At 41.0% G+C, this 134,553-nt stretch overlaps 2 protein-coding genes across 3 annotated transcripts; both read left to right on the top strand.

The window, feature by feature from the left end:
* Positions 1–960: 960 nt before the first annotated feature.
* SLBP (stem-loop histone mRNA binding protein) lies at positions 961–9,321 on the top strand. Its single transcript, XM_072862399.1, has 8 exons — positions 961–1,143; positions 1,752–1,883; positions 4,366–4,470; positions 5,011–5,070; positions 5,325–5,456; positions 6,078–6,227; positions 7,545–7,629; positions 8,366–9,321. Exons 1-8 carry the CDS (start codon positions 1,100–1,102, stop codon positions 8,480–8,482), a joined length of 825 nt encoding a protein of 274 aa, XP_072718500.1. The 5' UTR covers positions 961–1,099; the 3' UTR covers positions 8,483–9,321.
* A 40,673-nt stretch (positions 9,322–49,994) lies between these two features.
* On the top strand, positions 49,995–123,064 carry FAM53A (family with sequence similarity 53 member A). 2 transcript variants are annotated; one of them, XM_072862746.1, is made up of 5 exons: positions 49,995–50,035; positions 72,405–72,651; positions 79,719–79,773; positions 82,009–82,808; positions 121,899–123,064. In XM_072862746.1, exons 2-5 carry the CDS (start codon positions 72,574–72,576, stop codon positions 122,220–122,222), a joined length of 1,257 nt encoding a protein of 418 aa, XP_072718847.1. In that variant the 5' UTR covers positions 49,995–50,035; positions 72,405–72,573; the 3' UTR covers positions 122,223–123,064. The 2 variants fall into 2 exon arrangements, with proteins under 2 accessions (XP_072718847.1, XP_072718846.1); XM_072862745.1 differs by having other exon boundaries at positions 50,011–50,121.
* The last annotated feature ends 11,489 nt before the right edge of the window (positions 123,065–134,553 follow it).

The raw sequence follows: 134,553 nt of genomic DNA, 5'->3' as shown, positions 1-134,553 counted from the left end.
TTACTGTGATAGCTACATCCAGTGTCCAAGAAGAAGCACCGAGGCCAGGAGAAAATGCTGCCCAGTTTGCATGCAGCTCTCTGTGAAGCGTCCCACCAGCCTTCAGTCTGTGAGGGCTGCAAAGGTATTTGCATCTAAAGCTGCACTTGCGTTCTGCTGTAGGAGTTCTCCGCGTTGTTTCTAAATTACTGCTGTAAAATGTCAGTATATACCAGATCTCACAGAGGAAAAGGATCTCACCGTGTCTGTGGAAACACCATCCGTTCACAGTTAAAAACACCTGAAAACTCCACCTACTACAGCATAGCAACCTCACGGCATTACCCGACCTTATTCACTATCGATACGAAACGTTATTTAATGCCATGTCATTTCATAAAATACAAATTTATGTCATAAGGGTCTGCCATAGGGTTTGACCTAGCCCTTGAAATACCACGTGCCCGTCATGGATTAAAGAGCCGTGCCGATGACTGCAATCCTGCATCTTTAAACCGCGGGAATCTGCATTTTTCCTTTTGTTTTGGCGATTTTTTTGTTGTTTAACACGGGCAGCGCTTCGCTCCCGGGCCGCAGGTTGCGGTGCTGCGGGTCCCGCTGCTCGCCCCGGCCCCGCTCTGCAGCCAGCGCGCGCCAAAACTGCGCGCCGCCGCGCTCAAGTCTCCCGCCAACACGCCCCGGGGCGGCGCTGGGCGGGGCCGGCGGGAGCGGGCTAAACCATTACACGGGCCGGGGGGGGGGGAGGTAAGTGTCCTCGGGGCCGCGTGTGCCGGGGCGCCGCGGCGGGGAGCGTGTTTGCCTCGCGCCCATCAGCGGGCTCGGCTCAGCGGGGCGGGCGGGGAGAGGACGCGGGTTGGCGGCCGCGCTTTCCCCCTTCTCCCCCGCACCCCCCTCGCGTACCTGTCCCCATGGAGGGGCCGGCGCAGGCGCTCCGCGGGGAGGCGGGGCGGGCGGTGTCAGTCAGCGCCGGCGGGAGATGCGAAAGGGCTGAGCGGGAAGGAAGGCTGCTCTCCCTCACGGCCCGCCGCAACCTCGCAGTCCGCTCCGGTCCCCTCGCCGCCCGGCTCTTCCTCCAGCTCTCCCGAGGGTACCCCGCGCCATGTCCTTCCGCCAGAGGAGCCCGCACGGCGGCACGAAGAGCAGGTAGGGCTGCCGCGGGCTGAGGTGAGGGGCGGCGGTACCGGCGCTCCTCCCTCCCCTTCTTCCCTCCGGTCGCAGAGCGGCGGACAGCGGTAGAGGCCCTCGCTCCCGTCCCTCAGGCGGGCCGTGGGGTGGGGGAGGGAACCGCGGCCCGCGCGCACCTGCGCGTGGCCTCCCTGCCCCCAACGGCCCCCGCGCGCCGCCGCCCGGGGTCCGCCATGTTCGCCCGTGGGGCTGCTGCTCGCCCCTCGCTGAGGTGCGGGTCCCCAGCGAAAGCGAAGCTGGGCTGGGCTGGGCCGCCTGGAGGGAAGCGGGGCTGAAGCTCCCGCGGGGGGAAGGGGTGTAAATGCCCAGGTCTCCCGTTCCCCCATTGTCTGGCAGGGCGGGCGTGAGGGGCAGTTGTGGGGCCGTTAGTAGCGGAGTTTCCTTACGGGGGTGAGCCTCCCTCCGAGGGACTCTTAAGGCCCATATCTACTTGTGTCGCTAAGCTTGATTTGTTGAAGTAAAATTAATAAGTAAACTACGATGTCTGCATGGGATGGTGTTTCGAAGAGGTTAATAAAATAAAAGCACCTATCATGCTCACCTTGTCTTGGCTTGTCTGCTGCCAGCCCACAGCCTCCGCCTCGCTGGTCCCAAGGAAGGAAACGTGGCGCAGATGGGAAGCGGAGAAAGCAGAATGAATCCGATTCATCCATTTCTGATGAAAACAAGTACAGGCCTTCTGATAACAGGCTGGACAGGTAGGCAACGCTTGCAATAGAAACAACTCTCTGCTCTTTTGTTCACCAGGAGCTGTTGAATTGACTCTTGTACTCAGTTTTTCAAGACCTGCCTATTTATAAATCACTCATCGATCATAAATAGCTACTCTTAAAGGAGGGAAAAGAATCAAGTGCAGTGTTCTTATCTTGGAGTCACTTCTTAATAACAAACACTTTTCATTTTTATGGCCTGAATTACTTTCTTCATCATTTTCTTTCCTGTTTCATTCTTGCTTGCTGCCATTTATTGTGAAGCATAACTGCACGAGCCAGTTATGTTTGTTTGTGGATAAAGGCTGTACGTACTGTTGTGGTAAAATTAAAAGTCATCTGTCTTCATATTTCTGAAGGCAGAACAGACCATCTTGAAAAGTTGTGTTTGTCAGCACATGTGTGCTGGGGTCCACTTCTGAGGTCACTCGCTCTGTTCGTACTGCTGCTCGCTGCCTTCCTTACCATTTCCCAGCACAGGTAAACTTCAGTTTAGTGAAAGTATCTTACTTTATATCACTGTCTACATCTGAGCTATTCATGTCACGGTCCCTTTAGTCCCTTTTATCAGTGGATGGGAGTTGTGGCCTGCAGCCCAGTTGATTGAATCTAGATTTCTAATCTAGAATGAGATGGGTTGTGCCCTGTAACTACCCATTTTTCTTTGCAGATAATAAGCAGCGAAGACATTGGTCAGTGTCTCAAATTACAATATCCAGAGTAAATGAAATTAATTTTGGGAAGTATGTTTGAATAGGAGTACAAAGATGAAACTTTACAGATTGCTCCATCAGTTTCAACCTAAATAAGCAAAGCTTTTGTGTGTCTTCCAATACTGAATTGAACAGGTGTACTTTCTGGTTTAGCTTGGATTCAGCTCTAAAGTTGTTCTCTTCCTGCACTAAAATTACTTTTTTCAACCGTGTCAAAATAAAATTTTAAAATGGGAAGAGGATTGGGATGGAGGCTGGGTCATACAACAGATTCAGTCTGGGGCGGGGGCTACAGCCTTGTTTTTCTGCAGCTCTGGCAGAGTTTCAGCACCATTTGCAGGTCCTATCACAGCACCAGAGCTTCTCACCAAGTGTGAAATGGCATGTGGGGATGAGGGTCTGAAGAAAGAGAGCTAAGCTTATTATGGCTGGCACCAGTACTGTCATAGTGAAAATTAATTCAGAGAAAAAGCTGTAGACCCTCCCACGTTCTCCCTAATTCTCTGTATACACAGCACAGGTACAGAATCAAACAAGTATAAAAAGGTATGACACAGTGGTGAGGAAAAAGCTCAGATGGTGGGACTAACCAGGTGCTTCTGGGATTGTGCTGTTCTCTATCATGGGAGAGCAATAATTGAATGTGGCCTGCATTTTCTGCAGAGCTGGAAATCCATATAAGCAAATGCTAAAAATCCTTGGAGGTTGGACAGATATTTGCAGAGGGACCTGTACTGTTTGCTATGGCTTTTTAATTTTTCTGAGTTGGTAACTGGGTTTCATCTAAAAAGAACTTTTAGTTTGAATTTAACAAACTTCAAAGTAGTGCAAGCCTATTTCTGAGCTGGGAGCAGGAAGGGAGTTGGAACTGGTTTTAGCGCAGATGGATCTAATTCTCTGACTTCAAGGGACTTCTTTGCACGGAATCCTGGTATGTCTCCAGAGCGTTTGCAGATCTACTGAAAAAGCTCTGGTCTGTAGGATACGGTTTCGAGTTTGTACTTTAGTAAAATTAGTCATCAGGAGGACAGAAACTGGAAAACATATTCAATAATCTGAATGTAGACAACTGTTGTTGGCTGGGAAGGGATGTACGCTTATTCCCCTGCAACAGTCTGAATCTGCTTGTGATGGTAATGGACTACAATAAAGTTGTTAAATACCATTTTGCAAAGTCATAGCAAATCTCAGTTTACTAGCTAAAAATTGCCTGCTTTTTTTGTGCCTTTGCCTTCTCTACTAAGTATATTTTCACATGGAGAAACTCCTGGTGCTATCATATAATTTTAATTAGCTGTACAATTGAATTCTGTCTCTTATATAGCTAATGAGTCTGTAATCATGAAAGAATAAATATTTGTTAACTCATTTAGTGGAGTGAAAATAAGTGAGTAAATGAGTAAACTTGGTATTTCACATGCTGTCTTCTGAAGGACATCAGGTTAAAGTTATTGAAAGTGTAGGCTAGGTTACATGCTACAGTGGTATGCTTCTATAGATAGCTACATAAACTTTAAGGAAAAAAAAAAAAGCAAACCACCAAACCCAAACCACACAACCTCAAGGTGGCACTCTCAACTGATGCTTAATTTTACAATGATAACATTTTAATAGAACAATACAAGATTTTCACAGCCATTGTGAGTACTATAAATTAATATGTTAATTAGTTACCAAGCTGTGAAGGGGGGGGATGCTGGGGGTGGGATGGGAAATACAATAAAATAAAATGTAGAGGCTTTTTTTTTTCTTTCTAGTTTTACAACACCGGAAGGCCCTGGACCCCTTTCCCGCTGTTCAGATTGGGGAACTGCAGTGGAAGAAGATGAAATGAGGACTAGTGTTAACAAAGAAATTGCAAGGTACCCACGGGTGTTTAAGATGAAGTGGGGAAAGGAGGGGAAATGGTAGGTGTCTTGTAGAACTTGTATTGACTTTTATTTTTAACTTCACCCTTGCAGTAAAATCAGACCGAGCTTAGCTTCTTGTCTGCTGCTTTTAGGTCAGCTTTGGCTTAAGTCCTGCAGGAATGACATAGCATACTCTCTGGAGAGTTGATGTGTATCCCTAAATACCTCCCTTTTGGAAGAATCCTTTCCTAAATCTCTTAGATTGAATTACTTTGAATGTCCTTTCACTAATTACTGTTTTTGCATATCATTGCTATAAAAAGATTTTTAGGGAAAAGACTTAGGAAAAGAAAGTCGTCATAATTTTTTTAGGGGAAAACTGAAGCATCAGTTCCGTAGTGGAAAGGCATTTACAGTGTCTGGGTTGACTTCAAGACTGAGGAGACTTCTCAACTCCTTAGCTGAGAAGTAAAATCAACTTGTGAGCTGTGACAGTGGAGCCTTACATGTTCTCTTTGTGTATATTCTTAATATGGATTTGAACTCTTACAGATACAGAAGAAAACTCCTGATAAATGAATTTTCAAGAGAAAGGAAGTCCTCCTCTGGAAGGTAGGTTAAACTTCTAGCTCGGCTGAGGAAAATCCTGACAATAGGTCTGAATTTTCACATATACCATTGTTGCTTCTGAAAATGCTCAGTTTGAAATAGTTCATCTTAAGTCTGCTCTAACATCATAGTTCAGTAACATCCCAAGCGTTCATCTGAAAAATTTTAACATGTTTCTTTATAATCTTCTACATGTGGGTTGGTTTGAGTGTCGCTTGTTTTCCAGTAGTCGTAAATCTAAAATGTTTTTTACTTAGTTCTGATTCAAAGGAGTCCACTGTGACAGTAGAACTTGAGACAGATGAAGTGGTTTTGATGAGAAGACAAAAACAGATCAACTACGGAAAAAACACAATTGCATATGATAGATATATTAAAGAAGTTCCTAGGTAAGCTGCTCGAGTTTCTGGAAAACTAAATGTTCGATTGTAAGTCATACCTGTTCTTTATAAGCATATTAATGTACTAAACTTGGTATCTGGGACACATTCAAATAGAAGGCATCTACAAATTAAACTTTCTAAGACATTTTTTTAACTGATAAGTCACACTAACATTCAAAAGAGACATGGATTTTTATTTTTACTAGTTGGTATATGAGGAATATCCCTTCAAACATTCTCATGCTGCAGAAATGGAACTGAAAGCTCTTTACGTTGTGCTTGTCAGCTAGGAAGAAACGAAACTGCTTTTTGCAGTCTGTTTTCTCATTAGTAAAGTAAAAGACAAAATGGACTGTAGTTCCTCTTAAGTTTGGAATAAGGTTTTCAGACCTATGATTGATAATCCTTTTTTCATTTGACTAGACAGAAAAACTAAAGTTTATATGGAGCTGACAACTTTTCACTTGTGTGCTGGAATTGCACAGTATTCTCATAAATAATATAATAACTTAGAATTTGCTGTGTTGTAATGAGTCTCTGTAGCAGGCAATCAGTCTTAACATTTAAAACTACGTTATGTACGTGTGAAAAACACTAATGAATTTTTCATGTCTAATATCTGGATAGATGTCATCGTATACCAGGAGTTCATCCCAGAACTCCAAATAAATTTAAGAAGTACAGCCGTAGGTCATGGGACCAGCAAATTAAATTATGGAAAGTTGCACTGCATTCCTGGGATCCACCTACTGAAGAAGGATGTGATCTGCAAGAAATGTATGTATACAGTATTCAAGATACCTTTATAGAAATTAATATAAAAAACCTCATGTTAAAAAAGCATAGCTCTTTTTGAGACAAGTCAGTGATTGCTGAATGTTTTCCTTAGTTACTTATCCACACTTAGCGCTATTCGGTTCCTTCTCAGTCAAAATAGCTAACAGCTTTCTGGACCTAGTTGGTGGGACTAGACTTACCCAGTGTCCTTGCACGGGCATACATATATATCCCTCACTTCTTTAACGTATGTCTGCTGGGTGAAATCAGAGCTTATTCTGCAGTACTCTATAAAAGAAAATACCACACCATCGAGGCAAGCTGATTCTTTCAGAGCAGTCTGCAGATTAATCTGTGGTAGAAGCAGTGCTGGAGAGTTCTCACTAATTAACAGATCTCATGAATATTGAGCTTGGACCGATAAAATGTACGAGAACCTGCCTCATAGCCTTCTTACTTGCTAGTTCAAGAACAGTGGTATAAATTCTTATTTCTCAGCAGAGAGGAGGAAAGTACTTGTAAAATCATCTCAAGGTACCCTTAAATTAAAATCATGGCCACAAGCATTCAGTCCAAGCTACTATGGTATTCTGCTCTGGAAGATGTGGAATAATGCAACTAGTTATTTTCCTCTATAGAAAGCAATATAGCTGATGAGGGAACACCCAAAATAAAACTGTGGGACTACAGAATGAAGGGGACACAGATGTAACTAGTTCCTCAGGAATCAGTTTTGTGGTAATAAACTACTGTTTTTCCCTAACAGCGATGCTGATTTTAAAACCAATATGGAGCAATGGTATCTAAAAGCAAAGGCTTACTTTTAGCTTCCTTTTACTTGTAATCAATGTGAGGGGAGTTGGTTTGGTATTTCTGCTGGAAGCCTACTGTGTACATTGGTGTTGAAAACCTAGTCTATCTTCAGATGCTTGGGTCTAGTTCTGTGTATAGTGGATGTTAAATCTTATGTTGCAAAACAAATTGATGAAAACTTTGTCTGGAAAAAAAAATTCCTTGCTCTTCCATAATATTTGTCATCATTTGTATTGAGGCATTGTCTGAGTGTTGGGTGTTTGTCTTTGACAAGTCGCAGTATTCAGTCTCAAGACTTTAATTTAGTCCTTGTCCCTTTTGGCTGTATTGAGTTGACCTGCTGTCCCGTTTGGTCTCTGCAGTTTGCTACCACTGTCCTTATAATCTCTGTAGGTCTCTTTGCTCTTGTTTGGCCTTCATTTTCAGAACTGCACCTACAAAGTGCAACTTACTACTAAAGAACTGAATTTGTGTTAAGCTGTATGCTTTTTAATTATTTTACAGGAGTCCTGTTGACCTTGGTGAGATGGAGACAGAATCTGTTGGAAGCAATTCTACTGAATCTCAAACAAGCTGTCAAGATAATGATGTAAGCATATCTGTCACTTGCATAAATATTTGTTAACAATAGGTCCATTACTTGGAATTAGATCCAGAGTAGCCTGAATACATGAGGAATTCCATAATCTTCTGTGTTTAGGGACTGTTTATAAAGCTGAGCGATCTTAAATTCAGATTTTTTTCCCAGCTATAGCCAATGTCTGTGTGTAGTCTGAGTTCAGAGAGTTAGAACTTGAGTGACCATCTCAAATGACAGATATCTCACTTTTCATAGCCTGCGAAAGAAAATTTATCTTTTCAAAGCATGTCAGTTATGAACTGTGATGTACAGTGGAAATACTACTTTAGATTGCAATACGTAATGTTAAAATAAGATGTAATTTTCTTAGCACACTCAGACTTTTTGAAGTAGGCTCTTTTTTATCCAGAAAGCATTTAGTACAGCTGAGCAGTAACCTTCAGTAAAGATCTAGCAACATTTCTCTTGGTGGATTTCTTTCTCTGGTGAATATTGAATCTGTATAATGTATGCGTATATAGACCCTTAAAACGTTTGCAGGAAATCTTAGAACGCGGTTGAATGGGCAGAAACCTTCCTTTAAATCTCTTCAGTCTTAAGACTAGCCTTGGGTTTTTGTATGGCCTGTAAACTGTTTGTAAGCCTCTGTTGTAGGGTGGTCTAAACAGATTACAGGAGTGAAATGAATTATTGCATAACTAAACCTGTACTTAACTGCTAATTATTAACTGACTTTGTATTCCAGGATACCTGTTCTGGCACCCCCACCAAAGTTAGGCATGTTGACTGTCCAGCAGAGGGTGAATTTGACTTGGAAGTGTGTTTGAGTGAACCACTTAAAGATTTCGATACTGTGAGTTAAATAGTCTTGTGCAAACTGTTTTAGAGGAAGTTTCTTTTAAATTTGAGAGGTTAGCTTTATTCATAAACTGTTAATAGTAAGAAAGCTTAAGCAAAGTTGAAGACTGTTCTCTAAGTTGTGGTTGGTCTACATATTCTCTGGACCAAACTTATGTAAAAATACAGTTGTGTGACTTCTTTTTAACTTTTAATTTATGTATATCAGATTTTTTTATAAAACGTTTCAATAGAAAAAAAGGCCAAAGGCAATGCTATCCTCAAGTAATTATAAATAGTTCATCAAGATCTTACTGATTTTTTTTTTTCCTCATTGTGTCCATAATTTCAGTTGTCCACCTGCAGATCTAGAGCAAAGTAGGGAGATATTTTTGAGCATCTGTATGTTACCTTGCTTTTCCATCTGACTTAACTACAAGGATCTGACTTGAAGTAATGCAGGTGGTAGCTGAACCACACTGCTGATTAGTACTAGTAAACTCATCTACTGCAGTATTTACTGTAAGAATAAACTGCCTTACCTTTTTTTTTTTAAAAAGCAGATTCTTTTTTATTTGCAAAAATGTTTCTGATTGGAAATAAAATACTCTCAAAAAATTGGAGGTCAGTATGGTAAAGCCCAGGCAATAATGCTTTAAGAAGCAGTAGCCTGAATTTGAAATTTGTAAATAGTCATGAGTCATTTGTTAATACAGTCAAGAAAACAATGTGTAGGTTAAATGATTGTTTCTTTTTAATTTGCTGGTTTTAAATGTAAAACTGTTGTAAATGATAACACTGTACAGATTTTCTGCTGAAAGCAGTTAATGTTTCCATTACTTTTGTATGGGATGTTGCTGGAAAATAAATGGAATTGCATTTACTTATGACTCTTCAACTTCATTTCCTACTAGTGATGTTCTGTGGACAACAATGCAGGAAAATACTGAAAGCCATGTATTTGAGACTGATATTGATACTAGGCTAGGATATGTGTGTGTTAGCACCATCCTCTGACTTTGAGGGAGACCTTAAAAACTTTATTTGTGTGCAGGCCACTGGGGTGAACTTAAGGCTTAGTTATAATGGGTAAGCCTGTTTTTGATCTTTTGCAGACTCCTTAGAAAGCAGTTTAGTTCAGTAGGTGTCCATTAGCTCTGTTCTCTAGAAAAACTGCTAGAAGAGCTAGGTGGACACTTCAGTCTTGTTTACTATTGTAAACAAGACCTTTTTTTAAAGTCACCTCACCTGGTTTTATCTTTAAAATGGAATTTCTGTGTGTTGGTGTTAAAACACCATCTGGCTCAGTGCAGACACTTAAACCTTTCAACTCAAGTGAGTATCCTAGCTGTAAGCAATACGACTAACTATCTAATTTGTTGGGCACTCTTAAAATCTGGTAGTTCGATCTGATGGGGAACCTTCCAAGAGGAAGCAGTGGCATAGGGATAAGGATGGAGCTACACTCTGTGGTGTTAAGGAGACAGCCTTCCTAGCATGTATTTTTTCCAGAGAAGGCAGCAAAGTGATAGTTAGTCTTGCTTACTACTTGGAGTAAGCCCTCTCTGCCCTCCCCAGATGCTTTTCTCATGGCACATTTTCTGGTCACACTGTCCCTGGTTGTTCTTAAGTGTTTTTGTTGTGTAATACCTAATTTGTAGCTTGAGCCACGATTTGCTTTGGAACTTTTTTCCTATATCCCCTTCAATAAAAGTGGTCTTAAGGTCAGGCCAAACTCTTCCATGTTTAACTAGAATCATTTGATGTCTTTACTTAAGGCTTCTACATAATGGCTAAAAGGGGTTTAAACTAGACTTCCCAGGTAGCACGGTAACTGGTTTTTAACTTTGACAATAGGCCTGACAGACAATTTCATATGAAGCTACTTGGGAACACTATTTCAAGTCATGGCTGCTTACCACTAGTTTTTTTTAGTGGTAAATGCATCTAATTTGAGGCAGCAACTTAAAGCTTAATGCAGTTCTTTCACTGTGCTGCTTGACTCTTAGTAACTGACGGTACTAAGCTATTTTCATAAAAGTGTTTTTTTGAGAATGTGTTACTTCTGAATGTTTTCAAGGTTAGTAATGAGTAACATGAAGCCAAGAACAAAACCATCCTGTCTTAAGCTACAAATAGTTCACGCAGTTGAACATCAGTCTAGAATAAAGTATTAATGTTAAATGATGTGTTTCTACCCAGTGTGAAATGAGTAAGGCAAGATTTCTGTAGAAAACTACATATTGCATACCTGGAAACTAGTATTTTGTTTAAACTTGATTCTGTCATCTTAACCTTGAAGTGCAGGTTAGTAGTTGACACTTCGATGTGTGACAGTTTGTGTGTTATCAGGAGACACCAGGTACTTGGGCTGCTTACCCAGTTGCTGTAGCGAGTAGTAATACTTGGGCTGTCTAGTTTGGTGGTGTTATACTGGAACAACTATGCAGGGAATTAGGTGATCAGTGAATTGGCTTCTATTCATGCTATTCCTAACCTCAGGGTATATCTTAAGTTTTGCACAAGTAAAGTGGCAGAACTTTTCAAGAGTACACCCAGGCTGATGAGGCTATCTTAAATTAACTTAAGGCTTGAGGTACTAACAGATAGATGTAATCTGCTCTCCTGAGTAACACGAGTCATAAAATACCACCTTAAATAATCCTGGAGTGAATCAGTAACTTTAATCCTTTGTGTGGAGAATCAGAATGAGGCAGTATTGGAGTCCCTATGCTAGAAGAGAAACAATTAGATGAGATTTTTAAAGGAGGGCAGGGGGTGGTGGTGTGTTAATCTGTACCTGAGTATCAGAACAGCCAGTAGAATGTATTTTTTTTAAATAAGTTTTTCTATGCCACTAGCTAGCGAAACAGGTTGGATCAGTGGAATATTCAGAAGATTGTTTAGAGGCTTCTAAAGGGTAAGGTTACTTACACCTGGTTTCTTAATAAGAGTATTGACCCCAATAAATATCCACTGAGATAGCTAAAGGAGATGCATACATTTCAGAGCTTATTGTACAATACTTTGTTACACTACTAGTCTGAAAAATGTCCATGTTTCTGAAAATCGGTTTTTAAGTTTTTTTTTCCATAACTTCACAAAAAATATTCATTCCAGAAAGCACCTAGGTATGGTATCTGAGACTGTTAGTATGGTTCTTAGTGAGAAGATAATACATGAACAAATACTATTAAAAAAAAAAGGAAAAAAAACAAATAAACCCAGAACAAACAAATAAAAACAAAAACCCCCACACACACCCCCCATGATCTTTTTGAGTAATTTGGGTTCTCCATGACAGTCCTTATGATTTTGTGACTTGTGTTCTTTGGAATCTGTATTGGAGGAGGAAATGTAGGAGTCTGACTAAAAGATCCAGGTGTGGGGGAAATGTGAGGAAAACTTTGTGAATAACCATAATACCTGTGCCGCATAGAAAGATATTAGGCAAACAACTGAGACTAGTACTTTCCTGTTATAATGGAACATGCAACAAATACTTCTACTTTGGCAAATGTCTTGAGATGCTTTTAAATTTCTGCAGAGTAACTTCTCAGTGGTTTAGTCCATAAACTTACATATAATTTGAGACAAAGCCAACTGACCTGCTACTACTCTGCCAAGATTTTCAGCATAGGCCTTGGGGTATGATCATCTTGCTCTGTGTTGCGTGCAGCCTGCCCTCTGAGCTTATACAACTGTCTGCCCTGCTGAGATTAGTGTTGCTTTTCACTGTGCTGTGCTCAGTTCCATCTATGTTCCATCCTTTCACCTTTCAAAGCTGTTGTGTCACTTCTGCTTCAGAGTGTAAGGTCCTATGTTACTGTTCCTTTTTCTGTGCCAACTTATCCCTTGTTTTCTTTTCCTCTAATGTGCTTTGGCTAGCTTACAGATAACTTAATTCTGCTGGCTTTGTTAAAAGCAAACCTTAGGTGCTGTTCAGCATGCATGCTCACCCAGGAACTAGGTATATGTTGATAAAACATTTCAGCCTAGAAATGTAGCTGGTCCATGTTCAGTAGCTGTCTGTGAAACAGGCTCAGATTTTTGAATTTACCCTGAAATAGCTGGGCATCCATTGTAGCATCTTTAATTCTACAAATTATTCCCCTTTGCTTCAACTACTTAGAGAACTTAGTTTTTATGGATTGCATTTAAAGAGTCCGCATGTTGTCTGAGTTTGGATGTTTTTTCAAAGGTGCTGAACACTGACTTGGAAAACCACTTTTCTGCACTAGAATAAAGCCCTCTAGTGATTAAATGCGGGATAACCTAATCCATTTAGGTTAATGTCTGGTAATAGACTGAACTTATGGAAAAGTAACATCCATGTGTTCAGTTGTGCATAGTTGCATAGAGTGGGGTTTGCTTCAGATGGAGAATTGGCAAGTACCGCTGTCAAACTTTAGACTTATTAGGTTAAATTCCTTTAAAAATAAAACCAAACAGATTGTTACGTATGCAGCAGAACCTGTCAACCCTGCTTTTTATGGATTTGTGCCTTCTGTTTTACATTTCTCTTACTCCCTTTGCACCTACTCTTGTCCTCTTTCAGCATCATTCATGCCATGCCTGGCTAACTGACAGTAGTCTTAGCTATGGCTAATTTAAAGCTCCCTCTGGTTTGACTGGATAGTTGGTATACATGTGCTGATAGGATGGCAAGCAGAAGGTTTAAGAGCTAAGCTGTCCCACCTTTTCTGTCACTTGGGCATTACCTGGGTCTTCATTACTTAGCTATTGTCACATAAAGCTTAAAGGAACATATGTGCCCTTTTGTTAAATACCTGGAAAGCTAGTTCACAAATTAGAGGGGGCAGGACAAGTTTTTTGGAAAAAACTTGACAGTACAATGATTTAAGCCTCTTTAAGGAAGCCAAGCTAAAACCATCTTTGTTCCAGGGATTCATTTTTGTTCCAGCAATTCAGGAAGTCAAAAATACCATTCAAACAACGTTTTGTTCATTTGTGTATTTACTAAAGTTATTTTCAGGATTATCTGCTTTGTCATGTTGCTAATACAGATAAAACCCCTGGTACAGAGGCAAGGCATACATAGAGCAACTACGTATGCCTGAGTATGGATCTGTGTGGAGGGATCAAGCATTTCTTTATCAAAACTGGACTGGTAAAGAGCCCTTTGGAAAGTATTTTGAACTTGCTGGAAGTTCTTGCTCTTCTGTGTTTTCTTCTTCTATATGGTTTCTCAAAATGTGAGAAGATTGGTTAGTATCTGTTTAAGAATAACTTTTTGAGTGCTTCCTGACAAATAGGGATAATTTTGGCAAAATATTATATAAATAGTTTAGAGATGGAAGTTACTTTGGGAAGTGTCAAAAATCCATTTTCTTTACAAAGAAAACAATGTAGTTAGGATGTAGTGTATATGATAAATTGGTTAGGAGAGAAAGCAGTATTGTGGAGCAGAATTTATTCTATACATGTAGCATTTAATTTTGTGGCGTCTGGGTAGTACTTAAATACAAAACACGCAAGGAATCAAGATCTAGCATCTGTCACTTCTGGCCCCCGCTGTATTTTTGGATTAACAGTGCTATTCATTCTTCGAGCTTGCCACTTACCTCCCTTGGATTGCGTTTAAGCACAAGAGCAAACTGATTTATCCAAAAAGTGCTGATTCATGCACTTGAGAAATAACTTAAACTGGAAAGTTGGAACTTAACGTTGTGGGTTAAACTGGGATTCAGCTGTCTACGCTGGGAGCTTTCTATCTATTCAAGTTTCTATTGAGAAAGTTCCTGGGAGGTACTGGAATGGCTCTAATTATTAGCAAAAACAACGTTCCCTTTTGTGTTTCTTTAGAAAGGGGCTATTCCGTTTCTTCTGAAAAATGCTTTGTTTTCCAAAATATGAGTGCAATATAGAGATGAAGATTTGCGCCTGCTCTTTCAATCAGCTTTCATGTGCTAGAATCAAAGTCACTTTGCAGTACTGCAGAGGGCAGTAAAAGTGCATGTTTAATTACATGCACACAAAAGAGATCTCAGAGTTGCTTTACATTTGTTGTAAATGCCAGGAATCTAATTATACTTACTGATTCTGACCTTAGGAGCAACCCATAGTTCCAATAAAATCCCTTCAAGTCTGTCATCTTTCACTGTTCTTTCCATTTCCAGTTTCACTTGATCTTAAGCCCATTATTACAGGGAATGGCAGATAATAGTAACTTAACAGCAGACAGAGAAAAAAATGGACTTCAGGGGAGGAAAAAAGTCCTCCTGCCAGATAGTACTAGCCTGCTTGCATTTAAAATCCTTAGTGTGATACAGTGGAAGTATCTGAAAATGCTTATTTAAATTGCTTGATGAAGACACTTTTTTTTTTTCTTTTGCAAAGAACAAACTAATTTTTTTCCTGAGAGTTTGAGATTTCCCAGGGAAAATTAATTTCAGGATTGTATCCACAGTTAACTATTTTCAGAATATTCCTGAACATTGACTCCATATTCTTTGACATTTGTTAGAATGTGTTTCTCTCATACCTACTAAATCATCAGTGCTCCAAAAGCATTGCCGTATGAATTAAAATTATATATTGTAGTTGGATGTCAAATCAAAGCAGGGAATTAGCAGCAACCGAAAAGAATGTGTTGGTAAGATTATCACATATGGTGCACAGAGGAAAGAACGCTAAAAAAAAAAGTAATCGGAAGAGAGTCAGTCTGATCTAGAGACTGCTCATAGCCTGAGTAGCTGGACATTGTACGCAAGGATGTGGCAAAGCTAGAATTAATAGATGTACAAGGAATAAAATGACATTCTGGTTGTCCCCTGTACTTGAGCACTTATCTGGAATGAAAAAAAGAAATTTTAAGCCAGCCAGGCTTATCTGGAAGCAGACTCATGCCTCAACATGCTGCTACAATTTCTGGAACAACGTACTCCAAAGATGAGACTAGTAAGGAAATATGCAGTACTGACTAACAATGGTCAGAAGATGCTAAATGCATGTGATACTAAGTCTAGCAAACTGTCAATTTACTAAAATAATCAATTGCAATTTTCCTCTGACCCTTGGCCCTAAAACTTTCCCCACATTCTCACTGGAGAAACTTAAACTGGCAGGAACAATCTTTATGCTAGACCAAGTATGGTGTGAAGTGTAAAGCACAGAGGCGAGGCTTTACCTGGCTTTTAATCTATTTGTAATGGCATTCTGCCCATTCTTTAGAATATGTATAAAGAAGCATTCTGACTTGGTCAGTTTCTCCTCCCAATAGTAAATATAGATATATTATCAGGATGAAAATATTTTATATCTAATATGTAAAAAATCTACTGATACATTGACATAAATGCTTCCAGTATTAGTGGATGCCATTATTTCCCTGAATAATAATCACGCCATAGATTAAGCGAGACCTAATGCAGTTTTATTATTGGGAACGAAATAAAGGATGGCTGGATGGAATTACAGGTTTTGCAAATCATAATCTGGGCTGGTTGAAGTAGTGGTACTCAAGCAGGTGGCGAGCTCTTCAGAAGGTCTCTAGAACTGGGCAGGGACGGGCTTCTCACGATGTGAAAAATTTCTATATACCAAACTTGTTTTTAATGAAAAAAGTGAAGATGTCGCTCTGGGGAACTCGGATTCAGATCCTTGCTATGCCTGCCGTGGAGAAGGCAGTTAAACCAAGGACTCGCATCCCTGCAGGCTCTCAACTGTTCTTCGGTGAGGGACCAGGCAACCTTTGCGGTCAGAATATATTACCCAAGAACCTCCCTGTAAATGTGCCAGCGAAGTCAATGTTTTTATATCGTTAAATAAATTAATTTTGGATGGTGCTAAGGTGTTCCCTCCAAAAACTCCCAAACAAATCTAACATGAATTTTCAAGCTATAATTCTTAGAGGTGAAGTGGATTTGGGTAGCATGGAGTAAGATATACTTTGTTTTCCAGTACCAATCTGTTTCACTAGAACCACAAGTAAAATTTAGGCCCTTTGCTGGAATTCAGTGTCAAGATTTTTTATTTTTTTTTACATTAGTGCAGTATTTTGAAGGGTTATGAAAACTTAATGTATGTGTCTAAGAACACAGAGACCTGAAAATGTGACTTCTTTCATCGAAGAATGCAGTTTTTCTTGCTTTCATAGCCTCTCTTGGTTTGGTTTTGATGCATTCATAAAGAAAAACAAACGAACTTTGTAAAGCTGTGTTTTACAAATTAAAATGGGTATTGGTGGAGCAAAACCACATTCTTGCGGTCGAGTAAGTATGTCTGACTATTAACAACAAAGTAGACCCCCTGTGTGAACTTTGTTGTAAATCAACTAATAAGATATTAAAGCTGAGAACAGTATTTTGCTTTCAGAGTCTTCTTGCCGTGAGTTCTACTTTTCACAAGGATGCAGATGAAAAAGGGATGATCCCTTTAAGAGCTTGATAGGTTAAGTCAGGAAATTCATATCTCGCACACCAGGCAAAAATATGCTAGCAACTGCTGGGAAAATGACAACTGCAGTGTCTGATCGCTTGTCAAATCAATGAGGCTTTTCTCTCCTTTTGGTGAGAATTTATTTGCAGGGGTTGGTGAGCTGAGAAAATAAGATTCCTGACCTAATGGTCACCCCCATCGGTATCTCATTGTGGAAAATACTCTCTGCTGCAGTCCATTCAAGTGATTGGCAATGACAGCTTGGATGGATATTGTCAGTTGACAGGGCTTTGCACTCTTTCTGTTTTAAAAATGATGCGAAAGATCCCTTCCCCAGTGTGCAGTGCCACAAGTTGAGTTTATGAATGAATGGATGAATGCATGCTTCTCTCCTGTCATCTGCAACAAAAAATATTCCAATCCTATCCCTGAAATGATATGCTAAGTAAATTCACACACATGCATTTAACACTCAACGGTGCCTGAAGGCAAGCTGAGCAAGTCCTTCCAAACACCATGGCTGTATTTTTTTTGTAGTCATTAGGAATTTCATGGAAAATGTAAAACTGCCCATTTGATATGGAAAATCTCCATGAAAAATGTGAAATTCCAGTGTTTCCAGCAAGGTTTTGCTGACAGCTCATGCATGGAGAATAGCCTGAAAGACATGCATGCAATTAAGGGATCCATATAGCCGAGCTGGAGAGAACAACACAGGCAGTGGGGGATGTGGCCTTTGCTAGGGCCAGCTGGTGTCTGCTCCTGGACTCTCCGAGGGCACTAGACCATTGAGAGAAGTGGGGCGAAAGGGGAAAAAAAGAAAACACAGAAGCTTCAGAGAAAATGAACCAAGTCTATCGGAGAAAATCCTGAAGCTCCTAGGTAACACTTGCCCTCCCCATGCCTCCCCCTTTCTAGATGCTATTAGATGCAGTTCAGAGTGTGACAGAAGTTTCTTGTTTTCGCAGACCTGATAGGAATGATGCAAATATCAAGTGCGCAGAGGTAGCGGGGAGCTTAGCCAGGGAGCCAGGTGCTAGGCTATGAAGATGAGAATGAATGGTTTGGGAGGGAGGGCATTTGCATTTTGCTCTAATCACGTCAGGCGTGTCACACCACTGCTTGTTAGAGGCGCTAGCGGTTGAGGAGACGCTTTTGCGCTGTCTTGGCATTTCTTTGCTACATTTCAGAATGGTTTAGCCCTATCAGGAAAGGCTCAACTATTGTATTTATTCTAGAAGAGGGATTTCTGCATATGAACTTGAAAAAACTTCAGGTACGTTATTTCACGTGGAGGGTAAAACTGAAAAGAGGACTGCAAAACCTCCCCTGCCTCCCCCCTCCCCATTTCCATTGCAATAAAACAGCGTAATGCTGCAGGTAGCTAATGCCTTGCCTTGCCTGTGGTCTTTTATCTGAGAAACTGCAGTCCACGGACACCAGCCTGGCCCTGTAGACTCTTGTATTTATCTCCTTAGCTACTGATTTAACCAACGTTAGGGGGAAAGGGTTGAATAGTTTGTGCGCTAAGGGTTGCAGGTGTGCAGAAGTGGCCACTGAAGCAAAGAGGACTGCCTTGCAGTGTGTTTTGTTGTGAAAACACCCCCTGTAAAGCCACTTAGCACCATCGTTCCTATCTGACAGGGCAGGTATTTTATCCTGTTTGATAGAGCAGGTAGGGAGATACCTACTCCCTGCAAAAGCGTGGTGTAGACATGTTGAAGTTAGCAGTGACCTGCGCTCCTGGACGAGTCGTTCAGCATAGTGCCCTGCACGGAATCGCCTGGATCTGAAGCGGTACGGCTGCATTATCCGGCTATACAACCCCAATTCCTGATGCTGCTGGATCGCCCGTAGCTGGGGCGTCTCTGCTCTGTGCTCCTTGCACTGTGGAGGCCAGGATTAAGTGGTGCACCCGTCAGGCATGATGGAAAGGAGTGTACAGGCACGTCAAGGAATTAGGAATGAACCAGGAAGCAGGTTGCCCGATTCCCAGGCATAACGCCCTGACTTAATTTTTCTCATTTGGGGGCTATTGTGCCATTTTCTCACAAAGCAGATAGGGCTCATTCTTACTTTTCTGTTTGCATGGGTCAGGAAATACCTCTTGTATTCAATGTTTGGGAGAGAAGGTGGGAAACAGATGGGGTCACAAGAAAGGGGGAAAACGAAGCATCAGTTGGTGTTGTGTATGAATATAGAACAGAGGTCCGCTTTGCAGAGAGGAGAGGTGACTTGAGGAGGGGCTGGCCATGGAAACACGATTTCTATGCTGCTTCTGAAGCATATTTAATAAAGAACAGTAAAACCGTGCAGCCTCTGAAATATCATAGCAAAATAGTCTCAGATAGTTGCCCTCTCACAGCTGCACCATCAAAGGAATTACATTTAAATGTTTTGTTTGGACTCTTCCCCCTTCCCCCTCCCTTCCCAAATCCCTGAGCACTCACTCCCACGCACACGGAATATATAAACCATGCAGCAAGGGTATAAGGGTCCTGTCGCGTGAGCTTTCCAATTGCAAAGAAAGAAGGTAAGAAGCTTTCGCTGTACTCCCAGTCACTTTCGTTGCAATCTGTACAGAACTGTTTACTCATTGTCTTAACCAACTTTTTCCAGAAAAGCCTGGCCATCCTGTGAAGCAGCGGTGCTTTGTTTGTAGAGGGCTGTTTGCTTTACCAGGCTGCCTGCAGCACGGGGAAAATGGAAGCAAAGGGGACCCCTTGTTAGACCCCGTTGGCTAAGATTGCAGTCCAGCACATACCCTTGTTCTATTTCTTGTAGAGTCATTTACTTCCACCTCTTCTGGTTTTTAGCTCCGTTGCTGTTTGTGTTCTTTTAAAGAGGGTATCTTGCGTGGCCTGAGAATGACAATCGGTGATGTGAGAATGCGGAGTGCAGAAGGGGAGAACACTTTGCAACATTAGGACAGAGATTACAAGACCCACCAGGTACTTCTAGTAACAGAGAATTATGTGCAATACGTGACAACTATTTAAGGAGAAGATGCTGGTTGCTGGAGAGGTCCTTGGTGTAGAAAGTAAATCCAGACTTACAGCCCCTTCTCCTTTGCACAGCATTATCTCAGTTAACGTGCTCGCCCTGCGTTGCTGCTAGGTTGCAAGTGATATCATGTGGCACGTCTGCTAGGTTAGTATATTGCCTAGCAGGGTGTAGCGTGCCTTTATTAATGTCAAATTCCTCACATTTTGGAAGGTGATCACTTTTTTGATCACCATGGATATGTAGGACTGTGGTTAACTGTAGAATTGGCTCAAATTGTAGGTATTGTCAAGGATTCGAGTGCATTCACACATAAACCCCTTGGAGTAAGGTGGTGGCTTATGTATGAGTCAGCTGGGTCACTGATAATGGGTTTGGCTGCGGATTAGTGCATTTCATCAGCTGAGTGTTTTATATTGGTAAACAACTCGGAGCTATTTTGTATTTTTTCTCATTTTGCCTGCAGAAGACAAACCAGCTTCAAAAGGCAAAATTCACTGTGCCTAAAGAAAACAACAGCTCCATAGTTCTGTAATATTAATATTGCTTAAATACCTGATTTCTCCTCTTCTATGGGGGAAAGGCAGAACTGTACCAACCAGGGCCAAATAATGAGAACAGGCATGCTTCCCCTCATCATTTACACGTACATGGCTGGAACAGCTCCACACAAGAGTAGTCTGGAGTAAAGGTTCTTTCGCTCTGTAGACAAAAATAATTGTCCTCAGAATAAGTCACTTACTTACATTCTGGGACAGAGCCTAGATTCTTCTATAAAAAAGGCATTTTTGCTGTTGCTGCAATAGCAAAAGCCACAAATAGATCTATCCAGAACCAGTTGCACCAGCCAAGCCTTCTTCCCTTGATTAGTGGGCAGAATGTGGGTGAAATGATAAGGAGCACATGGCAAATTGAAAATAAAAATGATGCATTATTCTATAATTCAGAGGCTTCACTTTCTGCATATGTGCCCTTCGTGCTGTCATCTTTTCAGGGAAAAAACATTCTCATTCTCTTAAAATGCTGGTGGTCACTCAACCATGGTAAATGTACTTGAATCTTAAGATTTATGATCACAATCCTGTTATCTGCAGTGTCAGGATGATTATCCCAGCAGTCCTGCGGGATCAACCTAAAAATTGTTGGACAAGAAAATTATTTGTCAGGAATTACAGCAAGAAGATGATTTGTTCTGAATTTGAAACAGACATAGTTATTTGCAGCTGCTCTGGCTGTCCCCCCCCATCTTTCCCATGCTGTCCAAACAAGACGAGATACAGGTTCTTGTTTCTTCTGTCAGCATTTGTAGGCTGACTGGAAGAAACTGTTTATATTCTCACTTATTTTCTTTATTTTACAGCTGTGAGTATGCAGTTACTGCACCATATGTTAAAAACAATTGAAATATATTTCATCTTCTGTGTCCAAAGATTTAATCTCTTGTATTGGGGTGGGTATATTTAATGAAGCAGACATAAAATACCAAGAGGTCTCTTGTGTGTAGGAATCTGAAGAAAAGTGTCTCTTCACCATCAAAAGCTTACCACTGCCTGAGTTCTAATCTCTTTAACCAAACAAAAGACAAGCCCAGTGACAACTATGCTACCCGTTTCAGTATAATTTCTTAAAGCCTCTGTCAACTTTCTGCAACACTTCCCGAGCAAATAGAAACTGGCCTTCAGACCAATGGAGTATGAAAAATCATGACGTTTCCCTGGCAATAGGAGAATCCCTTTTATACTTTTTAAAATAATTTCATTAAGATTCCCTCTCTAAACACCCTCTCCCCTCAACTTTGCCGAGACCTCATACTAGAAAATAACTTCAGCACTTGTACAAATTTGACCAGGTAGTGAGTTCAATGGACTTCGGGGGCTGAAAGATACTCATATGTAAATGCTTTATAGATAACTTGTCTGATACAAGATCTGCTGCAGTAAATGGAAACCTCCCACTGACTTCACATGGCTCCCAGATTAGGTGTTTGGGAAGGCCACAAACACCACCTGTGATAAAGAAGTAATTCAAGTTGTATTATATCAGATTTTCTGCCTCCACCTGATTTCTTCTTCTAGGCTACAGCGGTGTGTTAATTGTGCTGGGCTTCTTTTCTTGTGGACTTGCTGAATATGGTTTCTGAACATAGGGCCTTCACCAGGCACCCAGCTGGCCCATCTGGGTGGCCAGATTTGAATTCTTGCATCTACAGTTGTAATTTGATTGTCTTTAGCATCTTCCATGAACAGCTAGGGGCAAGATTAGGGTGTCTGTGAGGCATCTCACAGCAATTATCAAGAGACTTTTGGAAAGCTCTGTGAGATCGCTGGGAACTTGCTCCTTCATCCTTTGCAGTTATAGTGTATTGTCAAAGAAATGCAGCAGAGCAGATTCATTTTCTGTTCATGTTTCACAGCCACTTAGGACCATGTTGTGCTGAAAGTCACAGCCACTTGAAAATTGTTCACATAAGTAACAACCCAGAGAGTTTAAAATCTGTTAGTTGCTCTTGCAGTCTTACACTCTTTACTCATCCTTCTAATCTGGCTATAATTTATAACCACATCTCTTTTGTGGAGTGGGGTAGAAGAGGCGAGTCAAATTCAACAGCTGAAACAAGGTCTAGGCCCAACATCATTTAAGACTGGAAGAGACCTCAAGACGATGCCCTTGCTCAAGGTAGGATCAGCTTCACCCATCACATTGCCAGACCTCTTCCTAAGCCGTTGCCAGACCTCTTCCTAACCCCAGATGCATCACTGAGGTTCTGAAACTTCTCCAGGGAATCATTTCCAGTGCTTCAGTATCTTTACTATTAAGAAAACTCTTCCTAAAGATGCTCTTCTTTCTTGTGGTCCTTTAAAGCAATTACTTCTCCTTCAATCCACCACGGGCATGGGACATTGGAAAACACTGTAAGCACCTTACTGGTGGGAGCTGTACTGAGACCACCAGTTCATCTAACAGATGCACCAAACAGATCACTTTGCACGTTAAGTCTGCAACCTATTTATTAATAACCTATTTCTGGTGCTTTGCCCCTTGGAATCTCTGTGCAGTAAATATTGTACAAGGAAATATTTTTCTTCTTTTCTTGCCAGAGCCATAGTTTAGGTTCTTGCAAGTGTAGCGGTTCAAAAGTATTAAGGCTGGCAATGCTGCTATGATTTAATGTCCATTTGTGATGCACCAGCCCCTCCCTGGTGCATCTCGTCTCTTTTGTGGGACAGCTTCCCCCATCCTGACCAAATGAGAAAGTGTTAAGTGGTACTCAAACCAGCCTTGTGCCTGGAGGAATTACATGTGGCCTCTCTTCTCCAGCTTGCGTGAGAAATTTTCAAGCCTGGAAGATCTGATGCAGTTTTGTGTGAAGGCTGGTGCTGCTTTGTTAATGGCAAGTGATTTGGGGGCTGTAGTGCTACGATCCTGGCCCTTGTAAAGGGGAAAATACTCAAAAGACGGATGGAGATGAAGCTATGTACGAGCAGTTTAACAATTCCCTGCTGCTGAAAGGGAGGACCTTGTTTTCTCCTACTCTTCCCCTTCTCCTTTTATCTCCAGCCAACCAGATGGTCCTGCTACTTATTTTGTACCATCTCTTGTAGTTGTCAGACCCCTTCGTAAGCCAAATAACTGGTAGGTCAGCCAGTTGATTTAGCTCAGTGAAGGTCACAAAAAGAGCCAGAGCCAGTGCAAAAATGGAGAAGGACCAGGAGGCTGAGAGAGTGTACTGGAGATGAACCAAAGATCTTCAGGTCGGGTGGAGCTGTGCCCGAAGGCAGAAGTTCTGTTATGGCAAAAGCAAATTTAACAGCTTGTCATGGTGAGGGAAAATCTTGCTCTTCTTCCTTCTGCTTCCAGCTGTGCTTTCCCTTCCTCTCCCTTGGGCCAGCCCTGGCACACGTTGAATCAACTCGTTAAGCAGGCAGAAAACCACATGGGGAGTAAAAAAAAAGTTTGCATCTCGAAGGGATCTGAATCAATGCAGCAAAGGGTCAATGCGAGGGAGGGGTGAGGAGAAAGGGGCAGGTTGTACCCTCAGTCTGTGCGAGTTGAAGGTGCTGCAGTATGGACAAACTGCAAGAGTCAATCCCTACGATGAATGGATGAGTGAAATTGAGGGAATATCCATCATCCCCTTCCTCTGACCAAAGAGGTAAGGAGCTGGTTAAGCACATGAAGATAACATGTACCCAGTATCCTGTCTCTGTTGGGTGCCAGAAAAGAAGGTAATGACAGAAATACATTCTGAGATTTCTCTGGTACGCTCTCCTAGCTTCCAGCTATCTGTGGCTTAAAGGCTTCCTGAGTTACAGATCATGCTTTTGTGTTTCATGGCCCTTGGCATGCCTTCCTCCTGCAAATTTATTTAATTGTGTCTTTGAATCCATGAAAACTTTGGCATAACAATTTGAGATCCTTGGATGAAAAGAACCATAGTAATATAAAATCAGATCTAGCAGAAAACACCAGGATTTCTCCAGTATGATGAAAATTTCATGTAAACAACAGTTTCAAAGGTTTTTCCTGGAATATATATATAAATCAAAACAAACCCAAAAATATTCAAATATTGGTAAAATCTGTATACCTTTTGCAAAACCATTCCTCCCTTTTTCTCTTCTTCTCCTTAAATAACGAGAACCTCGTTATATTTACACCACCCCTACCTACACGTGCTAAGGGGTTTTGCCCATATTAACAGTGACGCTGTTTCTCTTCCTGCCTTGAATACTTGCAACGATGGAAATTCAGGAGTCGTGGCTGCTGCCAGAGGTCTACGCATCGTGGTGTAGTGCCGCTCGGAGCGTGTCTCACTGACGTAGCTTTGAAGTGCCAGAACAACCCCGCAGCCACCTACACCCCGACTCCCAGTGCCTACCAGTGCGGGGGAAAGCCAACTGATATTATCAACATCAGCAAACATTTTAGCAACTTCCCTAGCCTAGATGGGGCCCCCAGAGCTGAGACATCTCAGCGTGGCCCGCTCAGCAGGGAGATGGCTGCTGAGGAGGCTTCCACTTTCCCACTTGCACCTTCCTGATGGAAAAATCTTCTGTGTTACTCTGTGGAACTGCACTGCAGTGATTGGCAGCATTTTGCAGACGCTTGCCTCTCTTAATTTTCTTTTTGCCTTCTCTCTTCAGGAAGAGTAGACACCTGGGTAATAGCCAGGTGAATTTACTAGCTGTGTGACAGCCCCAGTCATTGGAACACGGGGGGAAGCTGGCTTCAGATAAGCAATTTCTGCCTTATTTTCCTTGAATAAAACAAAATAATTTAGGTCAGCAGGGACTTAAGAAAACCATCAAGTCAAACCTCCTCCCCCCTCAAAAGATGGATAGCTTCAACATTAGATCAGATTGCTCAAGGCCTTGTCTGGTTTAGTTTTGAGTATCTCCACGGATGGAGATACCACCATCTCTCTGGCCTCGTGGTTAACCACTCTAATTGTGAACTGTTTTTTTCTTAATATCCATTGGTATTTCATTAATGCAGCTTGGATCTATTGCCTCTCATCCTCTCACTAGGCACCTGTGAAAGCAGTCTGGCTTCATGTCCTCTATAATCCTCATTAGATACTGACAACAGGTGATTTAGTCCTTTCCAACCTCTGAAAAGAGGGCAGAGCTGTATAGCAGAAATGCTCCAGTCCCATCCCTCCCCTCTTTCCTTTTTATCATAGAATCATAGAATGCTTTGGATTGGAAAGGACCTTTACAGGTCATCTTGTCCAACCCCTCTGCAAGAGCAGGGACATCTTCAACTAGATCAGGTTGCTCAGAGCCCCGTCCAACCTGACCTTGAATGTTTCCAGGGGTGGGGCATCTACCACCTCTCTGGGCAACCTGTGCCAGTGCCTCATCACCCTCATTGTAAAAAATTTCTTTCTTAAATCCAGTCTAAATCTGCCCTCCCTTAGTTTAAAACCATTGCTCCCTGTCCTGTCACAAAAGGCCTTGCTAAAAAGTTTGTCCCCATCTTTCCTATAGGCCCCCTTTAAGTACTGGAAGGCTGCTATAAGGTCTCCCCGCAGCCTTCTCTTCTCCAAGTTGAACAACCCCAGCTCTCTCAGCCTGTCCTCGTAGGAGAGGTGCTCCAGCCCTCTGATCATTTTTGTGGCCCTCCTCTGGACCCGCTCCAACAGCTCCATGTCCTTCTCGTGCTGAGGGCTCCAGAGCTGGATGCAGTACTCCAGGTGGGGTCTCACCAGAGCGGAGTAGAGGGGCAGAATCACCTCCCTCGACCTGCTGGCCATGCTTCTTTTGATGCAGCCCAGGATACGGTTGGCCTTCTGGCCTGCGAGCGCACATTGTCTGCTCATGTCCAGCTTTTCGTCCATCAGTACCCCCAAGTCCTTTTCCGCAGGGCTGCTCTGGATCACATCATCCCCCAGCCTGTATTGAAACTGAGGATTGCCCCAACCCTGGTGCAGGACCTGGCACTTGGCCTTGTTGAACCTCATGAGGTTCCACAGGCCCACTTCTCCAGCTTGTCCAGGTCCCTCTGGATGACATCCCGTCCTTCTGGTGTATCAACTGCACCACTCAGCTTGGTGTCATCTGCAAACTTGCTGAGGGTGCACTCGATCTCGCTGTCAGTGTCATTATGAAAACATTGAACAGCACTGGTCCCAGTACAGACCCCTGAGGGACACCACTTGTCACTGATCTCCATCTGGACGTTGAGCCATTGACCGCCACCCTCTGGATGTGACCATCCAACCAATTCCTTATCCACCGAACAGTCCACCCATCAAGTCCGTATCTCTCCAGTTTAGAGAGAAGGATGTTGTGGGGGACCATGTCAAAGGCTTTACAGAAGTCCAGATAGATGACATCCATTGCTTTTCCCTTGTCCACTGATGTGGTAACTCCCTCGTAGAAAGACACTAGGTTGGTCAGGCAGGACTTGCCCTGGTGAAGCCATGTTGGCTGTCTCGAATCACCTCCCTGTCCTCCATGTGCTCTAGCATAGCTTCTAGGAGGATCTGTTCCATGATCTTCCCAGGCACAGAGGTGAGGCTGACAGGTTGGTAGTTCCCAGGGTCATCCTTTCTACCCTTTTTAAAGACGGGCACAATGTTTCCCTTCTTCCAGTCACCAGGGACTTCACCTGACTGCCATGACTTTTCAAAGACCATGGAGAGTGGCTTGGCAGCTACATCAGCCAATGTTTTTGGGATTGTTTTCATTGAATAGTGACTTTGCTTGGGACTTTGGTGTGGTGTTCCTTGCACTTTTCCTTTTTTTTTGGCTCACACTGACATCACAGTTTTTTTAGATGACCTATACTCTACCTGGCTTCTTATTTAGCCCCCATTACTGTGGTACGGCAACGCTGTTATGACTTTATTAGCACCTGCAGGGACACTGGCCATGAAGTAAAGACCTGAAACAGAGCCCCTGGGTTGGGTAAGAGGTATGAGACCTCCACAACGCACTCCAGTGCAAGCAAGATGCTTACAGCAGCCAGGTGTATGTTGAAGGCCATTTTTTTCAGTGGTTCCAGATCTCCATTGAATGGCTGAGCTTGAGGGCGGGATCGAGGGCATGGGTAGATCAGCTCTGGTGAACGTTGCTGGGGTGGCACAAGAAGCTTCTGCTCCCCGCTTGTCTGCTTGCTGTATGGAAGGTGCCGGCACTTCCAGCAAAGTTTGTGTACCAACTTTCCAACCAACCTCCTCAAAACCTGCTGCCTCAGTTCCCACCTGTCCTTGGCAGTTTGTGTGAAGGCTCTGGGCTGTGACCAGAGCAGCCTGGGACCCGTTTCCCCCCCTGCCTGCTCTCCGGCAGCTGTGCTGCCGGCCAGGAGCAGCTGGAGCGGGCAGCGGGGAGTAGCAGCGCTTTTCAGATCGGCTGGAGCTTGTCTGCTGAAGCGGGTTTATCTGAATGCCTCAAAGAATCCTCTCTAAAGCATTAGGATGGAGACAGATTGCTTCTCTTCTGCAAGAAAGGAAAGCAAAGTCTTGCACCAGAGACAGCGCGTTGGAGTGGAAGGCTTTGGTTTCAAGTCATGGCTTGGTCCCTTCAGGCGAATGAGCAGCAGAGCTCTGCTGAGTGAGAACTCCCTGACGTGATTTGCATTGCTCTTTTCCATGTGTTCAGTAAAACCAGAGCAAACCTGTCCATGGGCGCTCCTTACTTTGGTTTAGTTTCTCACCAGATTAAAGCAAACCGATAGGAGTCTGGTTTTAATACGGTGCAGGAGCATCCATCCCTCTGCTTGCTCCAGGGTTTGTATTAGTTTAATGAATTGGTTTAAATTAACATCTAGTTGAATGGGTGCAACTCTTTCATGTAGATGAGGCCTGCAGCTACTAGATAAACAAGAGATGAGGTGAGAGGACCTTTAAATTCTTCACAGCCCAACAGAAACCTGTATGAATGAATTGAGATCTATTTTTGTCTTTATTCTCCTACCTTTTAAAAGAAACCATAAAATGGCTGGAACAACCCTTAGCAGAAAGACAGGGCCAGGGAGTGGGTGGAGAAGAACGCCAGGAGGTTACGGGCGCAACTTTTGGAGCTCATACCTGGGAGTGCCTCATCCCAAAGCCGGGGGAGCTGCCAGCAAGCTACACATGTGCAGCAGATGAATGGGTGAAAAGAGGAAATATAGGGGAAGGCTGCAGGGCTAAATCCCAATACCATTTAAAGTCCGTGGCAAAGCTCCACTGACTAAGGTTGGCCCTTGGCCCTGAATTCATTTGTTCCGGGGTTTGCTTGTGCAATTGTTAATCTGTGCTGATGAGCAATAATTGCTACAGGAAGGGAAAAGTGAAGAGGAGGCAGCGGCGGCAGCACAAGAGCCGTGGAATCTGTCCTGACCCTGCCTGGACTCGGCATTTCACTGCATGGTTTCATTCTGTGCATTGCTGGAGGGAAGCATCCTCCTTGTGCCAATGCCACATCAAAGTGCAGTCTGTGGTGCAAGATTTCAGCATCCCAGGGTAGCAGACAGTAACAGCCTGAGCTGCCTGTGAAATGAACTGGGATATGGGACTGCAGCTGGACAAAGGTTCACATTCCTTTTGAAGATGTTTGGGGAAACGTAAAATCTAACCAGTCATACAGAGTGATTCAGGAAACTCTGACTGGACAAAGAAAATGCACGTGACAGTCATACATGGCTTTTACATACCAGTGCTTCCCCAAGAAGGTGGTTAACATCAACCCCAGTTACAGATGGGGAATCTGAAGCATGGAAGAGAAACGACTTGCCCCATGTCACACAGGAGGTTAGAGGCATGGCAGGGACTGCTTCCCTCATTGCACTTCTGCCTTGTACTTTATCTACAAAACCAAAATGACCTTCTGCTTTAGGCAGTAAATATCTAACTAATACAGATGCTTCTTTTTAATACCACAATATAAATAAAAAAGAATTTTAACTTGCACCACAAACCAAGTGGTTTTTTTCTCTGCCAGGTGTAAACAACGTGGTTCTGGGGTGGCTGGAGTACCTGTTTTTTTCCCTTGCTGTTCAGGTTGCAATGGGGCATTTATAATGACTCTTCCTAATCTGTTTTCAGGAATCCAATAATCTGGGAAGCATTTCAGATAACATTTAAAGATAGTTGAAGAAACTGAAGATGAAGCATCAGTTGACCATAGCCCTGTTAAATAATATCAGGATATAGGGGGTTTTTTTTAGAGCTCTCTTGAGCTCTAGCCAGTACTACAATTGAAACTCTTCTTATAAAAGGAAATCAAGCAAGGCTGGTTATGAACACTCTGGGGAGGTTCATACTGTCTCATTTTGCTGCTCTCAGTGGCTCATATCCTTAATTTAAAGGAGATGTAAATCTCATGGTTGTAAATGAACAAACATCTCCTGTGGTCATGTTATGCTGATTCTCCTTGGCTTCTCCCCTGTTGTTCCGAAGCACCTAATGCTTGCAGCTATTAGGGGATGATCCATGAGACAAATTCAGCATGGGTCTTCAGTCTGCAAGCCAACACCCATGCCAAGGCACGGCGACGTCCGTGGCAACTGAACCAGCTATCTGGTGGGTCTGCAGACAGGAGATACTACCTCACACACTTGCCTTCTCCAGCCTTATGAGCTGCTCTCCTTTCAGGCAAGCCGTGTATTAATTATTCCTATCAACAAATAATGCATCATTCAGTATTAAGACAGGGCTTGAAAGACAGGTGTTTTGCTCATCAGTGAATATTTTCCCAATTTCATTGGCAAATGCCAGCATTTTTTTGTCAGCGGAGTCAAAATATTCAAAGCCTCTCAGTGTCTCCATTGTTTGACATCAGACTATCCTTCCTTTCCTGTTACGTCTCCTGAGCTCTCAGTCGTCCAAGAAAGTGTTGAATCCGTCAGTCTTCTGGCTGACCTATCCAAACTACAAACACTTTTTTTTTTTCTCAGTTTTCCCTCTGTCTTGTGTAATATGAATTATAACTCAAATAGGATACAACTAAAGCATTTGCAAAAATGAGACTGAAGACCAGTGGCTGCAGAAATGCCCTTCTCTCTGTTCAGTCCAGAGATCCTCATGACTTGACTTTACATTGCCTTTCTGCAGCACCTCCTTCCCATGATCCACAACGCCCTGTAAAGGTGTTTATTTTACAGCTTCCCCAATCATATATTGGTCCCTATAGCTGGGCAATATGAAGCCTGAATTAACTAATTAAAATTAAGGCACAGACTGGTGACAGTGGTAGCTACCTCTAACAGTAGCTTACCAAGATATGTGCTAAATCCCTTGGAGTCTCTAAGTGAAAATAGGGTGTCTTTCTCTTGGGCTTCTGTGAAAACAGCTACATGAAATCCTGTGTCCTGTGTTATTTAGGAGATGAAACTCAGTGATTTTGGTAGCCCCAGGTCTCTGAAAGGCAGTGGAAGTCTTGAATACAAGGTCCTCTTTCTCCCATCCTAGCATTTCATTCCCAGAGGTATAAATTATGCCACTAATTTCCACTCCACATTTCTTCCCTTTCCCATAGTAACATTTATATTACATAAATTGCAAATTATTACACAAATTAGCAGAAGCTTTGCACAAGGACTTGAAAATTTACTGTTAATGGTTATTTCTTTGGTTTGGGGCACTGAATTCAACAGTCCACTATGGAAGAAGTGTAAGTGAGCCTCCAAGCCAAGCAGTCCAGTTTCTCCTACAGAGAGAAGCCCTGCAAAGTTTCTCAGTACCTAGAATTTGCTTCTCAGCAGGCCTTGGGCATAGCACTGGGGCCTTGCCAACATTTGATGGGGAGCACAACCTCTCTGGCACGGGTTCTGTGCACTCCCCCCGTGTAAGTCACAGTGATGCCTCGTCCATCACTGCTGACTATGTTTTCAAGGCTGTTTCCCAAAGTTTCTAACTATATGACTTGCTCTTTGCCCCAGGTGAGGGATGTGGGTGTAATCGGAGTCCAGCTGTCATTATCACGGGTCAGCTGTAGCCTGGTAGTCACTGATGTTTCTCCTGGATGAGATGATGAGATTGTCCTATGTCACCTCTAACTCTACCAGTGAGCTGGGTCTCCCTGTTGAGGATCCTTCGCCATCTGTAGCTGTGGTGGGCCAGTGGCATAACCTCCATGGCCTGGGAGGTAGCACAGGACAATAGCAACTGTTTTCCACTTTCAAACCTCTGCCCCATATGTGGAAGAGCTGGCGAGCTCCCATCTTTTACGAATGCCTGAGACTGCATCACTTCTAATCTTTCTAATTTTGGATATCTGGTGCATTTTTCTCTGCATATCTTCCCTTCCTCCTTCCAGCCAGCCAGACTTAACATCTGGAGTTGGGTTGGGAAGATTACCAAAGTGCAAAGGCTTAAGATTGCTCTAAACCAGGCAAGTAAGAAGGCTGTCCCTTACTGGTGCTTCCCCTTTTGTCTGAAAAATATCCCATCTAGTGTTTGCTGCAAATAGTAGATAGTTACTTTTGGCCTTTAATGTGATTCCTTGTCCAGCCTTTATTTCCAAACTGGAATGAAAATATCAGCATTGCTTTAATTTTCACCAATAATCTTACAAAGCAGCAAAAAGACTGGGCAGAACTTCTGCAACTGTTTGTTCAAAGTGTGTTTTCAGACTTCTGGTTCTTCAGAGTAAACATCCAGAACAAGTTTTTCTCATGTTCTCTCTCCCTCTCATTTTAAGCACTGAAAACATAATTAATATATAACTAATAAAATAAAAAATAGAATTAAACACTAACTCATTATTAAACCTACAATCTTCTGGTTTGCTCAAGAGAGATCTGCCCAGTAAAGCAAATGTAGCTACATAGTATGTACTGCACAGATTGGCAATTATACACCATGCCGAAGTGTATGTGAGTTTAAAAACATAAGTTTTTGATGTAAGATTAATTACTTAAAATCTTCACTGTCTGTTCTTTCTTTTTTTGCTTCTTGCAGTGTTTATACACAGAATAAACATCTCCTAGATCAAGAGATTAGAGGAACATTGAATGAGGGTTCAATGCCTCACCTACGAGTCTTTAGGTTAAGTCCAGCCCAGGTGACTGAAGTCTTAATGGGCACTTTAAAATATCAAATAGGGATATCACGTGCAGCAGGGATCACACGTCACCTCACAGAGCTGGCACCTGTCATTTTTGCCTGCTTCCCATAAAGCTTAGTGATTTCTGTCTGGTTAGTGAGGAGGCAAAGTGCACCGCACAAAAAGCCCAGCTACTTAGTGCCAGTTCGACTCTTAGGGCTGGCTGCCTTGGGGAAGGGCATGAGAAGATGGAAATTGAGTTAGATTCCTAGTGCCATAATGTACAACCGCATCAAATATCTACCCTCTACCCTAATGTGGGGTAACTGTCCTATAACACTTCAGACTCCCAGGCTTGGTGTTTCATAGCTTCCATCAATGAGGATGCTGCAGTTGGTTTCTTTGGTTTCTTTGGTTTATTAAGGATATAGAGGAGTAGAGACAGGATCTGTTTATGATATTTCCTGGTAAAATGAAAGAGCAGGGCAGCAGGGATATTTGTGAGGGTAGAAAAATGAGACTGAATGGGCTTCCAACAGCCATGAAGAGCACGGCAAGGAGGAAGGTGACAGTCACTTGGAAAACTGCAGGCTGGAGAAACACCGGTGCTGGCTGCAGCTCCTGGGCATTCTTGCAGAGGCTGCCAGCCTTTTAAAAAATGGGAAAATCGTGGTGGTTCCCCTTTTACCAAACACTTCATCTTCTCAGGAAAAAGAATTATGATTTATAAATATCCAGGAAAAGACCAAGGAGCCCACCCTATCACTGCTGTCCAGCCTGGTGACTCCAGCAGAGGACAGCCATGCCATCACATCTCTGCAGCACACACTGCCTTCCAAATATCCCTTCCTCTGTCACTATCAGACCTGCTACAGCGAAACTGCTGCTCAACATCCTCACTGCTCCCCTCTCATCCTGGTTCCTGCAGGTCAGCTTCTGAGGGCAACATCTTTTTTTTTCCTGCACAAATCTAGCAATATTAAGCATGGAGCAAGAGGTGGCTGCAGAGAAATGCTAATCTAATGAACATTTCTGTGCAATACTGAAACACTCTTTCCTCATTGTTTGACTGCCTTTCACTCCCACCTCCTCCTGCTTTTGTACAGTAGGAACTGTTTTTCACTGGACACTGACAAAAAATAGGCACTTTTCTCAGATAGCTTGTTTTAAAAGTTGTTAACCCAACATGACTTGGGTTCTTCTTGCTCTTAGAGTATGTAACCTAGTAAGGTTAACCCACTCAGATATTGAGGTATTCCTTTTATTATATACAACAGAATAATCCTGCAGCAATTTCAACAATTCTGCAGCAATTTCAACAATTCCTAGCCATAAGCGAAAAAAGACAACCCTAGAGCTCAGGATGCCAAGGTGTGCTTAGCTTTCATTTGTTCTCCAAAGTGGTGTTTCCTTCCTTGTGCACCTCTTTCAAACCTTAGCTAATTCATGAAAGGGTCATCTGCCTCTCTGTGCAGTCAAGTATTTCAGTGGACAGCGTTGTCTTCAGTCACATGATCGTTCATTTTCAAGGTCCTCTGCAATAGTTGGAAAATGCAGGTCAAAATCTGAGGACCTATAGCTCCTATCGTATCTTGCTTTGCATTGAAGGTTGAGTGTTTTTGCAGCTTTTATTCCTTTGCACACTTCATCCTTCCTTACTTAATTACAGCTGAGGGGCAAAATCAATGCAGTGCCCAACTACATGCAAAGGAAGCTGGTGTGACTAGACACAGATAAAGGTTACGATCCATCTCTAGATGGATCCATCTCTGGGTGGATGAAGATCCTCCCTCACATAGTAAGTATGAGATGCATTAGTATACTAATGGCTCTCTGTCGTTTAGTAACACCATTATAAAATATTTTTTCTTTACTTTTCCATTAGTCCTAGACTATTTTTCTGGCATCAGTGGCATCATTTCCTGTGGTGTTCTAACCTCCCTGTTCTCACTGCCTAAACAAACAGAAGGGACCATGTCTTCCATGGTGTTTTTCAGTGTTTCAGAGTCAGGGTTAAACTCATAACAGAGTTTATAGTATCCAGGAGGTGGAAATATTTCTTTCCTTGGTGACATTTATGTTGGTAAATAAAATAGAAGCAGGTGTTGTTTTCTGGCCCAAAGAAAAGTGGCACAGCCTGGCTACATATAGTGTGTCTATGGTGCTGTGGTCTTCTCTGGGCCCATGTCGTGGCCTTGTAGGCCTAAGATATCATAGTTTGAGGGTCAAAGTATCCAAAGCAATGCAATGGCTGTGCTGTATCCCATCAAGATGGTGTTTTCATAATATGAAACTGAGGGTACGTGTTTGGTGAGCCCTGGCATGCAGCACGAGGAAGGGCCAGACATCCTTCAGGATGCAAAGCCTTGTTGAGATGATGCTGGAGGACCATGGAGGGAGCCAGAGCTGGCTCTGGATTGTCCATATTGCCTTTTACAAATGCCTGCTATGCCCCAAGCCATGCCAGGCATTCCCTGGGAAGGTACTTACGGGCACAGGCCACAGCTATACAATGAAAGGCGTTGCCAGTTTAGCAGGGTGCACAATTACTCGTCCAGAGCTTGAGTTTGATTCAGCTCTGAATTAAACAGACCCAATATTATCTTCAGTATATATATCTTTACATCAGTCAGGCAGACTTTGTGTCCCTCCACATGTTCGTATAGGCTGATGCACCAGTTATTTTCTGTGTTGTGGCTGTGGGTTGTTTTTATCACGTGATATTTTTGTTAGTGGCACAGAATGACCCAAGGACGTAGCGAAACTGCTTGTCTCAGGTATTATGACATTTCTGTGGTCAGCGTGTGTTGAAAGAGAGGTTTGATGGGGGGGGGGATTTTTTCAGGGTTGCTAAATATCTCCAGCTGCTCTAAAAATTGCTGGAGTTGTGGGGAACGGCAGTTCTGAGGATTGGGTCTGAAGAAATTATTGTTAAGCATTCTGCTGTGCAAGGGAAGAAAAAGGGAGGGGATGGGAAAAGTGAGATAAGGTTTGTCATTTAAACCTAAACACAGAATAGCCTCACCTTGTATCTCTAAATCTGCATCAATTATAATGCTTTGTTCACTTGCAAATTTCACTTTAAGATAAAGAATCATGCCCGGTTTGTTTGCCATTCCTACAGCCAAAGACAAGCTTCACTTACTCCCCTTTTATTTTCAATGACTAAGACTGAAAGAGCTAAATTACATTTCCTCCCCCCTATGGAAACCTGATGAACCAGTGTGAACCTGCACCTGAGAACCCCCGGGAACGCCAAGGATTTGGCCACACAGATCGGACAGTTGGATGCTTAATTGCATTCTGGGCACAAAGCCTGCTTGAATGTGCGTCTTTTATTAAGTGCGTGGGAGGCCAGCACAAAAATTAGACCCCATTAAGGTGCCAGAAGGAGGAGAGTGGTGCAAAGGCTTTGCAGTGCCTGTCTCCACTGCGCTGGAGAGCGTCAAGTTGCCCATGCCAGAAGTCCTCTGAAAAATGTACCCTGAGCGTCAGCCTGGAACTCATAAGCAAGATGCAAGGATTTGCTGGGGGTGCTGGTAGAGACCTGAATGAATAGTTACTTACGGACCTGACAAACAAGGTTGGTGCCAGGAGCAAAAGCAGAACCAGAGCTAAGGGAAAAGGAACATGAGAGGACGTGAGGGGAGCAGCAGAGCATGGGCAGAGCAGCAGAAATAGCTGAGGTGTGCTGGGAGCATGTATGCCCTGCAAGGGAGATATTCTTCCATAAAGGGTTCAGACAGAGATGGGGGTGAAAACAGGATTTTGGTCAAGACAGGGAAGTGGTGAAGAACAAGGAGCAACTGGTGTGATGGGATGAGTCCGGGAAGTGAGAATATTGTTAGATAAAAGGGTCATGATTTTAGATTTTTTAAAAGATTAAATTAGCGCTGTGGCATTCACTCCAGATCTGTGTTTGAACTTTCCCAGGCTTTGCAAAGTAGACGATTTGGAGCCTTTTTCTGGATGGGGGCCTCTTTACTATTCTATGCATCTTTGCATGAATTGCTATGGATGATGAAATCATCCTGGTAGAGGAAGTAAGATCTGGGCCTCCCTTGGAAGTAAAGTAGCCACTTAAGCTCTCCCCCCTCTTACCATCTTGGCCATTTAGTGAAGACGCATTGTAGTATTGGCACACAAACACTTGCAGCTTGCATCAGTCATGAAAAAGCATAGTGTGTTATAAACATGACATTTTAATATTTTGAGTATCAAGGCCTTTTCAGTCACCTCCTCATTATATTTTGTAGTTGCAACCCAACTGAAGCACAATAATCCAGTATAGTTAGTGTCCAATACATCTTACGGTGTTCACTTGGGATTTGTAACTCGGGTCTGTCCTTGGACTCTAAATCAGAACATGAGTGAAATGCATTGAATGATCCCATTAATATAAATAGCAGTAAAGTTAAAAGCAGGGCTCCGTGAAAGGACTTTTGATACACTGGCTACTGTCGCCCTCGAGTCAGCAGGTGGCATTATAGAACAATCAGAAATCACCAAACCTTCGCCGCTTCCCGCTCGCAGCCCCAGACCTGAGCCTACAAGGGAATGAGCATGAAACCCGCCTGTTCAAAACACATGAAAACGCACAATGAGCAGTTGCCAATTAGGGCCGGGGCTATTGTCTGCTAAAGGTCAAGTGTTGGCCTTGCTGAAATCTTTCAACACCAGCTCCAGCGAGATTGGAATTTAATATATTTTACACAGCTGAAAACTTGCTTGGCCCTACGCAGAGCAGAGCCAGCCTTTCCTCTCCCCTTCCCTCGTATTCCCCAGGCCGGCAATACGTGCTGGGAAACCTCGGGGAGGGAGGAACCTGGCTTTTTAATCTGCTACCACCTCCCTCCCTGTAGGTATTGTGGAAGAATTGAGTTGTTGGCAGGGCGGTAGAAAAGGAGGTGGTTTGGCAATGTGGGCAAGGGGAGGGTGTTTGGGACTGGGTTTGTTTTACCGTCTCCCAAGAGATTTTCTTTATAACTCTGGTGGTACATGTTTTTACAGCTTACTACTTTTAGTATCTGTCACTTGAAAAGAATAGATGGTCTAGATACAGGGGAAAAAAACATGTGCAAGCAGCAACACGTAACCAACAAAAAGAAAACTTTCCCATGAAATACCCTAGTGATACAGATGTTGCAGGGTGCTTAACAAATTGCAGGTTAGGGAAAGACTCAAGACCTTCTGGCTAGCTTCTGGATCCAGAGGCTGCAGATGAGAGCCTTCAAGCTTCCTCGGGTCTGATGCCAGACAATCCATCAGTCTAATGACCATGCCAAGACACTGTACCTTCCAGCAGCTGCAGCTGGCAAGGATCTCTTCCCAGACTCCGCACCAGAAATCAGAAGTCCATGTTTATCCACAGCCCCCGTGCTGTAATTGCTGCTGCACAGCAGAGTATTGCCTGGTGGGGCTCTCGGTGTGATGCAAGGGTTTTGACTTGCCCAAAGGCAGAGGTGAATCCCCTCGCTCAATTCCCAGCGTACAATGAGCTACTGATGTTGCTCCTTTTGCCCCTCCATTTGGGGCCAGCGTTTATTAAACTGGATGGTGACTTTGCTTCCCAGGCTACAGTGATTAGTGACTGCAGCATCCCTGAGGGCTCTGGGCTACAGTGTCCCCTTGGGGTGCAAGTTCAACTTTTAAACCCCTGCACAAGGGCTGACCTTTGTTTCCACCAGTGGCACAATTAGGATGAGCTCAGGGTGGCCCTGGAGAGGACCTCAACCTCCCTTTAATTGCTGGTGACAACAGCCACAGGCCGGCATTGGGCACTGCCCACACACTTGGGTAGTCACCAATGCGCTATGTGACTTTGTGAGGATGTTTTCCCATGGGCATTGGCATGGAGCCGGGCCACAGCCCAGTTACTGGTTAAACCCACGGTTTTAACGTGTTAATCCCCAAGTTTGAACTACCTGTACTCTGCGTGTGTGTGTGGTCTTGAAATCTTACCAGTCTACTTGCAAAAAAAAAAAAATTATTTATAATATTTGCCCATTTGTTGCCATGGTGATGAAGGAGTGTGGGACAAAAGAAAGATATTCTGGTTGCCCCGGGCCTGTGAACAAGCAGAATCGGAGAGAGTTGGTGAGAATGTGCTGTTGATTGTAACCAGAAACGCAGCAGTCAGCCACCATCACTGCAAAGTGTTCTTCAAACCTCTTTTCATGTCCTGCCATAGCAACATGGCATCCTCTAAAAGCTGGGTGACCAAAAACACTGAGAGCTGGACTTCCATTGTACCAGGCTAAACTTGGCCCATAAATTAAGCAAACTGAAAATCTAGCCTGGCTCCCTCAAGGTATTTGTTTTCCTAACTTTATCGATAACCTGGCATGAGCAGATCTTGAATGAAATGTTACCTTGGCACTGCCAGGACTTGCAGGGAAGCTGGAGGGGGAAGGCAGTGCTGCTGACTCCCAGAGATAACAGGTGGAATGCAACAGTCGCCGTTTTTGTCTGCCATAACTTCCAGTTAAAGCTCTCAAATGCTGCCGGACCCTTCGCCATCCCAGCCTGCAGACCTTGCTAGATAGAGCACTTCTTGCCAGCCTGGACAAATGCATGCAGAAGACATCTGAGGCATTTCACGACTTCCAGGTTCTGACAGCACTGAAAAAAAATGCATAAAAACCTTATAAACCTCCTTCCCCCATGCATTTGTGGTGATAAGGAGGCACATTGCTGCTTCCTGGGTACGGAATATGGGCTCAGAAATTAATTGTAATTGTTGGTTCTCATTCTGTACATGCACAACATTTGGCATGAAAAGCGTCTGCATCTTCTGTAAATCCCTCTTCAATTACGTGGAAGTGACGGGTTTAATTTAAACCATGGCTGCTCCTAGCTAGCTTAAAAATAAAATAACGTAAAAATAGAACCACCCAAATCAGTCATAGTATCTTGGCCCTGTTTATGTTACATACACATTTTAAAATTTGCTGCTATACAGATGGAAATCTGAAGCCCACTGTCAGCACTACCTAGTCTGTAAGGTTGCAAGAGCCTGTTGGATCCATGTGTACCTGGCTCTTCTTAAAAATTATTTTCCCTGTCTCAACCTATATTCTTCTATTTGCAAGAACCCAGAAGATGATGCAACCTTCAGATCAAGTCCATGATCATGAAAAAGCTAGTACGCTTGCTTCATGGCCATAAGGATGCCTAAGCACAGTATTTTTAGAGGCAGTATTATATAGCTCTTGCTAGGCAAAATGGATTTTTTAAGAAGTGAAAGGGCAGAGGGTTAAAAATGTGCCCAAATTAAATGCGGTCTTATTGACATAGTTTTAAATACAAAGCTGGTCAATATAAAGATCACAGGATCTGGCTTACAGTCGTCAGACATGGAAAAATATTTATCAGATAAAGCTCTGCAAGGGCAGAATATAGTGCCTTCTAACAGAGGACTGTCTCTCATCTTTCATTGTTCTTTCTTCCATTAACTTGATCTTTGATCTCAGTTCCTGTTAGAAATAACTGTAAACAGTGATGATGTTCTAGGCCATTAACCAGATGTACAACATAGCGAGATCCCTGCCACTAACAGACCATCTGAAAAAAAGACACATGCAAGAGTAATGCTTCAGAATAATAGTAGTATTTTTCAGGAAAGAAGACACAGCATTTTCATTTCCTGCAGGATCCGTCTGTCACGTCTGAAGCAAATCAGGCTGCTGGAAATGTGGTTCACAACAGCCCTTTCAGAATCATCAGGCCCAAGCATCCACAGCCAAGCGAACATTTTATTTCAGCAAGTGTTCAGCTCACCTATATTAATAATTTGGTACCCATTCCACCAGCAAGTTCTTGACAAAAAAGATTCCTGAATAAAAGATATTCCAGAAACGGACCTTATAACAGGGTGTCGTCATGATTTTAATTTAGCTTCGATCTATGCAGAGTTTGAACCCTTCAAGCTTCCAGCCCCATACAGGTGCTGTGCTGGGTAGCTCCCAGACCATGGCTAGTGCTGTGGAAAGACTGCATTCTTCCCAGAAAAGATCAGGCTGAGCCCAGGCTGATGGTGTTCAGATAAAATTGCACAGTGCATCTTTTAATTCATAAAGTCTTCCGCTGATCTGACTGATAAATAAACCCATACAGCTAGTATTCTTCACTGAGGAAGGAACATCAGAAAAAAGCCAACAGTTTTACTTTAAGCTTTTATAGTTTAGTAATTTTGTATAGCATGATAGGCAATATATAAAGGTAAGATGTGTGAAACTATCAGGTTAGAGACTTAAATTGCATGTATCATGTATCCATTATTTACAGGCTTTTGCTAAAGCATTATTTAGTCCCATTCACAATCCTGAGTATTTAGAAGTTGAATGCAAAGCCTATCACTGGAAAAATGATGCTGAGAAGGAGATCTGCTTCAAATGTACTCCTAAGTACTGCTAGAGAGCTTTTATGAATAACAGACCATAGCACTTCCTATTGTTTTATTTTTGTCCTGTTTTAAGTGTGATGTCATAACACGGGGAAACTTGTCATGGACACACATTAAAGCCTGAACACATGGAGAAGACCCTTGATAACACATTTGGATGCATAGATGGGTAATTCAATCAGGGGAGAAAATGCTGAATTAAAGACATTTTTAGTTACTCATATGCATGTCTCAGAAATTCTACCTCTGTTCAGAGAGGCACATGCTGAACTGCAATCAAATTACTATGTCCAGCTCTGCAATTTCAATCATTCATCCCATTTATAGGGGTCTTTTTGTCTTGAATTAGGCAAAATGTGAGCCCAACAGGAAATTAAGCAACCAAGCAAAATCAGGAAATTCACTCAAGTGGCTTAGCCAGTGGAATGCCACTGCTATCTTCAAACTGAAACTCCAAAGAGAAGAGGTTGAACTGCAGTCAGATTTATTTTCAAAGTGGCTAATGTGCTTTTAATTTGTACAAGGTTAGTAACCAGGAAAAAAACAGGCAGAGCCTTACATTGCTGTTGTGAAATTTGCTTTTAATTTTTTTCACATAAGGCCTTAGCATACAGACATACATATATATAATGACTTTAAAAATGCACCACTTGTAACAAAATTAGAACAGCTATCTTGATGACAAAGTTAGAGATGCTCGTTATAAATGAAGTACCCGCTGGCTTTAGAACATTAAAAATGAACTTAAACAGGAAATATACACTCAAAGATTGCACTTCTTCCTCAAAAAACATATTTGATGATAACTCTTGGGGCAGGGGGGATTAACTGTTTACAGCGGCCTCTGCATTTGGGATCTGCAGATCTGTATGCGGAATATTTTAACTGATTATTTGGGGGGCAAACTACAATTTTTGGCTCACAGAAAACACCCCCCCTCCCCCAAATCTCCAAAGCAATTTCTTGCTTGCAGATTACCATTATTACTTATCCACCCAAAGTACCTCGGAACTCTAGTGATGGTCCACGCCCTTGTTATGCTGGGCACTGCACCGACAAAGAGTAAGTATACAGTCCTTGCCTGAAGAATTGCCAAAGGAAGGATGAGGCAAGAGGAGAGAAGCAAGCAGCCACCAGAGTTAAGGGAAAAGAGTCTGTGTGTGGTGATCAGCCTGGTTAGCAGCATCTTCAGCACACCACCTGCAGGCTTTGTCAAGCTTCTGTAGATCTCAGAGCAAAGTCAAAGCTTGCGAGGGGATATGAGAAGAGATAACGACATAACCTTGCAGATACCTAGAGGAAGTTTCTCTGAAGCCTGAAGACTGGCACAGGAGAAAGCCAAGAGATGTCCATCGGTAGTTTAATAAGAAGACAGAGGTTCCACAGCTGATTGTTATTATGGATTCTGGTGCCCCTCATTGTGTTAGATAGACTGCAGTTTGAAATCACATACATTTTTTTAATTGTGATTGTAAATATGCATTGCTGCTTACTTAGCAATGCACTGCGGTTGCCATTGATTTAAACTAAACCATGAGATGCTTCATTAGCTTCAAGAAGAAACCATGGAGCCTCTGTGGGTGCTAAGTTTGGGGCTGGAGGGTCTCACTGGTTCTTCCTGAACCCAGTTCTTTCTGGGAGTAAGGCTTTGTGCACAGCCTTCAAAATACTTGTAACAATCCCAGTTCAGTATTAAAATAACAGCTATAATCAAATCTCCTGTCGTTAGCCAATAGTTTCAGAGATGAGGGAGAAATTATTGCTCCTCCACTTTCCTTTTCCCAACACATAGCCACCAGTGCATGTCATCTGTGCCTGTCCATGCATATCTGTATATGCTGTAATACATTTAAAACCTGTTGGGCAACTTCAGCTGAATTTGGTAAAGGTTTAGAGGCCTTTTGGAGGTTGCACACAATTTATGGAAGTAGCCAACTGAATAGAAGACACCCTACAAGTGTTCCCACCAAAGACAAAGTCACTTAATCAGCTCCTGCAGTCTTTGACAATAGAGAAGACAGGAAAAAAAACAAACTTGTGAGGCTTTCACCTACCCCAACTGCAGAAAAAGATTCAGTCAGGACTTGCATCTTAGTCAGCCTTGAAACACATCCAAAAGACACCAGGTTTCATTGAAACAGAGTTCTTAGATTTCTTAGCTCAAATATTATCTCCTCCCTTCTTCAGAGGCATCCTAGATGTCCTGTAGCTTGAAACACAGAGCAGCTTAAGTGAGTGCTTTGAAGTGATGAGGAACCCCCTCTTTCTACAGGACTGATGGATGTCTCTTGCTCCCTTGCACAGGGTTGATTGGGGGTCAGGAAGACACTTCCCTCCCAGTCAGGGAAGCAGGGACATGAAGGTTCATTTGTCTTTTTTTATCCCTTTCCTCTACAGCCAACAGCCTGGTTGACCTCCTGAATCATTTGGGCCATCGTAAAAGCCTCAGGCAACGGTGATCACTCTTGTTTTCTGCTTGTGAAACACAGGTTAGTCCCCTGAGAACTAAAATGCTTTAGTTTAATTGAAACCATTGGGTTTAATATATGAGTATCTTTGCTAAATGTAAAGGCCTGAGGTGAGTAGAGGTCACACTAGGTGATCTTATGGTGCAGTTCATAGTGTCTGGGGGGCTTGAGAGGCAGAAGCTGCCTTTGCTTTAATGAAAGGTACATAGAGGTGGAAGAGGCTATGAAGGACTTTGAATGGAGAGAGTGTGTTTGATAGAATAAAAATAAAGCCAGCGGAGAGTCAGAAGGAGAAGGCTAGTGTGGCTAAGGGACATGGCTAGACAACCATTGCAGCAGCAGTGTGAATGGGTATGAACGAGATAAGATTGTACTAGTCGAGGAGAAAAGTGAGAGAAAATTAAAAGTTCTATTTGAGTCACAATGGGCTCGATCTGTCAGTTACCTATCTGGGACGGGATTTCTGAGAGACAGGCTACAATTTCAGTTTGAGCAGAGGAGGCAGGTCTGGGACCATGAGTAGAAACATGGCATTTGAATTGCCTTCTGCAGGGGAAATTATCTAGAAATATAAGATGTAAAAGAAAACCTTTCAATAGATGAATATACCTGATGATTAGTATGCACAAATCTATGTGGAGAATTCATATTTAAAATCTTGGGTATATATCACCCTGCTCGGCTGAAACGCAAATGAAAATTCATCCTTAAACCCCTGTTTTGATTTGATGATTAAAATAGTTCCTTTTAGCCACAGTCAATTTAGGAATGAGACAAAGTGAAATACAGATATTACTGGTCTGCAACCACTTTGTTTTCCAGTCAAGTTTCGTGTTTGAAAGATCTTTGTTTCCCAGAAACTGGTAAAAGATATTAAGGCCTGACACAATGCCACTGCCCGCTGCACATCTTCCACCACTTCTCAGCAGATTTTGAGGTAGAATAAAAGAAAATAATACCTATGCAGGTATAAACAATTCTTACACTAAGAAAGTACTTATCCAGTGTGTTTTCACAGGAAAATTGTTTCTTGCTCCTTCAGATTTCTGCATAAGTAATAACAGAAAAGCACAGAACAGTGCTAACTACTATCTCCTTAAAACAAAAAAACAAAACGAAATAAAACCAACCAAGAACAAAATCAAACCCCCCCCCAACTCATAAAAATGAGAAGCAGATGAAACGGCTCATACAGAAATTCTGTATTAAGGATGGTGAAACATAACAAATGCGGTACATTGTGCAGAGTATGTTTTAAGTAACAGTGCTTACTATTCAAATTTATTTGTTAGTGATTTGTCTTCCCTATGCCATGCATTGGAAATCACTAGAGGAGTTTCCAAGAGTTCTATAAGCCCTGTCCTGGCAGAAAAAATGGGAACCTGAGAACTCCTGGCTGCACCAGGTTGCAGGTAACTGATGCACCTTCACTGTCCCTGGCTTTTTTCAAGGAGAGACAAGTTGGGGAAAAGTTCTGGGCTGAGAAAAGGCTCACTCAGGAGGTGAATAAGCCATTTGGTAAAGCAGGCGAGTGTAGGGAAGGCCTAGGAAGGAAGCGCTGTATACTGCAAAAAGAACAAGGCACTTAGAAAGGTAGGTAGGAAGGACTAGAAACTTGAGTAGGCAGAAGATGCTTTGGCTGAACTCTTAGCAATTTAGAGTTCTCATGAGTGGGACTGTTCCTAGGGGACTGCAGTGAAAAGCAGAACAATGCTGTATTGGCTCAGCACTTGGAGCTTGATTTGCCCTTTTTGAAATCCTGTGGCTAATTCATACCCTGAAAAAAGAAGTATATCCTGGCCAGATGGCTCAATTTAAGAAGAAGCAGGCAACTGTGTAGCTGGAATAGCAGGTAATGGAGGTGAAAGGCAGGGTGTAGGAAAAGTCAGCTGTGTACAGGGGGCACGGGATGGAGTCACCCTTCCATGAAATCCAATAAAACCCAATCTGGTCATGATTAACTCAACATTTTCAAAATCCTTTTAAGAGTTCACAAAGAACATAACATCTAGCCAACTTGTAGTGGTATACGAGAGACCCCTGACTCTAATATCCCAGGATGTCAGCCCTCTACTTGTTTCAGATTTTGATACTGAACACTGCTTTGCTTCTCAATTCCAGCTTACTTATTTAGCATTCTTATTGCTTTATCTCATTTATAACAAGCCCTTGAACATAAGTAAGGAAAAGTACATTATACAGAAAACTCATCTGTTTGAGCAGTCTGAGCAAGGTTTACATTAAAACCACCGATACATATAATTAGTGGCAGAACTTCCTCTTGCGCCCAGAACCTGTATGCTCAGCTGTGAAACTGCTAAACAGAGAGAATGGAGAAGTGTGAAAAGCATCTTTGATGAGGCTCAGCCATGCTCAAACATCCCCTCAAAACACGCAGGATACCACAGGACCCCTCAATACCTAAGCACTGTCTCCTGTACCTGCTCTATGTCAGACTCCAAAGTCAGTCCAGTTTCTTTCTTCACCCCTTTGTGTGGGGACTCCCTGGGCCGGGAGATGGAATCCACATTGCCCCCTTGCTCCTGAGGGTGACTGCGAAGTGACCCTGAGGGAAACAGGATCAGTGAAGGATTTTATTGGATCTGGAATCTTTCTGACAGGCCGTCATAAATTTGTCTTTTAAAACAGAGGCCCCTTTTCCATTATACGTATTTTATGGGGAAACAGATGAATTACTAACAATGATTGCTACAAGGAGAGAAATACCATTATTTGGGGTAAATTTACCTGAAACTTGGCTATCCCACCTGAGACTTGCTATCCCAACTCACTTGTCTTACTTCTATAACTCATTGTAAGAGGAACACTGTATGTAGTAAATACACTAACTTTTGGCTTAGTAATGCTGCGCTGAGTAAAAAGTGATCAGTGTACACAGCAAAATACCTTTCAACCAATTTGAAATACTGTTGGAAATGCTCATCTGAGCCTTATGAGCAGCTGTGCACATTACAGAACGTCTGCGCTATTTTTGCACTTCATTTCTTTAACTACGTCAAATAGCTGCTGTGCTCCTTATCTACAAACAGTATGAAAATAATAACAAAAAAAGAACTGAGTTGCATAGTCTCTTCTGTTTCCCTTCTTGATCTTAGGTAGTAATTTGCCTAAATTGGCAACAGCTTAGTAGGAACACACATGTAGCGTTAAGGTCTGTCTGTGCGAGAGGCAAAGCCAGCGTGTCACTCACACCTATCTACCATGTTCTAAGGAGGGGAAAACATTCCCTTCCTTGAATAACTGGATCTAGGAGCTAGGTGTTGAGACGGGATGTAAAAGGAACTGCTATTCCTTTATGGAAAATAGGTGTCAAGATTGACCAAACTGAACATATCTGTGTACATAGTGAAGACTTCTATATGCTCACTCCAGTAGTTTAGGTACATAAAATAATCCCCAGAAGGGTATCTTAGAGCAATCATGCCATGCATCGGTTCCCCTAGGTGAAAACTTTCTCCTGAGGTTCATTCTGATTGCACCTATTTCCGCCTGTGCTTTATTGTAAAGACAGCTTTGTGTCTCTCTTTAGTTTCTTTTTTTAATTTAGAAACCTGTCTACATTCATGTCTCGCTGTTTTGTTGGAAACAGATGGCCCTTCCTGGAGACACACAGTGGAGTGAACAGACACCGACCACTTTAACATGTGGTAGCATGTTGTAATTAGATATTTAAAGTGCTAGACAATTACTATCGAACCTTGTCATGAGGGAAATTTAGGTCTGTGTTTACCAAGATCTGAATTATAAACTGGATCCCTGCCAGAGCTTTACTCTTGGGTATAAAATAAAAGACGACTATGGTTGAATACTGAATGACATTGATTAAAGCTACCACCTGCCCTGTCTCGGATATGATCGCTCACTCCTATTTCCCACCCCGGTCCCTTAGTTTTAGTTGACCGCTGCATGTGATTTGCCCATGTGACAAATTTTGGGATGCAACCAGCTGATCACAGGAGGTACCACCTCTGTAACATTACTAGTCTAGGGCTCAGCTTCCCACCTGGTTTTGGACTACAGATGGCTGAAGGCAGCTCCACCCCAGTAGAAGAGAGGATCAGCCACTGTCGCAATGCAAAAAAAGCTGATAAAGCTGGAGAAAAGAATGGGCAGTGATAAAAGAAATGGGGCAAAATCACAGGGGAGCATTACAGAAGAAGAGAAAGAAGATTTAAGAGTTATCTAATCCATAAGATAATTTAATTACTGCTAAGTTTTTACCCTAGTTGGAAATATCCAGCCTGTGGAAGTTGAGAGCAGCAGCACTGACTGCTGGGGGAGCGCGGCTGTAGCTCCTTTCACATGCCTCCCCCACCCCTGCAGCCGTGGCGGGAAGTAAGCAGTTGCAATCCAGAGGCAGTTCAGTTTCAGAAACACAAAGTTCCTGCTGGTTTTACCTTACTTGCAGCAGAAACAGTGCAGGAGGCTGGAGGAAAGTATTGTGGCTGAGAGAAACATTAATGTTTCAAAACTATGAAAATGGTTGAACTTGTAGGCGAGGGAAAACCAGTTTTACATCAAAATCTCACGCCTGAGTTGCTAAACTCCAGTGGAATACTTATAATGGTTGTGAAAGATAAAATTATATTAGGACTTCATTATTTTTTTTAAAAAACTAAATTGTTAATTCTAAGTTTGGATAAGGATTTAGCAATGAAATGCTTCAGGGGTAACTTGTTTTCAATGGGGAATTCTGTGTATGAAACTGATTACGGATGGAGCCAAATCCCTGCCAAGGTTATGGGTAGGATCACGAAAGCAGATGAACTACAATTTCCCAGGCACTAGAATTCACAATAAGGCCAGGAGCAAAATGAGCACAACCAGAAAGTACTTCAAGAGCCAGGACTGAACTATGAGAGAAAGCGGTGTACTTTTCTCTGTGTACCTTTAATCACGGGCAAGATCTTTCTAAAGAGACGTAGGTGTTGATCTTACAGAGAGCTAGTACACTAATTTAAATATTCGTTTTATCATTTGGGAAAGGTATCTTGGAAAATTATTTGAAAAGATTTCAGCCTAAAGTTTATCAAAACAGAATAAACATGCAAAATTTTCAAGAAACTGAGTACTGTGGGGGTTATATAGGGTGTAAAAGGTGAGAGGGCAGTGATGAAGAACAAGCAGCAAAACCTGGTAATGCTGTTTGAAGTAAAACTGGTTTGAAGTTATTGGTCTCTCAAGGTTCAAATTTGAGTGCCTAGAAAATAAGCAAGCTGAAGTAAGGATGTCTCAGGAACACAGTTCTGGTTTTGAACTCTGCATTGCAACGTTAACTCAGGTATCTATTGCAACATTCTCTTGTAATTCAGCAAAATCTTACAGGATAGTAAGGTAAAGTCAGCTGAAAAACTTCTGGGTCAAAGGAAAGGTGAGGGAGTGAAATACAACTCCATGTGCAAACACTGAGGAACAGGTTGCAGAAGGCTGAAGTAACAGATGCTTGTTAAAGGGATGAGAAGAGCTTGCTAATAGTCACCGTTAATAAAAAATACCTGTACCTCAGTAATGTTAGGCCTGTAGGCAACAGTAAATCAGGGTTTGGTTTCTCATGATGTTAAGGATTATGCATCCACATAAAGCAGTCTCTGCCCTGACAAGCGTACAATGTAATTGTTGTCCAAACACATCCCACTTCCTCACTACGGTTGACTCATAACTGCTTTTGAAAAACTCCCATAGGAATATTTCTTGCAGAGTAAGAAGCAGATGTTGATTTTTTTTTTTCTGGCCTCCATTTTGAGACAAAGGAAGACGGCACCAGCTCGGGTCCATGCGGGACCTCTGTGGGAGATGAAGCTGAGCTATTTCCAGCAGATTGGTCTGGAGACTGCCAGCTGAGGGAAGCACGGAGCAGGCAAGCAGAGGGCAGTGTAACCACACCGTTGCACAGCGCAGAGCAGCACCTCTCCAAAGGGAGCTGGGAAGAACCAGCTGCGGGTAAGGTAACTTAAGCAGCAGGAGCTAGTTAGGGCAAGCCATGGCGATGGCTTCTGGGGGAAGCCCCGAGTGCCATTCCTGCTCCTTTTGGGACTGCCACCGGCCCGGGTGCCCGCACCTCAGCCATTCTGCGGAGAGGCTCTGCCAGTGCTGCCAGGCTGGGTGCAACCAGCTGGGCCAAGCCAGGCCTCGGTGGAGGTCGCCCACAGACTGACAAGGCCCAAACCCAGCAGGGCAGCCTTGACTGGCATGCTCGGGCCCCGCTCCGAGCAAGGGGCAGCCCCCCACACCCTCCCCCCCGCCAGGCCCCAGCCCCAGCCCCATCGCTCTGAGGAGAGCCACCAGCACCAGGCATTCCCACCCTCCTGAGATGACCCCCTCGCTCGCCGGGGCGCATGCGCAGACTAGCCGGCTGGACACCGCCGTGCCCCGCTCGCTGCGCCACACGCGCACCCGCGTCCTTCTTGCGGCTCCATCCGGGGACGCGATGACGTAATCGCCCCTCCAGGCGAGAAGCGCAGCTCCCCCCCCCACAGGCGCCCCTCCGCACGCTCCCTGGCTAGCCAATGAGAGAAGGGCGCCGCGCCGCCGCAATGCCTCCTGGGGGCTGTAGTCCGGCGCGTCCTCCCCGTCCCAGCCGGCACCACATCTGTGCGTCCCTGCCGGGAACGGGCCCGCCCCCCGCCCCTTGTGGGCCGGGCCAGCGCGCCCCGCCGCCCTATGGCAGAGCGGGTCAAAGTTCGGCGGGGGGCGGTCCGACCAATGGGCGCAGGCGGGTGCCGGGAGGGGGCGGAGCCGGCTGTGTTTTGTTCAATTGCCATTGAGGAGCTGGTCCATAGGCAGAGGGGAGGCGGCCTGGGCGGGCGCAGGTACCGGTGGCCGGCGCTGCGGTGAGGGGGGACGCGGGAGGCCGCGGGGGCAGCGCCCGCCGGCGGAGGGCGAGCGCAGCCGGCAGGTAACAGCCGTTGAGGCGGCTCGGAGGCAGTGCCCAGCGGAGGGGAGACGGCCAGGCCCGGACCCCTTCGCAGAGCCCGGGCGGCTGTGGGGACCGGACAGCTCTCGGCGGGCGGGCGGGCGGGCGCCGCCCCGGGGGGGACCCTCTGGGGTGGGGGTGCCACCCCGAAGCTGCCCTTACCCGCGGCAGCAGCCTCCTGCTGCCCCAGAGCTGCGGGCTGCTCGCCTCCTTAATTAGATAGGTAGATAGATAAATGGGTATAGATACTGAACACTTGCTGGTGGTCAGGCGGGGGGCCGCGCTCCTTCATGCCGGCTGGAGGTAAAGCTTAGCTCCCCTTCGCCCTGCCATTAGCTGAAGACTTCGTGTGGAAGCGAAACGGCGGCTGCCCGCAGCCCTGGCAAACGGAAAGAAAAAAAAAACCAACCACAAAACCCCCAAAACAACTTATTAGCATTAATAATTGCCGCTCGGGATGGGAACGGGGTTGGCTGCGCGGCGGTGCCTCTCCCGACAGGCAGCGGGCTGCTCCAGGCCAGGGCTCCGGCCTGCCTGGGCCGTGCGGGGAGGGAGGGGAGGGAGGTCGGTCCCCGGGCTCCGCGGGGCTCGGCTGGGCGCGGGCATTCCTTTGTGCCGCTGCCCCGCGGGACAGCCGTCTGCGGGCACGTACCGCGGGTTTGGAGGCGATTCTCCCCTCCGTTGCTCAAGGATGGAGTTACGTCAGAGTAGGTGCATGTTTTTCCACAATAGCTGCCTTCCACAGTGATTCCTGGGTGAAAAGGGTGATTATTTTCTTCATCCCCCTCCCTCAGCGATAAGAAAGTTGATTCCTAATTTATGGCTCGTACGTGTAACGACCAGTTGGGTTAAAAACTCCCGAGATCGAGGAGTGAATAGGCTCTTTGTGTTATGCCGGCTTTTCTAAGGGCAGTGACATGGCTTTGTTCTGATTATTTGGCTTATTAAACGTCTTCTCGCCTGCGCGAAGGCCAAATAGAAATGTGGTGCTTGAAATTTGGGATGCTATTTAAGGAGGTCGCTTTAGGTCTTGTGAGACGGAGAGGCGGGCGGTTGTAGATGATCCTCTGCTTTAGCGTTGCGTCAGTTATCTGAACTCTTCTGGTAGAGATCTGAAAGTTAAGGCGTTTCTCTCTTTAGGTAAATGATATATCTGTCATAACCGTTCAGAGAACAGCCGTTAGAGAAATAGTGCTTTGTAGTAGCACTGTAACTTTCAGGTTGCGGGGTTGAGAGTGGCTTGGTGAGTCAGACCAGATAAGACACTGGCTTTTAATGTGCATGCCCAGTTCTAGGCCTCGGGATGAGTCGAGCCAGCTGGTCAAATCTATTTTCTGGTTCACTGTGCTTACATTAAAATTAGCTCCTGAGAACAGTTATTACAGCCTTTAGTGTTACATTGCCTCCCATTCATATGCCTGACTGCTAGAAAATATTTTCGTCAAAGCCATTTTTGGCAAGAACCAGTAAGTCTGTGTATCTTGTGGCAAGCTGAAATGTTTCTGGATGCGTTTTAATTGTGAATAGTCTGTGTGCTTCTCGTAGGGCTTGTGAAATCTGGAGTACAATGTTTGAATAGCAAAAACTTTCCTAATGAAGCATGTGACTTGATCCGGTTTTATTGGAGATGCAGTGTACACGATCAAGCCCAAAGAGCTTGTGTCTTTACAATTATTGTGCTTCTGAAAATGCCTGGAAGAATTGTATTCAGAGGCAGGAGAACAGTATGTGGAGGGAGCTAAAACATATATTCCAAGTAGTTCTACTTGGTGGAACTCCTAACTAGAAAATGGGTTTGCTACTCATTTATTTTGAATTTCTGGGACATACTATTCATATTAATATGTCTGTTATTTTTAATCATCCCTATTTTTTTTGGCAGTAACAAGATTCTACTCTTCGTCATATGGAAGTACATGCTGCCTATTAGACAAACTTAAAATTCTGATCTGCAAGATCATCCCCCTAATGATATCCTTTCAGCATGTTCCATGCTGTGGTAATCTGGCTGTCCTCTAGCAGCCTTTACCTGCCAGTGTGTAACCCATAGTTATTTTCTCTTTAACTTGAGAATTAAAATTGATTAAGTAATTGTAAAGGGATATTTTAAATTTGGTGTAGTTATATTTCCCTACTTCCTCTTGAAAAGCTGTTTTTCTGAAGGATACTATGATTCAGAAGAATAAGGAGACTGAAAGAAGAAATCCTGTTTGTATTAGCAACCATTGTGTTATGCTGTGGAAGTTTAGTATATGGCATAAAACTATATTTATGAAAATATGGTGGGCAGATAAACTGAAAGCTTAACGTTACTGAGATGGCAGCAATTTATTGCACGGATTGCTTTATTTTAAAAAGGCAGGAAGGATTTATTCTTTCCTATAGGAATTCCTTGAGAGTCTGGTAGCCATTACTGTAGCTCCCTTTTTTAGTTCCTTCTCCTTTTCCCTTCCCTGTTCTTTCTCCCCCTTCTTCTGTTGCCTCCCCCCAATCTACATTCCTTTGTGTTAGCAGTGATGATGGCAGTTCTAGTCACCTCCTGTGGTTTGATAGATTATTCCCTTTAGAAACATGGTGTACTTAAAACTTTCCAAACATGATTCTTTCCTTGCTCCTACACTTTTTTTGATGCTGGTTTTGAGTTTTGTTCTAACAATTTGTCCTTTCTGCTTCTGCTTTGAATTTTCTTAAATACTAATAAGAAGTCTTGTTAAACCTTTAGTGGAAAATTATTAGTATTTATATCGTGATTTAAATTTATTTTTGTGTATTTTGAAGGTCATAATATAAACAGAAATTTTTCCTTTGGCAACAGTGAATTTCCCTCTCCCCTGCAAGCCCACAAGTTTTGTGCTTCTTTTAGCTTGCTTTAAACTTTCAGTTTTATTTCAATAAAATAAACTTGTTGGACTATTTTTACATTACTACATTCTTGAGATGTGATATTCATCTGAGAATGGTCTTGCAGGTAAATGTTCATAGGACCTTGTCTTTTGTCTTACACAAGCTACATATAAACTTAAATTTTGAAATACATTATGGTAGAACATGTAAGAGATTCCTGTCCGTTACGGAAATAGCTGTAACTTTTATTCTAGATACTGTAAGTAACATAAGCTTAGTGGGGGGGGTGAAACGACACACAGAAACCTGTGAAGGGCTTTATGAGCACTCCTGAAGGAAGGGTTAATGAGCAGAAGGTAGCCCTGTTCATTAATTCTAGGGAAGAAATTCATGGCTAGGAAAACAGCTACTTGAACTCCGTGTACTGTAGTGGCTGATATTTTCTTAGTGGGTAAGTTGTTTTAATCTATTGACTGTGTATACCTGAGAGGTAGCCATTTATGTTGACAACTTGTTTTTTGGTATGTCATGAAGTTTGTGTGGTTAACAAGATCTTAGCTGACACTGAAGTATTGCAATCCAGTGATGAAAGAGAGTCTGTATAAAAAAAATCCGCACTTTGTTGGTTTCTCTTAACTGTAAACACTCTGCTAGGGGGATTGAGACAGTCGTATTTTCAGAAAATGGTTTTCTTTCAGGATTTTCTTTCCGCCTCAAAAGGAAGCCTGTAAAAAAAAAAAAAGCATATTTTTAACTCCTTTCTAGGCTGTTTTACAACTTTTTCTATGATGACCCAACTGGATATTGCAGTACTGTTGAGTATAGAAAAACCTGAAATCAAGGTAACTGTCAGCTCTTTAATATTGCTATTTCTGGTTTGTGCTGTTTTGGCTTTTCTGTTCAGTCAGTTTGGGAAATAATGTCATCAACAAGCTGGCAAGAAACTGCTCAGCTAACTTCTAACGTTTTGTAGCAGGCAGGAATAACTTCTGAAGGCCATGTTTCTGCTAATTTTTAGGTTGAGGGGAGGAAGTAGGCAGGGTTTGTTACTAAATACATTATCTGGGTTATGGCTCTCAGTTTACTGACAGCAGTATTTTTTTAAGCAAACAGTTGAATATCATGCTTTAGAAAATATGAAATGTTTCAATTAGGAAACTTACTGAGTTATAAAAACAAAACTAATATAATTGGCTTTCTGCTGTTTGAACTTGATTATATTTTAGTGAAACACAGGCCATCACATATGTTTACTTGTTGGGTGTTAACAGTAAGATCAAGGGTTCTGATTATTTGATGTTAGCATCATTGCTCTGAATTTGGTATGACAATATTGGTTTAAGTTCCTGTGAAAATTAAACTCTAGTGTAAAGTACAGGGAAGAATACTTTCAATGTTTTATCAAATTGCAGGCCTAGAACTTCGGACATACTCACAGTCCAGTGGTGGCAGTTGCTCTTCAATGTGTGTAAGTCTGTCTCTACAGAAAGAGCTAAGAGTGTGAAATCAATGCTTTGCCTAGAGCTGTCATTAGACGTGTCATTTGCAAAACTGACTCGGTATACCAAGACCTACGTGTCATTGCGGGAAAGGCATTTGAGATGGAAGAAAGCCGTTTCTGCGTTTGCTGAGCTTGAAAATTGGAACCCAGCTGGTACAGGAAATAGTTGAAGAAGTAACTGCAGCATCACGGTCTATACCTTTAGTTTTGTACTTTAGACTGAGATCTGTGATGCTGGAAGACAGGATCTGAATTCCTCTTTTTCTGAAGAAAACTTGTTTCTCCTTACCACCCACCCCTCATCCAGCCAGCCTCAGCAGCTGGCTTGCTGTTTACTTGTTAATGCACTTAAGTTTTCTGGGTTTATGAAAGACCACATTTATAATTTGGCAATTTCTACACTGAAGTTAAGGTGAGTTAATTTTAAAAACGAGCAAAACCCCTTTACTGTCCTAATAAGACCTCATACCAGGCTGTGGCTTCTCTTCTACTGTCGCCTCCCCTTGAGCCATGAATGGGAATAATAGGAACTTCTGTTGGTGTTATATTAACTTTAGGTCTCTAATTTGCATCTCAAATAACATTGTGAACAGCATTAATGCCTTTGAGGGGTTTGGGAGGCTTTTTAATTTGTAGGGTAAATGTGTTTTTTAACCTAATTGGGCAGTTCAAATTATTATTGCAGCATGTTTAATTTTTGCTCTGTGCAGTTTGTGTTGATGTCAGTGGCACTAAATCATTCCTTCAGTGCTGTGCACATGTATTGTTTCACCTTCTTAACTGTGGCTTTAGATTTTGTAGTAGTAAAGTATTTCTTCATTTCATACAGTTACTACTGGATACTATATGATGTTGGCGTTCTTTATTCTACCCTCCAAAGCTTGCTTATAGGGAAAATTTTTGTTTTAAAGGTACTGCTTCCTTTAAGTCCCCTGCTTTCCCAATGAAAAATGCACTTGTCTGTCTTCTGTCAACGCTTCTGTTGATTTGACCTCTTCTGGTTTTAAAGGGATGAACATTTATCTTATTTAAGGAAGGATGCAAGTGACGAAGCTGTATGTCATTAGGATCTGACAAACCCTGTTGCTTTATCAACTTGCACAGTCCAAAGTGGTGTGCAGAATATGAAAAAGGTTAAAGTTTGGAGCCTCAGGTGTGACAGATTATGAATCAACACAGAGTTGTGGAAATGTGCTTGAGGCTGGATGGGTCTGGATCTGCTGGGTTCTGTCTCTTGCAGCTCAGCATTTCTTAGGCAACATGTAGATGGCCACTGAGGTTGCAGGTGATTTTTGTATCATGGTATGAACCAGCTTTGTTTTCATAACACAGGAGACTTCTGTTCTATGGACTGTTTGAGGGTGTGATTTTTTTTTTAAGTGATGGTCTCTATTTAGGGACCTAGGATCTATTTGTATGGCTGTGTAGTTTTTTTATGAGCTGACAGTTAGAATTACAATCCTAGCTTAAAAAAAAAGGAACCTTTTTGTTCAATTATCCCAGTCTAATAGTAGTGGCAAATAATTATTAATTATGTCCTATTTGGAATAGAGTGTAGTGGTGTGTAAGCATGCCTCAAGACTACTGCTGTGCTCCAGAGCGTAATTTGATGCAGTATTTAGTAAGTGAGGAGGAGAGACGAGTAATGAAAACAGCATTCAATAACTACTTACTTGAATTGGCTAAAACATGGTATATATTTCTTCTAGTGGGAAAGGGGAAAAGAGTGGGTACCTAGGACCTCATCTTTTAATTTTTTAAAAGTGATGAAATGGAACAACAGAATTGAAACTTGATGAATTTGAGAAGTGTAAGTAACTTGGAGGCTAAACTAAGTGCTGTTGCCTGCTGTAAGGGGCTACCAAAGGTTAAGATACAATAGCAGAGTTGTTGGTTAGAAGAAGATGCTGCTGGCACTGGAACATGTGTGATGCTTAGCCTGCTCGCTTCTCAGTACGTGTGGTAGTCTACTTGAGCTCGGCTATGTGTGTGCTTGCTTACCTCATCTTCTTCCATTAGCGCTCCATCCTGATCAGACCTGTCTGGTTCAATTTTTGGATAAGGAATTGCTGAATTCCTGGAGGGTAAAGGTGGACTGTTGCTGCTCTCTTATTTTCATGTTTCACAAATCAGAAGGATGGCATTTAAGCAAAGCAGACAAGTACCTGGGTAAACACTTGTAGTACCGAAACTATTACGGAGAATAAAAAAGGATAGTATGTTGTCTAACTGTTGTATGCTTCGTAGGTGTCCTATTTGTGCTTGAGCTCCTAGAGTTAATTCTTCCTCAGTTTAGTGGCTTTATTTTGCAGTTTAAAAGTGAGCATGTAACTTATCTCAGGCACAGGCTACTTCTGACTGGCTGTAACTAATGCTGTCTGCTTCAACTGCCCATCTGTAAAATCCTGAGTAGATGAGATGTTTTTTGGAGCATTTGGTTTGCATGCAGCGTTTTCCATCCTCAGGAAGTCCTAACCAAGCCTAAGGCTATAGTTGTAGTAAAAGGTGCATGCATATGGTTGTGTGACTGTGCTTTGTGACACCGCATCAATGAAAGCTATTACATCACTGTTCTAGGTTGTTAGAAGGCTAAGCACGCAGGTCTTTGAAGTAATCGGCTTCTGGTTTCTGTTGGTCAGAGGAGAAAGGTACAACAGGAGACTGCAGTATTGCTGAAATTTGCATGCTACCATGGGAGATGATTGGAGTTGATTTATTTCTGCGTGAAGAAATTATAAGGCAGGTGTGATTTTTCTTTTCTTGTATAGTAAAATAGCCTGAACACGCAAATCCTGAAGTTTTAGTTTAAAAAAAAAAAAATCAGAAAAGTAACTTCTAGCTTATTCAAACTAAACATATGCTGTAGGAGGATAAGCAAAGAAATTAGTGGCTTGAAATTGAGGTAGTCATTTAAAAAAAAAAAGCAGGGCTGAAAAATGTGTAGGCTGGTTGTGAGAGTCCCCTGCCCCATACCAATATTGCACATCTAATGTCACTGATAAAAGAAGTTTGAGCAGCTCTACTTTCTCCTCAGTCCAGGTCTTTACTGTCCTCAGCATTAAAACTTGTTCTGAACGTGGAACTAGACATCTTCCTTACTGCAGGTCGAGCTTATTGCCTAATTCCCTAGGCATGAGGGACAGCTATTCTTTCCCTTCTAGTAAGTAATCTTTTAAAAATATTTGAACTGTTCTTTGCCATGTTCCTGTTTCCTTGTGTCTTGCCCTCCACCCTGCAGCCTTGTGATACTTTTGGCCTAAATAAAACTAGTGTATTCCGTTCTTCCCAAGAGGTCATGTTTTTTCATCTCTAATCATTCTTGTTCTACTCAAGTTAGTTCGCAGTGGTCTTCAGTGTGGTGCTTAAAGCCCAACTTTGTACTTTGGCTGAGCTTTTCCTGTGCCGAGTGGAGTAAAAGACTGTTTCATGTGCCCTGGAGCCAAGATTCCTGTTTATGCATCTCCATACATTTGACTTTCTTACAACAACTTAACATTTGTTTCAAGGTCAGCTTGTTGATCCAACCTAGCCCACAGCTTTCTTCTTCAGAACTCGCCTTCCCCTTTGCTCATTTAATCCTGCCCAAGCATACCTGTCAGAATGGAATTGTATCCTATTTCTTTCAGAACAGTTTTGCAGTTTGTCAGAGTTAAGCAGAATTTTAATGCTGTCTTGGGGTTCTTCCTTCTTTCTCCTGCTTGTAACAAGCCTACTCTGCCAGGAACAGATGATGGGAAACAAAGAAATTGGTGAACTGAGCTGGGTTCCTGTTTGGTGTGTTCTCCCATGTACCACTGATAACTGCTCTGGGTATGGTTATCCACTAAGTATTGCATTCCCTATACAGCCTTTGCTTGCTTGCCAACAGCAGAAGTCTGTAAACCTAGGTGTATGACCTCAATAGGTTCTCTTTTGTCCCTAAACCCTGCTACTCTGCCAAAGTGAACCTGCTAGGTGCTACTCACCTCCTTGTTGCCTTTTAGTGTTCACAAAAGGTTCCTCCTCTCCCCTGGGAGTCTACTGGAATATGGGGAATTGGAGGCCAGTCACATGAATTTTGACCTTTTTCTGAAGGCAGACATGGCACGAAGGCAGGCCCAGCTTCAGAAACTGATGTCCAAATCTTTTTTTTTAAAAAAGCATGGCCTGCTCCCGTCTGTACTGAAACATATCACATAACAGCCTAAATCTGGTACCTTGCAAATAATTCCAGGTGGTGTAGAGTGACTCTGAAGTAATCTGTAGTTAGGGTTGTTTTAAGCTCTCCATTCTTGAGATGAAACTTCTCTTGCATCACAAGCAAGGCGTGGAAGAATAAGCCCCACTACTTGGAGTTAACTTTTCTTTAGAGTACTTTTCTTGGATTTGTATTTGGAAGTATTTGTTGACATCTCTATGGGTGCAACTTTCTCTTTAAAATCTTAGTTCTCATGGTATCTCCCCTGCTGAACATGATTCACATGATGAATCTTGCGCTTTATAGCAATGAGTTTCTCAGTTTTCTCTCTCTGTTAGGATTGTTTGACACAGTTCTGTAAATACCCTTCATTGTTGCCTATCCAGCATCTCTCCCTGTAAACTTTCAAACTACTATGCATCTCCACCTTCCAGTAACTTCCTTAGTCTTGCTCTAATCATTGCCCTGTTTATAGTCCCTGCATATGTAGCATTTTATTCTCATCACCCAGATATACTTGAGTGTAGTTAAAGTTTTGATGCGATTGGCTACAAGCTGGAATAATTTGTCTTCTAATCATTCTTTCCACTGTATGCTCTAAGGGGACAGACATCTATCCTTTCAAATCATGCTACAGTCTTAAATTGAGCAGGGGTTTAGAAAGTCTGATAATCCTTCTCTAAAGATGTTGAATGTTTGTTAGCTGAGATTACTTCAGTGATCACTTTTAACCCACAATATGTTGCCAAAGAAGTAAGGCAGCATCTCCTGGTGTTGAGAAGTTAAAGGCAATGTGGATGGTGAAATGTGTATTGAGTGTACCTTAGGATGTTAATACTTGTTTATATTCTGATACACAAGATGAAGTATAGTTGCTTATTTTTAATGTTATGAAAAAGTAAAAGGACTTTTTAACTTATATTTGCATAATGCCATATCTTAAAATAAAATCATTATGTTTCTTCTTCAAACTGTTAAGGTATAAGTAGCTTCATGCTGTTATCCCCAAACTTCAATTTTTGCTGTGGAATAGTAGGACTGAGAGGTATCCCCCCTTGAAGAGGTGGTGGCTGGCATGGACTGGGGCTGTGGGTAAAGTGGGGATTAATGCTGTGCTTGTTGCATGCAGCGTCTGTGCACTCAGTTGTACAGCAAGGCATATCCCAGTTCCTGCCCTCAGGTTAGATATTCGGGGTAGGATTTACTCGCTTAGCTTCTAACACCTTCAGCTGAATTAACTGTTCCGAGCTCCTTAATAGTCAACAGAAACAGGGATTTTGTTAGGATGCCTTTTTCAGTCTTGTTTAGTTAAATGTGTCCTGCTGTCAGTGATGCTGCTAGGCAAGCTTGGCTGTGGAAACTGCAACTGAGGGTGGTACGGGGGAACTGTGTTCAGAAAGGCTCTTTCAAGGTGGGGTAATACTTGGTTGTGGGAGGTTTTTCTGTATTAAGTGTGATGCTCAAATTTTAGTAATATAATCAGTTGCAGAATACCATGTATCCTTGAGACTAAACTTTATAGTCCTGTTAAATATAGAGTCTTAAACTTTGGAACTGCTTGTGGGGGACATTCCATTCCCCTTTTTCTCAGTTGAGCACAAGATCTGAGAGGATCAAATAAAACAAAATGTGTTTCTAAATTCTGAACTGGTTATTGAACTAATTGTTAAACCGAGACAAACTGAAATGAAGTAAATGCTTTTTGCACCTGCAGAAAAGGCTGCAGCTGTCAAAACCTTGTTTATCACTTCAGTACTTCTTGGGCCCAGGTGCTCAGCCAGTGACTTCCCCTAACACAATGGTTTGACGTTTCAGATCTTCAGCAGAAAAGATGTTACTGCTTTATGCTGACTATAGTATGGTTAACCTTTGCATGAGTGAAGATGCTTGAAAACCAGATGTAATTTCAGAGGCTTACTTTAAAGTGTGTTTAGATAAAACACGCTTTTTATCAGTATTGAAAGATCATTTGAAAGATTGAGTGTTTTCAGGTGAAGAGCTGAAAGGACATGCTTGCATCTCTCTTACTGTTGACTTTATCAGATAAATCTTTACTGTTTTGTCCTTCAACTTGGTTACCAGAAGCTGATCTTGTCAGAATGCAGTCATCTGTAAAGATAATTGCCCAAGTGGGAGGACACAGATTTCCTTTCCGAACACTCATGGTCCTGTCCTCTCTTGCACTGTTGTCTGCAGACTTTATGTCCTTGATTTGCTAGTCAAGTGACTTACCTGCTGCCATTTAAAGCTGCTAAATTCCTGTCCCAATCACTGAAGATTAAAACTAAAGGCTCTTTCCCTTCCTCCACGTTTGCTTTTTACCTGGCATTTTTGTGCTCAAATAAAATTGAGTTATTCTGCCCTATGCTAACTGAAGTGTGGTCCGTAATACTTGTGTACTGATAACCACCTTGTGCCCATTTGCTTCCCATACAGGAGCATGGTTTTGCATTAAGGGTTCATAGCTTGTACTGTGTGAGTAAACTTTGTGATTTGGAGTCCTAGTGACTTCTGTGAATACACTTTGGCATGATTCTTTCCACAGAACTTGCTTGTAGAATTAGTGACTCATTTGTTAAACATCTGATAGTGTTGAGGTAGTGCACAATGAAAATACTGAGCTTTTTGATCAAGCAGAAGGTTGTCTTTCAGTATTTAAAAACAAAAACCCCAACAAACAGAAAAATCACACTGATGTAGTTATAATGAAGTTAACTTTATTTTTTTCTAACTTAACATAGTTGTCTTCTCTTACATGGTATAATTTTGTTTGTCTCATGGGGTTTCTTTTAGTTCATGAAATTGTTACAGATGCTTTTCGTAAATACCTACTGCAGTTGTGTGCCCCTTGGTTTGTGTCTTGACCTCTAGCACAGCGTTTCCTGAATCCAGCTGTTCAGTGTGCTGTTGAAGGCTGAATGCATAGACAAAGAAGGTAGTTATCTTGCTTTTTGGAATGGTCTAGTGAACTAGTAAGAGCTGCATAGCTCAACTGAACTAATTTTTATTGAAGAACCTTAAGTGTGGCAAGAGGGATGTCCCTGGTGACACTTGAAGCGATATCTGAATCGATCACTGAAAGCACACACAATGCTGACATATGTACTGCTTTTGTCTTCGTATTTCATTCCATTACTTTAATGGACTTTAATTTGTGGACTCTTACTGAGGGTTCACGTGTAGCAGAGCAGCAGTGCAGATCTTTTCAGAGACTTAATATGAAAACTCATAAGACGTGCAAAACAGAAGTTGAACCAACAAATAATTCGGTTGATAAGAACTGTAGTTTAGCAAACTAAGGAGCAACAACGAATTCTTCAAACTAGCATTCAGTTTTGGTATTTGTAGTGTAATACCTGAGACCTCTCTTTGTTAAAGAAAATTCTTGCTACTTGAAAGCTGTGTGGTGTTTAGGCACTTGTCTGAATTCTAATGAATCATGTAACTAGATGGGTGTTGTAAAACTTGAGGTCTTTCAGTGTTCCGCCTCTTGAGGTGGTGCCTCCTGCCAGATTAATTTGTTACTCAAGAAACTTGAATTCCAGATGGTCAGCCATGATTGAGAACAAGTTTGGGCCACGAGAGGGAACTTGGTTGTCTGTTATGCACCGTATCTCGTATCTGTTCAATGCACTTCTGTGCTCTTTCAAGATAGATGATATAGCAGAAAGCTTTAACTACTGTATGTGAGCCTGCATAGAACTTTACTCTTGCATAGCTCTTCCTGTAATTTGCTTTCTTTTTAGATGTTTGGGTTTTATATGAAAATATGTAAATAGTGTATTTATAATGAACAGCTAAAATAAGGATACGCACATACATGTGCTCATGCAGTACAGTTACATAGTGATCTTCTGGAGAGTTATAATTTTGAGACAAAGACTGAAATTTTTCTTACCCCACTAAATTGGGCATAGTACTCTGTGCCATGAGAGGGAATTACTACTTTTAGTATGAAAAATTAGGACAGTAAGGCTCAGGGAGAAGTGTATTTCATGTTATTGTAAGCATTGAGATGTATGGATATTTACAGAACACTGCTAAGCACTTGAGTTCTAAATTTAGCAGTATCTGCAGTTCACCAGCTGTACTATGTAGTGAAAAATATTTGGACTACTATAGGCTCCTTGTTTTTAATTTCCGTAGTTGTATGCAAGCTAATGTTAGGGAGACTTCCCTGTGTGCAGATTATATAGCTCATTAGATCCCTGAAATGCCATGAAGTAGCATCCTAACACAAGTGTGTTTCACCTGGCCTGAGGCTTCCAGCAAGCACATTTCACACTTGGGATCATAAAAACAAACCTACTATTTGGGCTTTTTATTTTAAACAAGCCAACCAGATGTCTGAAACTCTTCAGAATGAACCTGAAGGCAAATAGGAGGAGGTTTATTAGCTGTGTCTGTTTTGGGAGCAGGATGTATTGGAGAGATTTGTATAATCCCTCAGCTCCAAGCCCATAGGGTAATATAGCAGTACTTCAGTACTGATATTATTTCAGTCTATCATGAGGGAGCAGCATGTGTGTGGAGTAATCATCAGTGTCACTGCCATACAAGTTAAGGGTCAGTGTTACGTGTTTTTCAGGTCTGAGTATTTTTAAAGCATGTATATGTGCCTGTTTGACTCTTCTCATTTTTAAGGGCAAACACTAAGAAAGTAGGTGATACTACTGCTTATCTCCCCCCCCCCCCCCCCGGCTCTTCTTTGCTAACTGATGGAGTGAAGCAAATATCTCAGTAGCAGGGCCAGTTAATCTTCATCCATGTTTTTTTTCCCAAGCCTTAGAGTAAAATAAAATCTTGTGGGTCTTGTATAATCTGGATCACTTGCTTAGTGGGAGTGTGGTAGGCTTAGGTTGGTGGTATGTCTATTTCTTCAAACACTAACATTCTCTGTATAAATTATTATTTATAATGAATCTGAATTTTGTATCTTACTGGAGGCTTTGTATACTAAATAAATACTTGCATTGGTTTTAAATAGAATATTTATAAAAACAGTATGTGGAGGTGGAAATAATTTGTGTAGGACCTGAGCTCCAAGCTTTCAGCAATATCATATTCTGAAAGTTACAGTAATACTCTTAAGTAGTGATTGCCCACTAGGTTTTGTTCTGAACTACTTAAACAGGCAATAATTCTTAGTTTGAGCTAGCATATTATTGAAATAATGACTGTTAGCACAGTTAGTTCATAATTATGGCAAAAGCGAAGGGCTTGGAGTTCGCGAAGGGCTTGGAGTTCACGTATAAAAGCCTCAGTAGACCAGACTTACTGTTCCTCAACACTGTACAACGTAGTCTTGTGCTTTCTGCAGTAATGCTGAGAAGAGGAAGGAAAAAGTCCAGATCGCACATTGCAGGGAGATGACTGGTCACGGGCCAACGCTGGTGGCTAATTCAAATGGAACTCCAAACATAGTAGATGTAAACATCCTTCAGCAAAATTAATGAAATCCTTGCCTGTCACTTAAATAGTGGTAGATTATTTTAGGAAAGAGAATGTAAGTAATAAAAGCATCTTGGAAAAGCATCTTGGTACAGGATCAGACACAAGGATCTGACAAAGATACTTTAAAAGGTGCAGGATGACTTGCCTGTGATGTGAATGTTAGGTCTTCCTGAAGTCTGAAAGACAGGTTTAAACCTGGGAGACTGATGAGACTTCTTACCGATAGGAGCTGGCAATAATAAATGCTTTAACCTCTGGCTGGGTTGAATTCTTAGCCCTAGTTTTCTGTGGCGATACATTCCCTGCTTTAATTAGGTATGACCTGGAAAAAGTCTCTTGAGCCTACTTCTCCACTGCTTCTGTTGCTTTGAGAAATATACTTTATAAACTGTGACAAAGGCTTGACATCCCCCATCTCCACCCTTCTTCACCTTTCTGGAAGGAGACTTTCCTCTTGGCTTAAAAACAAACCTGAACCACCTGGTAGAAACTTGAGAAATAAAGGGTAGTATTTATTACAGACAACAGTTCATCGTGTAACAGAGTAAAATCTTCCATTTCTAATGCAAATTTTATTAAACAATTTTAGGTCTTTGTTTTGTATGTGTTTCTCAACCAAGCTGGATGAATTCTGCATCTGAAGAATGAGAAATCTGTACACCAAAGTATGACCTTTAACCTCTTTCCACCACATCATCTGGCTGCGAATTTTGCAAACTGGAAACCACCATCTTAAGCCTGGATATTCTCTTTAGTTTGCTTCTGGTGCTTCTGCCTGCAGGTTTTCCCCATCTCACATGGGAGGCTTTGAACAAGGTCTGTTTTTTCAATCAGAAAACTCTGAGTACTGCTTGTTCTTTCTGAGTTCAAGGGACTTGCCAAAGTGTGTTGCATTTTAAGTAAAACAGAGTCCAAAGGCTGTATGTGATGGTCGAGGCTTTGCTTCCTTCTCGTAGGAGCTCTTGTATCTGAAGTGTGGGAGATGGAGTAGAAATGAGTGTGTAGGATGCAGCCTTATTTTAGTAACAGTTTATATTTTGCCATAGCGGTCTCAATGACCCGTTGGTGTTAGAATTATGATGCTGTAGGGTCAAAACAGTGAAATTCTGGGCTCCATAGTGATTTTCTGCATTTGAAGCAAGTGGACCTAATATTTATTCTCATTTATCTCTGGAGGCAATAACAACCCAAATCCTAGTTTTTCAACCTTAGAAAGGTGAAATACAGTCTTGTCTTGCACATTAAGTGAGGTATGTTCTTCAGCAGACAGTTTTGAGCTCTTGGTATTGCTTGTGCTTCCTGAGCCTGTGGAATATCTGAGAAACTTGACTCCAGTGGCCATCAGTTAATATAAGGGATGCCTTCTAGTGTATTTTTCTTGTCCCTTTTTACAGTTTTGTGCTGAAGTTGTGGCAACCTTAATCCAGGCTTGAACACCACATAATATTGAGGCTTCCTTCTAATAAAAGCTGGCTTATGAAAGCACTGCATGGAGAAAGCGAAGAGATTCTGTAGCTCAAGAAATATCTCTTTAGTCTTTAAAAGAAACTCTGAATTGCAAATGTTGGAATGAACTTCTTTGGCTTCATTTTGAGTTCTAGCATGTGTAGAGAGTGTTGTTGAGCCTTGCCTTATTTTGTGTCACATCTGAACTCTTCAGGGAAAGGAGCTACCATTTAAACAGGATTTGCTGGATGGTTGTGAAACAATTTCTACATAATACAAGCTAGGGTTATAAACTCTACTCTTTCTTTGGCCCTTTTGGTCAGAACTTGTTGTTCTAATATGCTATTTTTACACTTTTGTAGAGAACCTCAGAAAACAAAGGGCTGCTAGTTAATTGTGCATTGAGAGGATCCCTAAAGTATAACATGCTAGGAACTGAGGTGTCCCCCTTTAGTACCTATCCCCCAAAACACTGATGGATAATTCCATAGCTGCAGGAAACTTTCTAATTAAAGCTCTTTTTTTTTTTTTAAGACTTGATGTGGAATTTTAGAAGGTTGCAGAATAACAGCTCTGCAGATTAGTGCTAAAAAGGATAGAGTCCAAATAATTCTCTCTAAATGCCTGTTATCGAAAACCGTTCTGGGCTAAAAGTTATTAATAGAATTATGTTACAAGGAATGCTTAGCCTCCCTGTGAACTTCTTAGCACTATGGTAAATAATGTGTAGTTTTAGGAGTAGAATGGTCTCTTTCCATTTGGAAGCCGGAATTTTGCATTGCAAGAAACTAGGCATTATGTAGCTTTTTTTCAGATGGCATAAAGTTTAACGGTTTCTAAAAAGCTGGTCTTCCAACTGAGCCTTCCTTCAAGCATAACGAGGATGGGACAGACAATGCTCTGTTAAAACTTGATCAGTTTTGTGTGACGTTTCAATTTTGAAATGCTTCTTGGATGCTTCTGAAAGTGCCAGGAGGCAAAAACTGACAACATCTTTCATCTAGAGTCAAGTAGCAAAATCATCTAGATTTGGAGTTAGTACTGGTGGGGTGATTAGCTGCTTTGGCTTGCTGAAGCAGAGATAATATTTTAAAGGACCTACTTATCCGAATTGGAATTTTGACTCTAGCTAATCCTTTTCTTCTGCTAGGAGCTGGCTAAGTACGTCTTTATGGGATTGTTGGTAATAAGGGTTCCATGTAGCGCTCTGAGCAAAGAGTAGGAAATAATGTGAAGGAACATAAGAGGGAACAACATTCTGTGTTCTCACTGGATAATTTTAGTTCCATAGGCAGAAAAAATGGAATTGCGATCATCAAGAAACACCTACATTTGTGTTATGGGGAAATCATCTGAAGTCTTGTGATCTTTTCTTTATCCAAGATGGAACTTCCAGAGACAGAGCAGAAATTGTTAGAAGTGTTTCAAACAAATGTAAATTTTCCCAGCGAGATGAGCTGTTGCTGGAACATTTTGTCCTGGAGGATGCAGAGGAGGAGGAGTGGGTTGGAAATGAGTCTGGCTGCCTTACTTTCTTAGAGCCAAGAAGAGATTTTTGAATTGGCTTTATGTTTTTCATGAGGACTCTTCATCTCTTTGAAAGTAGGTTGTCAAATTGGATGAGCCTCTGACATCCTTTAATAGACTGGGGGTTGGGTAATCCATATTTTTAGTAGTCTTCCCAAAAAAAGACCCCAGTGACGTCACTGAGAAGATACAGAATTCGTGACATGAGCACTTCTTTTCTTCTATCTCCACCCTTAATTTTGGCAGAGATTTTACAAGTCATTACTACTTGTGGCTAAACTTTTAAAGAAATAAAACCTCTCTTCTTTAGTAGTACTATAGAGATAGAATAATAAATCTTTACTTTTCTCAGACTTCAGAATGTGTCATAGAACAGAACTTTAAATCAGACATAATGGTGATACTGATTCCATCACAGCTCATTCTCCCACTGTGATGAATGTTAGCTTTGGCTTGCATTTGGAGTTTGATTTTTATATTCCATTTATTTTATTCCTTTTCATTAGTCTACCTTTCAGCAATAAAAATAGCTTCTCTTCCCCCTCACCTCTCTCACCTCTACCCCCTAGCTTAAGGAGATCCTAGTAAGATTAAGTCTCTCCCAGGACAGAGACTGACTAACATCTTTTGTTATGCGTGTTTATCTTGGATGGCTCAGCTTTCTCACTCTTCTACCTAATCAGGCTCTATAAAGGATGGTGTGCTAAGGGAAAGATGGCCATAATCTTGTAGGACTTCATCCAACTTGGAGCTCCAAGGGCTACTATTATTACCTCAAGGCTTGGAGGATCTTAGTGTTTGAACTTGCATGCCTGGCTCAGCTGCTACCTGTAGAGACTTGGTGACAGCAGAGTTGTGTATCTTTGGGGTACGCTTACAGGTTCTATAGAAAGCAGGGCACGTACTTGCAATGGCAGGCAGAACTTCACTGTGCTAAGATCTGTGCCGTGAGGCAGCTGAAGAAATGCAAATTCAGCAGGATCCACATTGCCCTAGCAAGGATGGTCAAATGGTTCCTATTACTGAAAATCCAATTAGTTAGAGGTGCCAAGCAGTTTGAGAGGGATTCAGCCTGATAAGCATAAAGGGCATGCATGATAAGGAGAGACTGAAAAAGAAAGTTAGCTGCCTTTAACCAGCTCTGGAAAGAGGGTGGAAAATGTACATAAAATAAACAGCTTACCATCTCTGTGGGTACATTAAATACATACCACAGCAGAGCATATTGAAACAAACAAACAAAAAAACCCAAAACGTGAAAATACCATGAGGAGTTTTCTGCAGTGTAAGGAACTTCCTTCTAGGAGGTATTGAGGGCCAAAAGCTTGTAAGGCTTGAAAATATGTATTGATGAAGCGTTAAAATTACAACAGCATAGCAAAACTAGAGTGACTCTTAATCTTCTGCCTCCTAACAGGCAATAATAATTAGCAAAGATGAGGGAAGCAATTCCTGATAGAGTATAAATAGCTCAACTGGAGTGAACCAGGACTTTGGTCACTTTTAGTTAAGTGCTGAGGCTGCAGGGCTGATTTCAGATCACTTTGAGCTGGTAAGTTTGGCTGGTCAAGGGAGTGTGAATTGGAAAAGGAAAATAGGAGCAAAACATGTTCAAACCTTGCTTTGGAAGGGGACATCTAATTCCTAATTATAGGAGAATCTGGCTGGCTCAGTGTGGGAAATGCTAATGTCAACTGGCTTTCTTGTGTGGCTTTTTTCTTCTTTTTTTTTTTTTCCCCCCGATGCTGTAGTGGGACAGGCACCTCGATAAGCAGCGTTGGCCTCCCACAGTGTGCGTGCACAGGCATTTGTGTCCAGTTCATGGCAAACCAGACTGGGGAACTGATCCAGCTGGAAAACAACCTTTACTAGAAAAAAAAGGAAGTATTTTGTTTTTATCCAACTATAAAAAATTCCTTGATCTAGTTCTGTGTAGTAGCAAAAACACTTGTGCTGGCATACTGCTGTGGGCAACAAATAGCCAGAGGAAAAAACATGTTGGCAGTTGTGATGGCAGCTAAGGTATATCAAACTGCAACCTAGAATGGCTTTCATTGGTAGGAGTGTGATGATGGTAACATTTTTTTTTCTGCTTAAACATTTGTTATGTTGTCATTAGCAGGAAGGACTGCCCAGTAGGAACAAATTTGTAGTTTAAAACAGTACTGATGTCCACAGTGTATGCCTAGTGGTGGCTTCCTTTGGACCAGCATTAGTCTAGTGCAGCGTGCTTCTGGCTTTGAGTGGATTACTTCTGGGGGAGACTGGACCATAATGTGAGATAAAGCACAGTGAAGGAGGATGAGGAAGGAATTCACTTCCAAAGCATGCTTCTGATCTGAACTAAAACTCATACTCTCAGGGTTTGTGCTCAGTGCTGAGAAATGGAATTTACTGGTGGAAGGGAGCAGTAGAAACTGGGAGCTGATACATGAAGCCTTGTCTGGCTAACATCACTTTTTCACCCCTGTCTCTTGTAGCCCTTAAATACATACTTAAAAAATTATTTCTCGATGGAGTGTGTCTCATTTAAAAAAGTACTGTTGGTAAATGTGAGTTGCTAAAATGAGAAACTCTTTTTCAGAATTTCCATTTTGCTTGTGTTTCGGAATTGATTGGGTTGCATGCTGTCAGAAAGGGCCTGAATGGTTGCAACTCTTAAGTATCACTTTCAGTATCTGGTAGAATTTGAGAATGTGGATAATTGTACAATTCAGCTTGATTCTGAAAGTGCTACGCTTCTGTGATTTCATTACCTCCCCTTTATCCTTTCATGCAACTGAATGTATTGTCTCATTAACTAAAGACTAATATCCTTCTGTGTATTCTGTCCTTATTCTAGCTTGTATTATGCTGACTTAAAATTTCAGTGAAACACTTGAAGATTAGAAGAACTAAGCAAAATATCACTACATTGTAGTTAACTGACTACAGATCAAAACCTTGTTCCTCCCCTGTCTATGGTGGTTTTATTGGATTTGTTTTTTTCCTCGAGGGGAAAAAAAAACACACATTCTTATATGGCCCTTCCAAACAGAAAAGTAATTAAACACCTGCTGAACTTGTCAGCTGGTTCTTAATAGTAGCCTCTTAGTTGTGGAAATCTTAATCCTTAAATGAATCTGAAAGTCTTTGTGCCAGTTACTAAGCTCCTCAGCTTCGGTATATCTTCAGTCTGGTTTTGGACAATTTCTGACCCCAGTCAGCCTTTCTTTTGACTCCTGTTCTGGATTTCTAGATCTAGTTTAAACTTCACCAGATTCAAAAGGGACATTACAATGTTTGATCATGCTACTCTAAATACTACTCTGTTCACATACTTGCCCTTAAACTTGGATAGCATTTCATCAACCACACTTTGCTTTGGCAGATGCTTACATTGAAAAGGCTATATGCAACTTCTACCAGTGAGTATATGAACTTGAGCATTTTTGATACTTGACTTGGTGTAATTTCAGAACAAGATGTGGTAAATACTCCAAGTTGCTGGGTGCTTTCCTGCAAGATAGGACACATTCAGTAAAAACAGACCAGAGGAATCTCCAGATATCTGAGTAGCATTATTTGTGGTTGAGGAGCACTTATAAGCATAATCTCTTATAGCAAATAAAAGTAGATATGGGAATGAGGTCAGAAGATGGGCAGAAATTATGATTGTGGGACAGCCCTCAGGCTAAGGGAGGCTGTTACGTAGCAGACTTCTGTGAAGGTGAAATAGTGTATGGTTAGCATATGAAAATCATATTTGAGGATGTACTCAGAGGCAACAGGTTTAAAAGATAATCTAACATTACCATTAATACTATTAATATCTTAGTTTTAAATGGGTTTAACTTGGGTCATGGACTCAAGTGGTGTTTTTTCTTGCTACTACTGGTTATTTAAACAGCTGATAAGTAGCAGTGTGGAAAAGAGGCAGTATTTTGTGAAACATTCATTTATAATTATTATTTTCTGCTATTTTTTTTACTGTAGACTTTAAAACCTAGCAAATAGAGGTAAACTTCTGGTCCTAGCACCATCAGTGTTCCTTCCCCAGGGCTCATGTTGCTTTGTTTAAATTTGGAAATACCTTTGTGTGGATCTCTTCCCCCCTTTTTTTTTTTTAATTCCATAAGCAGTCACTGGATACGCTCGACCAACTTAAATCATAAGCAAGAATGGTTAATGCATGTCACTAATGGATCATCAGCATGAGTTGAGGAAAGGTGTTTTTGTTAACATAGTAAGGCAAAGTTATAGGAGGAGGAGTTTGAATGTAGCGTGAAGAAATTACATTTAATACTAATGTAGACTGGGTTTTGAAAATTGGAACTGAATTTGAGAACTGTGGTGAGCCTGAAAGACTTGATGATAGAAGAGGGAAAATGGAAGAAGCTGAAGTCCTGTGGTTTTGTTGCGGTGGTTCTTGAGAACTGGAAGAATGAGGTGGAGCTGAGGAAAGTGCAGAGGTCTACTTGCTGTGGTAAAAATAACCAGCTAACAAAGACTTCTGGAAGACAGTGAGGAATGATATTGTAGCAGTTAAGGATTACTGATGCTGAGGGAAGAGAGAGGGGAAGAAATTATGTAGAGGATCTTTAGGACAGAAAGAGGCAGCCAGTGAACCTAGTGCTTTTTATTTAGATGACTGCTCACAGAATAAAGGTATCTAAGCTTTTGTCAGTGATGCTTTTACGTGTATGGTAATCTGTCCTGCTTACGAGTTTAAGATCTGGTGTTTGCTGACAGGTAGCAATTACATAACCTTTAAAAAAGAATAAACACAGGGAATCTATTCAAAGTAGCTGAGGGTTTGGAAAGTGGATATAGCATTTGAGCTACCCACTGCTCCACTCTGCTTTTAAGAAGGGTTTAGCGATGAAACAATATGGTAGAATGTCTTAAAATGGCAAATAGCATTAAACATACGGAACAGTATGGTAAGTATCTGCATGTTTCATACGCTGCTCTAGTACACCTGGCTAAGACTTCAGTAATAGTTTAAATGAGAGAAAGCTTAAGTCTTTTGTTCTGCCTTGGATAAAAATCCTAGGTAAAATCAGTTTAGTAGTAGGAAGCAGACAGATAATATCCTGATCTTTACTATGTATGAGTCTCATCTCCCTTCTGAAGTTGTAATGAATGAAATCTCAATAGGAGTATTCTTTCATGGATAGAGACATGTAATCTGGAATGCCAGGCAGTAGGATTGGTCACAGAGTGGTATACTTGCATGAATGAATGGTCCAAACACGAGTCCTGTTACTACAACACTAATTATGATGTACACGAGAATTTTTCTGACTTTTTCCTTTTTCTGCCCCGATTTTACAGAAAATCAGACATGATACACTGACAGCATTTGGAAATAAACTTTGGCAATAAGATGGAAGCGTAAATCTCAAGACTTGAAACCAAAAGAGAAATGGCTCATGAGTATTGAAACAAGAGACCGAAGAGCCTCCAACACTTCTGTGTGAGCAGTGGAAAAGGAACAACTACCATGGTAACACTAATAACAGAAAAGCTGCAGAACCAGAGCTTGGATGATCTGACGTGTAAAACATACAATATTAATCTGGTAAGGATCTACCAAAATAACATGTAATAAATGTGAAATGCAAAGTAGATTAAAAGTAACTCAAAACTATATCACAAATTCAAGAATGTAGATCAGCCAGAATTCAGCTATTTAAGTTAGGACTGGCTTGCAAGGTGGATGAGAGTTGTAAGGGTAAAAAGTGATGCTTCAGTGTATGGCCCTTCTTGAAGTGATGCTTTCTTATTTTAATGATATGTTTAACCTGACAGCTTCATTCTAAGTAATTAGCAAAAAGCCTGTTCTCTTCACAAAAGAGTGTTCTAATGACTGAAAAGAATTATCAAAACTTCTCAGGATTCCTTTTTCCCTAAGAAAAAACACAAGTACTGGTATGTGGTGAAGTTTTCTTCACTTTGTACAGCCAAGTGCTTGATATCTGAGAACAGTATTTACTTAGAGAAGTCAGTGACCACCATGTAGGTAACTATCAGCATTGGGCAGATGGAGAACAGGTCATCAAGTAAATACAGTTGAACTGAAAGTCACGTTACCAACTACCAGATTGTTGATGCTAGTAGATCGTTGCCTTATCAGTGTGTCAGATGCCAGGTGCTCTAAAAAGTTTTTTAATATTTACTGGGTTATTTTCTGCTGGTTTAATCTGTGGGTCTGTAGTGTGGTTCAAACATGCTATTTGGACACCAAGGAATCTGTTCTCTTCACATCTCACTTGTGAAATGAGATATTATCTACTCCAGAATGTGTAATGCAAAATAGTATCCTGTCAATTTTGGGTGCCCACTTGAGAACCTCGAGACCATATTCTTCATGTAATGCACTAACCTTGTTTCACTGACTTTAATTGCAGTGGCACCCTTCTGTAGGTCAAACTTTAGGGTACCAATAGGACACAAAAAAAATATTGTTCAACTGTAGTTCTGTTATTTTTTTAAATAATAATGCAAGCATTGAACCTGAAGCATGTTCAGTTACTTTAACAGTAAGATTCTGCCTCTGTTGTACTTAGCTGAACTGCTTCCTTATTTCACGAGCCCAAACCAGGTGAAGCATGTCCTGAATGTGGTAGAGTTTGTTCATAAGCACCTGCAATTCTCCTGTGTGAAAGGCTTGACCCTTTGTCCAATATTTTGTCCAGTAAGGATGTCTAGTAGTAGACATTAATCAAATGGTTTTATTGTTAAAACTGTAACAGGTCCATTTAGAGTTCTTCTAATAACCCAACTTGTTTTTCCTATCTTCACCTTAAATATGTGCTATTCTTGAAAGGCAGATATAAGGTCTTGGAATGATGTTAACTCTCTTGGAATAGAAGTGCTTACTCAGCTTGCATTTATTTTGGCTAGCTTGATGAAGCAGTTGGGATGTGCAGTTTGTAGGAGAATCTGCTGTATTCTTGAACTGGCGCACTCATCACTTGTAACTAAACTCTGGGCCTAGGTGTGAGCCAGTGGTGACCTGTAACCAGTAGCAGTGCTTGCCTCTCAACTTGTAGTGGCATCTTGTAACTTCTAGTTTTTGAGGCACTAAAGTTTGCATAAATGTGGAAACTGAGCTGTTCTTTTACTAATAGTCACTGTAGGTTTTGGACCAGAGACTTGTAAGAGCAGAGAAGGATGTATTACTGCTTTTACACTGTGTGGAGTCTATACAGGAGTGTGTTGGCATGCTGTAATTTGTTGTAGGTTGGTTGTGTTTTGTTCCTGTCCTTATCTGTACTTACAATAAAGTATGAAAAAGAATGAGCGGAGAAGAAAATGGCAGATGATGTATCATCAGTAGTTTTGCCCTCACCCTTCTCCTGCTCCTCTCCTCCTTTAATCTGTCAAGTAATTGTTTTGTAAATGTGTTAGTTCTTGCAGAAAATGGGTTCTGAGGCCAGGAACAGATTCTGTTTGTACACAATAGCAGCTTAAAGTGTGGAAATCACAAAGTGAGGTGTAGAAATGGAGAAGCAAGAGTGAATAAAAGTGTGCAACTAGGTTGCTCCTTACTAAAAAGGATTCATGGGAGCAAATGATGGCTTCTTGACTAAAATGTGAACATAAGATAATTAAAAGTACATTTTTTCCACTAGTAAAGACAACTGCTAAATCTTAATAAGGAAAAAAGACTGCTAGTGGGGGTCTTGAATCAGCTCTAGCACATTTAGACTTCTTGGCAAGAAGTTCAGCTTAATGCTGTAGTTTCTTCTAATGGCAGCAGCAATTTAGAGCAATTCTGAAATGGTCTTGCCTGCACCTTTCATTACTTGTGCTGGCACAAAGTTCTGTGGGACCATGTGGTGAATCATCTTGTGAGCTGATGAGGATTAAGACTAACCTTTCTTGCCCAGGTTAATGTTAACCTGTATCAGTTTCCTGATACCTTTCACAGTGCATCTGCACAAGTACTCATCATGGCACAAGTAGATAAAATAGCTGGGGAGAAGCTATTCTGTAATACAGCTCATAAATGAGGGTTATGAAAGAAAGAATAGCTCTTTCAAAGCTATTTACCTTCCAGCTAGCCAAGCTGAGCATAAAGACAACATGTATAGGACATAGTATGCTTTTTCATTTGTGTAAGCTGTATGATGACCAAGTACCTCTCTTTACCTGTTGCCCGAGTATGTTGTGGAATACTGGCTGTAGCTTCTTTTACTGCTCTGTTGAATGACATGCTAATTTTCCAAGCTGGTGTAATTTATTTGGCCAGTGCATGCTCAGTTATGTTGTACAGTCTTGTACTGCACCTGCCTTCAGAAAAAAAACCAAATAATTGGGTTTCCTGCTGTAGAAGCAGGAAGGTTGTCCCAAGCTTTTATCTCAAGTGGGCACTGTAGCTCACAAGGTAGAATAGTATCCCTGGGTGGCTGACTCTACCTCTCAACAGTGAGGTGTTCTGCAAGCATATTAGGGCTTTCATGAGTTGACAGCATCATTAAATCAAATAGTTGGTCTCTTTCCTTGAACATAAATCTCTTGAATCTTAAGAGTCTTGAGGGTTTTTCTGTACATTCTGGCTAAGCTTTTACTCTTTTGGTATTTGTGTGGAAGCTAGTATTAGTTTGTGAAGTAACAGTGTATGAGATGCAAGACTTCAAGGTGTGGTATTAAGAAGGAAATGCGAGCATCTCCAGACAAGCGTTTGTGGAAGAAAGAGGCTCTATTATAAACCCCTTCTGTGCATGTGGGTTTTCATTATTTTTAAGTTTTATGAAGCTGACTTGTATTGGAAGACTTAAATTGGGCTGACTTCCTTGGATGGAAAGCCACTAGCCAAAAGAATTGAGGGCTGAGTCTAAGATGTGTCTTGACTTAATCACTTCTTCGCATTCTGAGAAAAGGTCAAATGCTTCTCCTCACTACTTCCTATCTAGTCATATTTGGAGGATATTTGGTAGAGAGATGGTGGTCTGGCATGGCCTATTCAAACAATGAAAGTCACATCTGTATGGTGGTGGTTAAATTAGTACTTGAATAATAAATGCTGGCTTTCCTGTGGTTTGGGAAGAATGCTGATAAATTGGAGGAATTTAAATATACTTGTAAACTGGAGAAAATGCCTTGCAATTAAAGAAATTAATTTTAAAATTATGAACATCAAGAACTCATTCTGAGAATAATGAGGAAGATAGCACAGGCTGTGAAGTTCTTAATGTGGTAGATTGGAGTGCATGTAGAAGAATAGCCAGAATTATTTTTGTTACAGTTGGGTTTTTGCTAGCAAAGAACACTTTTAAAATTAGTGATGTAAATTATAATTCATTGTCAGTCTCACTTGCATGCCTCTTCCATTTACTCAGTTCAAGACTAGGTGTCTCTTTAAGTGAATATTTTAACGAAAGAACAGCTGCTAAGACTCAGTAAACCAATTTAAACTTGCAGAGCTGTCCTAAATGTCATACCACGCAATTCCTTTCCTTTTGAGCATAGTCTCTCCAAATGCACAAAAGAGGTTCTGCTTTTGAACAAGCATTTCAAAATAGACCTACTTTCTTGCATGAAGCAAACAATTCTAACCTTAGGCGAAGCTTGTAGTTTCATTGTTTTGTGTGTCTCTATCTTAAAATGTCCCTGTCCCCCCAAGAGGCATCAGATCTTGGTGGGGTTTTTTAACATGTATTCAAAAAGCAGTAGTTGGAAGATGAACATGCATGACCTCTTGAGTTTCTTCTTCAGGAAAATGACCTTGTTGAATAATTTGTCCTTATTCTAAGGAAGATTTCCTTCACACAGAGGATATCAGACTTCCCTGTCAAGGTTCTTAGCAATTGCAGACTCTTCTCAAGTATAATCATTTAAAAAAAAAAAAGAGCTCTTCATTCAGGAAGCTTCAGGTAGATCATAGCACAAAGGGAATGAATGGGGGAGGGTAGAGTTGATGATAAACTAGTTCACTGCCCTGTTACAGTAATATCTAGTGGGACTTCTGCCATGTGCTGGACAGATAAAAAGATCCTCCCTCCTATAACAATTCATAGCCTGATAGTCTACTCAAGTTTGGACTTCCAAACATCATTAAAATACACTACCAGATAGCGTTTCCAAGTATTTTTAGTTTCAGTTATAGAAAGCCACGTATATACCATAAAGGAGATTCTTTACTTATTTTCCCCTTAGTCACCCCTTATTTCAGTGCCTTGAGCTCTTACTGGAGATGGTGCAGCTTACTGTCCCTTTTCTGCATGTGATGTCACATGTGACATTCTTAGTGAGGGTTTTTGGTCTCAATCTCCAAAGAATTAGCGCTTCTTTGTAACTTAACAGGATTCTGTATAAACGATCACGTAAGAGAACAGGTTGTAGTTGTAGTAGGTCTACTTTCTCATAGAACTGAGCACTAACTTCAGTAGAAGCTGGTCAGGAATAGCTATAAGGATGGGGTTGCTGTCTGTGTTGGAGAACATTGCAGTCATTCTCTGTAGTACAGATAGTCTGTGTGTATGTGATCCCACTTTTTCCATGCCCCCCCTTGAAAATACTTTCCATGCTTTGCAGCTGTCAAAGATGCAGTAGTTTAGTCTCTACCTGATGGACAAGGCTTTTAAAGGTGGTTAAATGCAGGTAATTAAATAGCTCAGGCATTCATGAAGAGGACCTTGATAAAAATGCATTTGGCTGAAAACTACTTGTAAAAACTAAGTATCAATCTAACAATTGCCACATGGGATTGTCCTTGAGGTTCTGTTCCTTCTCAGCATCCAAGATCTTAGCCTGTGTGAATAGTCTTTTAAACACCCCTAATTATTATGTTATGATTAAGTCATTCTTATTGCCCTTTTCCATGTGGTTCAAGATGCATTAGCTTTAAGACTTTTTGACATGGAATTCCGTTCCAAAAACATTTTCTGTAGCTATTATCTGATAGTTGAATAGGTTGGTATTGCCTTTCATTTGGGGAAAACTGGAGAGGGAGGAATTTGCTGAAAAACCTTATCTGTAAGTCTCTTTAATTTGTTTGCTTCTCCTTCAGGAACAGCTGAAATGTAACTATTATTGTTATCTTAATGTTTTCTTGTGTTCTAATGATACCTTAGTAGCTGTTTAGAGTAAGTGATTGATAATAGTTTTTAAAATATGTATACTATATAACTGGCAACTACAGTTATGAAAAGCAAACTAGTAAAAGTGACTGCTGCTCCTGCTGTCAAGTTGCAGACTTCAGATGGTTTGAATAGGACTAATTAACTGCAAATCTGATGGAGATTCAAACATGGAGTTCTGCTGTTTACTTAAAGTAGCCTTCTTTAAAAGGAAGTTATAAATGCATCTACAAATGTAAATGTAAAGGAAAAATCAAATGGCTTGTCTCACATGCAGATGTTGATAAAAATAAGATTCAAAATCTGATTGCTGTCCTTTCATCTGTTCCATTATTTCCTACCTCTAAAACAATAACACCAAGGGAATTTTACCATAGCTTAGCATTTGTCTTACACATGGGGCTCAAGGATATAAAGTTGTCACTAGCACTCTGTGTGTTGCTATACAGCAAGAAAGAAAAGCTTTGTAGCCCAAGGATGTTTGTTTAAAAATTGACTTTGTATCTGGAAAGGAAGTGTATGTACAATGCTATCTTCTTTGGCTATACACAAAAAACAATGTTCATATAAAGTGTGTTGCTCTCTTTTTAAAGCAATCTTCCTCTCCACCCTGAGGTGGTGATGGGGGAATAAATACTGGCCCTTGGGCTCTGATGGAGCTTTAAGCCATTTATTCATAACTCCTTTATAGGAGGCTGGATAGCAAGCTCTATTCTTTGTCTGAGAAATCTAGACCCTTTAAGGATGCCTTTGTATTAATATTTTCTAGGTAAAATTAGTTAAAAAAATGGAAAAAATTCTCCATACAAACTTGTCTTACTGTGCAGATGCTACTGATGAAGCTTAATCATAAATTCTTAAGCCCTTTACACATAAACTTTGTTTTAAGCATAGCTTTTACATTATTGCTGAGTAGTGAACCGTCACCAATGAACTATGATTTTTTGAAAACTGTCAGTCTGCAAAAGATTATTTTTGGATAGGAAAGACTTTTTTCCTAATGGCTCTTGTACTTTAAGAAATAAGAAAACATTTTGCTACACTGATTCTTAACAAAATGTAAAATACTAGGAAAGCCTGATTTGGGCAATGTTCATTGTGGGGACCCTTAAGAGTTTGTGTATTTAATTTAGATAAAGCTATTACTGTCTCTTAGTTTAAGGTGAAGTATTTTGCTTTTTACCCTTAAGATTGAAAATGGAAACCCGATTGTCAGACTAATTTCCTCTCCACTGAAATGAGAATTGGATCAAAGCTTTTTCATTAAGGGTGAATTATCACTCTTAATTTTGCAGTTTATTCACATGGGGTAATGTCGCAACTCTTGAAACAGTTTTATACTTAGCAATATATCAGAAAACATGGCAAATAGATGCTAGAGGTTTTATTTAGGAAGCTGAGCTGTTCAGGAATTTCTTCAAGATACCCAGCGAAACCCCGTCCTTTTAAAGACGTTATTAAATGCATATAGAGGGAAACTGAAAACTGCATGCAGTTTCCTTGAGGTGTATGTTCTTTCACACAAAACTCTTTTTTTTTTTTTTTTTTTTTCTGATTTCAGTACTCATCTGAGAAGCTGAACAAAAGTGGCAGCTTGTTCCCTTTCGAAATCAACGGTAAGTTCTTCGGAAACCTTAGCTGTGTTTTACTTGAGGTAATTGGTATAGCAAGCAGCCTTTCTTTTGTAAATAAGGTGAGGGGGATGGAGCATGCTGTTGTAGAGCCTGCTGGTTTAAGCTGGTCTTTGAACAATACTGGGAATAGCTGGTTGTTAGTTTTGTACTTGTGATCTGCTTTGCATAGTAAAAGCCCTTGTAACACTTTTTTTTTTGGTTCAATATCTCCTATGGTGTACAGAAGCACAGCAATGCTGTTTTTCATGCTAAATATCTCTTCGGGTTCCTCAGCTAGCAGAAAGCTCTCACATCTTTACACACCTTCTTGCACGCTTTGCCAAATAGAATATCTAGCATGATGCAAACCATAAGTTGAAGTCCAGTGCCTTCATACAAGCGTTATTTGCTTTTTCCCCCCTTGGTCCTATTAGAATAAGTTGTATGTAGCAAAAGTTGTGTGTTGATATGTAAACTTTGTACTGCTTTATTAAGGGATGGACTTGAAATTTTGCATGTTCTGTTGTGTCTTTAAGCATGGAGGATTTTTATTTGCTCAGTGGGATTCCCCATAAAATGTGAATCTTGGTTTGTGTGAGGTTTCAAAGGGAAATGGTATTTTATCTTAAATGCCATTACCAGGTAAACAATTAAAACACATGTGCAACTCCTGACTTTTTTTTTTACAGTAAACTTTAAACCACCCTCCCAGCCTGGGAGAAAGCTTCCTAAGGATTTTTAAAAATCAGGCCAGTCCAAGCTAGCAAATCATCCTACAGTAGATGCTAGGAGTTTTAAACATTATCTGGATCCCATTGTGTTGGCTATTTTGCTTCCATTGAGTTATGGATGGTCCCTGCCTTGAAGAGCTTACATGCTTAAGGCAAAGCACAGTATGTGGTTGTACCCAGCTGAAAGAATGGAGGAGGAAGGACAGAGGAATTCTAATAAAACATGTTGTTTGAATAGGCCAGCTGTCTGCACAGTTAAATGATTTTGAGACAATAGGGTGTTCTTTAAATAAGATCCAAATAAACAGGATAATCCATGACATACTTTGGGCATGGAACATGTACAACTATTTGGGTTTGCAACTTTTAAAGCTACTCAGCAAATCTTTTATCTGTTGATTACTCTAAAACTTAGTTTAGACAGCCAACTATAAGAATATACAAGTATTTAATGTTTCGGCTATATCCAGGTTCTTAAAATAGGCGCAGGGGAAAAACTTGGTGTTTTAAATATTCTTTCTTTAAAGCTGGGATAAGTGAAACTTACTTGGCTAATTGGTTTAAATTAGCAAATTTTCTAACCAAGCATGAAGCACTGTTAACTGGCCAACAGTTTTGCTGCTTTTCAATTTGCAAATCCAGTCTGCTGTAGTTCTTATTACACTTCATTGTACAATGTGGAGGAACAGCTGTAAAATGTGCAGAATGTTCTCAAAGAAACGCTTTACAAAAGAGTGAGAGGCTTCGCTGGCAGACTGCTTTTAACCCAGCATTGCCACTTCAGATGAGAAGTTGTGCACTGTGGGTTATGTCTGTATTCACAGTAAAACTTGCAGGAGGTTCTTAAGGGATACTCACTTTATTTTATGCATTGAATTAAGATTTTTTTCCTACACTTTGAATATGAGCAAAAAAAAAGGAAACAATCTGCAATCTGACTTAACTTTATACTGTTTCTAATATAAAGTAAAGCTTTTCACACCACAGAATGTCAACGCCCATGTCTTTGAAACTTTTCTTTAATAAGGTATTCTTAATAGAAAAGCCTGACAGCCAAATGAAGGACAGCAGTCTATGAAGAGATTATCCTGCTCTTTTATTTAAAAAACAAAAATTCCCTGGTGGGTTTTCCCATTACAACCAAAATGGATTAACAAGTACCTTAGGTTGTTCACTATTACAGGTTTTAATTGTGGTATATGCTATGTGCTAGGAAGCAGGTAAGGAAGCTGTCCCTGTTGCTTGCAAAGAAACACAGCGCTGTAATCTTTCAGTACACAGGAAGAAGCATTAACAATGTACATACATACTGCAATGCCTGGATTGACTCCTGAAATACTTTGGTCTTCATGTTTTTGGAATTTTCTACCTTTTTTAAAATGAATATGTAACTATAGTGTAAAATTTTGATTAAGAGTTTGATTCATGGTTTTACATTAAACTGGGTTAAAAACAAATTGTCATCTTCCTTTGCATCATTCACCTGTATCTTTCTTTTTGTTTTCAGAAGAGAGTCCTTGGAAAGCTTTAAATGGGGGTTGCCCAATCCAGACTGACACAACAAGGAATTCAGCTTACCCTTTCCCAGTGTGCCCATTCAGCCCTGGCACTGCCAGTAATGGTCTGCAGTGGCAGCAGGAATCTTCCAGTACGTCTATGGTGTCAGGATGGATAAGTGAATTAAACCTTAACGAAAACTCGGGTCAGCCCTTGGCACCACCAACGAAACGCCATTGTAGGTCCCTCTCTGAGCCAGATGAGCTGGCTCGCTGTCGGTCACCGTGGAAGCCTGGCAATTCAAAGGTTTGGACTCCTGTGTCAAAGAGACGGTGTAACAGTGGTGGTAGCGCTACCTTGCAACGCTGCAACAGTCATGGAAGTGCAACCTTACAGAGAAGCACAAGTATCAGTCTGCCACAAAACATACTGTCACTAAATAATGTCTTCACTATCACCAGCTTCAACACATCACCAGTACCCAGACCTTCCTCTGCCAGCAGCGGGTTTGTGGACAGTAGCGAGGGCAGCACAAGCTCGAGTACCCGCTGGAATTCTGGAGGGCCTTGTGACTTTAACCCAAGGCGCCGCCTCTCCCTGTCCCAGGAGCACATCACCGAGACGGGAAATCTCTTGCCTTCAGCCAACAGCACTCCCACCTCCACACCCGAGCTCAGCCGGCGTCAGGGCTTGTTGAGATGCCGCTCTCAGCCTTGCGTTCTGAATGAAAAGAAAAGCCGGCTAAAGCGCAGACGGGAGGAGGATGTACGATGGAACAGACCATCGTTAGACTTTTTTAAAATGACACGGGTGAGATTTTGCTTTCCTCTGTGTGAAGGGAACTCTTGCAGAAAGGCTCTTTCTAGATAAACTGAACTAATTTGTAGTTGTTAGATTTGCTTTGTGTTCTTGTACTGATATATATCACCTTCAGCAGCATAGCAGGCTTCTTATACTTGCCAGTGCTATACCCTATAGCAACTTATTTACTTTTTGCTCACAAAGCCAAGTTCTTGAAGCCCAGTGTGCTTGATATAGAGTACAAAGAGCTGTGAAAAGATGCTTGAAGCAGAGGCTAAAGAAAAATGGCTTGTTTTTAAAATGCAAGGAAGCCATGGGGAAGGGGGGGTAGACAGGGTAGCCAAAAAGTTATGCCACTATGTTCCCAGATAACAGTGTGCAATGATTTCTAAGTCATCTTTGTGCAAATCTGTTTGGTTAATCCTCCCCTTACAGTTTGAGTAATTCCATAAAGCTAAATAAGAGCAAGCAAATCCCTTATAAATGAATTAACTAAAGAAACTGCTAATAAGCAGTCAGAAATAGAAATAGTGTTCTAATATGGCAGCTGCAGATACTCCAGCTCAGTGGAGAGGTGTTTTACTCCAGTTATTCAGACTTCTACTTCCCTCCTCATGTGAGAGTAAACGTGCTGACTTAAAAACTAGTAAACTTCAGTTCATGCCTATACTTTGCATGTAATACAAATGCATGTATAGAGCTCATTTTTCAAAGCTTCTGTGTCCACAGAGGCAACTGCTGCAGTTTAAAACTGAAGATGCTAATTTAGTTTCTGTAGATGTAAAATTGAGTCTTACGTTATGGTCAGAGAACACTTCATGCTTGTGAGAATATAACCCTACTGCCTTCAGCAGATACCAGACTCGGGAGGTTTGTGTGAGTACATCTGTTAAGAGTAGCGGGGAGGAGGCAGTTTGCAGAAGTAGCAATAAAAATGTAAGGGAGGAAAATAATTCTGCACCAGTGTCCCTGCATTTGATGCACTGTGCAGAAGAAAAGCTGAATAGAATGGGATGCTCGCTCAAATGTCCAGTCTGTGGTACCTTGGTATTAGTAGACTTTACATAGAAATGCGTGGGAAAAATACTAGTAAGATATTGAAACTGAACTGTCTACTGTGGGATATTATGTCCACTTTGCTTAGCTAAAAGTCTGTATGATGTCATCTGTCCTTCTCTTATGCCTTTGAGACAACTTATAGCTTAAAGGATTTTCTTCTTTAAAAATACAGCTTTTTTGGATGAAGCTGTGGGGGTAGGTAATTGGTTGGCAAGCCACACAGAATGATCTGTTTGGTTATTGACAAGGCTGATAACCAGTTCTGTTGTAGACATGACTAGACCCTGTTCTGAGTTTTGGTTAAGATGCAAGTTTACTAGTTAGCTAATCAGATCTTACCTGTTTCTCTGTGTTAATCACTGCTGAGATTAGTTTGCTAATCTACTCCAGAAATATTAGTAGATTTGCCTTTCAACTGCCTGTGTGGTCTAATGCAGGTTTCTTTATTTAAACTGAATGTAAAATTTAAAACCTGTTCCTTTTTTGGCTAGACTTGCTGTTTGCATTCTTCAAGCTCTAGAGGTGAGATGCAGTATTTCAGACTGTCAGATTAGTTTCAGTTGCTCAGGTGTTACACCTTCTAAATAATCCATATAATAATGTGTATGGAGAAAACCTGATATAGCCCATGTCTGTGGAAAGTGTGGGGGTTTTTTTTTGCTATTTAGATTTGCTGCTGAATTGAAGAGTACATCAGACTAATATTCAGCCAGTCTTGATCACTTCTTCCTGCAAGACCTATTTTGAGATGATGTTTTTTTGATAAGCTGAGTAGTTTATGCAACCAAGTTCATCCTACAGTGTCAAGGCCTGATGGGGTTTTTTTCCAGCTGTTTTGGTAGAATCTTCCTATAAAGATACTACTGTGTATTTAATTAAAGGCACAAAGTATAGTTTGGAAATATATCAGTTTCCAAACATGCTAAACTTTAATGAAAACATCTGTTTAAAAACTAGGCAAGTACTGAAAACATTTGAAGTAAAAATTGAATTATGTTCTAAAGAAATGCTGGGGTTTTTTTTTTTTTAGAATGACAGCTTGCTTACCCATTACATTGTTAGAAGTCTTATATTTCTTCATAGCGTACCTTCTCCCCATGCCCCAAATCCTGGCAGATGTATATGCTTTGAAACTTATATTGTGGTCTTAAACATTTCTCTCAACTTAAAATTACTGCTGTGCAAAATATTATAAGCTAATACTACCGAAGACTTGTTTTGAAGTGTCGTACAATGAGATGTGGATGTGTCCTATATCTGGATATAGCTCAGTGAAGATCAGGACTACGATAAGGGGAAGTTCAGTAAGACCTCTCTTTCATGTCTCTTGATGGCTCCTTATTGTTTCCAAAAATACTTTTTCTGTGATTTCAAATTCACTTCTAAGTCAGTTTATGAAAGACCTGTGTTGAAAACAAGTGCTTTTAAGGATATTTTGTTCTAAGCTTTACTGCAAATATTTTGATGTCCTCAAATCTTCCTAAAAAGGTAAACTTATCAAATAGTTGCTCAAAACCAGGTCAGTAATTAGATAATTAGTATTGTTTGTGGAGAACTTAAGTCATAGTTGACCCATGTTATGACAGATCTGAAGGTGCTGGGAAGGGAGAGTTCTTACTTTATATTGCAGTGGTATATTGGAGCCACAACTGTGTGAAGAAGGGAGTTTTAGGTCTGCGGCCATTTCTGCCAATGCTGTGGAGTGCTGAGAGGTTGGCATTGAAACACCTGCCAAAGTTGCCCAAGGTTTCTCAGCTAGGAATTATCTCAAATCAATATTTATCAGAACTAAATGATTTATTTACTTTAACCTGAAGCAAGTGCTGTTGTATCTGAGTGAAGATCTTGAATAGCTGTGGCTGGGTGAAGCTTTAGAGGGAGAAGGGGATGAAACGTGTTTTTGGTTTGGTGGTTTTTTGTTTGGGTTTGGTTTTTTTTTGCATTAGTGAACTGGTGTTTTGCTAGCTGAGTTCTAGAAAATATGTGGTGGCTGCTGCTTCAGTCCCTACTAATTTGCTAAATATAAGTGCTAGAAAATCAAAAGTCTAATTCTGAAAGCAAAGTTCCCATTGTCATTGCTTTTTAAGCTTAGAGATAAGCATAGGTGAGTAAATCCAGATTTAGTAATCTATCTTTGTAATCTATCCTTAGTTTCTGTACTTGTTCATGGCTCGCTCCTTCCACTGTTGCCTCTTTAATATTCTAATTTGTGCCTTTATTTAAAAGAAGGAAAGAAATAGGGCAGCTCTTAACACCAGAAAGTGTTTCTTTCTATATACTTTGATTTTATTTTCTTCTTCCACAGAGCTTCACACTACTTCAGTGTACTCCCCCTCTGTTTTAGATTTTATGCCCTCTTGGAAAAGAATATGCCATATCTTCAATTCTCATGGAAAACACTACTTAATATTCAGTAAAATGAGTAATTCATGTTTGTAGAAATAGGTTGAAATGATCAGGCAGACTGCTGTACACCACTGCTTAGCTCATATAGTGCTGAATTCTGGAAGGATCTTTTTCTGGACTTGAAGCTGAAAATACAAACCTGTGAAACTTCAGACCTTCTAGAATGTGAAGACAGCTGTAAAAAACAAGTGGAAAGGACTGTAGGAAAAGATAACAAAATGATAGCTATTTTCAGCCTCTAAGGACTCAAAATTACTTTTCTCTGTTCAGTTATGTATGCAAGAATAGCTGTATGAGTTGTAGAACTGCAGAAAACAGTACCTATGCCTACTTAATATTTGTTCACAATCGCCCAAGTAAGAAGCTGGCTCTAGTGAGGAGTGTTGGTCTTCCTTCACTGCAGCAGGAATTCGATCACCCTGGTATTTCAAGATGACTATGCATAGCAAAGAGCCTCTTTGGACTTGCGCTCTTCTACAGGTAATAAGTTCTATGACAGAGGCTGCTACAGGGTAAGTAAAGGTGGCATTTAGGCTGGTAACTGCAGTAGGAGGTTAGAAATGTTTCTTTACTGAAAAGAGTTCTTCCACCCCAGAAAACTGCAGAGCTTTTTCAAACGTTCTGCTTCATTAATTATGTCAGTCAGTCCTGAGGTGTGACAAGTGAAGAACAAGAGGTTGCACAAGTTTTTCGGTGTGTAAGCAAGTTTTATTGTGACAGTAACATTTAATTCCATTTCAGATCAAACAACACACTGTAGTTTGAAGTCTTTCTGGTGTTTAACATTCTTGTGCTACTCCTCCCCCAATGCTGTGGCATGGAGTTACCAAAAAAAAAAAAATCTTGGTATCGTGCTTTAAAAGAAACCCCAGACTTTTTCTAATATGTTCTCTGAAGTGGTCTTTGGTCTGTTTAAATAGTTAATACAAAGTAGCTGTCTTTATCCAAGTAAGGAGTAGTTTCAACTATTCAGTGCTATGGCACCTCATGCATTAACTTAAGACTAGGTAAGACAACACAATTAAAAGTTTTTAGGGGTCTCTCAACACTGAAGGAACTCGGGGTCTGAGGTTGTGATTCCTTAGCACAGGGTGCTTCTGCCTTCTTGGAAATGCTTTAAAGTCATCTGGATTTTATACTAGTGGATTTTCTTGGTACTGACAGAGATCTGAAGTGCCACACCAGGTCAGGCCAAGCTCTGCGTAGCCTGGCACCCTGCCTGACAGAGAACGGCTGCTTTGAGGCATGCAGGAACAATGAATGTGCAACGTGATACTTCCTCCAGCACGCACGTTGGCCTGGCTTCTGCCAGTGTGCATCTTGGGGGCTTCAAAGTGTGCATCGGAGGTTCAAACTCTAACTACCAATAGATCTATTTTCTGTTGATAATCTGTTTTTTAACCCTTTATCTTGGACCTCCACAATATTCCACAACAGTTTAATTTTTGTAAACTCTGTTCATCATCACCTTCTCCAAACACCTGAATACTTGATTTATTTTCTTTCTTGGAGTTTAAGGTCTTGAATCAGCAAAACGTTTGGATAACTTTGATCCTTAAAGTAAATTGAGCTTAAATTGTCTCTGCTTTATGATTACTGACTTTATGCTTCAGGTCACAGTGATGTAGTGGCTTTGCAGATCTACATAGCAAGGAGGGCTTCTCACAGAAGATACCATCTGAGTTATAAAGACTTGTTAACTCTGGCTGAAACAGCAAGACTAGCATCACTTACGGACTAGTTGATAGTGATTTCCACAGCAGTTTAAAAATGCACGCAAAGTAGGGATGAACGGTGGGAGTGGATAAGTTTCCTGAAGGGTGCAATGAGGAGGCAGTGTTCTATCAAGGGTAGAACCGCATGAGTACTGCAGCTGAACTTAGATCAGATGACCGCTACTTTTCCTGCAGAGACTTTCTTAGTAACTGCTGATCTCTCTTGTGGAATCTCTGCATCTACTTACTTGAATTTTACTCTGTGTGGGCCAGTTTGCAGAAGCCAATGTGAATAGATACCAGGGTGAGATGTGATAGTAATTATTTTATTTAAGTATCTAAACCATGGTAACAAACTTGTGATTGCTATCTGTTATTAATTCTGTTTTGTTGGTCTTTGAGGTCACTGTAATGGTCAGTATGTGGACAGGTAGATGACTTAGTCATACTGCAGCCTCACTAAGTTTAAACAAAATAAGCTCTAAAGCATTCTCCTTGATTATTTGAGTTCTTGCTGTCTAGAAAATTTCCAGGTGTGCCCTGTTAGGCATAGTTACGGTACACTTTTTCACTTTGATTATGCTACAACAAAGTGGGTTAACGTTCCCATGCTGCACAAACAGTGTTACTGCTATCAGTAGAACTGAAGCATAGACACAGAAAAGACAGTGTCATACACATGAGTAGTGTGGTGAAGTAGCTGCTCACTTGCATTAGGCTTTCCCCCAGGCTGCTGTTTTAGCATGTGCAAGATAAAAAAGTAGTATCAAGAGTCCCTTACAATGCTAGCAAGGTAACCTGTGAGTCAAGCCTGGACTGGCTAAAGTAGGTTAAGTACTGGCTCATGAAATTCATTCAGATTGTGTTCTCTAAATAGTAAGCATGTTCCTTTACATAAGCATCTCAAACTATTTAAAGCTTGTTTCTTATAGCCTCCTGTCAAAATGGGAACAAACAGGTTATTTGGGGTAGATGTATTTTCTGCTTGTGGATACAGTTAAGTCTGCAAAGGCTGTTCTCTGCCAAGCACACTACACTTGTGTAGTGTGATTTGGGGAAGATATTTAATACAGTTGCAAGTCTTAAGTGATTAAGCTCTTGTGGTACTCTTGCAAGAAGATGTAGTACAGTATCTCTTGATCAGAATATAGTTCTGATTTTTTTCTACCTGTGGATGACACTTTGCAATTCAGTGATACATTGATGTGCACTGCTGCTTCTCAGGTGAAATAGGTGATAGATGTCCTTGCACTGTATGGGGGTATCTTCTGCTTCAGGGCACCCTTGAAGCCCTTGGCTTTTGGAATGCTTTTTGTGGAAAATACAATACAGGTGAGCTATGTGTAGTGAAGGATTGGACTAGGGTTGATTGGGATCAATAAAATGGTAGCAAATGTAAATATGCAACATAATTAATTTACTAGTAGTTTCCCTTTGTATTAACATTAAGAACCAAAAACAACAGCTGTGAATGAAGCAATTGAGCCAGGGAGAGAATTTTGTTTCTTGTTTGAAAACTTAATACCTATTCCTAGGGGAGCCTTTAACTTCACATTTGAAAAGTAGAGCTAATCCTGGCCTACCTTTGCTTTGAAAAACAGTTCTGGGGCCTTTTTTTTTTTCTTCCCATAGTAGTAATTTCTATAAGTGATCATAAACCAAGAAACCAAAATATAAGATTATTTGTATTTCAAAAGACATGAAGTAATTTAAGCTCAGTGGTCAATGGTCTTGTTCAGAGGAGGGGAGCTGGGTATCAAAATTGTCCAGCTAAGTAAATCAGTGGTTTAAATCCACTTTGTGTGATTCTAGGTATAAACTTAATTTATAGCCGAAAAGAAATAGTCAGCAATAGACCTCAAGGAAAATGTTTCTACTGTTTGCCTATGCAATGTACCCCTACATGCAAGAGGCCAAAGACTTCAGCATTTCCAAAGTGTAAGTGTTTTTTCTTAAGGGCAACCTTATGACTTGGAGGAAGAATGTCTGAATGGAAATGGATACAATAAGATACTTGTAGGTTTTCTAAACTTCAGAAGACTGAAAATAAACTATTGCTATGCCTACAGGATTTTGAATAACAGAATGCAAGTCAACTTTGATCTGCTAGAGGTTGGTCAAGCTATTATATTTATTAATTGCAAATGAGTTTAGAAGCTAGAGAATTGCTAAGATTGGGAAGACCTCTTTGGAGAGGACCAGGGATGTGGAAGGTTGGAAGAGTTTCCTCAGATGCCTGCTCTCCTATGGCATTTATGAAAGGGAGAGACTTTTTGAGCAAACTTCAGTGATGGCCACTGACAGTCCCAGCACCACTGTCATGGGTGAAACAGCACAGATATTTGTGAACTCTTTGCACCTGTGTCTGGATAACAGATGTCTCAAACTTCCAAGTATTTTGACTTGGATTGTAGGTTAAATTGGCTTCTTCGAAGTTGACCAATATGCATCTACTATGTCGTGATTATGCCTCCCATATCCTCAAATTAAATGAAAAATAATGCACGATAGTTTGAGTTGAAATTTGTGTGGGTTACTATTTACATTTGGCTTACTATCAGTCTGTAAAAAACAATTGTGGAAATTACAGGTGAGGAAAGATGTTTTAAATCATCCCGTCTAATTCTCTGTTGATGCATGATTACTTCCCCCAATATATATTTTTCTAATATTCGGTCCAGTGTAGCCTTTTAAATGCCTCCAGGGATGTGGTTTCCTTAGCAGATAAAGAGCCTTTTGTGGGAAGCAAAGGAGGTTTCGCTTAAGCTATAAAACTCATTCAGGCTCACTTAAGACAGTGGCATGTATTTTGCATCTCTTTCCTACTGTCATGATAACAGATAATATTTAATGGAAATAAAAGTTTAAATTAAGCTTCCTGGTCCTCTAGTTAATGAAAACATATGAGCTTGCTTAGTCTCTATTTGAAAGCAACTTCTGCAGGAGTGGGAGGAGGGGTAGCAGATACTAAACATGGTGTCTAGAGATTAGGAGTCTGTGTCCAGTTATTCCTTTCTGTTTTGTGAAAATGTTAGGAATGATTGTGCTTTTTGCCTGGAATATTTTTTCATGGGAGTTAGAGGAATTGCAGATGAGCAGTAGTTTTTGCTGTAAGAAGTAACAGTCGAAGACCAGGGCTTCTTGCAGAGCTGTCTGAGGACTTGAGTAGGACCAGCTAAAGTGTTCAGCTAGATCTCTATTTCCAGTCAAACATTTAGATTATTCCTTTCGCTAATAGTTATGTCTCTTAATAATTTAAAGCTCTTCAAAGTACTCCAGTAAAATAGGTTAATCAAAGTGAGTATCTTGTAGAAAGTGATGAACCTTTTCAGACTTCTTAAGTTTTATTTACTCTTCTTTGTGAAGTGTTATACAGATGCTGCTTCCTATGTTGAAGCTCTTACGTAAAAAAAAAAAATCAACTGCTGTTTTCAAAACTTAAAGCAAAAAAAAAAAATTCCTTAACCTATATTGCATCAGAACAAAAAGCCTGTATTCCTGTGATCTGCACTGAAGATGTGCATAACTAAGTGGACTTAAATTCCAAACATATTAAAAACGAACAAACAACAAAAACACACACACACCAAAAAAAAAAAAAACCCCAAACCCAACACATCTTTATTCTATGCTGTTACAAATTGATAGGGGGGAGTTTATATGGGGAGGTGTTTAGTTCAAATGGTGTTTGCCTTCTCAAACAAGTTACTGCTCATTCCACTTGGGGAAACTTGACACAGAAAAGCCAATGCTGATTTCTGACTTGAGGAAAGCAAGCTGTTCCCTGTGCAAGCTCAGTGCTTCCACTTGGGGTGTGATATGTTGGGTCTGTTGAACTAGGAATTTGTTCCTGTGTTTGAGTTCATGTAGCTTAAATATACCTGTACTTGTTAGCGTTCTTCTAAACTTAATCATGTGTAGCATCTAGTGCTTGTCTCTTGCTCTGTCCATTGTTTGAGCAGGAACTTGCTTAAATAGCAATAGTATTTTTAAGGAGGTTATAAAAATAGTTTAATGAGTAGTACACTTTTATAAGTAGTTCACTTAAGTTTAAAGACAGCTTTTTAACCTTGTTAGAAATCTGTATTTTCCACTGGGCTTTATATTACTATCTGACAATCAGTTACGAGTTTGGATTTTGTCATTTCAGGCATAGTTGTATGGCTCTCTTTCATCCTTCTGAACCGAAATAGATGAACTGCACATCTGTTGTGTGAAAGTAATGTAGGAAGTCTCTAAATTTTTCTATTTCAGGAGTGACTTTGTTAACATCAGTTAAAAGGCTTATCTATAATTACATAGTTCTTATTAACACTGTGGTGTTTGAAAACTGATGTTTGTTTTCTATAAGCAGGGTTACCCCCATCCCTTCCCAGATGGTTTTTAATATGAAGTGCTTAATCTTGATATTTTTTTTTTTAAATCTGGGTATTATGCTTAATAACTAACAAAGCAACATAACATAAAGCTTTAACTTATTAAAAGAAGTTTAGGCACTGTACCAGGTGAAATCAGAATTACTCTTGTACAAAGAGCTGAGTCTTTCAGCAAATATGTGTCGCAGCATTGCCTAAAGACAAGCTTTGTGCCATGACTAATTTTAAAGGGCAGGCTGGGGAGCAAACGTTGGGAGCTTTTACTGTTGATGGGGAGGTGCAGAGACTTAAGCGTAGTTTTGAGTTCTTTAGTATGCTGTGATGGGTTCTTGTCGAAGTGAGTCTAGGTTCCTAAAATGAAGTAAGGTATTAGATTACAGCATTCTTTCGGGGGAGGTAAACATTGTGTAAAACTTTGCAAAACTTGGCTATAAGAAAGGCAGGTCAGGTTATAACTTAACTTGACAATGAATCTCATAAGGCTTAGGATACCAGATGGTGCTATGGTGTGCAGCTACTGAACTGACTTGTCTGAGCTTTTTTATGTAAAATTTGTGGGCTTTATCCCAAGTGCATATAAGTAACATGTAAGTCAGCTCAAAATGGGCGAAAAATGCTGTGGATTTAATTGTCAGAGACACTGTCCTGTGGAATTAACTTTCCTTTTGAATGGTCTATTTGAACCTTTGTGCTTGCAATATGTGTAGTTGATTGTGTAAGCTGTCAGGGTTTCCTGGCAGAACAATGCTAATTTAAGAATGCAGTTACTACAAAGGCAAGATGTAGGACACTTTGTTTAGCGGCAGACTGGGTTGAGGAGTTTGGATCATCTTTGCTTGATGATACATGTTGAGTCCAACAAATTAAACTGGGAAGGATGCCTATTTTTCAAGGTTTTCAGCATTTCTATTTTTCCTTTTTCAAAAAAAATCCATTTTTTTCACAAAGTAAAACATCTCTGATAGCAATTAATGTTTGTTGTATCAATTTCCTGAACTTTACAGTTCAGGTAGTTATACAGTTCAATACAGCTGAAAAGTGCATGCTTAAATACAAAATGAGATGTTGAAACTGTACTACTTGTCAACTTCCTCCAAATTATTTTTGAATGTGGGATATAATCGAGAATGAGACTCCCCACTGCCCCGTTCAGCGAAGTACTTATTGGGAACTTGAATTCATTTTTTCCAAAAAGTTATATAAAGGAAAAACTGTGAAACAGTGTTAAAACTGTGGTTCTTCCTTGTTCTGAATTACAGGTCCTCCTTCATCGCTCACTTTAGTTTTTCTTCTGTTTATCTGTCTTGTTATGTAGATGAAGATGTGCTAACTTCATTCTTTTCACGTCCATTCTTGTGTAATTTTAAGTTTGGGTTCTCCAAACACTTGAATTCTTATGTTGGTATTTAATGATGTTCTTAAGCAAATGCCAGTGTGCAAGGCACTGGTGATAATGTATTATCTTCTCTTAAGCTGTGCTTTCCTGTGATCATCCCGTAGCATGTTAGTGTTTTGCAGTCATTTAATCTGCTTTGAAATTATGGGGGTTTTGGTTGTAGAAACCACTTTATTTGTTTTTCCCCTTCCTCACTCCCCTCCCCTTGCCACCCCTGTGGTTTGAATTTTGTATGAGGAGGACCCAGAGGAAGGGAAGCTGAATTCCTTTTCCTTGTTTTCCTCTTTCAAATACAATGGTGATTACAATGTCTGTATGAAACGGGCATTATATTCTGGTGGTAATGTTTTGTCTCAAAGCAAGTGAGTCATCTTCTGACTGCCAAGCTTCAGAATATGATAGTCCTTAAGAACTTTCCATATGAGGAAGCAATAACAGATTTGTGGGGCAGCTAATGAGTAATAGATAATTAGTGTCCTGTTCCTGGTAAGCTTTAGTGTCTGACAGGTATTTTGCCTTTTTGTGGGATGGTGTAGAGAAATACTTTCTACCCGGTTTATGATCTGATCTAGTATACAAAGCCTTAAATGCCAACTTTTTATATCATGGTACAAAAGAAATGTGAATTGCTCTCTCAGGGTTGCCTGTTGGATGTTTTTTGTTCACTTAGTTCTTGTGCATTTATTCCAGGGCAGCAGAGATTAAAGTTTAATCTATTAAAAAATCAATCATTGTTACAGTTTGGGAGACAAGTGATATATTTTGCCTGTATTGGTGTGCATATAACACTAGCTTGATGTTTGGTTTCAATGAGCAGGAGAAATATGCTTGATATATTAAAGATTATTTTAAACTTGAAGTAGAGTTAGGGTCACCTAATTATTTTTTAAATAGTTAACTTTATGTAGCTTTAGCTTTGTTTAAAAGTATTACAAAGAATTACTTCGGCAAGCTAGAAGTTTCCAGTTGGCAGTATTGGGCTGCTTTTGAGTAGCCTGGGGTGCTTAATCATCAGAGCTCACACCTTCTGGTAGAGTCTTGCCTATAGCACTTAATGGCTCTACTGAACATGAGTGGTCTTCTGAATCCATGCTATTTCAGTGCATCTGCTGTTGTTCATGTATAGCGCTGCGGCTGGTATAAAACTAGTAAAATTCCTTGGTAGTATTTTGTTGCTGGTTGAAGGTGTTTTGACACCAAAGCTGTTAACTTTGATATCTTTTTCCAAGGAACAGCCATTTTGAGAAGGAAGGCCTTTTAAAAACAGGTGTCTAGGTGTCTTAGAGCAGGAGAACTCTTCCTAAGAGAGCTTTAGGGCATATCTGAGGCTTGTTACGTAGTCTCAGGCTTATGGGAGCAAGCATTGATATCAATGACACATCCTTCAGGCAGGATGAGCAGGTGCTGTCCCAATACCTTCAGCCTCTACCCAGCTTGAATTTGAACTTGCTCGTAACTTTTCTAATCCTGTTTTAATAAACAGGCCCAGTTAACTAAGACTTATTTTACTGTGGTGTCAGTACAAATACCTGAGGATGAATCTGCAGTTTGCCAAGTTGTTCAAGATAATGCAAGTCTTAAATTTGATGCTTTTATATCTTCCTGCCATAAGCAAGATGAATTACCTAGATAGCTTAAAAAAAAAAAGGGGGGGGAGGGGGAATTTCTGTCCATCTAGGGCTCCATTTCAGATGCATCAGAACTTGGATAATCCAGGTCTTGTAATTCCCTCCTTCATTATGAGAAAAAGCTCCTTTACCTATAGCTCTAATTGCTAATTAATGAAGTCCTTAGTTTGTTAGAAATAGGTTTTTTTAGGTTGAGCAATATTAGATGGGAACATTTTTTCCAATCTTGTACCTTAAATGATCTTGCTGTCAAGAACAGATTTAAGTGTTCTGTACTGAAACATAACGGATAACTACGTTCCAAACCAGAGTTGTACAGGTCATAAAGTTTGTTAAGAAGTGGCCTTGTGGTTTTTTTTTCTACCCACAGCAGATTATTTTCTTGACCTAGTTATTTTTCAAAGACAGATCACTGTTTTTCTTACCTTGAACGTTGTTGCCTGAAGGGGTTAGTCTGATGGTTTGACACATGGTTTGGAGAGCTTCTAGTCTTTGCCTCTGTTACCGTTAAATTTGGATGCTATTCTGCCGAGCTGTGTTCAAAAAAAAAAACAAACCAAAAAAAACCCCCCAAAACCAAACAAAAAACACAAAACCAAACACAACTAAGTACTTGAACTTGAAAAGCTCCTTCAGTAACAGGCCTTGAGAGAGAAAACCTTTCTGTAGGCACATAAGGCTTTTTCTTCTAGGATGAGTCTTAGATGGTACAAACTTCAAGTATGGAACTGTTCTACTGGGAATCAACATTTTTGTCAAATGGCAGTTAAGCATCCTTACAAAATACATGTCTGTGTGTATTGGAAATTGGCAAGCCAGCATGATGTCTCCTGACTAATTCCACATGGTCTAAAAACTTTCCTCCTCCAAAGTGTTGCCAGCTTCTTTCCCCATTCATTACTGGATCTGTGTGTGTGCCTGCCTGTGCTCATGTTTTATAAGGAAGTTATGGATGATTATTTGATGCTGTAAGTTCTCTTTCCTTTGGAGGGAGGACAAGAGAAGTGAATGTTGGAAGCAGGAGTAATTCTTACATTATTGTGTGAAACCAGGGCGTGTGCTGAATTGAGTAGTTTACACAGCTTGCCACTCTTCAAGTTCTGCTTCTTGTCTATTACTGTTCTGCAAGTCCCTTTTGGCTTTGCTCTGAGTTATCTTTGCTGCTCTGCCTTGCTGCTTTCTGTTTAGGGATTTTTCGAGTTCTTTGGTCTGGTGACAAAATCGTGTTTAGATTCCCTTGTAGAGAGTAACTGTCCAGAAAACCAGCTGTGCCTCCTGGTGTTGAGCATTGCTAAATCCTGCTCCATTTTCATCATGGCAGTAAGAAATATCCTATACCTTCTACCAGAAAGATCCAGTAGAATTGAGTTCTCTTTGATCCTCTTCTGTGTGGTGGCATGACCAACAGATGCTAATATCTGCAGTTCCTATATAAATACACTGAGCTGATCTTGGGCTACAGTAGAAGCTGCCTTATGCAACTTACTGAAATGTTCCCTGACTAGTTAGGCGTGGGATCTAGTGACCCTGACGTTTGCCAGATGGCTCAAGTGTAGCCATAGCATGTTTGAGGGCCAGGCCTGAGAGTATCAAGCATCTGTGAAGCCATGTGAACTCCCTCAACATTCCCACCCATAATTCCCTCCCGGACACTACTGTTGGAACAAAAGGGTCATCCTTCCAGTATCCAAACTGGCTCAAATGTGATCATCTTTATTGAAATGTGATAATCATTTATTGAAACAGCACTTGTTAATGGCTTGTATTTGTATTTTTTAGTAAACCTATTTCCACAATGACTGTGGTTCTGAATCTTTAACATTACCATATTAAATTGTAATCCACTTAGCATGGTTCTGGCTTTTTCTGTCTTAGTGCATATTCTGTAAATATGAAGATTTCTGGGGAGCCATGATACAAGTCTCGCAAGTAGGATGTATGGCATAGCAGCCAGATGATGGTGGCAAAAGGGTAAAAGAACTTCCCAAAAGTTCTGTTCCCAAAGGGAATTAGGGGATACCTTTTTTTCCTTTGCCACTGTCAGCAGTTTGACAATCTAGAAGTTAGTGCCTTAAAGCTGAGTTTAAAAACATACTTTTGCACTTCACGAGGGGTTGCTGGCATTTGAGGGGGGAAGGAAGGAATCTGCCCTCTGCAGCCTTTGCAGTTTATGCTCTATGTCTATGAATAGCTCTCAATGCCTGTCTCTTCCAATTATTATTTCCCCAAGCAGCACTATTTGTAAAATGATGTTCTTGAGACGGCTTTGGTTTCATATGTCTTTTTAAGCATAAATAGTATTTCTTGTTCAGGTATGAGTCTACTTGATACATGCTGGATCTTCTGCCTTGGGAGTTCCTCGCACACCTGTGAAATAACTTTAGTTCAGACTCTTGTTCTCCAGAGTAGTGAAAAAAGCAGTTGCCACTCATACAAAGCAAAAATCAGTGAACTACCACCTTCACTCCAACTAATAGTGGCAATTGGAGGTCTTTCTCTGTCCATGTCAGAGCACCACAGTAACTTGTGGGAGTAGCAGGAACTGTGCCCTAAATAGGAAAGAGATTCAAACTGGTGCTACAATATATTGTCTGCAGAGCATAATGAGTGACAGGTTTGGGACACTTTGAATTTCTCCTCTGTTTATTTAAAAAAAAAAAGGACCTTTTTTGCTTTGATATCATCTTACGGGAAATATTGCAAACAGTGCTGCTTTAGCTGCTGTCATACTCGGTATTTTTTTCCTCTGTTGTGGTAAAGTTCTTCCCTTCTTACGAAACAGACTTCATATTGTGCCTTCCATGGGGGATCATTTGATCTATACCCATCCAGAGTGGGGGTCAAGTCCAGTTTTGTGATGATAATATAGCTTATAATGCATACTAGTAGTTTAACCTTTAAGTTACAGCAGAAATAACTTGGTCCTTGAAGTTCATGCTTGGAAACTGTAAAACCAAGGATTACAGAGAAGGAAATGAAGAGGAATGGCAGGATGTTGAAATGCATTTTTAGGGAACACTTGTATTTGTAATAACCTCTAATCTGTAAGAACAAACCTCAATGGAACTGTTAGCAAACTGAATGCTGTTGTTAACTCCCTCTGCATTAAAGCTCCTTCCCCTTATACACATCCATTGCAGATCAGTCATATTTAAATTCTTTCATGTGATTTTTTTTTTCTCCATCTGAAAAGGCTTTGTGTACAAAGAGTAAGGCATAGAATGATACTCCTTTCCCTAACAAGTAAGGTAAAGGGCTTGAATACCACTAATTTGTTTGTGTTGTTTTTTTTTTTAAAAAAAAACTGGATTGTAGTGTCTGGCTCTCTTACTTCTCCAGTTTGAATTTTAGGTGTTAGAAGCCTGAAAACCAATAAGCAAGATATTCTGGACTATTTCTCAGAGTTGAGTATTCATGAATGACTATTAGCGATGCCTTTTCTCCACTTGTATTTTCTGGTTTTAATGTGCATTTTGTTTCCTTTAGAAAGCTCATTGATCAACTAAATGCAGTAGTTCCTAGTTATTTCATTTAAGTTACTAGTTTTCTCCCCTTGCTTGTACTCCATACAGTTGAAGAGAACTTGGGACAGGTTCCTTTTATAAATGCTTCCATTCATGTGTTTTTCTCAAAAGAAATCTTGTCTAGGAGTGCTAGTCTGTCACAAAGGCTGTTTAAGTGTTGGTTCCTTCTTATTTTACTGTATTTAAGATACAGCGCTCAAAATATTTTATTTTGTACTAGGCTGCTTTCACCCTTCACTGATCAACTTGTGTTCAAAATATTTTTTTGTGATCTATTTAAATATATTCTGAGATTTATGATAAGCTTGTTCTTGTGTAACATTCCCCACCCCACTAGTTTCTCTTCCTCAGCCTTCTTGGTTAGGCTTGAATACTGTAGAAACATCAAAATCTCCAAAAAGTAATAGCTGACAGATGTATAGCCAAACTTAATAAATCTGTTGTTGAAAGAGATTACACAGGTTTCCAGGCTTCAATTTACTGCAAAAGGCAAGTGAATAAAGCAGCAGTTGATGTGGTTTTGGTTTTTTTCTTCTTTGATTAGCACATGAACACTAGCTAACGTGGGTTTTAACTGAAACTGGATTTTATTGTTCATTCCCAACATGGTTGGCTTCTATTAGAAAATTGGCAAGAAGAATAAGCTTGTACGAGCAGTCCTGTGAATTTATTCATGGCTGGTTATATCACTTGTCCTTATGTGAGTGTGTTCTCTAGAGCTGGTTCTTTAGCTCTTCCTTTCCAATTAGATCCTCTACTATATGCACGCTTAGAGAACAGTTATTGCTGATTGTCCTTTTTCCCATGCTAAGTAAACCGGGCTCTTCTGAAGTAGCTTTTCTGGGAACCTTTCCTACCGTAGACTCTCTTATTGAAACACTACAATTTTTTTCTGCCTTGGCTTTCTGTCTCCTTTTATGGCTGTATTGTGTTGGTGACTGCAGTCACTTGTTTTTCTTGTCCTGCTCTGACCCTTCCAACTGATGAATTCCTCATGATGCAGTTTGATAGTGTGACCTTGTGCTTTTTCTATAAATGTGCCCATGATATCATTTCAGTCCAGTTCTCGAATATGCCAGCCTTCCCTTATGTGGCTGATGCCACTCAACTAGTGAACCGTGTTAGTATAATGTACTCTTTTGGGCATTTTTTTCCTTTTAAGCAGTCTTCAGATGCATTGTCTGTAGATGGCCACTTCCATCTCTGTGCAGTTGTCTTGTCTGTTGATTAGGTCTCCGTCTGTATGAGGTTCTTGGTATTACTGCACTACGTCTGGCAAAACTAATGTATGAGGCTTTAGCTGGTCATAGAGGTAGACAGCATAAGAGTTGAGAGCAGGTTTGTGTGCCACACTTGAGGTAAACATGCCAGTGCTGTTAAGTACATAAAAATAGAAGAGCTATAGTTTTATAAAAAACTGTCTGATCATGATGACCACTGGATGGATGTTGAGGAGAACATTTAATTGTTCTCCTCTGGACTTGTTTTTCTACACACTCTTGTAGAGTAAGCAATTGAGTTTCAATGCTTAGTTTATTTTTTGTAGACAGCTCAAGTTTGTTTCTATTAGGGTTTTTAATATGGACTAAATCTTGACCTTTTTATGCCAAGCACTGTCATAGCATGTTTCGAAGAACTAACCCTTTTCCTTTTGGGATAAGGCGTACCTTCCAAGACTAGTTGTGTCATGCTGTTGTTATGGGCCCCCTTGGACTGAAGTCTGGTCGTTTACCTGCCTTGCCTATCTTGCTTATGGAAAAGGCTTCTAATCTGCTTTGATTATGTCAACAAGGGTAAGTAGAATATGTTAAGAGTTGCAATTAATTGCTGTGCTTAGTGGGGTGTGTGATCTCTTCAGCTGTAAGGGGCTGAAGATGTGCCAGGGCTGACGTTTTTCTCTGAAACTGTATTCTGGTTTAGGTCTGTTTCTTTAGACAGCAGAAATGGGCATGTGCAAGAAAACTGAACTAGTACTAGTAATGCAGATACAGTTCAGAGGCATTTTAAAACTTTTTCAAGTCTCCACCCAAGAAACTTCCTGTGAGATCAGTACACACAGAAAGAAGATAAGGAGGTCCTAGATTTTATGTGGATTAGTGCAGAAAACTCATCTCTTGTGGGGTTTTTGATGTTCAGAAAGACTTTTTGAATTCAGTGTGGTATATAAACATACTAGGGAAAATAATGTGCTTCAGTCTTGTGACTGTAAGACTACTTTAGTGTAAATGGCTGCTGTGGATTTTTGGTGAAAGAATAAAATTGGTTTACACTAAATGCAGCTGCAGTCCTGATATGAAATGAGTTTTTGTTGCTAAAATTACAAGAGTGAAGACTTGTGTGTATGTGTGGAGGGAATTTCCATTTTAAAATGAGTGGTTTAAATTTGCAAAAAGCAAGGGGAATCTTTTTAGTACTTCAGAAGAAATATCTGGGAGTAGACAGTATCAAGAAGGCCTCTCAACTTTGGGGGCTTTCTTGGTGTGGTGGAAGGGAGAGAGCGGCAGGAAGGATGCCCAGTGCTAGTGTGCAGTCCATTGGTTAGGATTTTGAGTGTTTCTGGAATCCATGTGGGGATTTCCCAGTAATCAAGTGGTCAGATGAATGAGGTTCTTACTGTGCTTTTTGAAGCAAAGTATTAAATGATTTTTGTTAAATTAAAAAAAAGTTCTTTATGGCAGAAGTCAATATGGTTGTTTTCAGGCAAGTCTATGTAAACGAAAATGAAGAAGAGTAAATGAGACTAAAGTTCTTTCAAATCTTGCTACTTGCTTCCTATCTAGATGTTGGGAATTGTCTACCTTTCTGCGCAGGCAGAGACCAAAAAATGAGGAGTTGTAACATGCTTTTGTTTAGGTCCTGGAGTCTTTGGTTTTCTTAGTTCTTGAATAATTCTCTAATCTGATTCCTTTTTATGTATGTGTAGCAAAAGGAGCTGTTTCAAATTTGCTCTTCAGAGATCAACGTTAAAGGTATCAGTTTGAGGTGAAAAATACTGCTTGTATTTGGGCAGCACAGGATGAAGTTAGGACTCATGTGGTGTTTTGGTACCAGGAGGTGTTGCAGCTTTTTTTCTAGGTGACTAGCTGTTGTCATGGTTATAGTTTCTCTGCACTGTTCCCAGTGTTGGAGATCATACCATAGATTTTGAGGTTGCTTTGCCACATGAACACATCTGCTATGTTGTGTATCTGACTTTCAGGAAAATACTTTGATCAGGCATCACCTATCTAGTTTAAATATGCCATTAAATAGTTCAAGTAAATATTTGCATTAACTAGCAAATAAGATGGTACCTTGGAGATTAGGTCTGTTGTAATAATGAAGTGATGGAGAACAAAATGCAGCTCCTGAACAGGAGTTCTTACCTCTGAAATGCAGTAGAAGGTAGTCTGAGGTGAAATACAATTTCTAGTACAAATCATGAACAGGATAAGTAGTAGATATGTCTTTCTGTATTAAGGTTAATTTTGCTAGGTCAAAAGATGTTTCTTGCTGACAGTGTATTTTTGATAAACCTGTAATGACTAAACTAGTACTTTGACTTTTAACAGTAAAACTGCAAAAATGTGAAGAGCTTGTCTTAGCCCAAGCTTTTCGGAGTCTGAAACATACGCCTGTATGTCTTCATACCCTGTATGAAACATACGCCTAGGTAGCTTTTCATTAGGTTTTTTTAAGTTGCAAAACTGGTATATGACACACTTCATCCACCTAACAGCCTTTTTTAAGAATCTTGAACTTGCAGTACTTAATTTTTTTTTTAACTGAGCTCATTCAGTGCCCTTTGAAATGACTGTTCCATCAATCTGGATGTTTGCTTAATAGTACTTCCAGTTTTTTAACTGCCTTCACATAGCTTTCAGAAAACAGCAAAGACATCCTCAGTTCTTAAGATGGAACTGTTTCTGCTTGCTCCAACTGCATACTAAACAGCCAACACTGGGGTTCTGTGTGCTGATAACTTCATTATTAATGTGGCAAGCTTGTAAACTTCAAGCAAATATGTAAGTACTAAAGTGCTCAAATTATGTATAGAAACTGATAAACCGATCTAAACTAAAACATAATTTCAATTAATAATAGCTTGTTAAAGGTAACTGAAACATTTTAGAGCTAATCTTCTTGCCAGGTCATTTTGGTTTTTTCATCCAAAATCCTTTCTTGGCATTATAAAGAAGGATGATGGGGGAAGCAAAAATGCAGAATACTTCAGAAACTGCAAAGGGAAGGAGCATCAACTTATTTCACTTTTTGCAACTTCTTGGACAAATTTGTCTTCCTCTGAGCTGGGACCATTGCTTCCAGCTGCATGAAAGCCAGCAAACTCATCTGAACTGAACTTGTGTTTAATTGCATTGTGCTTAATTATTGCAAGGTATACAGGAGAACTTGTCAAAGGGTATCTTTAGACTGTCAAACATCTTTCTCTTGTAGTAGGGAAGCACCCTCTGGTTTTAATTTGAAAACAGCGCTAACATTCTTTCACACAAATGATTTTGCAGTATCACCAAAGGAAACTTGGTCTTTAAAAATATTTTTTCCCCTAATCATACCATCAGTTTGACAACCCATTGTTTTAAGTGGAGAAGTTGTAGCAAGGCCCCACGTATATACAAATGAGTTGAGGCTTGCCTATGTAGCACAGTTACCAAGTGAGGAAGAGTGTGAGTTTTGAAGGGTAATGACTATTGTAGAATTGCTGAGTGCAGATACTCTTCTCTTAGTGCCTTCTTCCAGTTTGACCATTTTGATCAGTTCTTCCTGTGTAGGTACAAACCCTTAGTAGCCTCCATTTGCCTCTAAAAATGGAGAATGAGCATGTCTTAGTATCTTGGGGGGGGTGCAAAAAAAAGGACCTTTTGCTCACATCAGTAGAAGGTTTGAAAGTGAAATATCTCTAGCACAAAGGTGGGTCTGTTTGTTTTCATGATGCAATGGGATAAAATGTTGAGTTATATTCTGGAGGCCTGTTGAAAATCGCTAACGTCTTTCACTGTTTGCAGTACCCCAGCACTCCAGGTATCATTACATAGTTTACCTTGATCAGAAATATCAAAGTGTTGAAATTTTACATGCAGAGTTTTCTGTGTGTAACTGTCTTTGTGTAACTGCCTATATCATTAGAAATTATGAGCTTTATTTAATTTCCAAAAGGACGTGATGCTTCTTGCACAGGATTCAGTGCAGTAGGAAAAGAACGAGCTGTACATGTCAGCGTAAGGGGAAGGAGGAATGGTGGATCTCACACTTGAGTAGATACTCAGATCTGCATCAGTACTGGGGCCTGGCTCAGTGTGTCTGCTCTAGCTCTTCACTGAAGTCACTGGTATCTGCTGTAGGTCATGGGCGTGAGTCTCCTCTTCCACCTTGTCCTTACCCAGGAAGGATGTAGGTAGTGGGAGGCTCCAATACCACATTCATATTTGTTTCTAGCTTACGACCTGCTAAAGAAACTGCCTTGCCTCAGCCTAGCCTGAATAATAAAACTAGAAGGCATGTAGCCTACATGGTCCCTTTTCTCATGCAAGAGGTAGACTAGTTTGTCACAACTCAAAAACTCCGTATGTGGTTGCTTGGGCCACCAAATACACTTACACATTTTATAAACATAGGATTTAATAAAAAGCCTTTAAGACCAGGGGTTGAGCAAGTTAAGCCCTGCCAAAGGTACTGTCCTTCTGGGAAAGGGTTTTGCAGATTCCAGGTATTCTTTGGGCTAGGTTGTTGATACTGTATGAAGCTGCTTTTTTTTTTTTTGTCTAGTTATATTTTAACTACCTCAGCTTTCGGTTCTGTTTTGCGTTGATCAGTATGCACTTTGGCTATCTTCTAGAGTAATGCACATTAACAGTTAAGCAGGAGACCTTTGTGATCTTTGGAGTGTTCGAACAAGAATACTGTGGTGTAAATTGCTTAGCAGGAGTAAAATTTTTCTGAACTTCAACTAATGCTGAGCAATGCCACTTCAGGTAGTGTGTTAAAACTTGTCCGTTTAGAAGATGCACGTTATAAGGGTACTTAGATTGAAATAGTAGGTAGAAAATAATTAAGTGATATGAGGTAGTGTTATGATGTAGTAGTATGAAAGATCTTAAATAAGATCTTATAACGCCGATGACAGGTGCCTTGTGGCTTAACTGTCATGTCCTATTTTGTAGAGTTTCAAGGTTACTTGTAACTGTCATAGTGTGTGCTTAGAGTCGCAGAAATCGGATGTGCTTGAAGCATAGTCAACATAGAGCCTCACTGAAAATTATTCATTGGTGGACAATAATAAAATTGATCTAGAGGCTGAGACTCCTGATGTGATCTAAATCTTTAAAGTGTAAACTTAGTGCATGGTTTTTTTCCCTTCCCTTCTCTCAGCTTTTAATTAGAGTTTACTGTTGCATAATAGCTTGCCTAAGCAGATTTTTTTGAGAATGTTATTCACTGTACTTATTTTAAGGATACTTACCTGAATCAAAATATAGATTTCAAGATTTCAAAGTGATTGTGTACTATTGTAAGTGCTCAATGCATAGTGTTCATTGTGTTAAGCATTTAAAAGTAGTATTTGGATAGGGTAGCCCTTGTAACTTGCGTGTGTGTTGCTATAGAACCAGAAATAATTTTAAGTTGAATTTCCAAGGCTTGTTAAAATTGCATGTCCCAGAGCAAAAAACCTTGCTTTTTTTAATCTTGTAAAGCTCATGTAGTTGGCACAGGAAGGTGTGTTTTCAGGGCATGCAAGTGTGCAGTTGGGTTAGTAAATGGCTCTTAAGCCTGTTTAAGTACTTTGTACTTGTGTTGTGTACCAAGTCAGGTGAGTAGGAATGGATTAATGGGATTTAATATGATACAGAAATACTTAAATTTGCAGTGAAGTGTGATTCACTTCTAGACTCGCCTCAAATTTATAACTAAAGTGTATATATACACTCTGAAAAATACTGTCTTCTGCTATTCATATTGTAAAATAACTGAATTCCTTCTTCTGTCCCCTCTCCTAGGGAGAGGACACACCTCCTGGAGAGTTCAAATAACTGTGTGAAGAAGTAAGAATTTTCTGTCCTCTGTTACTGAGCCCAAGCTACTTTAACTGCAGAAAGCATAGACCCTAGGTAGTTAAGTAGTGATTAATGATCTTAAGTGGCTTCAGTGTACTGGAAAGAACTTAATTGATCCCCATCTTTTGAGGAGCTATTAAATTCTTCATTGAGATCCAAACTATTTGGTTGTTACCTTATCCCTGAAAAAAAAAAATTGTTCCAAATTCAGGTTAGCTTACCTCTTCACTGTGGTGTTTGAGCTCTGCGGGAGGTGTCTTCTCCCTGGAAGAGTGGGCAGCAGAAAGAATTCAGTTTGTCTTAAGATAAATGAACTCCTCAAACCAACAGGGTACCTGGATGTTAAGTGTAATGTTTTTGTTGCATCTTGTAGTGATGCAGTCTGATTCAAAAGCAATATGATTAAACTTTAGGGTACATTTAGATCTAGTAAGAATGTCATACTCTTGACTGTGTCAGCAGGGTAGGAGGAATCCTTAATGTAAATGTATACTGGCAATCCCTGAAGTATACATCCACTTCTTAAATGTTAACAACTAAAGATTTTGAATCCCACCTTTAGCTTGAGTAAAGTATAATAGAAGCTTGTTCAAACGGCCTCCAAACATTTCTAGTGGACATAAGCCAGCATGTTCCTGTGAACATACAGCAATTGTAGAAAATGGTAAACTATTTGAAATGGTCAAGGAAGTTTGCGTACATGTCGTGTTCCTAGCAGAAGCATTTTATCAAAGGTGATACCACTCCAAATTAGGAGGAGTTAATACTGAACAAGTTAATGTAAGTGACCTTGTAGGCTAGTACTGGTATGTTTATTCTAACTAGCTTCAGGAGACAGTGATTTGTTTGTGGCTGTTTAAAGAGCATATATATATTTTTTTAAAATGTCTATAAATATATATTATAAAAATAAATATAAAAAGGCTTTTCTGTACCTTTTCCCCTGTGCTCTGCTTTTGGAGGCCTTGACATGAAAGCATGTTGCTGAATGGTGATCATCATGAGGACTGAAATCATACTGTTCAAAATACTAAGTAGTGGTAACAAGCTTATTGAGGCAAAAAATACCCTTTTTTGACCCTTTTTTTTTAAGTCATGTTCTTGGTTAAAACTACCTTGATGCTTTTGGAGTATTGTTTTTAAAATCAAGGATTGAAGATAAACCCAGACTTCACTTACAGATTATTAGCTATCTAACTAGGATAAATTGCAAATCTCCTAATGGTTTCTGATTTTTGCCAATATATGATTTGATACAGCTAGAACCAGATGTTGATCACTTTAACATAGGCTTGCTATGTAAGAATAGTGGCTGAGAAAGGGTTTTCAGCATTGGAGTTGTGGATCACGATTGCTTAGACCCCTTCCAGGCACTGGGGTGGAGGGGAGAGATCACTGTATGGATTAGGAAATCAATGGAGTTTGTACAGACCCTTCTGACTTGCCACAGTTCCCTTCACTGGCATCCAGCCATCTCTCAAATGGGTATGGACTTCAGAGTTTATCACAAAGTCCTTTCTTTGTGATCACTGATTTTTAAGGACAGATAACTGTCATCTTTCCATTGCCATATGGTGTGTCAGGGAAGGGTAGATGGGCAGATCCTAACAAGCCTTATCCTGGCTCTTTTTGCCATCATCTTCTCCCGTTGCTTTCTGAGACTCTGTAATTCATGTATCCCTATTGTGCTGTCTTAATGTATAATCATACTAAATACGCATATGTGCTAGCTAATAAGGTGTAAACTTTGTAAAAGCAGTAAGGTAGGTTACACCTTCCAAATCTGTGTAAAAGTGCATGGTTATATATAAAACTGCGTGCAAACAAGTGAGCATCCTTGCCCATGTGAAAGTTACCAAAGGTTACACCAAAGGTGCTTCGGTACAATGCTTGCAACAAGCTGCATTTTGAGGACTTCCAGATCCTCAGATTACATTCCTCGTTAATCACCAGTATTAATTTGTTCTCATGTTGTAATGTATTTGCAGGTTATGCAACAGCCTTAGGGAATTGAACTACAAGTTGCAAGCTTAGTTTTCACTCTTAAACATACTTGGCAATAGCTCTTAAATTTACTGCGACAGTTACTGTATATGTTGGCTTTTGTCCATGTGCTTTATATGGCCACTGAAAGTACTGCAGACTTTGATCCTCTCCTTTGCACGGTTTTTACTGAACTCCTCTCAGTTGAGGCAGGCTGTCCTTTGAAATGTGTCCTGTGAAAGTAGCACAGACTTGGAGCTTTTCTCCTTGAGAGGGACAGACCACTCGGCACATCAGTTGGTAGCAGCCACGGAGCTTTGTCTGGCAGATGGGGCGCAGCGGTTGCTGCTAGGGCGTATGGAGATGCTTCTCACCAGGAGCAGACTTCAGCATCCTGGCTCTGGTCCTGGGAATGGCCTGACTCTGTATCACATAGCCAAGTGGCCCTTCCATCTACCTGACAGTTTTGTTGTAGTGCTGTTAGAAGTGCTGTGCCTTGTTTTCTCCACTGAAAAAAAGTGGTAAAGTGGAAGGAAGCATCCCAAGGGCTGCTAGTTAGAAAGCACTGTTGTATTTCCTTCACACTCTAAAATTATTGTCACATAATGCCGGTGCCAAATGAATGTTATATTAATAATATTGATTGCTTGGAAGTTTCAAAGTCCTCAGGACTCTTTGTTGGAACCCATTGTAATGGCTGTTTGTTGTGTGTTTGTAGAATTTAATTTTGACCTATGGGCTACATGCTGGGATTTATTCTTGTTTTTTGCTGCATGTCTTCTGCTTCCCAGGAGTGCTTGACTTGTGCTGCAGGCCCTAGTAAAACCAGCTTGCGACCGTTACTGCTGCTGCCCTTTGCAAAGAGTAAGAACTCCATCAGCTCATATGTTAGATGAGTTTTCTGCCTTGCTCTAAAGTAAAATTTCTTAATCTGACACAATTAACAGTAAAGCTTACAAATATTTGTCCTACTCTTTTGGGTAAAAAGGAAACTTCTGAGTCAGGAGGATAAGATGAATATATTGCTGCTAGCAAGTGTGTTTCTGAGAATTTAATCAGTATGCGAATACCCAAAGCCTTGCTTCCCTCGGAGTTCAAGGAACCGGCAATCCCTTCACTCTGTCCCTCTTGTCATGCTGCAGAGGCCACCAGTGTTGTGTCCCATCCTAAAAGCAGAATATAAATGTAAGCTTGAAGAGGTAATTTGAGATTTGGGGGAGCTTTTGCTGGGTGGCAGCTGCAGCTTGAAACACCTCATCTTGCAGAGACAAGGTGCCTGCAGCAGCTGCTTACGATTTGTGTCTCCCCTGCTAACAGTAGTCTGGCCTGGCAGAATGTACTTGTGACAAAATATCTATGGGTTTAATGAGGGTGAAACTTGGCAACTATTGGCCAGAAAAGCACTGCCAGGAGTGTGAACAATTTTCAGATGGCTTAATGCAGTTAATGATCAGTTGTTTCTTTCCAGATAGTGACCTTCTTTGTGTGAAACACATTGCCCCTTGCATTAAAAAAATCTGTTCAGTTTTGTAACTGAAGACAACATATACTGTTGCATCAGGCCAAGACTGTCCTTAGTCAGCAATTCTGATTTCCAAAACATGATTAGGAGGATTTCTGCACAATAAATATTCAGTGTGATCCTTACTTGTGCTTTGGTTTAGCTTTGGATTCTTTTAATTGGACAAGGAAGAGGGAACTGGGTAAAAGTATGTTCTTGCCTAAGCAAGGGAACAAACTAGAAAAACAGATGGTGCTAAAAATAGTTTATTACAAGGTCTAAATATGGCTCTGATTTTTTTCTTATAAATAATGCAGCTATAAATCCTGCTAGATATCAATAAGTATTGAATTAACTCCAAACTGCTGAGTGTTACAGAACCTTTTGGCAGCTTTCCAAGCTTGGTGTTGCCCTTCATTCATAGGATCAACATTTAATTCCTTAACAGGGGAAACCTGAAGAATTCATCCTCTTTGAATGGAAACATAGAGGCAGGGAGCTTGAATGAGTAGCTACAGGCGAAGACATCCCACTGCAATGGAAGGGGAGCCGTGCTTGATGAGTTCCTGCTAGGTCGCAGCCAGGATGAATCTCCTCCTTTCTTTGCTGCAACGCATGAACAATCAAAGGCTCCTTTTTTATCTATTGTTGCCATGGAGGGTGTCCATTTAAAGTTCAAATTCCAGCTGGCTTGGAAAGAAGGAAAGGAGATAGGAGTAGGCTGGGCTGGGAGATGATAGGCAAGCATCAAAAGTGAGCTGAAGACAAGCCAGCACTTTGTCCTGTGACAGGACAGACCACGCTGGGGGTACTTGGCTTTGAATGGATGCCTGGAAGTTTTTTCGAGTAGTGAATGAAATGCTACTGAGGTAGCAGGCAGAGAGAGCATCTGGCGTTTTGCTTTCTTTGCATCAGCGGAGTGGGTCACAATGTGAAATTGGGCCCGAAATGGCATTTAATGAAGTGAGCCCTTGTGTTGGAGGTTCCCTGCGCTCTGACAGCGAGGGAGCATAAGCCTTGGGGATAGTGAAGGAAAGGAAATCTCATTAAGGATAAAGGTTCCCCCCCTCCTTTTTGTAAATGGCATTCTGTAACAAATGTCTTGCAAATTGCTGGAGCTTCTCAGAGCCGTTCAGCACTGTGTTGCTTTGTCAGACCTGAAACTAGCTCTGTATGTTTATGGTACTTTTCTGTAAGCAGTGTGCTAATAAGAGGAGGAGGCAGCTTAATATCTGCTGCAGATTTGCTTTTCCTTTCTGGCAAGTTCCTGTATGTACAAGTAAGTATTCGTTGTTGAAAGAGCTAATGAGTACCAGACCAGCTGCATTTGACATTATGAGAAAAGGGGCCATCTAGTAACTCACAAGCCAGGTTTCAGCCAGCTGTGGATATTTTCTTTTTTAATTATTACTTAGCCTGTCATAAAATTGGATTATGCTAAAATTATTGGTGATGTTGTTTGGAATACAATACAATATTGAGTTAAGAGCTATGGTTCAGTGTTATATATAGGGTACTTATAGTTAATGTGCCTAAGCTGCACCAGAGGGTTTAAAGAGAGGTGAGAGCACTTTTCTCAGGTTTTACCATCTGGGTTTTGGCAGGTGGCAGGGGATTAGGTTTTTTCCTTGCTCTAAATTGCAAGAGATGGTAGCTAGCAGAAGAGTTGAGTAGTGTTTAATCATTGATATGGGAACTTTTTCCCAGCTCTCTTGGCAAAAAATAAAATCCCAATTAAATTTTTAAAAACTTTATTAGAAAATGAGTTGTACCTCTTTGACTTTAACTTAGGGTAATTTTGGGAGAGGTGGTTCTCTTAATATTCAGTATTCTTGTAATAACATGGTAATCAAATTAATAGACTAGCACATCTTTATAGTACCAGATTGGAAGAACTCTTTTCATTCTGAAACTAGGCCTTGGTCTTCCATACTCTGAATATTATCTGTTGTGAAACTTCCCTTGCTTTTTGACAGTCACTTTGTGACTTGATGCATCCTCTTCTGAAAGAGACCTAAACCAAATTGATTCACCTGAGGTTTTTCTCTACAGAGAGGTTTATTAAAATCACTTTGGGAAGTCTTAAGTTTAACTGTCACTTTGTCTTTTAGTCTTGCATTGCAGAGATCTGTTCCTGCTGCAAGTATATACTGCTACATAGGTGTGATAAAAGCAAAACAGATGTTTCCAAGCATGTGAAAATGAACTGATTTAAATTTATCTACATCAATTAGAGATGTCAATTTGTTCTTCCATTAGGATGGGAAATATTGAGTTGTTTACATTCTCTTTTTCAATTATATACAAACTGAAGAGATATTTGTGGGGTTTTTTTAAGTTGCTATTAGAAGAAACTTTTAGTGGAGTATGGTTATAAGCAGATGTTTTCTGCGTGACTGGGAGGTGATTGTTTGGTGTTAAGGTTAGCTGCAGGTAATCAAATAGCTGATCTGTTCATATACTTGAAAATACTCAGTTCTTTATATGCTGACAATGATACATGCTTCTGCAATAAAACTTAATTATTACCAGAAATTGAATTTTAAATAATTGAGACTTCTGATGAGTTTCCTCATTTCAGTTTTCATTATAGTAGTAACCACGTGACTAAAACTTAGAAGTCTCTTACGGTATGCTACAAAGCTTGCAAGTTGTGGTAGTATAAACAAATTTGAGTCTTTAAAATGAAGCGTGTGTAATACTTGAATGTATAGCTTTTTCATGCCGACTCTGATTTTATTACAAAATAGAGGAAAACTGAAGTTGGCCATACAGTGAGAAGTGGAGCTCAGTTTTAGTGTTACCACAGTGCTTTAGGATTTTGAATGTTGACTCTCTTACACAGAAGTTGGTTATACATTGTTTCTCTTCTGATTTGGTATTATGTGTTTTAAAATGTGTATTGTTGTTTTTCAGTGCAGCTGAAGGATAAAGGACCAGATATGTGGTTTCCTGACTTAACTTTTTTTAAAAAACATTGAGCATCAACTGGTGAAGTGTTGTCAGCTTTGGTATTTGAACCAGTAAACAAACTTGTCCAAATCATATCAACCAAACAGAAGTTTTAGCACAAGTTGACTCGGTATTAAAAAATCTATAGCAGGCTTGCCACTTGATGTCAAGAGCACTTCCTGAGCCACCCAGTTTCAGAAATGTTCAGAACGGTCCAAAATCAGATACTCACCTAGAAAAATGCATACATGTATTGGAGATTGAAGGTGAACAGTGCTAATTCTGTTCTTTCTAAACAAATCTGTTATGTTCAGCTTAACTTGTCTCTGGAAATAATTAGTGGCGAGAGTCCACTTACAGTTTGACTTAATGCTGCTACAAGAATTTATTGTTAAATTGTGGTTTTTGCATCAAGTTGAGCAAAAGATTCCTAACAGCACTTGTACTTTGTCTGCATGTGTATATACCCATGCGTGCCTGTGTGTTCTTGTATAACAAGATCTTAAGGCTTTGTTTTGGACAAGTATTTCTGTAGTTGAAAATTGGTCTGAAGAAGGGGGAACTGTTCCCAAGCTGAGGTCGTGTTTCCCTTTCTCTCCCATCCCCCTTCCCTTGGCAGAAGTGAACTTTATGGCCCAATTATAGAATCCCTTAAAATGCTAGTTATGATGAAGTGCCAGCATAACCCAATAATATAGGTGAGGCTGACGTCTGTCAGTAACTAATGAGGGTAGCCTTAGAATCAGGATTTGGAGTTTACTTCTCTAATTTCTTACAAATTTGACCCATTGTATCAATTTAATATTTGACCTGAAGATGATGATAAAAATGAACACCCTAGAATTTTAAGAGAACGTGGTACATGGGTGTACTCTGCAGAAATCAGTGCATATGTGATTCAGTTGTGAAAGTAATTGTTTGCAGCTCACAGCAAAGTTGTGAAGGAATAAGACCTTGGCTAAACTGCTCAGGAATAGAAGTTCTCTATAAAAATAGATGACACATAAATGGCAGGAAATGAAGCCGGTATGGTCATGTTTTGAAGCCACAAGGGTCAAATCCTGTCCTGTGTTACACTGGTGCATAATCAGTCAAACCCTGTTACTTGAGAACAGAGTTTGGCATGGTGAAGTGAACTTCAAAATGCGACTGATTATTAGGAGTTTTGTGGAAGCACAGCTACAGCCTTTTCTCTTCTTGTTTGAATGCATTTAGTTAGAAATCTAGAAACCTAGTAAAACTCCTGGGTTTGGAGGTAATTTTTTTGTTTGTTGATTGTAGTATGCAAGTCTGTTAATTCCTCTGTCAGAGGAATAATATGTTAGAAGGCTTTGGCTACCCAGGATGGTCTCTTTGGTTTTGGATCCTGAATACTGCAAGATGATGCTGCAAGCAGTCATATTGCTAAACAGTTTTCTTGTACTGTTCAGGGATATCAACATTTTGAGCAACTGTGAAGTAGTGTATGGCTATGTGAAAGGAGGTGTGTGTAGCTCATGTTAATGATGTGAGCTTGCTTCCTTATTTCCTAGTTTGAAATGCAGAAAACTAGATGCATCTTTCTAAAAATCTGTATGAATGAGACATTATTTAAACTAACTCTCTATAATATAATTTTTTCATATTATTAATGAAGCCAGTAATATGCACTTTAAGTTATTTCTTGTTTCCAGAGCCTGTTTCTTTTCTGAAGGGAAAGGTAAAAGATCTTGAATCGGGAAAGATGGAACAACACTGGCAAAACATGAATCATTTCTGCTGGGAGAGAACATGTGCTTACATTGTTTCCCTCTGTGCCCTTCTACTACAAAACCAGATGTGTTCATCATCCCTGTATGAACACAAATGGTGCAGCTGTTTGTTCATCACACCATCACTCATTAATGCAGTTGGCTGATGTGAATTTGCCAGACTGAAGCCTCTCAAGCTTGTGCAGGTCAAGCATAGTAGAGGCCCAGTTCCATGTTGTCCAGCTCTTCAGTTTATCCATAACGTGGATAAATCCACTGTCCATATTAGAGATGTCCTTAAGGTCGAGCAGGGAGTAGGAAAATAACTAGATGAAGGTGTGAAAGATGGTTGTTTCCCTTAAGACAGAGCAATTGCTTTGGTCCTGCAAGAGACCCCAGAGTGCAGCTGCTGCCTAAGCAAGAACAGAGCTAGAACCCATCTTCCAGGCCACTCTTCCTACTATTTCAGTGCCCTTTTGAGTCTTTTCTCTGTGGTGCTGCTTTCCCTTTAAGGAAATCTCTGTTCTAAATGCATCAGTGCATTTCATATGAACACTGCTGCTGTATCTAGTAGTTGTCTTGTTTGGCTTAATCATCCTTCTCCCTGGCCAAAGTCTTGTACTGTATTATTCAGCTGAACAAAGCAAATGTCATTATGTTCCACTTTGTTATATTGATTATCAGCCAGTTCAGCACAGTTAAATCTACTGTGTGAGCCTCTTCTGTTTCCATTAATGGAATAATTCATAGCATCTGTAGGTATTTATGCTTGCTGGACTGGTACTAAGAAGAGTTGAAACTTTTTTACTTAATTACATGCAGGTGAAATAGGTAGGCCTAATGTTTATAGAATGTAATTCCACAGTCTCATAATAAAAGATTGCATGATTTATACTTACTGAAACAGGAAAGGTAGAAGGTTGCAGTTCACAGATCCACCGAACTAGAAAATGTAAGATGCCAACATTTTCTTTAAAATTCCATACTGTAAACTTTTAAAAATGCAGTTTAATGTTGGCCTGGGTTTTATGTAAGGGGAAAATTGCCATATATGGTCACCCCCTTCATGTTAGTATAGGTGTTGAATCATATTCTTGACTGTATTGCATTAAGTACTGCATTAACTCACTTAGTTTCCAGTTTGTCTTTAAAAACAAAGTTAACCCCTGTGATAAATGGTCCTGGACTTGTGGAAACTGCTAAACCCCAGCACCTGAGTTTCCTGTAAGTGTATGTTAGCTCTGTACTAAACTGCCCCTATCTAACCAAAACTTAATTTAGAAAGGAGTGAATAAAAACAGTAGTAGAGTTTTTCTGCTTAAATTCAGTTTAGAGAAACACCTTTAGACTGACAAACTTTTCTTTAGTCTGCTGAAATTCCTTAGTTTCTTATGTTACTTAATGATGGACCTTAATTGAGCACGTGTGCACGCTAAGCACGTGGGGGGGTGAGCTAAGAGCTCTAGGGGGCCTGTGGGTTTTCTCCTCAGTTGTTTAGATGATCCTTGCAAACTACTACAAGGAAAAGATGTGGGGAGGGTATTTAGTTTGAATGTGAAATTTTTATTTCACATGTGGAGTGCCCATCATGAATAAGTTTTATGTCTGACTTTGGGGCAAGGGGGAAGCAGGTGTTCAGGCTGAACTTAATCCACGGTGGTTGTAATCCCTGCTGTATTTGGGATCTGCTATGCCTGAGACTTTACACATGGCTATTTGGAATTTGGTGTGATAGCAGTGATTGTAGTTGGGTCTTACAAAGTTTCCTAGCTAAATGAGTAGGCTGCTGTACAGGTTTGAAGACTGCAGTGCGTGAGTCTTTTCCCAAAAATCTCCCCACCAGTGCAGGTGACCAATGTGTGTGGACTGTACTGGTGCTCAGGCAGAGTACTGGATCCCCAATCCCCCCAGTCTTTTTGCATTTTGTTTTTCTCATTTGTAGACTTTAACTATTCCAGTGGTTTCTGTCAGTTATCGCACGTGATGAACAGCTTGTATTCTTGCATATGTGAGTATAATTAGACAAATTCAGCATTTCACTTGGAAATATTTCAATTTCATTAAGCAATAGTATTTTTTCAACTAATAGCACTAAATAAAAAGCCAAATTAAATGACAAATTCTTACAGCTAATAAAACTTATAAGTATACTGTGGCACAATTTAGAATATAAGCATAAAAATGTAGGCCAATAAATAGATCAACTTTCATAGTAGACTACACCAGCAGACTGCATGCTTAAATCTAGAACAGTCTGGCTAGTGGAAGATGAAAGCCTGTTACTTCATGATACTGTTTAGCATCTGATGTGAAATGAGTTGATGTCAGTTTACTTCTCTTCCTGGGCACCTACATCTAAAAAATTAAAATAACCTTTGAAGATACAGCAGAGACAAAGTAGTGAACAGCTTTCATTTCAAGTCATAGCCATATTGCTGCATGTCAGTTTGTATTGATTTTTAACTAGGCCTTTGGCTTTGCAAATAGGATTTACCTTATTTGTCTACAAGAACTGCAGCAGTAACTTTATCTCCAATGTAAGGAATGGTTATTATAGTTAAGTGTCTAATTACATGGCAAAATGGTAGAGGTTGTTTGCTCTTTCTCATTCATATCCAGTATTCCATGTTTTTTCTGCTTCCTAGTTATAGATGATGAAATAAGCATTGCATTTTTGAATATAAAAATACATGTCAAATTTCCAGGAAAATGAGGGATAACTGCAGAGCTACAAAAAGTGAACAGCATCTTTGGTTCCCAAAGTGAATTTGATCAGAGATTAGGTTTTGTCCATGAAGGTGTCAGGAATTTTCTAGGGATTTGATTCTGTTTCCACAAAACACATAAATAGAAATGTTTTTGTTAACTATTTGGTTTGTAGCTCAATGCAAGAAAAAGGTGAGACTTCTCTTTTGGTTTATTTCAAATGCGTAGTTTAAAAATCTGCAATGATTTTTGACTTGAAATATTTTTTAGACACCTGAATTTAAAAACTTAATGTATTTCTATACCTTTGATTTCTTATTTGAGCAGGGAGAAATTCTTTGCCAGTTAACTTTGGTTTTTAACTTTTAGAGTGTATTAGCAAGCCTCAAGCATGTAACGTTATGAAGAATATGATACTGTTTTCCTCCTGTCAGCACTACTTCATACTGATGAAGCAGTATTTATTCTCAGCTGCAAGCTTCTTAAAGCTAAGGTTATCTGTGAACACTGAAGCGTTCACAAAATATTCAGTGCTATTCAAGACAGAAAAGTCAGAGTCAAAAGTCAAGAGTTTTACAGAAAGGTTAATAGTTTGTTACATAAATACATCATTTTTCTTACTATTTTTCACTTCATGCATAGTAGAAAATGTAGAGATTAGGACTGTGATGGAATATTTTTTTAATCTATACAACCAGCTGAAATTTCTAATGATTTACAATAAACACTGTACATGTCTCCAACTTGAAATGTCCCAGGTAATGATATTAATGCAAGTAATTAGATGCATGAAGTGAAAATTCAGTTTACAGGGAGGGACACTGTTGATATCTAGTTATGGTAGGATGTGATATCAGTCAAGTGATGGTATATTCAGAAGGCAAGTTTTCACATTGATTCAATGAGCTGCTTAGGACCAGTCTTCTGTGACAGTTTGTTCTTATAATTTAAAGTTCTTCCTTAAGTCTTCCTCTTAACTTGATTAAATGAAGTCTCTTCAACATAATGAATTTGTACCATGGTTGGACTTCATTATTGCTGAGGCTAAACTGTAACCTCTTTGGGGCTAGGTTACTGTCTGAGATACAAACACATCACGCTGCATGTGGTGCTTCTGATCTAAAACTTAACTGTGGTATGAGTTACCAACAGTGAAGGCATTTGGTTTTGAGCCAGTCTGACTAACCTATAGGGAACATCAGTCCAGGAAGTGAAATAAGGACCTGTGAAGACCTCAGAGGGAAATGCAGCCCTTCTAACTTGCTCCTTCCCTATCTCCATTGACTGGCTAGGTACAGGGAAGCAACAGAAAAAGCCATGTGTTGCTCCATGCTCGGGCTGTCTCTTCAGTGTTTTCTGCTTGGATTGGTTGCTGATATGCCAGGAAACTCCAGGATCTCCTCAGCATGAGGACCACTGTATCACCCACATCTTTCATATTCCTGGTAGAGACCTTAACAGTCAAGAGACCCTATGTGCTGGTATCTCTTAAAGCAGCATGCCTTGTGTTATGCAGTCATAGGCAAAAGTCTCAGGATGGGACAGAAAGCAGGCCAGATAACTAGTCTAATTAGTCTGAATTCCCTCTCTTCCTAAGCCTATGGCTTCAGGGAGCAGCCCATCCTGTTGTGATGACTAGTGCTGAGAAGCAGTAGGATGGGCTTAGGGCTTTGGGTAGTTTCAGGCTTCCTCTGCTCCTTGCTTTGTGCCAGCTGCTGCAGCTGCACCTCTTCAGAGCAGCTGTATCTTCCACCCCCATTCAAAACTGAGGGGGAAAATGGGTGGACTTGGTGTACGATGGGGGCATGGGGAAGAAGCATGAGAACTGCTGCTCCCATTATACACTAGGTTTTCATGCACATAAATGACTTATTTTTTTCCCTTGACTACTGTAGCAAATGCTCTAGTTTTGTTAGTAAAACAAAAACAACCTTTTTATTGCTTTTTATATTTGGAAAGTGATGTATTACGGGTTTCTGAACTGGAGGTTTAGTAAAGAGTACAGACATTAGCTTCCTTTCAAGCTACTCTGGGCCTTTCTTGTTTGCTTTGTATGGCAAGGGTCTAGAGAGATGTCTTTTATTTCCTTCCCCGCCATTGTTTTCGGTACAAAGTTTTTTTTCTTAATATTCAGACATTTTATCGCCTCAGTTCTTTTAAAACTCTTGAGTTTCTTTTTTTCTTTTTTTTCCATCACACAAAAGAATACTTTTAGCTGATTGAGTTCTATCCATTGCCAACTGTGGACTCTTTTGTCTTGCTAGTCCAGCATCCTTTATAAAATGAGGACCATTGAGCAAGTACTCGCAGGCTCCCCACTGAGCACAATTGTGCTTGAAAGGTGTGGTACTGTACCAGTGTAACATGTAAAGCTGCAGTTTAGATGGCTTGAATGCATTGCAATTTCTACCTTTTGCTTTGTGAAAGAAGTGGGATTGTGCTGTGAGATAATAAATCCACCTATTTTTAGTTCCGTGCGGTTGTGACAAGTGGGTGAACAAAGAACCAGTTGAATGCACTTGCTGTTGTGTTGAAACCAGCTAAAAGTTCCCATTCAAGTGGTTTCAGCACAGTACAGCTAACAGGCAATTTTCCATTTATGTACACAAACCTTCTAGAAAGACAGCTGTGTGGTTGGATTAATTTCTAGCAGCAAATTGAATAAAAGATATTTTGAAGGGGGACTCGGGAATTCCTTTCTAAACCATTGAAAGCAGAACTTTCAAAGCTTTCCTTTATTTGATCCCTTTCCTTCCCAGTGCCTACTATAAGATTTAAAGAACTGAAAATATTGTCCCCTATATGGAGATACACAACAGGAAATGTGTTCTTTTTAGAAGCAATGAGATAGAATTAGGATTAAAATATCCTTTAATACTTTCTAATTAAAAAATATACTGTTTTGCTTTTAAGTAAATATGAGATAAATTCACACCTCTTAGTCATAAAAAGGAGCTCAAATGTTTGTCCTTGAATAAGCTGTAAGTAAGCTATATAGAAATGTTTTGAAAACAGGAAGGTATTTTATACCAAAACTGTTGAAGTTTGGAAATAGAAAGCTTTTTGATCATGCAGTGTTATCAATTTTGTTGATGCTAGTCACATGCAAAATTGGATGTGGGTTTTAACTATAGCTAACAAAGCCTTTGGCGAATTCCTCCTGACAGAACTATGGTCAATAGTCATGTTTTTTTCTGCAAGTTGATCTTTGGATGCAGGTCTTGGAGTTGCATAAATCAACTCCTAAATGAGGTCTTGCTTGTGTCTTCCCAAGCAAACTAGGTTATCTGTTATAGATCCTTCTGGCCTGAAACCTATGACTTGTTAACTAATCATCTAATGTATACTATAAGATATGAAAGTGGTTTGAGCAAGACGAGCTGTGTGCAATACAGGCATAACAAACCTCTGACCAGTAGCGAAGAGTGTTGTAGTGAAGAGTGTTGCACTGAAGTGTTTTCAAGTGGTGCAGGCTTGGGGAATACTGCTACAGTGTCTTCTCTATGGAGAGATACCAACGATGGTGAACCACCATCCCATACCAGTACCGCTGTTCACTCCTCAGCCTAGTTGTGCTGTGATTGAACTCCAAAACTCAAGTGTTTTGCTTTTTACCTTTATGTGTGCTTTCCCTCAAACTTTCTATGTAGATTTGATGTAGCAATGTCCAAGGAACTGGATGAACTTGGAGTGGCAGTGGGCTTGTCTGCAAGATGTTCCATATGTAATATTGACCCTAGGGGGTCAGGCAAATCACTTGACCTCAGTGAGGTTTCCTCACTCTCCTCTCCTTCATCCAGTTGTATACAGGCAAGGCTGACTAATTCAGATTTCTTCTGAATTTGTGAAGTTTTAAAAAACTACCCAAAGATATTGGTAAGCTGCTCATGGGGTGGCTGACGTACAGTGGTGAAGTAGAAAGATTATCCAGTGCTTTGGAAGAGCATCTGGAATATAGCATACTGGGAATGTTGCAATGTTCCTATTTCATCTGAGTATGTCAACAAATCTAAAATACTTAAGAAATGACAAATTGGGGGAGGAAGCTGAAAATGGGTGTGAAAGTTGGTCTTGTTCCCTGTGGATCTACTTGTAATAAAACAACTGCCATGCGTATGTGAGACTGGAGTCACTTAACCAGTAAGATATTGAAAGCCACCACAACTTTATTCTCCTGTGTCTTACCACCTCTGAGAAGAACCCCGACTATTTCACCTTCCTCTCACTGCGTGCTTGTATGAGGCAGAATTTAGAAGTTTCTCACTTATTAAAATCTAACTTCTGCTGTCAATATAGCCCTGTTTTCCTTAAGTGCTGCTTTTGGATTCTAGTCAAGGATCTGTTACCATTACTCAAGGAGTTTAGGCATTTCATTCCTTTATCTGAGGGACAGAGGTAGCACATTTACTGAGGTTTTCTTTTCTTTTTTTCCTTTGTCTAAATGGAGGTGAGTGCCCCTCTGTTTTCAATACACTCTTCATAAACTGAGTTCTCAAATTCCTGAACTCCTGTTCAAATGGTACCCAAATGTAAGACAAACTAAGCTGACTCTGGACTAAGACGCTTCCAGTAGAAGCTTGGTTTTCTCCTGTTTTGAAGTTACCCAAATGTGCCATTTGCCTTGCAGACTCTCGCTGCCTCTGAGGTGAGGCCCGAGGGCTCATTGTCTGCACGCTTGGGAACTTTGAGAAATTAATTGTTGACTAGGCTGCAGTGCAGCTGTCTGACCTAAATGCTGATGTTACCAAATGCTATGCTCTGGATTTGCCGGAAAGCTAATACATCAAACTGGGCATCTGTTGTTCCTCATTTAGTAAACTAAAGCTAGGTTTTTGAATCTTTCTGCATAAAGAAGGGGACTAGTAGTTTTTCTCACTACTGGGAATCTACATAGGCAAAATATCTGCACAAAACCAGATTGCATAGTAAGTAAATACCGTTCTTTTTCTCTTTTCCACATATGTGGCACTCTAATTTTGAGTATGTACTCTCAGTCCATTCAAGAATTTAAGGAATTTATTCTGTTCCTCCTGTACAGTCATGGTTAATATATTCATGTTTTTTTTAATTGCAGACTTTAAAAAATTCCAAAAGTCTTTGCTCCCTTGACTATGAAGATGATGATGATGACACACAAATGAAGACAATTGTGTCATCCCCATGTGACTCAAATGATCTTATGAACATCATCACCCCTGGTTCCAGTCCGATGAAAGAACAGCTGGATGAAGTAAGGCATCATGGGTCATGCCAAGGTAGCTTCAAAACAAGGGATTATAAGAAAGCAGCTGCGGTATGTGAAAGCGATGAGGACACAAGTGATTGTGAGAGCACCGAAGAAGGCATCTTTCCTCTAGACTGTGGGGACTTGGACCTAGAGCAGATTGAAAACAACTGAGACTCAAAGTTGTGTGCTAGAATCAGAGTTGTTCTAAATTAAAATGATAGAGGATTACCTTTGCCATGCATAATCCATGTCCCTGAATCTCTGTATTGCCTATCTTGGGCCTGTGTTAGAAGAAATGTTTCAGGTGGGGGAAAAACGTGAACCATTGTTACCTGTTTAGTCTATTGATCAATATGTGGATGACAACAAAAAAGTAGGAGGTTAAATGTTATTTTGAACATTAAGGAATAATTTTGATTAAAAATTTCCTAACAGATATTTTGCATTTTTATGGCTTTTACAGTTCTGGAGAAAAAGCATCTCTATTTTGAAATGAATTTTCAGAAGGGCATTCTATAAAACTAAATCTGTCTACAGTGATTCTGGTGCGGGTATCTGTTGCTTTTGTTAAAGAGCTTAATGTGAAAAGTGAATTGCATAACAAAATTGGTAATAAACTTTCAGATAGAACTCTTAAATATCTGGTTGACAACTGGTCCAAAATACTTAACTGCCATCTTTGACAGTGTCTGGTTAAAAAAACTTCATAACATGTACAAATGTTCTTTTCATACATTCAGGACTTTTTGATCAAAATATGGTAGTGACCTTAAAGGTTAACATTTTCCATGATTTTACTACTTGAATTGTTTTCTAGCCTGAAGCAATGCTAATTTAGGTGGGATAAAACTGCAAGTAGCTGCCCACCTACTTGGTCATTATGTTTTCTGTGGTTCAAAAGAATGTACAACAAGAGCACTTGAACTTTTAGACAGGGACTTTGTAATGATCAATTCCCCAGGAGGTGATCCCTTCAGCAATACTAGAAGGAAAATAGTCCTTGAATTAAATAAAATGACATTTTGCTTTGCACTTGTGTCTGCTTATGAATTTTACTAGTGGAAAGTGTGTAATCTGTGGCAGATCCTGTAATATGGTACTTATGTGCAGAATTGGGTGGAGGGGGAGGGCAGATTTCTAGTCATCTGAAAGGAAAGTGAAGTCAAGTTAGTCTGGGGAGCTGGGAAATAACTCGTGCTGGATCCCACAAGTGCGTCTCGGTGATTACATACACTGTAATCATCTCAAATGTAATACTGTATTCATTGCAGACTATTGCAACACATACTTATTTTGCTAGTTCAGCTACAATAAAGATTTTCCTGAACAAGGGGGAAATTAATTTCAAAATGGTCTTAAATTGGATAGAAATGGGGAAGCTTAGATTATGGCATTTCAGTGCATCATGTTAGTCTGCTTAAATGAGCCAACTCCTACTGTAACTTGTGCCATAAAACTAAAATACAGCAAAATATTTTAAGGCAGCTAATGGAATGTGATTAAAATAAGAAATAAATATCTTGAGGCATATGACAAAGGCTGTGGCGAGGTATGACACAGGCTCCAGCCTTGTGATTAGGGTCAGCCTTTGGTTGTAAAGAGAATTGGCCTTTAATTACTGAACCAGCTTACATAACTCAGTATCTATACAAAATTTTAAAAGTTTGGGTAGCCAGTAAGAAGCTCTAAACTCTTTTTTCTTGCTTTTATGACTCCTCTTGCGTATACAACTGCAAGTGGCAACGATCTGTGATATTGATGCTGGTATACGTGCGTAGTAAGGTGCAAGAACACTGAAAAGACTTGTTGGGTTCTTGATATGTTAATATATATTGTGTGGGAGAAAGTGAAGCTGCTCACTGTCGACAAAAATCATTCTCCTTTTTCTAGAAGAGTAAATAAAGGAGTTGCTGTTGGAGCAAAGACTTCAGTTCCTTCAGAAGCTCCTGTTAACTGTGTGCATCTCACCCCACAGATATTTGCTCTGGTGTAGCACAGAGCATACAGATGGTGGCATACACATGCACAAAGCTATTTGAAATAATCTTATGCAACTGAGGATCACTATTCTTGCTACTTCCTCGAGAAATAGCTACTTCAAGAAGTAGCAAGTGAGATACAGCCAGTTCCCCTTGTGGGTAGATGGGAAATGTGCTATAGTGCAGTGATCAGTCATCGTGGGTAATGGAACAACCCAGCTCCCTCCTGGACTGCAATTACTAGTTGCAGAACTACACTTCTCTTTGTGTATTCTTCTTAATTGAGCAATAGAGGTAAGTAAAATTGAATCAGCTTTAATGCGGGATTGTAGCAAAGGCCAATAGTACAACTGGGATTGCTTAAAAGCTAATTTACCTATTTGAAAGCACTCTAGTTAAAAGTGTAATGGCATGGAATGAGAAAGCTAATGTGGCAATCTATTTGGCTCTTCCTCCCCCAAGGAAGACAAGCTCCTGGAAGAAGTAAAAGAAGAAAATGCCTCAGAGGGCATGAATAAAAGGAGGTAAGATGTGCTTTGCCAAGAAAAAACCCAACACACTAACAAGAAGAACTGAAGCTATTAATAAGAAGACAGTGATAGAGCAAAGGGGCAAGAGTAGAAGAGACCAGATAATATTTATTCTAGCTCTGAAATACAGTCTGGCTGTGATCTCAATGAATTGAGTTCTCTGGCCTCAAAGGCAAGGTTCTCCAGTTCCCTTCTGTAGGTGCTCTGTCTTCAGTCAGCACAAAGCCACGTTCCTACCCCCACGCTTAGGGCAGGAAGGGGTTTCCCAAGTGGAGGTACAGATACATTTGCTTATGATAACACAAGACTCGGTCTCCTGGTAAGCCAGCTGTTAAAACTCTAAATAGCCCTTTCGTGGAAACAAACAGAAAGGAGTGGTTTTAGATACTGAGGAACAGGTTTCATGAAAGTAGGAAGTAGTAATTATCTAGTTTAGGCTCCTATTAGTGGGTGACAGGAAAATAACTAGTTGAACAGTTTTGCAGTAACACTGGCAAATGAAGAAATCTGCTGAAAGGAATCTGTGCACTTTGTCTACAGATGCTAATGTAATCTCCCCTGAGACCCAAAAGTAAAAGGAATCTGGTTAAAGCTTACTTCAGATGGGACTTCAGCTGGGGGCAGGCTTTGGTTTTGCATCACGCACAAGATCTGAAGTCCTACTCCAAAAGAAATTCACAGATGATGAATTTGGCACCTTTGTTGCACTCAATTATAGGATAAAATCTGTAGTGGCTGTTGAGCAAATACAGAAGGTGGTTTGCAAAAAGGGAAAGCATGGTTTCAGAGATTGAATTGTATGTGGTGGTGGGCTGAGCTAGGCTGTAAACAGCTCTGGTCGGGGAGTGGTTTCCTTCTGTCTTGCACCGGGTGTTGGAACGGAAGGCCGTATTGCATGGGGTTGTGGGAGTTGCTCTGCGTCACTTATCTTTCATTTTTATTATCAACCTGGATAACAAAGTAGTATGCATGTTAAATTTGCAGTCAACAGGAAGCTGGACGGATGTGAAAGATAAGATAGCATTAGAATTCAAAATCGTCTTGGCAACTTGTAGAAATGGTTGTGACAGGGAGGAAATGGTGGGGAAAGACAAGATCCTTTTCAGCAAGGCACTAAATTTAGATAGGGTTAAACAACTGCACAAATTCAGAGTTGTGACAACTAGTTAGCATTATTTCAGATAAGGGATCTGGCAGTTTGTCCTGCTGGTGGTAGAAAAGCAAGCTTCAGGAAAAGGTTCAGAAATGGCGATATATTTGGTGAGACTCAAGATAATCCTGTGCTTCACAGGAGCACCTGTAAGTATGCAACTTGAGATGCTGCACTTAGGGCTGGAGAGTCCAGTGGAGAGTGGCATGACTGATATCTTGAAAATGTGGGAAAATGCACTTGTGAGGATGCGCTGAAAGAACTGAGCTTGAAACCGTATGGTAGACTGGGCTTAAATTGTAGCTAGGATGAGTGATAGTTTCTTCTAAGGCTGAATATAAAAAAATAAGGATAGGGAATCACTGGATGCATGTGTGGGGAGATGGCAGTAGCTCTTCCACAAATGGAGATCTGTTAAGAGCAAGCATCTGTCAGGAGCAATAGCTACATTTCGGCTTGCTTTGGGGCAGGGGAAAAGGCTGGCTGACTTCCCACAGTCCTTTCCTGTCCCATTTTCCTTTGGATCTATGCAACTTGCATCTCCAAGCAAGCTTAAAAGTTACAAGGTAAGTAACTGCTGGAGGAAGAGGAGTTGAGAATAACATGGCAAGGAAAGCACTGTGGAGCAGAGGTAAGAGCTCCCAGTGCATGGTTCAGCTGTAATCTTATAGATCCTATTCAGAGTTGACATTTGCTAGAGTATAGGCCTCTATGTTGTAAGCTTGGGCTAAATCATCTTTCAGAAAAACATTAATATGTATTTGTCTGTATCCAAGTCCATTCTGGTGGGGTGGTGCCTAGTGAATTTACATTTACTTTCAAATGGCAGGTAAAGATGCTGATTATCTGTTGGTGTAAAGCTAGCCTCTGCAGAACCTCTGAAAACACACGGGTTTGTTGGAAAGTCCTCGCTGGTGCTTGGCAGGTGCCAGAATAATTTTTCTCAATCTGTTCACTGCATTTATTTTGCAAACTATACGATGTTCGTTTTTTTTAAAAGTACCGGAGTATAGATCTGTGTGCTTGCACAGTGGGCTTTCATAGCAGGGCTCATCCTCTCATTAGAAATCATGCAGTGCTGCTCAGCAGATCACCTGGGATGTTTCCTTCGAGGCCTTGTCCTTAAAAGAGGTGAGCTGGCTGGGTTAGTGGCACGTGTTGCGTGTGCTCACCCTGCAAAGGACCTGGTCCAGGAGCTGTGGGCTGCCACTTGCACCACATCTCTGTACCTTTTCCTCAGTTTTATAAAGGGATGAGGATCAAATAGTCAGGATCGGGGACCCTGCTGCTGTGGCCGCTTATCCTTGGACCCCTTGGTGGAGCTTGTTAGTTGTTTAACGCACACAAAGGAGAATTTAGAGGAGAATTGCTGCCATGTGCTTAGCCCATGCTGGTGTGTTTTCAAAGTGAGTTTTCACATCAGTTGTTTTGGAGTTTGTGTGTAATTAACATCATCCAAGTTACTGCTCCCACCACCATCTGGTCAGCACAATAGTCGTTGGCTGCTTTTACTATCTGCAGCTTCTTGGACCCATCCGGCAGTACTGCTTTTATGTTTTTTTGCTATTGCAAAGTGACTTAGAGATCTATGCTGCAAGTGATTTGAGCTGGGGAAGTATTGCATGAACTCTATGGAAACAAGTTTAAAACTTCCTTAAAGCAGCTTTTCACTTCTTAAACTCTTTAAAACCCAAACCACAAGATTAAATGTTTCATGATGTCTCAGTTTGGACAAAGAGCTGTGGTGTCCTGATTCAGGTAAGCTCATCTGATGTGAGTGCTGATGTGAATTTAAAGTGAGGGCTATTCTGTTGGGTACTCAAAACTTGTGTCCCACTTTCCAAAGCAGACTTGGCTGAACTCCTCCCTGCAGCAGCGTGGCGTGAGAACGTATTCCCAGAGCACTCAGCTATGGACTGGGGTGACATTGAACTGTCCAAGCTGCCGCCTTTTTTTTTTTTTCCTTTGCTCTTCCCTGCTTCATCTTACAGCTACTCTACATCAGGTGGGGGTTTGAGACACTGCCTGAATGGGTTTCTGGAAGTGTCAGAGCTGTGGCTCATGGCTAGGTAGCTACAGCAAGGGACAGGTCAGCGCTGTAGCCCTTACTTGTGATGTGTGCAGTAGCAATGGGGTTGCTCATCAAAATACAGGGCTGCTCACATCTCAGGGACGCAGATATTCCTCAAAATCCATTCTCATAATTCTCAGGCAGAAGAAGAGGGAGATCTTGGAAAAGAGAGACAGAGGATGGGCCTGTACTGTCTGCAGCTTTTGCTTTTTTGCAGCTAATGAGGCTTTGGTCCAGCATACAACGACCTGATTTTGCTGCGTGACCCGCTTCGTCCTCCCAACGACTCTTTCCATGCACTGAATGCGACGTGTCCCGTGGAGGACGGAGCACGTCGTTACATGAATGGAGAATCTTGCATAATGTTGAAAGGTGCATGAGAGCAAGTTACAAGTCTGTAGGCAGCCTTGCGTCTGCTATTTGCTAACCCTGAGGGACTTTGCAATTTTCATCTCCCTTTAACACACAGTTTTAAAAACACTATGTGATACGACTCCTCCACTGAAAAAAAGATATGAAAACATACTAATTCTCCAGATTTGGTCATCAGCATGGTCATGATCTTAAGACCCACAACAAAGTCATTCACTCTGTGAGCTAACAGCCTACTACTTCGTTTATTGTCTGATAGCATGGATCCACCAGAGGGGAAATAAGATGCATGATCTGCAGATGTCTTCATAGGTTTTTACTTACCAAGAAAGTGATGTCCATGCCTAGGGAGCACGGGTTTTACTCTGGGTTTTTTAAGTCTGGCTATTACAAGATGATCTAGTTCTGTTTTTCCCCTTGGGCTCATTAGCATCCCTAATGCCTCCCCATCACCATCAAGCCGTTCTGTCCCCCATGCTGCTCAGTTACATCCATCATCCTCTCTCAGTTTGGAAAATCATGTCCAGAGCTGGTTTATTGGAAGGGTGTGGGTGGTGCGTGGGTTATCCGGGCAGCAGCAGGGACCTGGGACTGCAGGCGCATGCCCAGAGCATATGAAATATTTAGAGAGTTGAGCTGCTGAAGTCTCAAATCTCAAAGAAGAGTTTACAAACTGGTGTGTTTTTCCAGCCCTTAAAGCCAGGTCAAAATTTGATGAAATTTTACAGGAATCACAAATGCTGATTTGTGACACTAGCTTTGTGACGATCACAGTAACCCTGACAAAGTCCCTATAGATGCTAAGGCTTCTTAGCTAGATGATTGGTGGTTTGTTTTGTTTTTTTTTAATTGAGCAAAGCATAGTATTTTTTTTTTCCTTATCTTTATATGAAGAGTGTTAAACCAATTTAGCTTTTTTTTTAACAAATGGAAGTAATCAACCCAAAGCAAATACCTGACATGGAAGAACTTCAGCCTGAACACCTTTAAGCCATTGGAAACAAGTCTAAAATCAGGATCTTGTACTGGAAAATGTTGAGTGACCTGATCTTGGAGCTCTTCTCCATCATGTAGGGCAGGGTGAGTGTGTCTGACTTGTCTGTCTAATGTGAATGTTCCACTTTCAAATGTCGTTATATTGGAGTCTGTCTAGGGCAAATGAGAAAATGGGGACAGAAACAAAGAGGGAAAAACCACAGAAATCAACAGAAATAGAGAAATTTGAATAGGAAAAAAAAATCTAATATAGGAGATCATTATTTAAAGGCATTTCTATCAGTCCTCCTTAATCAGGACTAGTGGCAGTGGCTGGGCTAGTCTTTAGGCACCAGCTTGTTTGAGTTCTTGCCAAGAAAAGTTTTCTAAAACCATTGCTCTTCAGGAAAAGAATGTGATTTTAGCCCATAAGCAGGAAAGGACTGGGGCTGTAAGTCTTGTTTGTGCATACACAAAGCTATCTAGACCTTGAACTCCTGAAGACGTGTATCGTTCTTGCATAGTAAGAGCTGTTCAGAGTGGTAGCAGTGACCCTAGAGGCTCTCAGACGGGAAAAGAACGACTCCTAAATGTAATTTTTTTTTTGCTAGCTCATTTGTCTAATGCTGCCTTTTCACACTCTCCAGTCTTCAGAATTACACCTGTTCCTAAATCCACTTGCAAATGGTAACATCCGACCTCATTTCCACACGTTCCTCTAACCTTCCCTCGCGCTAAAGGCTCTGCCCTGATGATGTGTTTCCATTTTCTTTTCTCGGGCGCTTGTATACCCACACAAACCAAATTGCTGGAGAGGGGCTGAGCTGGGAGCACCTTGAGGGCCACTGTGGCTCCCCAGCACTGGAGATGCCCAGCTAGGGGGAAAAGCTTGACTATGCAAGCGGAGCGAGCCAGACATGGGGACAAGAGAGTGATATAATCCATTTTGCGAATGGCCAGCTGTTCAGCTGCGGGGCTGCCCCGCTCCCCCCATGGATAGTTATGCAAATGGAGGGGGGGGCACAGGAAGGCAGCTGGGCCACCGGCCGAAGCGGTAAGCTGGGCTTTGTAACGTGGGCTTGCTCGTTAGCTGGGCCGTTGCACGTACCCGCAATGCTTCGGGATGGGGCTTGCCATTTGCCAGCTGAAACTTTACCTTCGGCCCAACAATGAGGCATGCACAAAAGCTCCAAGTTGTTTGAGGCGTGGGGCGGGTGGAATGCTGGATCCCCAAGGCCAGTGCAAATGGCCTTTGTAAGGGAGTCTGAGTAACTCCCCGTGCCCACAGCCCTGCTCCTTCCCTCCTGCCCTCATCTCTTTAGTGCAACGAGGAAGGTTTTGTCTGAAACCAGGCACGGAGGTATAAAAAATTGTGACGTTTCAACAAGCAGCCAGGCTCCAGCACAGCAGACTGATTAGTACCACGTTGTTGCCCCCATTTTAAGCCCCCTGATGATGCATTGGTGTTCTGGGGCGGTGTACCCGCCTGTCCTTATTGCCCTGGTGTCAGATTTGTTCTGCAACAGGGTGGAAAACTCCAGGTTCACACCTTGTTTGGGAGAGAACTGAGTGGGTTGTGATGCAGCCAACGTCGGCTGGCTTCAGCCCAGCTCCCATGGAGGGTATAGGGGTTTCCAGCATGGAGCAGGCTGCATCCCACTGCTGGGCTATGAAATGGGGTCTCAGGTTTGGAGGTGCACGTTGGGGAGCAAAGGCTGGGTGCCCCCAGCCAGGGACTGGGGCATCCCAGGGCACTGGGCACCTCTGTGGGGACGGGGTGGGACATCAGCTTGCGTGTCTGTCCTGGCTCAGCAGTGCCCACGGTGGGGAGAGCTGTGGCAGAGCTGCAGACCGGCATCCTACAGCATCGCTGGGGCAGGGACTGATGGCCCGGGCTGGGCTGAAACAGGGTCAGAATGCCCCATAGACCTTTTATGAAGTGCATCTGCCCCTTCCCTCCTCCCTACCTGTTCCCAGAGCTTTCTTAGCCGCACAGGGGCTAGGCAGGAGGGCAGCGGGAATAGCCCCTACAAAACGAGGGGGCAGGGGGGAGCAGGGGGTGCTGTGGTAGGAAACTGGGCAAGAGCGATGTGCCTGCAAGAGCAGCGCCTGTAACCCAGCGATCATGCTGGTCTCCTTTTAACCCCATCCGCTGGGCTCTGGCCCTACTGTGGGCTTGCTGGCTCCCCATCAGTCATTGTGGAGATGTTGGTTGAGTTTCTCATCCTTTGCCAAACACGCATCGGTGCCTGGGAGTGCTTCCCTTTGAAGCCAACGGCAAAAGCTCCCCGGAGCTGCACACTGTGGGTGGATGTGCTGCACTGGCACCTCTCACCTTGCCATCGCACCTGCGTGGTTGTGAAACACATGGCTTCCGTAAAAGCTGTTCCTGGAAAGCATGCCGTGTGTCTCTGCTGCCATCAAAACCCCGATGCACAGTGCTATGGGTGGCCCAAGGGTGGGATGCAGGGATGCTCTGCCCTCGGTGCAGCCGGGGCACTGGTCACATGGATTCCCTGCATCCTCCTTTTGGGTGGGAGGTGGGAGAGGGGCTGGAAACATATGATCAGCAATTCATCTGGCTGAAGGCTGAGCAGCGTTTCAGGGGCTGGGACTTCAGGCAGTGTTGAAATCCAGCCTTGCGAACTTTGAACTGCAATTAGTCATGTAAATTGTTGGGATCTTGAATGTTTAACTGCATTGTTTGGAGGAGGAGGAGTCAGGAGGGACCAACAGGCAGTCGGGGTTCATGAGGGACTGGGGGGAAGCTGCTCGTCATGGTGAGATGTTTGTGGGGGTGGAAGATTGTCTTGGATGGGCAGGTTGGTAGATGGGTTTCCAAAGCCAAAGGAAACCAGCAGATCATGGATAAAATGAATGGAAGAGAGCTACCCTTTAAGACATTGAACCAGGTTTGAGTGGTGCAACCCACGGAGGAATTTACTGCACTTGGCAGCAGAATCGGCTGTGTGTAGCAACACTTTTAGGTGTGTGGTGAATGTTATTCTCCCATAGTTTTCCCATCATAAATGCTTGAGTAACTTGATGCGTCTTTCAGATCCTCTCTCTGCTCTGCTGGGGAGCAACCCAATGAGGCGGTGGCAAAGCATGAAGAAAAATCTCATCATCATCTGCAGGGAGGAGGTGTTTTCCCCAGAAAGACGCTTTTTGACTTGTCAGGTGTTTGAAACCTGACTCATTCTCCTTTTCTCACTCTCTCACCAGAAAATCAGTGCTTCTATTGATGTTAATTCTTGCAAATAGCTTTTACTGTCTAATTTTAATGCCTTTTGCAAGTAGTCCATCTAAAAATGTAACTGATTCCTATGGAGATAGTCCAGGCTACTGGGAAAATAATGTGCCTTCCTAGTATGTCTTTGCTGTCTGGTAGAAGTTGTTGAATGTTTTTAGCAAAATGTATTTAGAATCACAATTAGTTCTCTTTTTTTTCCTCTCCTTTGTAAGTGAAATGGAAGGTCTGATTAGTGGAGAAATCCAGCATTTCCCTAATGAGGTTAAGCGATTAGATGAAGGAAATTCATGACCATAATATGTCCTGGCCTAGACACTCCATGCAGCAGTTTGTGCTTTCCAGGCTGGGAGCAATTCAGCCTCCTGGCCATCATTTTTTGCAGCAGGGATAGAAATATCCTTATTTTACTGACAACGGGACTGCCAGGATGATTCTGGTCTGTGGACAGCAAGAGAGGACTTCCTCCAAGAAGCTGTGCTTTCCTGATTACACCTGCTTAGACACTACTGTACCAATACACACAGTTTCCACTACTTTCTTGTACATCCTGGGGTCTGTACTCAAGTCCTGTGCTTGATCTAATCATTGGGAGTATACCTTAAAAGTGATGAGAGAGCCTGCGGCAGAGCTGGGGACGGACACAAGGATATTCCGGTCTCCCTCGCATGTTGCCCCTCTGCTGCGCGGTCCTGGAGAGCTGGTCCTCGGGGCTTTTAACATCAGACATGTTCTGTCACCTGGTTTTCTCAGCAGGACTCATGTGCTAAAACACCCTTTGCATCTTGGTTGCAGCTACTTTCTATGACTGTAACACAATGCACTCCAAATGGTTTTTCTGCACCATTTTGTAGCCTGGTTAATTTTTTTTTAATTTTCCCGCTCTGGCTGGAGGCTGACAAGGTCTGTCTCCTTTATGCCTGCTCAGCCTCAGCCAGGCACGGATTTTGGTTCAAGCGGTTTAACGAACGTCAGCGCTGGCCTCATTGTGCTGCATTGTTTTTGTGGGTGTCTGCACCTTTCAAGTGAGCTCCAATTAGAAGGGGGGGGGGGAAGAGAGGGAAAGAAAGGAAGTAAATAGAGGCAAAATGATTCAGCTTTCAGCAAATCTGCAGCCTGTTTATTAGACAGATGGAGCCACGTAGTGGATGGCTTTGCTGCAGCCTGGCCCCCGAGCAGGTGGGTATTTTGGAAACGATGAGCAGTTTGCCCCTCTAATTCGCGGCCACACAGCTTACACCAGACATATGTTGATTACAACTTGACTCGGCTCCTGCTGTTGCAGGAATCGGAACGTGTTCTCCCCTCCTCACCGGCTTTAAAAAGAAATTGCTGGAATAAAAACAAAGAGAAAAAGTTAGAGACACTTGTTGCATTGGAGTGGGAAGGACAAATGAGGGTTCAGAACCACCCAGGCACAATTTCACTTAAGTACTAATTGCTGAGTGCCTTTCGTTAACAGACCATCATGGTTGTCCCAGCAGCATTTTGAACGTATATGCAGATGGGCAGATGGCCCTTTGCTGTAGTACAGGCAGACGCATCTAGTGTTACAGATGGATTATTATGTTGATTCATTGCTAAAAGAAAAACTTATCTCACAATAGGGCATTCGTTTGAGCACAGTTCCTTCTCGAGCTTATGTTTCTCCTCAGTTTGAAAACAAAGTTTTCAATCAGCAAGGCTAGTGTTTCCCCTTCTGTGCTGTAAAAAGAGAAAGAAAAAAAGCTTAAGAGCCTGTCTAAGCATAAAATGGTCCTTTTGGGAACCTAGAAGATGCTTTATAACTTCAACTGTTGCTGGGCAGGGAGGGCACCTTTGGTAAGTGGTGTTCACTCTTCATCTTTCTAATCCGTGCTGAATGGTGATTCATAGGTTGAGTCCTCCAGTATCACTTGGTTAGGAGGAAGAACTGCGATAGATGCATCGTGTTGTCCTCATGGAAGAGGAGTCAGTTTGAAGCTCAAGGTGACTTGCCCAGAAGATATTTTAGCCTCAAGCGCCACCATGACTGTTGGATTCGTAGATACCCAATGCATACTCCACCGTTATGTTGGGGTGAACATGGTACTTCCACAATCAATACTGAGATGTGTTTGTAAAGACTGCATGGTATCTTGCCTAGTTATTTTAAAGGATATCTTGTGCAATGGGGGGGACAGAGGCAATGTGAGG

The sequence above is a fragment of the Ciconia boyciana genome, chromosome 5, assembly GCF_034638445.1.
Source record: "Ciconia boyciana chromosome 5, ASM3463844v1, whole genome shotgun sequence".
NCBI lineage: Eukaryota > Metazoa > Chordata > Aves > Ciconiiformes > Ciconiidae > Ciconia > Ciconia boyciana.
This window is presented reverse-complemented; position numbering and strand designations above follow the sequence as displayed.

Coding starts and splice junctions, on each gene's coding strand:
- SLBP (XM_072862399.1), top strand. CDS start 1,100: ATGTCCTTCCGCCAGAGGAGCCCGCACGGCGGCACGAAGAGCAG. Junction 1,144..1,751: donor CACGGCGGCACGAAGAGCAG/GTAGGGCTGCCG, acceptor GTCTGCTGCCAG/CCCACAGCCTCCGCCTCGCT. Junction 4,471..5,010: donor GTTAACAAAGAAATTGCAAG/GTACCCACGGGT, acceptor GAACTCTTACAG/ATACAGAAGAAAACTCCTGA.
- FAM53A (XM_072862746.1), top strand. CDS start 72,574: ATGGTAACACTAATAACAGAAAAGCTGCAGAACCAGAGCTTGGATGAT. Junction 79,774..82,008: donor GTTCCCTTTCGAAATCAACG/GTAAGTTCTTCG, acceptor TTTTGTTTTCAG/AAGAGAGTCCTTGGAAAGCT. Junction 82,809..121,898: donor ACTTTTTTAAAATGACACGG/GTGAGATTTTGC, acceptor TTTTAATTGCAG/ACTTTAAAAAATTCCAAAAG.